At 41.0% G+C, this 138,003-nt stretch overlaps 15 protein-coding genes across 26 annotated transcripts; 5 read left to right on the forward strand and 10 right to left on the reverse strand.

Annotated features, from left to right (window-relative positions):
* Positions 1-2,398: 2,398 nt before the first annotated feature.
* tap2a (transporter associated with antigen processing, subunit type a) lies at positions 2,399-7,097 on the reverse strand. Its single transcript, XM_041053476.1, has 11 exons — positions 6,528-7,097; positions 6,152-6,266; positions 5,920-6,050; positions 5,463-5,668; positions 5,147-5,344; positions 4,876-5,004; positions 4,560-4,748; positions 4,238-4,411; positions 3,604-3,763; positions 3,278-3,414; positions 2,399-2,939 (listed from the first exon to the last, which is right to left on the reverse strand). Exons 1-11 carry the CDS (start codon positions 7,039-7,041, stop codon positions 2,733-2,735), a joined length of 2,160 nt encoding a protein of 719 aa, XP_040909410.1. The 5' UTR covers positions 7,042-7,097; the 3' UTR covers positions 2,399-2,732.
* Positions 7,098-7,611: 514 nt separating this feature from the next.
* psmb9a (proteasome 20S subunit beta 9a) lies at positions 7,612-10,006 on the reverse strand. Its single transcript, XM_041053536.1, has 6 exons — positions 9,659-10,006; positions 9,451-9,518; positions 9,099-9,230; positions 8,432-8,561; positions 8,071-8,212; positions 7,612-7,947 (listed from the first exon to the last, which is right to left on the reverse strand). Exons 1-6 carry the CDS (start codon positions 9,707-9,709, stop codon positions 7,820-7,822), a joined length of 651 nt encoding a protein of 216 aa, XP_040909470.1. The 5' UTR covers positions 9,710-10,006; the 3' UTR covers positions 7,612-7,819.
* Positions 10,007-10,189: 183 nt separating this feature from the next.
* Positions 10,190-13,450, reverse strand: psmb12 (proteasome 20S subunit beta 12). The gene is made up of 6 exons (XM_041053535.1): positions 13,312-13,450; positions 12,729-12,799; positions 11,886-12,017; positions 11,517-11,646; positions 11,256-11,400; positions 10,190-10,654 (listed from the first exon to the last, which is right to left on the reverse strand). Exons 1-6 carry the CDS (start codon positions 13,357-13,359, stop codon positions 10,527-10,529), a joined length of 654 nt encoding a protein of 217 aa, XP_040909469.1. The 5' UTR covers positions 13,360-13,450; the 3' UTR covers positions 10,190-10,526.
* On the forward strand, positions 13,380-16,656 carry psmb13a (proteasome 20S subunit beta 13a). The gene is made up of 8 exons (XM_041053531.1): positions 13,380-13,519; positions 13,763-13,847; positions 14,581-14,678; positions 14,869-15,009; positions 15,198-15,313; positions 15,608-15,666; positions 16,007-16,158; positions 16,284-16,656. Exons 1-8 carry the CDS (start codon positions 13,458-13,460, stop codon positions 16,393-16,395), a joined length of 825 nt encoding a protein of 274 aa, XP_040909465.1. The 5' UTR covers positions 13,380-13,457; the 3' UTR covers positions 16,396-16,656.
* Positions 16,657-17,129: 473 nt separating this feature from the next.
* Positions 17,130-20,625, forward strand: psmb8a (proteasome 20S subunit beta 8A). Its single transcript, XM_041053530.1, has 6 exons — positions 17,130-17,520; positions 17,825-17,966; positions 18,355-18,466; positions 18,839-18,968; positions 19,322-19,526; positions 20,104-20,625. Exons 1-6 carry the CDS (start codon positions 17,371-17,373, stop codon positions 20,190-20,192), a joined length of 828 nt encoding a protein of 275 aa, XP_040909464.1. The 5' UTR covers positions 17,130-17,370; the 3' UTR covers positions 20,193-20,625.
* A 2,290-nt stretch (positions 20,626-22,915) lies between these two features.
* On the reverse strand, positions 22,916-31,462 carry LOC121191992 (class I histocompatibility antigen, F10 alpha chain-like). The gene is made up of 8 exons (XM_041053522.1): positions 31,329-31,462; positions 30,133-30,393; positions 25,650-25,928; positions 24,909-25,205; positions 24,182-24,283; positions 24,000-24,017; positions 23,758-23,830; positions 22,916-23,250 (listed from the first exon to the last, which is right to left on the reverse strand). Exons 1-7 carry the CDS (start codon positions 31,378-31,380, stop codon positions 23,784-23,786), a joined length of 1,056 nt encoding a protein of 351 aa, XP_040909456.1. The 5' UTR covers positions 31,381-31,462; the 3' UTR covers positions 22,916-23,250; positions 23,758-23,783.
* A 2,374-nt stretch (positions 31,463-33,836) lies between these two features.
* On the reverse strand, positions 33,837-39,273 carry LOC121191996 (DLA class I histocompatibility antigen, A9/A9 alpha chain-like). Its single transcript, XM_041053526.1, has 7 exons — positions 39,153-39,273; positions 37,776-38,042; positions 36,342-36,620; positions 35,668-35,970; positions 34,562-34,669; positions 34,304-34,321; positions 33,837-33,862 (listed from the first exon to the last, which is right to left on the reverse strand). The coding sequence occupies exons 1-7, from the start codon at positions 39,202-39,204 to the stop codon at positions 33,852-33,854; spliced, it is 1,038 nt and encodes a 345-aa protein (XP_040909460.1). The 5' UTR covers positions 39,205-39,273; the 3' UTR covers positions 33,837-33,851.
* A 3,387-nt stretch (positions 39,274-42,660) lies between these two features.
* Positions 42,661-49,726, reverse strand: LOC121191993 (class I histocompatibility antigen, F10 alpha chain-like). The gene is made up of 7 exons (XM_041053523.1): positions 49,561-49,726; positions 45,720-45,986; positions 44,738-45,016; positions 43,997-44,287; positions 43,168-43,263; positions 42,883-42,900; positions 42,661-42,711 (listed from the first exon to the last, which is right to left on the reverse strand). Exons 1-7 carry the CDS (start codon positions 49,610-49,612, stop codon positions 42,665-42,667), a joined length of 1,050 nt encoding a protein of 349 aa, XP_040909457.1. The 5' UTR covers positions 49,613-49,726; the 3' UTR covers positions 42,661-42,664.
* Positions 49,727-52,596: 2,870 nt separating this feature from the next.
* Positions 52,597-58,405, forward strand: tapbp.1 (TAP binding protein (tapasin), tandem duplicate 1). Of its 4 annotated transcripts, none has more exons than XM_041053497.1 (8): positions 52,598-52,959; positions 55,197-55,388; positions 55,616-55,864; positions 55,960-56,319; positions 56,458-56,781; positions 57,044-57,145; positions 57,394-57,416; positions 57,568-58,128. In XM_041053497.1, the coding sequence occupies exons 1-8, from the start codon at positions 52,899-52,901 to the stop codon at positions 57,577-57,579; spliced, it is 1,323 nt and encodes a 440-aa protein (XP_040909431.1). In that variant the 5' UTR covers positions 52,598-52,898; the 3' UTR covers positions 57,580-58,128. The 4 variants fall into 4 exon arrangements, 3 of the variants coding, with proteins under 3 accessions (XP_040909429.1, XP_040909431.1, XP_040909430.1); XM_041053496.1 differs by having other exon boundaries at positions 52,599-52,959; positions 57,388-57,416; XM_041053495.1 differs by lacking the exons at positions 57,394-57,416; positions 57,568-58,128 and adding an exon at positions 58,205-58,405 and having other exon boundaries at positions 52,597-52,959.
* A 1,217-nt stretch (positions 58,406-59,622) lies between these two features.
* On the forward strand, positions 59,623-66,744 carry daxx (death-domain associated protein). Of its 3 annotated transcripts, none has more exons than XM_041053474.1 (11): positions 59,623-59,949; positions 60,942-61,211; positions 61,679-62,134; positions 62,311-62,442; positions 62,561-62,677; positions 62,863-63,094; positions 63,365-63,534; positions 63,926-64,088; positions 64,422-64,962; positions 65,162-65,297; positions 65,495-66,744. In XM_041053474.1, exons 2-11 carry the CDS (start codon positions 60,960-60,962, stop codon positions 65,552-65,554), a joined length of 2,259 nt encoding a protein of 752 aa, XP_040909408.1. In that variant the 5' UTR covers positions 59,623-59,949; positions 60,942-60,959; the 3' UTR covers positions 65,555-66,744. The 3 variants fall into 3 exon arrangements, with proteins under 3 accessions (XP_040909408.1, XP_040909409.1, XP_040909407.1); XM_041053475.1 differs by having other exon boundaries at positions 59,623-59,939; positions 60,939-61,211; XM_041053473.1 differs by having other exon boundaries at positions 59,623-59,939.
* Positions 66,745-69,516: 2,772 nt separating this feature from the next.
* zbtb22b (zinc finger and BTB domain containing 22b) lies at positions 69,517-76,506 on the reverse strand. Of its 2 annotated transcripts, XR_005895161.1 has the most exons (6): positions 76,387-76,506; positions 75,154-75,384; positions 74,211-74,960; positions 73,736-74,017; positions 71,839-73,319; positions 69,517-70,555 (listed from the first exon to the last, which is right to left on the reverse strand). XR_005895161.1 is itself a non-coding variant. In XM_041053471.1 (5 exons), exons 2-5 carry the CDS (start codon positions 75,382-75,384, stop codon positions 72,201-72,203), a joined length of 2,382 nt encoding a protein of 793 aa, XP_040909405.1. In that variant the 5' UTR covers positions 76,387-76,506; the 3' UTR covers positions 69,517-72,200. The 2 variants fall into 2 exon arrangements, 1 of the variants encoding a protein (XP_040909405.1); XM_041053471.1 differs by having other exon boundaries at positions 69,517-73,319.
* Positions 76,507-77,693: 1,187 nt separating this feature from the next.
* Positions 77,694-85,392, reverse strand: kifc1 (kinesin family member C1). 2 transcript variants are annotated; one of them, XM_041053480.1, is made up of 17 exons: positions 85,346-85,392; positions 84,210-84,302; positions 83,796-83,895; positions 83,418-83,471; positions 82,040-82,123; positions 81,722-81,920; positions 81,461-81,626; positions 81,024-81,191; positions 80,665-80,778; positions 80,389-80,475; positions 80,040-80,237; positions 79,557-79,721; positions 79,245-79,383; positions 78,944-79,083; positions 78,717-78,790; positions 78,462-78,537; positions 77,694-78,268 (listed from the first exon to the last, which is right to left on the reverse strand). In XM_041053480.1, the coding sequence occupies exons 2-17, from the start codon at positions 84,294-84,296 to the stop codon at positions 78,224-78,226; spliced, it is 1,896 nt and encodes a 631-aa protein (XP_040909414.1). In that variant the 5' UTR covers positions 84,297-84,302; positions 85,346-85,392; the 3' UTR covers positions 77,694-78,223. The 2 variants fall into 2 exon arrangements, with proteins under 2 accessions (XP_040909414.1, XP_040909415.1); XM_041053481.1 differs by having other exon boundaries at positions 84,210-84,299; positions 85,346-85,387.
* Positions 85,393-87,084: 1,692 nt separating this feature from the next.
* Positions 87,085-97,178, reverse strand: znf384a (zinc finger protein 384 a). 3 transcript variants are annotated; one of them, XM_041053482.1, is made up of 11 exons: positions 97,036-97,178; positions 94,979-95,046; positions 93,706-94,021; positions 93,076-93,198; positions 92,732-92,895; positions 92,559-92,635; positions 92,131-92,355; positions 90,472-90,639; positions 89,927-90,005; positions 89,652-89,810; positions 87,085-89,288 (listed from the first exon to the last, which is right to left on the reverse strand). In XM_041053482.1, exons 2-11 carry the CDS (start codon positions 95,039-95,041, stop codon positions 88,881-88,883), a joined length of 1,782 nt encoding a protein of 593 aa, XP_040909416.1. In that variant the 5' UTR covers positions 95,042-95,046; positions 97,036-97,178; the 3' UTR covers positions 87,085-88,880. The 3 variants fall into 3 exon arrangements, with proteins under 3 accessions (XP_040909416.1, XP_040909417.1, XP_040909418.1); XM_041053483.1 differs by lacking the exon at positions 94,979-95,046; XM_041053484.1 differs by lacking the exon at positions 90,472-90,639.
* A 1,060-nt stretch (positions 97,179-98,238) lies between these two features.
* flot1a (flotillin 1a) lies at positions 98,239-106,048 on the reverse strand. 3 transcript variants are annotated; one of them, XM_041053494.1, is made up of 13 exons: positions 105,911-106,048; positions 105,346-105,412; positions 105,091-105,166; positions 104,522-104,612; positions 103,950-104,093; positions 103,620-103,739; positions 103,356-103,451; positions 103,011-103,163; positions 102,628-102,809; positions 102,178-102,223; positions 101,846-101,983; positions 101,497-101,661; positions 98,239-101,154 (listed from the first exon to the last, which is right to left on the reverse strand). In XM_041053494.1, the coding sequence occupies exons 2-13, from the start codon at positions 105,386-105,388 to the stop codon at positions 101,134-101,136; spliced, it is 1,275 nt and encodes a 424-aa protein (XP_040909428.1). In that variant the 5' UTR covers positions 105,389-105,412; positions 105,911-106,048; the 3' UTR covers positions 98,239-101,133. The 3 variants fall into 3 exon arrangements, with proteins under 3 accessions (XP_040909428.1, XP_040909427.1, XP_040909425.1); XM_041053493.1 differs by lacking the exon at positions 105,911-106,048 and having other exon boundaries at positions 98,239-99,824; positions 101,116-101,154; positions 105,346-105,428; XM_041053491.1 differs by lacking the exon at positions 105,911-106,048 and having other exon boundaries at positions 105,346-105,428.
* A 753-nt stretch (positions 106,049-106,801) lies between these two features.
* LOC121191977 (tubulin beta chain-like) lies at positions 106,802-115,231 on the forward strand. The gene is made up of 5 exons (XM_041053498.1): positions 106,802-106,941; positions 110,866-110,974; positions 111,652-111,762; positions 112,044-112,288; positions 112,434-115,231. Exons 1-5 carry the CDS (start codon positions 106,885-106,887, stop codon positions 113,244-113,246), a joined length of 1,335 nt encoding a protein of 444 aa, XP_040909432.1. The 5' UTR covers positions 106,802-106,884; the 3' UTR covers positions 113,247-115,231.
* The last annotated feature ends 22,772 nt before the right edge of the window (positions 115,232-138,003 follow it).

Genomic DNA, 138,003 nt, shown 5'->3' on the forward strand with positions numbered 1-138,003 from the left:
CTGACTTATCAGAATCACAGTATTGTCCAAAATCAGTAATTGCCCATGATTTTTTGGATTTTATAATGCAATTCTATTCTGTTCTGTTTCACTCAATTTCCAAATGTCCGTCAAACAAAATGAGGTGAGATGAGGAGAAGCTACACTGGTGTCATTTTTGTTGTGCTTTATGCTGCGTCAGTTCCTTTTTTTTACTTTTGGTTTATAGAGGCAAAGAGAAGCAAGTATGTTACAGTGAAGCTAATCTGTCAAGTGACTCTGTTTCTTTCTACTCACTTTCGAATCACAGCAGGACATACACTTATAATAATCCTCTGTTTGTTATTGTACCAACCATCTTAAGTGTCAGAAAACACAATACAGAATATACAGTGAGCTATTTCCAAAGTTATCACTTTAACCTAAGCAAGGTACACGTTTTCACAACTCATTAGCTGAAGCAGCTGTAGGAGAGTGGAGGGAAACTAAACAATTGCAGGATACCTGACCCTCTGGCACCTGATAAAACCTGATGTTAAATAATCTATCAAAGTCTGGCTGAAGGACAGAATATCTTGCAATTGAAAGGGAACAGGTTTACTGCAAAAATCTCCATCAAAAGCCAATTGTGCTGTCTCAGGGTCCAGTATGATATAGTGCATCTAACTACATATCAAACATATCACAGTGACAACTGTGAAAACTATTACAACCTACAAGCTGGGAGAGTATGAAAAGCAGAATGCTTTCAGTCACAAGACTTTGGGTTTGGCTGTCGTTTGGCTGAGTGAGACAGCAGATCAACATGATTAAGAAAGAAAGTGAAAGAAAAAAGAGAAGGGACTTTCCAGCTCGGCTGCTTGGTAAGGTGCTGTGGTGCAACTGGTTTGGCAAAAGCTTCTCAGCACCTACACATGTCCAAAGACACACAGACACGTGCAGGGTTTATAGGTGCACCGTGATGTTAAAGTAAGCATGAGGATGACTCTTTTCTGTTACATGACATTGAAAGATGCAGCCACAGGTTCACTATATCATTTTTTTATTTGGCTTAATACCCCACGTTTTCTGTACCTGCTGTCGGACATTTTGTATTTAGGTTCAACCTAAGATGGCGGCAACTTTGCATTTCAGCCATGAGCACTCCTGCCTTTGTGACCCGCAGGTAGCACAAGACTGCTGATGGGAAGCAGCCAAGTTTCCCGATGAGTCACTATATCAGATGTGAACAATGAATTTTTTTTTACTTGAACACTGTGTATTTTATTAGTTCATTAGGGGGATTTCAAAATCCCCCTAATGAGCCCAAACTGCTCATATCATACACCCATATTTTTACACGCACCCTTAGATACAGTACAGCTGTGCAGTGGAATATCAATTTAAGAAAGAGACAAAAATAACATGTCTGTTCCTAAACCTGACCCGGGACACATGAAGTATAAAAAAACTTCCGGAAAAATAAGTACCTGACCTGTGTGAGGCACGTGACTTCAGTCACCATTTTGTGGACGCACAGACGTCTTGACAAAATGGCGCCAAACATGCCTAAACTGAGCCGATAGAGGGGGTGGTGTTTTGACGTTGTGCTACCAACAACTTCGCTGTGCCATTGGTGTTTATGGCATGTGTCACCAGGCAACTTTCCAAAAAGCCTCACAGCCTGAAAAAAAAACACACAGTGTTAGTTGTCGGGGACTTTCCAGGTCAGCTCAAACAATAAAACCCAACCCTAACCTCCTGTGTTTTCATGCACTGCATCAAAATGCAGTCAGGTGGCTTCAAACCAGAAATACGAAACACACAATAGACACCGATATGTGATCAAAAAAAACCCAGAGGCCTAAATCAACTGACTAGTACAACACATTTGTAATTATCATGCCCAGTAAAGCTTGAATCATTTACTTTAATCGTGTTTTTAATCAAAGTAGTGTTTCCCTTCTTTCCATCCTATAATACACTGCTCTCTGCTTTTATTTTGGAGTAGCTTTTATAGTCACTGCATCCATGTAGCAGCGTTTAGAAAATGCACTCTTTGTCATCTCATTTACTATTTCACTCTGTGTGGGGCAAATCCGGTGTTGGTGATGCTGATGTTCTCATGCTGACAGAAGCCTTTGTTCTCCATGTCTATGAATGGATTTGGTGAAAGGACATAAACATGCGACACGTAAACCAACACATTCAGATGAAGTTTGACTGACGTTCTGGAGTCAAGCGAGGCCACTGACTCTGACTCAAAATGCCTGATGCTGTTGATCTTTTATTTGGAACAGACACAGAAAGCAACCTTTGGCCTCTCTAATCATAAATAAAGATTTATGGTGTAACTGTGTGTTGTCACACCAAACCTTTATTCAGGAAGTGTGACCAAATACAAAGACATGAAATGGAAAAATTAAATAGAGGACATATGCATTAAAATGTTTCACCTACAAGTTTAATTAGATTAAATTTACAATACAATATTTACAATAAGTGACATAATTTCAAGCACCTACAAAATAAATAAGAATAGATGTATAGTGCACGGTGCATTTTTAAAATACAGAAACCTTTTAAAAAAAACGAGGATTGATTTTCACTATTTTTTCAGACAATCAGAATTTAATATTTACAGAAACACCAGCTTGTTATCACACATTTTCATGAGGTTAGCTGCTTTTGGTCCTGCGGTCAAACACATGCAGCACAGTCATACAGAACAGTTCTCTCACAATATACAACATGTGTTCTGTGACAGCAGAGTTTCACAGGGCCGGGTTGCTCTCAGTGAAGAGCCTGTTGACCAGTTTGTAGTAGCTTCCCTTCCTGTCCATCAGCTCCTGATGAGTCCCTCGCTCCTCAACTTTGCCACCACCAATCACAACAATCTGATCTGCTTTCTCAATGGTCTTCAGCTTGTGAGCGATGACCAGAAGGGTCTGGTTGGGGCAGCGAGCCAGGGCCTGCTGGACCTGTGCAGAGTCGAGAGTCAGAGCACACATGTAGAACTACGGAGATCAAGATGTCATTAAGACAGGCTAAATTTGTCACATGGATTATATCATATGTTAAAGATTGTTCATAAAAATTCAGTTTGCCATGACTATGTTTATTTCTATCATACAGTGAAAGACATATTGTTTACACATTTGACTGACCTAATCTGCTAATCTGAGATACCAGTGTGTTTATTCACTATTTATTTAACTCATTGTATCGGACCTGTTTGAAACACAAACCTAGAGGCTTCTGGTCTGGGGGAGGGTGCACAATAGGACACCACAGTTTCAGAAGTTGCGATGTACTGTACCTTATTTTCACTCTCTGTGTCCAGAGAGCTGGTTATTTCGTCCAGAATGAGGACCTGAGGCTGCCTGACCAGGGCTCGAGCGATGGCGATCCGCTGCTTCTCGCTCTTGGATAACTGGCCGCCTCCCTCTCCCACCTCTGACAAACGGTCAATATTATGAAATCAGACCAAAGTGAAGTTAAAGGTGTAAAGCTGAAAACCCACTTTTTCCCATCTTCAGGCTTGCTTTTCTTTATTCGCCCAACCTTCTTCTAACAACCGAAGCAGGTCTTTATGAAAGTGCTCAGCCGTGTGAAACAGCGTGAGGGGCAGTTAAAACAGTTTACCTGTATCGTAACCTTTCTCCAGCTGCTTGATGAAGTCATGAGCGTTGGCTTTGCGTGCTGCTTCCTGGATCTCATCCAATGAGCAGTCAGCGAGCCCGTAGGCGATGTTGTCTCTAACGGTGCCAGAGAAGAGCACAGGGTCCTGGCTCACCACTGCAACCTGTTAAACACATGAATAACACGTGTTGCAAAAAGAAATTAACACAACATTCTATACAATTGGATTTATAATTCAAATCTAAAGACACACAATTTTTAGAATCTAACTTTTTTCCTCCAAATTCTGAGGTTAAAGGTCATCATGTCATCATCTGCCGCTTATCTGGGTCCAGGCCCAGGTCGCGGGGGCAGCCCACCCAATTCACAATGCACCGAAGGCCTATGGCACCTCCATGGGTGGTGAGCCCATGGGAGGTGGTGCCACCCAGAGTGGGATTCAAACCCACGACCCTGAGAGATTGAGTCTCATGCTCTACCAACTGAGCTAACCAGGCGGCAAGGTTAAAGGTGATTTTCATTAATTTTGTTGTAGCACCTGCCAAATGCCATCATTTTCATCTCCGCTGATGAAAAGTTCTTTAAGACTCCAGGTCCACCTAAAAAAAAAAAAAAAAAAGATCTAATGATTATTTACCTTCTTGTGGAGGTAACTGTGGTCATAGGATTTCAGTGGTTTGTTATCCAGCAGTATTTCTCCGTCCTGTGGCTCGTAGAATCGCTCCAGCAGACTCACACAGGTGCTTTTTCCTTCTCCAGACGGACCCACCAGTGCCGTCATCTGACCCGGCTTCAGCTCCAAAGAGAAATCCTGAGTCAAGGAGAATATAATTGTTAGGGTAACTCTAAATACTTGCAGGGGAAATGTTTTTTTCCGCTATTTATTTAAATTTATTTTCTGACCTGCTGGAACTGAAACCACAAACTCTCCCCTGGTCTACCTGGAGTTGAGATCTCACCTGCAGCACTGTTTTGCTGGGGTTTGCAGGATAGGCGAAGTTGAGACAGTGGAAGTTGACGTGTCCTGTCAGCTGATCAGGTTTGAGTTTTCCGTCTGTGCTGACCTGAGGTTTTCGGTCCAGGTATTCAAACACTTTCCCAGCAGCCCCCACAGAGTTCAGCATGTCACCGAAGATGTAAGTGAGTGTCTGGAAGATGGCAGTCATAGGACAAGGTTGGTAAATTGATCACTTAACAACACGTCTTCATTTACAGAGAGCCCAGGAATCAGAATTGTAATATGTTAAATATAAATCTCTATATTATATTATATACCCTTATGTCATCTCCGAGGTTTGACTGGTAGAGGATGAAGGAAACCAGGTTGCCTGTGGTCATCTGTCCACTCTGGATGAACAGCCTGCCGTAGTACAACATGACGACCTGCATGACCAACCCTGTTAGCTGTAGACAGGGTTACACACACACACACACACAAAGTAACAAACACTGTTAAATGAGGTAAAATGCACTGATAAAAACAAAAAGCTAAAAACTACCTGATTTCCAAAAAAACCTGTTTTATAAACTATTACAAACTTCTCACCCTCCGCGCGAGCAGGTAAACAGCTGTGACAATGTCCCGACGGGTCTTGAGGACATGTGTGTCCATCAGGCGGTTATTGTAGCGACGCGCCTCATGTTTTTCTGTGTTAAAGCTCCGTACCACACGAATACCGGATACTACTTCACTCACTGCTTCATTTGCCAAAGCCATCGAGTCCTGCATTGCCAGGGACAGCCTCTGAGGAAAGAATGAAAAAGAGGGAGACTGAGTACCTCAGCAAAATTTAACTTTAGCTGAATTAGTTGTGAGTCTGTGGATAGTGTTAATTCAACATTTTGTATTAACCTGTATTTACCTGGTAGTGTGTGTCATAGATGTTCTGAATGAGGCCAGTGATGGGCGTCTCCATCAACACCAGGAATGTGAGTTTCCATGACAGATTCATCATCAGGGAGATCATGCCCAACGTCTTGATGAACGTCCTCAGCAGCACGTTGACATTCAAGCACACTGTTCTTCCCATCAGGGTGGTGTCTTTAGACAACCTCGATGTGATTTCACCTACAAAGAAAATGAATATGAATTATATTTTCTTCTGTCCTGTTTCTTTTATTCTGTCTGTCTTATTATGTTTACCTTGACCTGTCCTGTCCAATATGCATTGTCTTGCCCTGTCCTGTCCTGCACTGTCTCGTTTGGTCCTGAAATGCCTTTTCTTGTTCTGTCATTGATCTCAACCTGACCCCTTCTGTCCTTCATGTGCACTGAACAATTATTCAGTGTAACTGCATGTTGCCTTGTAAGAACCTTACCTGTCTTTATGGTCTCAAAGAATCCAATTTCCTGTTTGGTCAAAGCCTCAAACAGCTTGACTTTCACTCTGCATGTGAAGGCACTGATGGCACAAAGTAACAGGCCCCCTCTGCAGCCTGCACTCACTGAGCTGATCAACCAAAGAGAAAATCAGTTAGATGTTAACAATGAGCCACGGGCACATGCTGACTGATGGAGACTGTGACTGTGGAGGGAAACACTGTCCCATACCTCCCCAGAGAATACAGGCCCATGAAGAGTAGTGCAGATATAAATTCATTCGGGTGGTACTGACCACCCAAGATGTCAATGACTCTCCCAGTGTAGAAGGGGATGAACATCTCACCTGAGGAAAGACACACACAGGTACACATCATCAGACACATACAGAGCTGGAGATACATGAGCTGATTATCATGAATGTAGTTCTGTTTCCACCAAGAGCAGACAATTTATAAACGTGCAAATAATGCTTAAAAAAATTCAATCAAACTGAAAAACTGTGTGTTCATAGCCGAGAATCAGACGTTATCATCATCAGTGTGCACCATTTCCTTCGCATTATTACCACGTTCTTTGCAACACACATAAATCATCCCCTACTTACAGATAACGGCCAGCGATAAGAAAACAAAGCCTCCGATCAGCAGGTGACAGTCGGGTCTGTACAGGCGGAGGACTCTCACAAACAGCACTCTGGCCTTCTGCTTTCTCTCTTTGCCGGCGGCCGCTTCGTCTGTGTCCGGGATGGTGATCTCCCAGAACAGTGCAGCAGCCAGCGACGCTCCGGTGCACAGCAGCCAGCAGCGCACATCCACCGTGTGGCCACACTGGCCCTCCTCATGGTAGAGCGCCTGGCTTCCCGTCTCAAACACCGCGGGCAGCAGACTGTGCGCTGTTATTAAGCGAATTAGCAACGGTTTGATGTCTCCGAGGGTCAGCAGACATACAGCAGTTAGTGCTAAGCACCGGAGAGCCGCAGAAATCCAGAGACGGACATGATGTCCAAAGACGCTGTGCGTCACTACAAACCCCGATGCGTAAAACAAGGACAGGTCTACACAAACTGCTAAAGCCAAGGAAACGACTTTGCGGATGGTGGTTGGTGCACTGTCTGCCATTTTCCAGCGACAGCTGTCCTCGTATGACTCTCTCTGCCGAGGGACCAGTGTTTTAGTTTTCATCCACTTTCAGTTTCGTTTTCTGCCGGGACCAGGGGTTTCCCTGAAACACTAACTGCAGAGCACAGAATGAAAACCTGACGTAGGACTGGGAGCTTAAACTGAGTGGTTACACATGTTAACTATTACTAGTTATTAGTATCATCATCATCATCTTCTTCCAGCTAACTAACCACATCATTGTCCTGGATGAAAACTGCAGTTGTCATGCTCACTGTGTCTGAGACAGGGTTCTCCCTCAGGACATAAAAACACTTACTGACCAGGAGAAAAATCAGAAAGTAAAGCTTATAACACTGATGAGTGACATATTCCTTTAGGGGTGTTAGCGCTGTGATTTTCACATTGTGGTGAAATGTTTGTCAGACTGCGTATCTCACTCAGACAGCTGCTGATGTTAGACACAATGTGGGAGTGTGTCTGTGGGACTACATTTCAGAGTGGGACTATTTTGTCTGTGTATGCACCAACACAATAGCTACCAGATATCAAACTTGAAAAAGCCTTGGGTGCAGGTTTTTTTCCCTTTTATTATAATTATTAGTAATGTGTATACATTCCAGTATATTTCAGTTTACAAGCTGAGTTATTTGACATGTAAGAAGTTGGTGTGTCAAAAAATGAGCCATGGCTACTGTGAACACAAATCGTGAAAACAAATACCTAATTGCATTTTGCACCACAGTGGCACACTACAGATGACAAAGCTACATGTTGATCACTGATCAAAGAAGGTGGGTAAGTCATTTCCTAGAACGACTTTCTCCTCTGTGCTGTGTTCGTCGATGGTGACGATGTAGGCCACGCCGCCACTGGAGCCGTCACGGTTCATTGCCAAAGACAGAGCTACAAGAAAGAATGAACAAGAGAGTCAGCAAAAAGCGTTGGTTCATTTTTATAAGACAAAAAACTAAAGCTGTGACAACAAAAAGCTTTGACCAAAAGGAGCTTTGGAAAAACAGAACTTACTGTTGACAACAAACTGCTGGCACTCCTCCTTCCTCATGCCCCTGCGATACTCAGCATCAACAAACCCATAAACATATGAACTGCCAGAGCCACCGACTGCAAAAGGCTGCCTCGTCAGGAGACCACTCAGGGTTGCAAAGACCTGGGAGAGGTCAAAGGGCAAAAGGACAGGCTGTAATTCTGTGCAGACACCTTTAACATCAACTGTGTTGGACAGAGAAGATCTTTTTCAAGGAAAAAGAATTAGCAGCTCCTCTATCAAAACATTAACTGTGACAACATTCATATTATTTTCGTTCTTATTTAAAGCTTGAGTTCTTCCCTCCAGACTGCAGCCATCTATCTACACCTGATAACTGACCTGCCCTCCATCTCTTCTGTCCCAACCGGCCACAATGAGATGCGCAGACAGCTCCTCCTTGTACTTGTATGAGATGTTTCGTACCAGAGTAGCAGCTGAGCGAACCTGGGGGTCCTCACCTATCTCAATACTGACAGGAGAAGATGTAAAAAACAAATTACATGTTACAGATTCCTCCATAAAGAGAAAAAGACAAAAGCAGCTGTGCATTGTGATTTATACCCATGAACACTTTTGAAGGCCAATACAACACTGATATCTCAGGTTGAGTCAAGTCACTGAATCATAACAAAGGTTACCTCAGGGCACTTTTCATATAGAGCAGGTCTAGACCATACTCTTTATAATGTTATTTACAAAGACCTTTCCCTCATGAGTGAGCAAGTACTTGGCAACAGTAGCAAGGAAAAACTTTTAACAGGTAGGAACCATGAACAGGATCGTGGTGGGCGGCCCTCTGCGACCGGACAGCGAGAGCAGGAGGAACAAGAACAATAAGAAAGCAGCAATAGCTGCAGTAACAGGACTAAAACATCAAATAGGAAAAAATATAACTCCTTGCTAGTTTTTAGCTTGCAGGAATCAGGAGGGCTCCTCCAGTCAGAGTTAGACTACACCTTGGCATTATGTGATATTAAAAAAGTAATAAGACCGTCTGTGTATTTACCTGTGAACGTCCAGCTGGTAGTTGACTATCTCAGCAATGGTCTGAGCATCTGCTGCAGATCCTGACAGAGCACAGTAGATCTTGTCATGGAGGGGAGACAGTTTGTTCATCACCCTGTTCACCACTGACGCTCTGGATGGAGGGATGCAGAGGGAAAGTGTGTGTGATTGTTGGGTGGAGAAGTCGATACAGAGGGAAAAGAAGAAGATGTACTGTAGGTAAGGAAAGGTGGAGAGGTGGAAGGATTTTAGGCTGTAATGCATGAGAAGCTTCTTAACACAGTATTATGAACTGGAAACACAGAGCCTGCACACACACGTTTACGCATGCTCATACACACACACTAACTTACCCCGCAGACACGCGGGAGTCAGACCCCAGCACGACCCCTCCATCAAACTCTATGGCAATAATGGTTGTCTGTAAACAGGAGAAAGCTATTATCACAACTAACTGCGCATTTCCGAGACGGTCAAGTGGCCCAGCGGTACAGATGAGCCGCGGCGCGCACACCAACAGGCCACCGGGTCTGTCAGAGACGTTGATAATCTTATACTCACCCCGGTTTTCACCTCTTCAGACAACCACTCAGGTCCCGTCTCTCCCAACATGTTGATGCGCTGCACAGACTCCGGTAACAACAACACTGAGACGGCCAGGAAGAAAACGAGGCACCGGACGTAAACCGACAGGTTCAGTCGAGCAGTCCCGGTTTTATGTTGTTTCCTTGTTGCTGGAAACTTTCTTTAATGTCGTAAAACAGTTTTCGAGTCGGTTTCTTGGTTAGTTCACCAAAATCAGTTCTACAATCAAACATCAGACGGACTCCATGTTTTCCTGAATTCAATCGAAATTGAAAGTTAAACGGTTCCTCCTCTGCAACGAGCCGTAAACCAGTCAGAGCTCCGCACATTTCACCTCAGTGAGCACTGTGTGTTTCTAATGGTGCGTTACCAACTGCCTCTAAGGCATTACACTGCCCCGAAACACTAAATAAAATGAAGGACGGGAATTTACAGAACACATCACAGATACCTGAAGATGTGTTAAAGCACTGAGCTGAAATAAAGAAAGAAGCAAGAACAATTATCATGTTTTGGAAAGTTTTTTATTTTCATTTTCCACATATTTCCTTATGTTAAAAAACAACACAAAACGTGATTTGGACCATGGCAAGTTTGTTTGATGGAGTTGATAATGGAATTTCACAGCATGGCAAAAACTAGAGTTTACAAATTACGTATGATCACAAATTTTTCATGAACTCATTTGTCAAATGTCTCTCTTGTTCTTGGTGAGTGCATATGTGCTGCTGGTTTCATCTCTGTCCAACAGAGCAAATCAGAGAGGAACGGTTTCACAGGGAATTCAAATAATTATTCCATAATTAAAAATAAAATCTAAATTCCAGTGGTGGTTTGAAGTTGGTCACTCATCATGGAACTTGGGCAGCTTGTTGCCAGGAACAACCACATGCTCCACCCCCGTTTCCGTGATCACCACCAGGTGGGCCACGCCCCCGCTGACGTTGTCTCTGCCCATGGCCAAAGCAAGAGCTGTGAGCACAGGAACAGAGGGATGAAGTAAGGGGAGGGCAGAGGAAGGAAAATAGACAGGAACAACAAAAAGCAGGAGAAATATGCTGTGAACAAGCATCAATATGACATTTATACAGCTCCTGACTACAACTACTGAGTCACCTACAAACATTTAATTGTGTTTAAAAACCAACTTCCACCTAACTCTTTCCCCTGAGAGCAAACAGAAGCTTTCTTTTCATGACAGAGGCTCATGCAACACTGGAGATCCTTAGAGAGTATATGTAAAAACATAAACATCCATTAAGTCTTAACCCCTCTAAGTCCTCTAATTATAAACCAAACCTTTCATATTAGGTAAAATTTCATACTTCTTTTTTCATATGTGTTGACAATGAGCAAACTCCAAATGCTGTTGAAGTCTGAATATGGAACTGATGAAATTCATGGAAAACCAAAAGATCTGTATCCGTCCTTGTTTTCTGCTACAACCTCATCCACATTCAAACAAACAGAATTTCCCCCAAGACATTTTCAAATCAAAGTCATGAACATCCTGACAAAACAAGTGCAAATGCATTTGAGTTTGTGTACATAAGTAAAAACTGTATGACAGTACCGTTAGTGGCAAACTGCAGGCATTCCTCTCTGCTCATGTTGGGTTTGTATTTGGCGTCAATGTAGCCGTAGATGTAAGTGCTGCCTGAGCCACCGATTGTAACAGGCTGACTGATCAACATCCCACCTAGAGACACAACGTACACCTGACGAAAGAGGGAGAATATCAGTAGTACAGCTGTATGCAGAAAGGTGGACTCACTAAATACTGTGATCATCACTGGTTCTCTGTTGTTTAACTGTCTTCACAACCACTACCTACCTGTGGTCCTTTCTTCCTGTCCCAGCCTGCTGTGATGAAGCCGGCCTGCAGCTCCTCTTTGTTTTTGTAACACAGTTCCTTCAGCACTGATGCTGCTGCTATCACCAGTGGAGGGGTCTCCATCTGGATGCTGTGGGTTAGGAGGAATCAACAAAGATCAGGGGAGTTCAGTTTGTAGTTTGTACTCTATTAAATAGAAGAGACTTTGAATCTAATAATCTTTAAAATATATCAGTGTGAAGTGTGGTGTGAAAATAAGTTGTGCGAACACGTACATACTATATGTCATGTTTGCATACCTGTGTAATATGTGCAAATATTTTTTTTTTTTTTTTTTTTTTTGTGTGTGTGTGTGTGTGTGTGTGGCACCTGTGGAAGGACAGGTGGAATATAGCAGCCTTGGTGACGGCCTGAGCGTCTGCAAGTGAACCAGCGATGCAGCAGAAGATCCGGTCATGAACCTGAATCACCTTATTGATGGTCTTAGATGCTACATATTCCCTGAAGAGAGGAGGAGAATGAACAAAGCTGTAATTCAGAGAGACCTATCAGAGACACACATTTGCAGGAGAGGTTGTTAAATCTGTGGTTATTAACTGTTATCATTAAGCCAATTGTTACAGACAATGGTTAGGACGTGTCTGCACAGACTGATTTACTGGTTTAGTTCCTCCTGCCACTGGTGGAGCCACAGTTCATTGTTTTCTCCTGCTGGTTCAGAAGTACAGCTAAGTGTCCAACATTTCTCTCTCAAGTTAACAGACCCACAAACCCATCATAATGTAGGAAGGAGGTTCCACGCATGCTTCTAAATCAGCAATGTAGTTATGCACTATCCACTATTCACCATTTAACCAAACACAGTCCTCACACTCAGGTTGAAACTGCTCAGTGTGCAGAATAAAATTAACAAGCTTAATAGACAAAAGTAACTGAGCTTAATCAAACAATAAGTTCTGGGAAATTATGATCATACACTTACCTTGTAAAACATTTTCCTGCTTCTAAAGATCAGTTGGTGTGTGTGTGTGTTAATAAAGCAGTGGATGCATAGAATGCTGTATGAATGTGTGCGTGAATGGGTGAATGTGACTTGCAGTGTAAAGAACTTTGAGTGGTTGATGAGACTGAAGAAATTTCTATATAAATTCATCACCCTACTTGTGCACAGTTTTGTTCCTGAGTTTAATTCTCGTCTCAAAACATCCTCACCCTCCAATTGAAGCCCTGGAATCTGAACCAATCACGACCCCTCCATCAAAAACGGCAGCCAGGATGGTGGTCTGAGGGAGGAGGGAGGAGGAGAGAGGAGGAAGGAGGAGAGCGCGAAAGTTGGTACTCTGTGGTTCTCCAGTATTGTAAACGTAGGTATGTTTAGTCAAATACGACAGAAGAAACATATAACAATGGATAATATAGCACCACGGGCACACTTCTTTGTTATGACTTCATGTTCGTTCATGCAGACGAAACGACGCTATGAATTCTGGGATTTAGAGTTCTGTGAAGGGGTGGATTTTTTTGTTTTCCTTCACTTAAAATGAAAGTGTAACCGTCGTTTTCTTTGTAGAAACATAAAGAATAAACTTATTCAAAGACAACACGTAAACATTTACAAACACGGAAACATCTGGAATATCCAGTGGATTTAGTTTCACCGTGTTACTAAGTTACTGTTCAGGTACAGCATCACCTGCTCACGCGCCAAACCGGTTATTGGTCATTTTAAGCGTAATAGGCTTTGGTGCTGCATGAGTAGAAACAGGTACAGGTAAACCGATCCGGATTTACTCACCCCTGTGCTGACTCCTTTGACTTGTGAGTCCGTGCGGTGTTTCTCCATTTTCACTCCAAAATCGAAAGAGAGGAAGCAGAGGTGACGCTCGGAACAGCGACCTCAGGCGCACTGAGACGCGCAGACAAGCCGCGCTCTGATCAACTATGGCGCTATCAAATGTCCTGGAAACTCCTGCAGCTGGGTTTAACTTCGACAACGCATCGAGGTATGAGCTTCTTTTTATGACTTCAGAGCATCAGACTGAATCAGTAAAAACTAAAATGAAATGTAAGTTCCGTTTACACTGAGCTTTCATCAAAGGATCAAAAGTGAAAGTAAATTTTTCCTGCGTGTTTATCCGTTTAATCAAAGAACAATACAGTGAAAATGTGTTTATGGTTATTATAAATACAGTATGTTTTCATGAGTTGATCCCGCTCCACCTTCCTCTCTCTCCCCGCTTCTCTAGAAATGCTGCTTTGGAGGGTCTGTTTGAAGGAAAGGCACCTAAACCCCTGAAAACAGGCACAACCATAGCAGGAGTGGTGTTCAAGGCAAGTGTACAGCTGTGTGAACTGCACTGACAGAGTTGTACATGGATCACATTGTTTATCAAAGCACACCAGAACACAAACAACTCAAATGTCCCAACCCAATGGACTCTGCAAACACATTATTGTGAATTTGGATGTTTCTTCCTTTTAAAATGTTGTTTAGCAGACAGGTCATACAGTAAATGTTTCCTGGAGCATCACAGAACACAACAGGGACTTTGACAAAAGAAATAAATAAAATGAATGTCCACTCTGATGGATGAACTTTGTAAAATTAGTTTAAAATGTCTGTAGCTAATTTCCATGGTTACATAAATGGTTGCCTGGAAGTTATGAAATGTATATAATTACTCATGATTGTATGTGCATTGGAAGACGGTCAGCAATATGGTGAAATGTCCACAGCTGAGGTAAATGGGTTAAAACATACAGGCACAGTCCTTTCAGTTATTATATGTAATGGAACTACTAATCCTACTAATTCTATGTGTCGTATATATCTCAGCAACACGTCTGTTATTCATGCAGTTGCACACATTTTCATGAAAGAATTTCCCAGTTCACCCACAGTTATCCACCTCTGCTGACTGGTCAGCTCCACTGCACCAACTGGGGTTTTGGTGCCTTTTCCAAGGGCCCAGTTTCCCAAAGGGCAGCAGTTTTAGAATGAAGTAATTTCTTTATCAGGCACATAAATATAATCTGACTAACAGTCTTTGTTATGTTGGTGCAGGATGGAGTGGTACTGGGAGCAGACACAAGAGCTACCTCCAGTGAAGTGGTGGCCGACAAGATGTGCTCCAAGATCCATTACATTGCTCCAAATATATAGTAAGTCTCATTAGATAGAAGAAATATATCTTCACATACTCTCATTATTATCATTCTGTGATGATGATTCAAAATAGTGGCTTAAGAAAGAAGCCATAGCTTTAGTTTTCTATCTTCTCTTAAATCTTTGACCCCTCGCTTTGCTGTTTCTTTTCTCTCATGTCAGTAATTCTTCTCTCTCTCTGTCTAGTTGTTGTGGAGCAGGTACAGCAGCAGATACAGAGAAGACCACCGAGCTTCTCTCCTCCAACCTCACCATCTTCTCTCTGAACAGTGGGAGGAACCCGCGCGTTGTCATGGCCGTCAACATACTACAGGATATGTTGTACAGGTTTGTGTTGCACATGCACCTGTATCCAGGTGTGTGTGTGTGCGTGTGTGTGTGTGTGTGCGTGCATGCGTGTGTGTGTGTGTGAATGAATTATACATGAGATAAGATTAAAGATTTTAAAGTTGCTGTCATATTCTTTAAACTCACAGTTTATCAGACTTCCTTTGTTTAATCTCTGTGACCCTCAGGTATCATGGACAAATTGGTGCCAATCTTATACTGGGAGGAGTAGATTGCACTGGGAACCACCTGTACACAGTGGGGCCATATGGGAGTGTAAATAAGGTGCCTTACCTTGCAATGGGTAGGTGATACAACACTGTTCTATGAGTGTTTGCGGGTGTTTCTTTTCAGGTCTTGTTTTTAAGCTTCAAATGTTTTATTTTGTTCATAAAATGTGTGTGAAACAGCAGTTTACAGGGCTGATTAGCACCAATATATTATATTAAAGTGTATAAAAAAGTGTGTTATTCAAAATTTTATGTATATGAATTATAGGTTTAGGTTTTTCATTACAGATTTGAATTTGCTGAATCTTATTCACTCTCAGACCACATCCAGTCTGTGTTTCAGGTGGTTTTACTGTGTGTTCATGCAGGATCAGGTGATCTGGCTGCTCTTGGGATTTTAGAGGACGGGTTCAAACCCGATCTGGAGGTATGCCACCTGGACAACTGTCGTTACATACTGTGACAATTATTGTATGTTGCCTTTATTTAGACACAATCACAAAACTATCTGACTTACTTTTAACTGAATAATTGCAGTATCACAGTGGTAAAGACCAAATATGCCTCTATATTATGCAAATAGTTAAAAACAATTCTTCTCCCTAATCATTCTGTCTGTTACCAAATAGAAAAGCTAAGAGTGTGCAGGCATTTGGGAAAAGATGGAACTGGATTTTAAAACTGAAGAGTGTTTCCTCCTTCATGTTCTGTATGTCTGTGTTTGCCCCTCTCTCCATCAGTCCCATAATTTTTCCTAACTCTTTCAGCTGGAGAAAGCCAAGGAGCTGGTGCGTGCTGCCATCCACGCAGGAATCATGAGTGACCTCGGCTCAGGCAACAACATCGACATCTGTGTGATCACCAGACAAGGAGTGGACTACATCAGGCCCTACCAGGAGTCAGAGTACAAGGACAGCAGGTATGACTTTAATCAAGATCTGTTCTCTGGACTCATTCTTTTAGTGAGTTTTTATGTTGACCCAAATGAAAGTCTGAGTTTATATTTTCATTCTGTAAAAGTCTGTCTATCCATCTATCTTCTAGGAAAATGAAATACAGATATCGTCCAGGCACGACACCGGTCCTGACAGAGAGAGTAGTCCCCTTAAAGCTGGAGGTTGTGCAGGAGACGGTGCAGCAGATGGAAACAGCCTGACCCACAATACAAAGTCACACCACTACATTCAGCAGCAACAGGAAAAGTCTTTCATTTCACTGCTTCATTATTCAACCTGTTTTACATATAAGTAGTGAAAAATCTCAGACATTTGATTAAGATTGTCATCATGTTTTCTGCTCTGCTTCACTGGGATGTGGAACACTTCACTGTAATACTGCAGGAGTTACTGCTGTACTACAGTAATACTGCAGGAGTTACTGCTGTTCTACAGTAAGCAGGGGGCTGCTCCAAGGCCACAATGAGAAGACTGTAACATGTTTTTACAATGTGGAATAATAATAAAACACTGAATACAAATCTGTTTGATCCATGTTGTCTAATTTCTTTTCATTCTTTGTGGTTTTCTGACTCACTGTAGTATTTTGATTTAACAGACTCAATAAAGATGAAGCCTCAGAAGTTACTGTGCAGCATGTGATGCTAATTTATATCATTCTACATCATTAACATGTCATTAACCAAACTGCATTAGATTTTTTATAAGTATAAAACATGTCTGAATGAACATGAATACCGTCACTGACCTCTGATGATTTCTCAAAACCTGAGTGCTTCATTTCCGCTTGGAGACTGATGATGAAAAAAATACAAAGCTTTCCTATTGGTTTATAGGATTTTGAGCCATTTTTTTAAAAGCTGAACATCACGGCGGGGTTTTTATTATTATTTTGATCGATTAACATTTGATTTAAAAAAAAAAAAGCTGTCAGGCTTGTCCATGTATATTTAGTAAAATGTGCACACGTGCTTTGTGTCGCTGACCAATTTTGCATTTTATTTTAAGAGAAAAAAGACAATAAGTAGTTTTTAAAACGCTTTCACTTTCGAATTCTTTGTTACGCACAAGGAAATTATCCTTGACGCTTTGACAGTCGCCTTCCTCATTTTGGAAAACCTAACACCTATAATATAAAATATAATTAGAATATCGTTTATCCACTGAAATACATAATGGCTCTTCTCGAAGTCAGTGGTTTTAAGCCCTTTTCTGATCTCCGTGGACACAGTCTTCCAGCAGGACGGACGCATCTCGTCGACCGAACCAGCCACTACAACTTTGGGACCAAAACTCAAGAATTTGCGGTCCCTCTGGGTGTGGACGTGAGTACCATGAATTTTGTTAGGAAGTTAATGTACTGAATCCTGTGAGGAAAACCTGCAGCAGGCAGGAAGCGTCAGACGCGGCGTGGTTCAAGTTAATTTACGCGTCTCTTCTTTTTTTAGTGTGTGGTGCTTCTCTGTTTCAGATGAAATATCATAGGCTATCATGTATTTATCCTCAACATCAGGATTTAATGTCAGATTATATTAGTTTATGACAGATATCCCACTCTCATGACTCTCACACACATACAGAGCCATTAAGCTACACATATCATTGTTCCCTTCTTTGGTTTCATTACAGCCTTCAGGGTTTCTCAAGTCCTGTAACAATGACGGAGGTGTGTGTATTGACCTGAACCATGGTACGACCACCCTGGCCTTCAAGTTCAGACATGGAGTCATTGTGGCTGTGGACTCCAGAGCCTCGGCGGGCCGTTACTTAGGTAAATACACAGATCTGAAAAAGTTTGGAAAAGATGGAATTTAACAAAAAGTTGGAGAATGTGCGTTAAGAGTTGATTATACAATAGAGAGCATGTTTTGGCAAAGTTTGACAGCCCATTAGTTGCTGTAAAGAAAAGGAGGGACTTACACAGTGACATGACCCAGTCAGCTGTCTTACTGCCCAGTCACCACCAACATCCATCCACCAAAATACCTTCTCATCAACTCAGGGAATAAAGGTCTTAAAGAAGAACTCTGAATTGCAAAACTCAAATGATCATGAAATGTAAACAAGGTAACAATAGTAACCAATGTGCTGCTAACATGCTGCACCTCATGGTGCTGACATGCTTCAACTTGTAATATTGGTTACTGTAATCTCTGCAGCATCCAACGATGTCAACAAGGTCATAGAGATCAACCCCTACCTGCTGGGCACCATGTCGGGCAGCGCTGCAGACTGCCAGTACTGGGAGAGACTCCTGGCTAAAGAATGCAGGTTGGTCATGCAGTGTTTTGATTATTGGCCACATTGTTTGTCAGTCACTTTTGTGATTTAATTTTCAACATATCTGTTTTCTATCTATGTGTCTCTGACATTACTGGCTTAAACTTTAAGCATATTTGGTTCCTGATTTGGTGCTTCATGGCTTCAGTAATGTGTAACTGTTGTGTGAGAGTGTTGGGCTTATAAAATACTATCACCCCAATAATTTAAAACAAAATAAATGTAAAATGTAAATGTTAGTGTCCTTGTGAGGGAGGAGCATCATGAGACTGTAAGTTCAGGCCAGTCTACATGGCTGATTGATTTGCTAATCAATTTACTTATGAAGTGATTGGTTCCTTGTTTTATTATTATTTCATCCAGGCTGTACAAGCTGAGGAACAACCACAGGATCTCTGTGGCTGCTGCCTCCAAGCTGCTGTCCAACATGATGCAGGGTTACAGAGGCATGGGCCTCTCCATGGGGAGCATGATCTGTGGATGGGACAAAGAGGTGAGCTGTGGCTGTGTTTATCTGTATGTGTGCCTTTATAGTGTTTTTCATCACTTCAGGTGAAGCAGAGCCTCATATTGTACTTAGTGATAAAGAATCATCTTTGTGGTGTTAGTGGATTGTAATGTGGTTTTCAGGATAAACCAGGGAGTGTGATTTTAGGGGGGCGAGCTGCATGACAGTCAAGTGGTTAAGGCAAATACCACATGACTGCAATATCCAATTCAACACCCGGCTGGAGGACCTTCGCAGCATGCTGTACTCCTCTCTTTATTCATAATAATGTATGATTATTATTTATATAAATAATAATATTTTTCCTGCGGACCACCTAATGACTGTGTGCTCTCCAGGGCCCTGGTCTGTACTATGTGGATGACAACGGGACACGTCTGTCTGGTCGTATGTTCTCCACCGGCTGTGGGAACAGCTACGCCTACGGTGTGGTGGACAGCGGTTACAGGGAAGACATGACGGTAGAGGAGGCGTATGACCTGGGCCGTCGGGGGATTGCTCACGCTACACATAGGGACGCCTACTCTGGTGGAGTGGTCAACAGTGAGTAAACACTAAGAATCTTCCTAAAAAATTATTTATTTATGTTAGCATTGTTGTGTTTTTCTTTAAGGCTTTGATTTCAGCCACAGTAGCTGTGTGGCTTAAAGGAAGGCTGTTTGTCCATCAACAGGTCACTCAGAGTGACTTTGGTCCAAACTGAAACCTCACATCTCATTTCATTTGATGTAATGAATGAATTGAAGGGATTTTGTTGCATGTCATTCTCTGTTTCTCTCCTCCCTCATTTCCTGTTTTTTATTTTTCTTGTGTCCTTATTGTGGTTTTCCTTCTCTATCTCTAAATACTGTGATCTTCTGAGCTGGTGCAACGAAATCTCGTTCCTAATACGTACCTGAACGTAAAGGGAATGACAGTAAAGTTCTCTGAATCTGAATCTCTCTGCCGTCAGTTATCAAAAAACCTGCATTGTGAAGAAAATAATTTAAAAAAAAATTAAGAAAACACTGAATGTAGTATAATCCTGTGGTCTGTGAACTCTTGAAAAGATAAATTGTTGGTATTCATGAATGTTCATCTCTGTACGGCTGTTTGTGTGTGTGTGTGTGTGTTTGTTTAGTGTACCACATGCGGGAGGACGGCTGGATAAAGGTGTGTAAAGAAGACGTATCAGAGCTGATCCATCGTTACAGGAAGGACATGTTCTGACTTTGGCCTCTAAACCTGGATCAACATGAACACTCTGAAAATCTGAGCTGTCTTTTTAAAAATTGTGTAACTTTTTAAATTTGTATTTCGACAAAAATACAAATAGTTGACATGTGATAGCGGAGTGTGTCAGGAAGTCTCTGGTCCACTTCTGATTCTGGATCAGTGAAATGTCAGTCAACGCATGAATAATGGAACAGAAAAATGTTTTACCCTGCAAATGAATGTGAACTTTACAGAGGCAGATTGTCGTCATTAAATTGTTAAGATTTGGTTATTGTTCTTCATATTATGTAACAGCGCCCTGTACATGTAGATACCAGAGCTCTCCATGTTTGGTTCGGAGTATTTTGTGCTCTGTGTTAAACAGACGTCCTGTTAAAATGATCCTACACATCACAGCTCTAAATAAAAACTCACTGTTGTTTGACTCACTGCTCTGCACCAATGAATTACTAACTTAATAAAGTGTCAGGTACAACATTCACTAGGGTGAGGAAGTTCACTAAACTGGAGAGGAATTTGATTTGGGTTTTTTTTAATTAGTTATTAAAAGTATTTATTAAATTATTTAGTAAAAATATATTGATGCGGATATATAAATATATGAATGGCATTCTAGTTCTTTATGTCTTTGCCCTTGTTTGTGGTCAATCACGCAGTTATTCAATCACACTGTCATCACATTTTCAACTGAAGGTAAACCTATGTCATTTTTAAAATGCATTTTATTTATATATTGAGCTGTGGAGGAAAAAAATTTAGATCACCTGCATCACCTGACTACTACAGAATTTGGTTTTGTTTTTTGCTGGACGTCTGGTGAAATGTGACCACAAACATACAGGATGTATATAAACACCTGTTTGTCACATCTTAAATCTGGCAAAAATCAGGTCTAACCCTCTTAGCTGAGATTTCTATATTGTATTCCTGTTAAGAACCTAGGATATTCTTATATTACAAAATCTAAATAGTTCTCTTGTATTTGTATGTATGATATCTCATTTAAAGCACCTATCATACAGCTTGGTCATGCAGCACAAATCAGTGAGAGTAGCAGTGGAAACAGCTGTGATGTCGTGTTTCCATGCAGAACTCAGCTCCATAGGTTTTATCAATAGAGTAAAAAATGTTAAAAAAGCAGGTCAGTCAAATTCATATTAACAGGTTTGTGAGGATCTGATTGTTTTTGTTCACAGAAATTTAGAGGTTACTGATGTGACTTTAATAAATTCAGAACCAAAGAACCAAAGCACCACATGGAGCCTGGATGTGTGCCGTGTGAGCATCTGCTCAGGTCTCATACATGTTGATGAAATGGAAAATACAAGCACACAATGAGAAACGTTTAAAACAATCATCACTGGTTTTACACATTATTGTTCCGTCTCTTCTGTTAACAAACCAACAGCGTAACAGCATAAGCCTCCTGTGATGAACAAATAAAATGGAGAATCTATGATATTGTGTTAAAACCTGTTTTCTTCAGTGACCTGTGAAGAGTCACGGCTTTACCTAAATAATTCTGTCCTTCCTCATCTTTAGTTTTACATTTAGAGCTCAGAGCCACGTTCCTTTAGTCTCTGAGACAACAGTGAGTTTTCAGGTAACATTCGTGAAATTGTAGGTACAGTCACAGATGTGTGAGCATGTGCTATATGAGGAATCACAAACATACACACACCACAGAAATTTGGATTATTGGGGACTTTATTGAAAAGTAAAAAGCACAATTGAAAGAATGAAAGAGCAGTGCAGCTTCATTTAACATTGATTTATGTTCCCCAACACAAGGTGTGATTATGAGCATCGCTGTTCAACTTCTAAATGTTAAGCTACAAAGACAGAAGAAAAGTCTCTTATCCCTAAATACAAACAGGAAATATTTTCCATGACATTTCAATCAGTTTACTAATAAACTTAAAACATCCCACAACCCCTTGACAATCTGAGCTAAAATCAAAAGACAATATTTAAAAACCGATCAATATGAATATTATGAAATAAAAACAATATACCAGAAGAATTTTATTAAGAAAAACTTCAATTAAATAACTTCTTTCTTAGATCTGATTCAAACATTATCTTAACTTTAATCAATTACAAAGAAATATACAAGCAATATATTTACACAATTTTGTATTGATGCTTATGTTTTGTGTATGTGTGGTGAGGGCCGGGTAATATTGATATAACCTTAAATCATTGTATTTGTAGTTTTATGTTACTTCATAAAGGAAATTTTTGGGAAGTTAAATTAAGAGACAATTTAGAGATATAGCAGTAACCACATGGAAACATGTCCAATTATCCAAATAATTCACAGGAGTGATGCTAAACTCCATTTTCTACCCTGCTGAGTCTCAGTGGACGGGGAGAGAGGTGACCTACAGTTTATCAACAGGCATATCACAGAGAGAAGGACATTTATTTTAGAGTCTCAATTTATTTAGCATGTTTTTGGATGTTGCTGATTGAGTTGCAAAGATCGGCTTTCTCTGCATCAATAGAAAAAAAAAACCTCTGTACTGGTTGACAAATATTTCTTATCCCAAGGTAAACTTCATTATATAGCCAGATCCTAGGAATGTATATATATGAAAAGGGGAATGAATGAACAGTATGTGTATGATTTTAACGACTGATTCTGAAAACCCCAACACCACAAATATGAAACTAACTACGGTGGATTTGTTTTAGATGAACACATAAATCTTTTAATTAATCATGTATGAGTGAACAGTGCAGTGATTCTTTCATTTTTTTGAATGTTGAGCTTAACGTCTCTGTGGATAAGGAAAAAATATTCTACCTCATTTAATTTACTAATATTTAAGCAAATATTTTGTCAGAGGAAACTCCACTTTTTTATTTCAAACTAAATGATCTGAATTATTTAATGTCACTGTTTATTTTTGATATTTGCTGAAGTATTGATTCCAAAACCCAGAGTCTATCAATTAATGATCTGAATGATGAATAATCAATGAATTCCCAGTTTACAGAGGAGACTGTGGTGACACTGCTAATTGTTCCAGTGCATGAATCCATAAACCTAAAGAGACAAAAACAGAATAAATTACATGAAATTACATTAATGTTTGGAGACCTCAATTCTATAAAATAACATATTATCAGTATTCAGTACAGTATCATCGAAACCTGAAGTATCAATGGTTCATTCATTTAAGCATTAACATTTTTGTAAACCAAGTGTTTATCTACAACTGCCTGTTTACTTACTATGAAGTAGTCATTTCTTTTGATTTTGTTCATCAACATTTTAATTAATTGATGTCAGTGTTTTTCTAAACATTAATAATTTAGTTTTGAATATAACACTTAATCTGTCCCAGTGATTTGGAGGTTTCTTTATATGCCTTTCTCTAAATCATCTAAAGTCATATAAAACATTTTCAGCTTTATGGTAGAAAACCAAACTGAAAGATTTTCTTTACAGCTACAGAGTCACAGAAGTTTTACAGTGGATGAAGAAACAATTACATGAGGTTCCTTTGCTCATAGTTCAAATCAGCTGTGTTTAACATGTGAAGCAACTCACTGTGTTCAGGATGGTGTGTTTATCATTTAGATACTTGGATTCAGCTGCTCCATAACCTCCGGGTTGCTCACAGCTGTAAGGTCAGAAACTCATTGTTAGCTCCTCTGAACTGACAGTGATTCACAAACAGCTGACACTGCAGGAATCAGTCCTGAAAACCTTCTTCAGCACAAAATACACATTTTAATCTACACAACTCATGTGAGATCACAGAAAACAGAAGAGAAACAAGCTGTACTCACGAGATGGAGGGCGTTTGGCTGAAATAAAAAGAAAATACAAATAATTTCAGTTGAAAATGCCAAAATTTTGTCACCTTTTATCCAGACATGATCCTCTCTTCACTCACTCACACTATTATTAAACTGTGGATCAAAACCCTGCAACTCTCACTGTTGGCTGAAAAAGAGTTTCAGTCTCTCACCATTTCTCTTTCTGTACACGATGAATCCAATGGTAGCGATAATGACAAGAGCAAGAACAACCACCACAGCAATGATGATGACAGTCATGTCAGTGGGCTTCTCTGTTGAGCAAAAAAAAAAAAAAAAAAAACGAAACCAATCATAACCTGTACAGATGAAGTTAGAAAAGAAGAACATCCATTTACCAACCAGATGACAATACTGTAAAATGGAAACTGAGCCTGTATATACACACTATGAGTTTGTCCTGCTGTTTTTAAATTTCAGTTTTCATCCCTGTGTGTCTGCACATAATCTCTGCATCTTATTTGTCCTTAATATGTATAAATATCTCAAGTCAGTGGCTAAAATCTCTAAACTGAGGTTATAGATTAAAATGGTTTGCTGATACCTGAAAAATAGCTACCCAGAATTCAATTTTACAGTGTTTTAATCACTGGAGTAAATTTATGGTAAGTGGTAAATTCCAAAATATAAACACTGTGTGTTTAAGAAAAAGAACATTCTCTAGTGATTTCTCATGACCACATGATTATCCAAAGGTGGGGCACATATATTACTTTTATACAGATCCAGTGTTAAAATTATTTATAAAAACTGAGTGAAAGAAACTGACCAAAAAACAACATAATGAAGGAGAAATTCCCATTATCACACATAAGGATATATGAACTGCAGTAAATTAAATGTGTGTTTGCCATTTTCATCACTTGATTAAACTCTGACCTCCATTGGTCCTGATCTCTGCTTTGTCCAGTTTGGTGACGATGTCCTCCTTCACACCAGAGAGCTGAAACACACATTCATACCTCCCCCAGTCTTCAGGTGATGGAAGTTTCATATCAACACTCATCTGGAAGGTTCCATCATGGTTGGAAAGGACCTCTCCTTGGTCCACGTCCTCATGAAGCTCCTCTCCATCTTTCTTCCAGAACATCATGGCTCCATTAGGATAGAAACCTGTAGCGTGGCAGCTGAGTGGAGAGGAGGGAGTCTTCTGGAGGACAGACACTGAGGGAAGGACTAGAGAGAGAAAACTAGCTTATTTTCTGGTAACTTACTGCATACTACCATCACCATGTATTTTGAACGCTTTAGTAACACATTTCAATATATATGCCACGTGTAGTCAAGAAATAAATGAGTTGGTGGGACAGAGAGAAAAAAGACAAAAAGAAATGTGAGGAACGAGTGAGAAACAGGTTAGAAAGGACATAGGTGAAGAGACAGTGGTGGAAAGACAAGAGTAAAAGAGAAAGAGACAAACTGAAATGGGTCAAGAAGGACGACAACAACGGAGAAAAGTAGTGATAAATATGTGAGAGAATGAGAGAAACAGAAATGTGTGAACTGAGACACAGTCGGTCTCTGTATGTTGGTTCATATTTATTGTAATGTTCCTGTTGGTTAGAAACAGAGGAGACATTTGTTGATTGTTGTTGATGAAGCTGCATCATGTGATTCTACCTGTTCTCAGCAGAGAGCTCCTCCCATAGTTCACATACTTCTTCACCCACTCAGGACAAATCTGGGTGTAGTAATTCTTCAACTGTGTGATATCAGCTTTGTTACTGTCCCACTTCTGTTTGGTGATGACAGCCTGTTGTACTGGAGCGATCCATGTCTCTTTCTCCACGTCAAGTGCTATGAAGTCTTCTCCATCATAACCATACTGATCATAACCTTTAACCTTCTCAGTCTCATCATCCCATTCACAGCCGTACATGTTCTGGAAAACGTGGACACCTGAGAGAGAGAGAGAGTCAGATCTCAGCACAGTCAGTATTAACAGTTGATTTCACGTCTTTACCACAGAGACACACTGATGTTTGAGTCCAGGATTAGTCAGTAGACTCTACCTGCTCAGACAGGACTGTGTGTCAGTGGGAATTATTATTCTCATTATTGATCAATCTATTCTTTTAAAGTAATCAATTTACCATTTACTAAGCTGTAATCTTCAGATTGTTTCTGTTGTCCAACACTGATCAATATTTAATTTAAAATAACATTGAAAAAAGACAAAAACAACAAATTCTCATATTTAAGAAACTGTAATCAGCTTTTTTGTTGAAAGTTTCAAATGACTATTGATGACCAAAAATGTAAATCGTTATTTTTCTTTTGATCAAATAATCAATAGATCATTTTTAGTGTATAGCCTACATTTATTGAGGCTTTTACACTTAAGTAAAACTGATCTAATGAGTAATTCTACTATATATTTATTATTTGTGATCATTACAGTAATTTAATCTAATCAAATCTCTTGCACTGTTTTATATTTCATATATATTAATGCTCAAACTAATTCTTGTCATAACTAATTATGGAAATATTTTAAATTAACAAATGAATTGTTTGTGAAGCAATTCACCTCTGCTTACACTCTCTAGTGTCTAGACTGTCTATACTGTGTACATACTGGGTACAGCGGTTCAATATTGTATATACTGCTCACACTGTGTATATTCTCATTGTCATTATATTTTTCATTTCTTTTATATTCTGGGTGTCTGTACTGTGTCTGTAACTGTCTCTTTGCTGCTGTGACGGATGCGATTTCCCCATTGTGGGACTAATAAAGATGCATCTTATCTTTACACTGTGATGTATCAGAAAGTAGAGAAAACGTCCATCACAAGTGAAATCATCAAATTTCTCCTTTTTCCTGAATTTTCCTGACCAACACTGAGCAGTGTTTAATTTACAATTATCTAAAACAAAGACCGTTGAACAGCTGAGAAACAGGAGCCCACAAATCATTTGACAGTTTAGCCTGATTTTTGGCAATTGATTTTCTGGTGACCACCTGAATAATTGTTTCAGCTCTACGTACACTCTCAGACACGTGGAGTCCATGTTAAAACAGACTGTGTTGGATGAACTGAGCTTTTTAACATTAACAGATCGTATGTATGTGTTCATTCAGCTAACACAAGCTTTGCTGTCAGTTACTCCCTCACACACTCGTCCCTGATGGGTTACATGACTTACAGACCTCCTACCTGTGGTGTGTGATTATCATCACTGGAGTCACCAGTTAACACAACACCACAGTATGTGACACATGCAGTCTTCATTTTATTATTTTATTTTTTCACTGATGGAGAGCAGAGGATTGACACTGACGTCTGCTCAGGAAATTCTCATGGAAATATTTACTTGAGTTAACTTTTCTGAAGTTTGATTTTACGTTGCCTAATTAATTCAGTTCCTAACTCCTGTTAATCTGTGTACTAGTTAGTTTTGTAACGTAGTTAAATGTAAAGTTTTTCCCTGTGAGGCTGGTGTTGGTGACATTAGTCCACGTCGGTCAGATAACGTCACACTTCCAGTTATCTCTGATGTTACACTTTGCCTGCATTGTTTTTCACCACTCTGTGCATTTTTATTATTAATTGTATTTTTTTTTAGTATTACATAAGTATAACCACCAATAAGCTTAAAATGATGCCTGAAAAAGCAGAGAGCAGGATGTTGGTGCGAGCTGCCGTATCTGTCCTGAAAAAGAAAACGTGACGGAGGAGCAGCTAACCTACGTGGTCCAGACACGGAGGGATTTTTTTTTCTTTTTAAATCACAGTCTGACAGTAAGTTTAATTTAAATGAGCTGGTTAGTATTTTTTTTTTCTTGCTGATCTGTTATCAGTTTAGTCAGTCACAGTAAGTAGAGCTCACACTCACTGACGCTGCATTGCAGTCGCTTTTTTCTTAGCTAACAAGCTAACGTAGCTAAACACTGTAGCTTGATGTGTCGGAGCCATTGCCAGTTTTTTTTTTTTTTTCCCTTTTTTTTTTAATGACTTATTTCTTGATTTCAAACATGTTTCTGTTTCTCACAGTCAGGTGGTGATGGTTGCGCTGGGTTGCTGGTTTTTATTCCAGCCTCAGCCTGTGTTGACTGTAACTGCTGAGACTTAGACCTGTATATTACAGGAGTCTGAGGAGGACGGTGGTGTGTGCAGTAATGCTGCTTCACTCTCTCTTGAACTTCACCTATTTCAGATCCAAATCTTTATGAAACATCAGTATAATAACGTTAGAGGAGCTTGGATGGTTAAAAGACATTACTTCATTGTAGCCAAATGTTCACAGTTTATTCTACAAATGTGATTTGTGTCAGTAACTTAAATGGACATTTCTGAAGAGGAGGCCGGACCTCTGGATCATCGGCCTCTGGAGGACCACTGACCACATCTGCTCTAACCCAATATTACTGTCTACACAGGTAACATTCAGATAATGTCGATGCATCACTGAGGCCTGATAACATGTGGGAAAATCTTTTCTTAAAACGTGTCACATGCTGTAGCACAGGTGGATTATCTACATGCACAAAGAAGACGAGCAGTGTCAGCGTTGGGGGATTTTGTGGAGAGGCGTGGAGAGTGAGTTAGTCGTTTCTGTTTCCCTGCTGAATGTTAGGACGGTCGTTTGTTAGATAACAGGTGTCACATATTTCACCTTTACTGTGTGAAAGGCACCTGCAGCCTAATCTGTGCTGGTCGTGACAGCAACGCACAACCTTTCTAACGCAAAATCAGTTTGTCTTCACACTGGTTTCATTTTATCTGTGCGTTCAGTGACGCCGACCCCAACAGACGTTCATGTGTGGATCAGAATAATCAGTTATATGGAGAAGACAAGTGCAAGACTGGAAACCATAATGATGGTGAGTAATACTGATACAGTGATTTGTATTATGGTTCAGCTTTGTTTTAAAATGCTTGTTTGACTGTCAGTGTAACTAACAGACACAATCATGATCTGGCGTTTTAGTGTTAATTAAACAGATGGACGGTGCCACAGCAAACTGCAGGTTCTCACACACTTCTGTCAGCTGTTACACTGTCAGACCTGCTGGTTCACACCTGGTTTGATGGTACGTGTGTTATTTATTTTGAAGTGATGTTTGTTGGTCCCTTTCCTGTAGGATCACTGATATTTACTAGAACTGTCCTTATATGTGATCAAGCTAAAAAAAAAAAAAACTGTACAACTAAAAATATGCTGTGATATTTCATTAAAAGAAAATTTAAAAAATATAAATGAAATATCGTTTTTTTTGTTGTTTTTTTTTAAGTTTAGTGTAGTGTGTAGCAAAGTGCAGCACATAATGTGTTCATATTACACGTTTACACATTTTTTTGTTTTAACCTTCCTGACAAAGTGTAAATATCGTGACCACAGTGGTTGATTATGTAATGAGTAATTTTCTTTAATAAATTCATTGCTTGCATTACACTTTGTCAGAAAATTGTGAAAAATGCCCTTTAAGTTCCCAGAGCTTAACGTTAAATTGTCAGATTGCTTGTTTTTTCTAACCACCACTAAACAAGATTTACAAGGATATAAAACCAAGAAAAGCAGATCATCAAAACTGTTGTCAGTTTTCTGCTGATCAAATAATTAATTGACAAATCATTTCAGCAGTATATTATATATTTGTTATGGTATATACACACTGAGGCCAAGATAAGTTAATCTAATCTTAGTTCTACAATATATTGAGGAATCAAAAAGATTTTTTTTTCAATTGTTTATAACCCAAAAATGACAAATTCCCAGAGCTGAAGGTGAACTCGTTAAATTGCTTTTCTTGTCTGACCAGCATCGAACGGTTTTTAATTTACAATGATATAAAATGTTCTCAGTGTAAGAAACCAGTAAATGTTTGGCACTTGGCTTGATAAAACAATTAAATTATTATTTATCAAAGTTGTTCGCAACAATTTTTTGGTCAGTCATCTAATTAATTAATTGACAACATTTTCCAGTATGTTTACTATGACATTGCAACTTAGCTATTACGGGATGTTCACTGTGGTCTTTACAGTACAGTAGTAATTATCTGATCTGCTCTAAACAAATAAAAATGTTATCTCTGTTGGTTTGGAGGGTACGTTTATTATAGTAATAGAATCATGTGTCAGTGTGTTTTACTCACCACCAGTCTGATTGAAACGCTGCATTGCCGTGGCAACATTTGCTTGGAAAACCTGCTCGGTATTGATGTTTCTCTGTGTCTCTCTGTCCCAGTAATCTGCACCTTCATTCTTCTCAATCCAAGCAGTCTTGGGGATGATCTTCTTCAAGTTGCTGTCATAATGCACAAACTCCTGACCATCTACAAGTCCAACTTCATTATGTTTAGGAAATCCATCCAGACCAGAGACGGCAGTCACAATGTATGTCATGGAGTGTGTCACTGAAACAAAAACACAAGTTGGCTTAAAGTCTAATTTTAACTCAAAATGCTTATTAGGTTTTCACATGGCCAAATAAAGTTAAAGAGTAACTTAGCAAGACATTTTTAAATGCAGACGACCCTTTAAGATTCCCAAGAATAGTAATCATTATAAACTGGGCTAATAAAGAGATGGCATGAAAATCTAAAAGACCGATGTGAGACCGTGGACAGACAGAGACAGAGGTGTCCAAATGATACCAACATGGTATTTATTGGATTATAAAAAATGTTGCATTTCTCATTTATTACTATTACTTTTTACAAGGTTTTTCTATTACTTTTTTCAAATGTTGTTCAACTATAATTTAATTTTTGACATTTTGAAAAATATTTAATTATAAATCTAATATTTAATTTTATATATTAAGGGCCAATTAGGGTTTTTTTCTGAATTAATTTGCTTCTGATCAGATAAGAACTCTGAACTTTATTTAGAGTCTATTATCCATTATGTATTATCCTGGATGACCACGTGAGGGAGCGCACCCTCAGCTGTGTATGCAGGCACATAAATATGCTGCCATGACCTGTATCGATCTGTAAAAAAAAGGAGAGAAAGAAAGAAAGGAAGAAAGGAAAGGAAGAAAGAAGAGTAAAAAATGTCCCCGAAAAAGGAAAGTAAACCTTTCAGTAGCCTTTTCAGAAATACAATACATAGAATACTGCTGTTCTCTCCAAAAATTCATAAGTAATCAAAAAATATATTAGGGATGAATGAGTTGCTGAGGTGAACTTTAACAACAATGTGTTTCTTTGTTTTAGCAGTTCCTGGAAGTAGACCTTCATATCAAAGACGATCAAATTACCTTAAATTCGCGTATACAGTATATAAAGACATGGCAATTTTTTTTTTTTTTTTTTTACAGTAACCAAATTAAATACTTATAACTCACCTGCCGCCGCGCCGTGTATTCCCAAAAGAACCAGGAAAATCAAGGTCTTCATTGTGACCGGTAGGATCTTTCTTTTTTGGTAGAACAACAACTAACGTCTTTCTTTGTCCAGAAGTAGAAGAGACAGTGTTCTCAGCTCCAGAACCAGACTAGAAGTGAGAGGGAAAAGAGGGAGACGCGTTGATGTCAGTCTCCATCTGAGCCAATGGGAATTTAGTCTGAGTGTCAACGTCACTTAAATCTGGGTGAAACTGATGAACTGAGGTTATCAATGAAAGTGAAAGTAAAATCTGCTCCTTTCAGCCTGTGTCAGAGGATGGGCTCTGGAGGGGAGACACTTTATTTTAGTTTCTCAGCTTTGTTCACATATGACAGGAGTGTTAGAACTGAAGCTGCTCAGACCTTGTATGGTGTTTTGTGGACTAATGTGATTTAATGAGCAGACGTATGAATTTTCTGGGAGGTCAGAGGTCACTGTGAGCTACAGGTCAGATACTCTGGAGCTTGTTTGGACACAGTCGCCTCTGATTGTCGTTCTTTTGTTTAGAGTGACTGTCCTGGTATTAATGTCCACATCAAACAACAAATCCAACAACAACAAATATGGTTTGACTGATGTTACAGTGGATTGATGAGGTAAAGTGTCTCCCCCCAGTGGTTGAAAGTTCCAGCTGATCTGCAGCAGTAAAGTTTCACAAGGGATTTATTTGAAAAGATCTGATCTCAGTCATATCTGGTTATTAAAAGAGACGGAGGGAAGCATCTTATATCCTTTTTCAAGTACATTTCCAACAAATTGTTTCATTTATATGTTAGTACAAATGTATTCTGGTGAGTTTCAGTACAGGCCTACACATTAGTTTTGGCACAAATCAGGCCTATGATCAGGACAGACATGATAATAATTAATATGCAGCAAGAATTTACTTCACTGAATTACTTTTTTTTTTTTCAATGAAAGCTTGTGAAACAGCATCAGATCAGCTCAGCTCTGTCCTACAGGCTAAATGCCCCTGACCTGATCTGAGCTGTGTTCACTGAAATCTGCTGGAACCAGAGAAATTTAACTCCACTGTGGATGTTTGAACACCTGATGCTGTTTTTCATTTTGCTGTTGCTGTGGCAGTGTTTATGCTCTGTCTCATTCCCTAATTACTGCTTTTGAAACCTTTTATAAACCTTTTAAAAAATGGCTTTTGAAGCTCTTTATGAAATATTTGAAAATTTAGGTTTAACTGAGAAAAACAGATGTTTAACTCAGATCCTTTGCTGTGACTGGTTCAGCTGGGACAGTCTCATTCATGACTGTTACACAAACAAAGCAGCATGTGTCACATCTTTCATCTGGATGTAAATGTTTTGTTTATAGTGTTTGTGACTCTGGCTGACAAAGGCTCTTCCTGCTCTCTGCTCATCCATACCTACAGAGCAGCCTCTTGGCACAGGCCATGTAGGCAGTTGCCTAGTGCGCCATCTGCTGGAGGCGGCAGGCCCTCAAAAAAACAAAACAAACAATAAATAAACTAAAGTAAATAATAGTAATAATGTAAAGCCCTGACTGGTGTCCTACCCTTGTGCTCTCTCTTGAAAATAAAAAATGAACAAATACAGTAAAAATAAACAACAGCAACCCCCCTGTTGTTTCTCATTATTTGATTGACCTGGCCCTGAACCTGTCCTATGCTGTGCTATACCTATGTCTGAAACAAGATTCTGTAACTAAACAGATGACTCTTAACTGTGTTTGCAGAAGCATTTTATTTACTTGTATCAAATACTGGGGCTGTACAGTGTCCTCCAAAATCACTGCACAACACATGCACAAATTGTAATGACAGAACAGATCCAAAAGAAAATGACAAATGAATAGGAGCCAACAAAAGAAGCTTTGAGAGAAATTTAAATGGCATTCAAGAAAAAAAAGCTCTTTCAAAGAAAATGTTCCAATCAAATATACTGTTTGAAACATTAGATTTTTTTAAAAAGAAATTGCTTTAGATTTTTAACTTGACATAATTTGTGACTGATGTCATTTCTAAGTGAAAAATAAAATCCAGTTCACCATAAAAAATAAAAACAAAAACAGCACAACGACATAACAGTGCACAGAGAAACACCAGCATCCTCACTGGTGTTAAACCTAAGTTCTACTTCACTTTAACTCTGGAAAACAAATTCAAATACATGACATGTTCTTCATTAATCAACAAACACATTGTTGTTCTTTGCTCTTTCTTCTCTCTCTCTTCGTGTCTTTGGTCTCTAGCAGCTGCTGCAGTGAACTCTCTCCACTAAACATCTGCAGAAACAGCTCAGTTCTCTCCAGATGTTATTTATTCATACAGTGTAAGATTTACCAAACTGATCAAAGATGAAACAGGATTAATGAACAACTGACCATTTGATTTTCATCAGGAATTTCTTTTCGCCCGTTGTTGTAAATTAGAAGAAGAAAGTCTCTCGAACAAAATTATTTGTTGATGGCACAATCGTTCACTGATCTTCATCGTTGTCCCCTGATCTTCACCGGCCTCCTGTGGAGACAGAGAAATATTGAACCTGTTAGTTTTTATAAAGTGCAGTTTCTGTCCTCTCTTCTTCTCACTTTATCTGTGATCCATCTGGATCAGTCATCTGTAGTTTTACAGATAATTTCTAGAATCTAAGACATTAGATGCAACACAACCACACGTCTGAAAGTAATTTCACCTTGGAAAAAAAACACAATAGTTTGGAAAACTATAGCAATATATAACTTTACTTCACTGTGATCAATTTGGAACAGTGATTCCAGTGGATGAAAATTAAGTATCTGAAGCTACAAAAGGAAAATAAGTGCATTTATAAGTGAATATTGTGAGAGACAAAACTGGCCATTACTGACAGATGATGAATCTCCGACAGGAAGGTTCACAAGTAACATCCAAATATTACAAAACAAACCAAAACCTATCAAATATGAATATTTATGATACTGTTAACAGGTTTAAACCCTGGAAAACAGAAAACAGTATTACAGATACTGTTAATCAGAATGTATTAAAGGACACACAGACAAAACAGCCCTACCTGTATCACTATTACAACATATTTCAACTAATTGTACATGAAATGTTTACACTTTATGAACTTTGTCTTATCACAGCCACATTAATATTAACACCAAAACAACAGCACAGATGTGTATGTTAGATCCATCTTTATGATGAGTGAAAACATCTTTTGTTCCTCACCATTATTTTTTTCTCTAAAGTTCTTCCAGATGAAGAATCCAGCGATACTGGCTGCCAGGAGGAGCAGCAGTCCTACAATGAGTCTAGTGACAGCAGCAGTGGGGAACCCTGAAGAACCAGGAACCAAAACAGGACATTCACACTGTTTATCTCAGTTTGAACCTCTGGACGATCAGAGTATGTTCATTAGCACAACTTTACCATTTGAATCTTTGAAGAGGATCAAGTGAACAAGGAAACACTGTGTTTCAGTGTTGCATACACATAACTATGCTTGGACACATGTTGTCTTTGGTAACTGTAACAGCCATTGTGTGAGAGAAACACCTACAGTAACTAAAGAACAAGATGGCAGAAGAGGGTTGATGTTTAGTCAAGTTGAAACACTCTTCACACCACATACACAACGCAACGGTAAAAATACTGACATCAAATCTAAGTTGTGTCGAGCTCAGAATCACTTTTCGATGGCAGAAAATCATACAAGCAAAATGTTGAAGCACTTGATTAGAAAACAAGCCCATATTAAACTTTGTCCCACCACAGATAGTAGTGAAAATCAAAATCAGTCTCAAAGCAGCTGCTAAGTTAGTAAAGGAAGTTATGAAGAGACTGTCAAGCTGTACATTAACTAATGATCAGATAAATTCTGAACAGGATACTAATGAATAAACAATGAAAGTGATGACATTACTTTCTTCACTGCGTAATGTCTCAGTTTTTAGAGATTAACAGAAAGTAACAGATTATTTTCTGGTGAAACACTGAGAAGCAGCTTGGTGTCCGCTGATAGTTTGAATAAGTACAAAAAACAACAACAAAAAAAACTGTCAGCTGATCAGTTAATTAAATTTGGACTCGTATTGTCATGATCAGCGCACAGAAGGTGCACTGAATTAGAAAGTAGATAAATACACAATTTTTAAACAAAGTTTACTTTCATGTGATCATCTGGACTAAAGAAACAGGTGAGCCAGGAAGTTTGAAACTAAAATTACAACAAAAGTACAAAAAGTACAAAAAGGAAATACACAATGTCACAATACCATCCATCACAACAAGACAGAATATAAACACCATGGAAGTAAACTAAATCTGTTTCCTACCTCTGCTCAAGTTAGTCCTAACTGCTCTTGTGTCCAGTTTGGTGACGATGTCCTCCTTCACACCTGAGAGCTGAAACACACATTCATACCTCCCCCAGTCTTCAGGTGATGGAAGTTTCAGGTCCACACTCATCTGGAAGGTTCCATCATGGTTGGGGAGGATCTCTCCGTGCTCCACGTCCTCATGAAGCTCCTCTCCATCTTTCCTCCAGAACATCACGGCTCTGTCAGGGTAGAAACCTGTAGCGTGGCAGCTGAGTGGAGAGGAGGGAGTCTTCTGGAGGACAGACACTGAGGGACGCTCTGGAGAGTAAAGAGAAAAATAACTTATAGTTACATTATAGTTACATACAACATTAAAATTCCTGTTTGATGTATTTTAAGTGCCTTAGATACACGTTTTACAAGACAAGAGTAAAAGAGAACCAGAGACAGACAAATGGGTCAGAAAGGACGATAGAAATGGAAAAAAGTGGTGATAAATATGTGAAAGAAAGAGAGAGAGAGAGAAAATGGGGGAAGAGGTGAGAGGGGATGAGAGACGTGTGTGAACTGAGACACAGTCAGTCTCTGTATGTTGGTTCATATTTATTGTAATGTTCCTGTTGGTTAGAAACAGAGGAGACATATGAAGATTGTTGTTGATGAAGCTGCATCGGGTCATGTGATTCTACCTGTTCTCAGCAGAGAGCTCCTCCCATACTTCAAATACTTGTTCACCCACTCAGGACAAATCTGGGTGAGGTAGTTCTTCAACTGTGTGATCCTGGCTTTGTTACTGTCCCACTTCTGTTTGGTGATGACAGCCTGTTGTACTGGAGCGATCCATGTCTGTGTCTCCAGGTCCAATGATATGAAGTCTTCGCCATCATAACCATCTTGAAAATAACCTTTAACCTCTCCAGTCTCATCATCCCATTCACAGCCATACATTACCTGGGCAATGTGTACACCTGAGAGACAGAGACAGAGAGACAGAGACTCACACTTCTGTCAGCTGTTACACTGTCAGATCTGCTGGTTCACACCTGGTTTTATGGTTCGTGTGTTATTTATTTTATAGTGATGTTTGTTGGTCCCTTTCCTGGACGACCAGCTTCTCTCTGAATGACACTGAGGCCATGTTGAATAATTGTACAACTAAAACTATGTTGTGTGATATTTCATGAAAAGAGACCAGGGAGATCATTATCGACTTCAGGAGGCACCGCACAGACCCAGCCCCCCTCTACATCAACGGCGAGTGTGTGGAGAGGGTCCACACCATCAGGTTTCTTGGCGTCATCATCTCGGCCGACATCTCCTGGTCAGAGAACATCACGTCAATCACCAAGAAGGCTCAGCAGCGGCTACACTTTCTGAGAGTCCTCAGGAAGCACAAGCTAAACTCCAATCTGCTGCTGACCTTCTACCACTCATCCATTGAGAGCCTGCTGACATACTGCATCACCGTATGGTACGGCAGCTGCACTGCAGCAGACAGGGAGAGGCTACAGAGGGTCGTGAAAACAGCACAGAAGATCATTGGCTGCCCTCTCCCCTCCCTGTTGGACATCTACAACACCCGCTGCCTCAGCAGAGCCACAAACATTATCAAGGACAGCTCCCACCCTGGCTCTGACCTGTTTGACCTGCTACCCTCTGGGAGGCGCTACAGGTGTATCAAGACAAAAACCAATAGACTCAAAAATAGCTTCTTCCCAAAAGCTATAACTGCCCTAAACTCCAGTGGGAAGTTTCTGAAATACTCCGGCCACTAAGGACTCATGTGCAATACTTTCTGTTAACTATCGCAACATGTGCAATTGACACTGAATGTAATACCAAAATGTGCAATACCGAATGCGACACTAATGTGCAATATATATATATATATATATATAGTATACATACGTATCACACCATACTTAAATACATAAACAATACATGTGCACATCTGTTTATTTTGTAAATATTTTAGTTTATATTTTATTTTATACTTCAGATCTTTTATTATCTTATTTTACACTGCTTTTGCACTGATACTGGTGGTGGCTTAATCTCGTTGTACTTACGTATAATGACAATAAAGGCATTCTATTCTATTCTATTCTATTCTATAAACAAACCTCCAGTTTGGTTGAAGCGCTTCTTTGCAGTTTCAATGTTGACTTTGTAGACCTGCTGGGCAGCCACACAGTTCCCAATCTCCCTCTCCCAGTACTGTGGATCATCCTCTGTGACTTTCTCCATCCAGTCCTGTTTGGTCTCTGCTTTCCCGGTGTTGCTGTCATAGTAACTAATCTGAACTTCATCAACCAAACCAACAGTCACAAACTCTGGGAAGTTTGGGACTTGAGAGGACGCAGTGCAGAAATACTTCAGAGAGTGAGTCACTGTAAGAAAAAGTTCATGTTTACTGCAATTATCATGTTACTTATCAGCAACATAAACACTGATGCTGATTTATCTGCAATAAGCTAAAACTGTCAGATATATCTGAGGCCAGTTTATCAGCCTAACTCTACTAAACAGCATGTTATTATACATACAGTGAATGTGATAACTATCAGTGTGATATAACTGAACCCAAGGAGATGGCTTCAACTATTTTTTTTAATAATGTTATGTAATTTAAGAAATACAACATAGGTAGGTTATCATTTATTGTATGTGTGTTTTGCAGGATGCACATATTCTCAGTAAAAAGTTTCCACACCTGTTATTATTTTCTGCTGTTGGATGCAGTTTTGGATCACGGTTGTATTTTGTGTTGCACTGATTTGGACTTTTGTGTGGACTGTATGGACTGAGTTTGAACTTCAGATCAGCTCTGGGTTAGTTTTGAGTTTTTTCTGGGTTTTTTTTTGTTAAACTCCTACAGGACTGTTTGCAGACTCTTGTTTTTGGTTTCTTATTTGGTTGGTTCTGTAATTCCTGGGTTTTATTTTATAACCGTGCTACTCTTGTTCTGGGTCATGGGTTTTGTTCAGTATTTCTTATTTAGTCTGTAGTCTGCTCTTGTGCTCTGGTTCCTGGTTTTTGTCAGTACTTCCTGTTTTACCTTGAAGGCCTAACCCTCGTGTATCAGTCACCAACCTACTTCCTGCTTTTTTCTCGTTTATCTCCTTTTTGATTACCTGCCCTGCCCTGATTAGATTCACCTGTTGTCCATTAGTGTATGTTGTCAGTTTGTCTGTGTCCCTGTCTGAGGTCTTTGGATGATCTCTGTGTCCAGTTGTTTTTCCTAATATAATGACGTCTGAGTTCTGAGTTTTTACTCGCTCGTGGATGATTTTTAATTGCTTAACTTTTGTGCTCTGGACTTTTATCAAGTGTTTTTTTTTTTTTTGCTTTTTTTTTTGTTAAATAAACATGACCTCATTAACATTACTGTTTCTCTGTAGAGTCCTGGAACAACACATCAAAGATGTGTGGTTAAATTCATATATACAGTATATAAATACTGCATTTTTACTTTTACAATTAACCACGTAGAAACTCACCTGCTGCGACGTTGTGTATTCCCAAGAGAAACATGATAAAAAGCATCTTCATTGTGACCAGTACGATCTAAATCTTTGACAGAATAAAAACTAATATATAGGCAAATCAGACAAAACTCAGAGACATGTTAATGTCAGTCTCATCTGAGCCAATGAGAATTTAGTCTGAACGTTAACATCATTTAAATCCGGGCCAAACTGATGAACTGAGGTTATCAGCGAAAGTGAAAGTAAAATCTGCTCCTTTCAGCCTGTGTCAGAGGATGGGCTCTGGAGGGGAGATAGCTTCATTTTAGCTTCTCAGCTTTGTTCACATATGACAGGAGTGTTAGAACTGAAGCTGCTCAGACCTTGATTAATGTTTTATGGACTAATGTGATGTAATGAGCAGACATATGAATTTTCTGGGAGGTCAGAGGTCACTGTGAGCTACTGGTCAGATACTCTGGAGCTTGTTTGGACACGGTAAACTCTTTCTGTCATTCTTTTGTTTAGTGTGTCTGTCCTGGTATTAATGTCCACATCAAACAACAAAATCCAACAACAACAAATATGGTTTGACTGATGTTACAGTGGATTCCTGAGGTAAAGTGTCTCCCCCCAGTGGTTCAAAGCTCCAGCTGATCTGCAGCAGTAAAGTTTCTCAGTGTGGAAAATGATTAAAAAGGGATTCATTTGAAAAGATCTGTTCTCAGTCGTATCTGGTTATTAAAAGAGACGGAGGGAAGCATCTTATATCCTTTTTCAAGTCCATTTCTAACAATGATCAGGACAGACATGATAATAGTTAACATGAAGCAATAATTTACTTCACTGCTTTACTTTTTTTTTTTTTCAGTGAAAGCTTGTGAAACAGCATCAGATCAGTTCAGCTCTGTCCTACAGGCTAAATGCTCCTGACCTGATCTGAGCTGTGTTCACTGAAAACTGCTGGAACCAGAGAAATTTAACTCCACTGTGGATGTTTGAACACCTGATGCTGTTTTTCATTTTGCTGTTGCTGTGACAGTGTTCATACTCTGTCTCATTCCCTACTTACTGCTTTTGAAGCCTTTTATAAAATGTTTGAAAATTTAGGTTTAACTGAGAAAAACAGACATTTAACTCAGATCCTTTGCTGTGACTGGTTCAGCTTGGACAGTCTCATTCATGACTGTTACACAAACAAAGCAGCATGTATCACATCTTTCATCTGGATGTAAATGTTGTGTTTATATTGTTTATGACTCTGGTTGACAAAGGCTCTTCCTGCTCACTGCTCATCCATACCTGAGTTTATCACTAAGTTTACCTTTGCAGAGGAGTCAGCAGTGTGACAGCGCCCCCTCCAGACCAATTACGTTTCTACATTTGAACTGTTCATGAGAAACCACCTGAAGGTGTCACCTGATTTACTGTTGGTGTCAGTTTTTCCAAATATCATGATGATCCATGACTCTGATCATATATATTCATCATACGAGGAGAAATGAAGTAAAATAAAATCTGCAAAAATGCATTTAGTGTTAATGAAGCACAGCAAAAACTTGAATGTACAGTGAAGTGCAGCTCACTCCTCAGGATTCTGCCATAGATTCTGCCATGGTACCAGCTCAGTTCTGGATTTAATGAATGAATGATAGTTTGACCCAGAAACTGTAGAAAAGAACTGCTTCCTCTTCTGGTTGAAATGGACATCGCAGCTCAGTGTGGGGATGTGTATTAAACAAGGTGTGGAACAAACATGCAGACACCACCAGGAAGCAAGAAGAGAAGCTTGGGCATGATTACTCTTTAGACAACACACAAAATAAAAAAAAAGACAAAGTGTTGAAAGAAAGAAAACAGGAGACAGGGAAATAAGAAAACATGGAGGTAAACAGAGAATAAAAGAAAAAATAGAGAAGAACACGGAGAAATAAATCTGTTTTAATTACTGACAGAGAATATGTACTAAATAATGCTTTTGTTATTCCTCTAATTGCACAATAAACAGTGATATTCTGAATGCACATTGACAATCACACAGTGAGAAAAACTACCTGGATCACCTGCAAAGGTTTTGAACAAACAGATAATAACATATTATAACTGTTTGTCTCCTAATTTTTCTGATAACAGCTCTCAACATGAGAAAGTGTGAACAAAGAGATAAAAACAAGGGAAACAAATAAAGAGAAGTTAAAGGAAGAGACAGAAATAAGAAAGAAAAATTAAACTGGAGGAAAATGAAAAGAAGAAAATTCAATATTATATCATATTCACTGATACTCTACACACTACACCTGATGAATTTCTCTTTAGAAAATTATATTCAGATTAAATAACTTATTTCTAAATGTGTGCAGATTTTGTTTTTATAAGCTGGGCATCATTATGTCCTTTGATTATCATTTTACAAACTGGGAAACACGAGTAGTGACACATGAAAAGGACCCAGACAAATACAATCATCACCATAATTTTCATGTCAAGTAAAAATATAAATTTCTACTTTTTCTGTAGAACATAAGTTTACTTCAGTGATTTTTTTCCTTCCTGGTGCGATGTCTTAACATCTGCACTTGGAGCAACTTCACTTAGTCTCTGTGTAAATAATTAAAAAGCCAATATTCATATTAGAGCACAGTTGCAGATGAGCAGACATACACCAGGATTTAAGAGCAACACTAACATCTGTTAGACTGGATTCTTTATTGACTTGCAGACCTATAGATACGACCACATTTGACATTCAATCATTTAACAAGTACTTCACAAAAATGACTTTGTCCATTCATCAGTTATTTTTCAAAATGACAAAATGAACTGACTGTCTCCTTGAATTTGAATTAGCTCATCATTTTCTTCTTTATGAACATTTTTAAATATTATAATAATATTATGTATCCTCATGGGTAAACAAACATATTTTTGATTTGTCAATGGGACTCAAAACCCTGACTCTATCAATTTATGATTTGAATGATGAATAATTAATGAATTCCCAGTTTAGTGTTTTATGAATGTAGTGACAATGCTCTTTGTTCCAGTGCAAAATTTACCATAAACCTAAAGAGACAAAAAGGGAAAAGTTGAAATTAAGACAAAATATTTCACACACAGCTCCACAAATTTATCATAAAATACAACTGCAGACTTTTCACTGAGACCTAAAACATCAAAGATTCAGTCAGTTAAGTGTTAACATACTATAAATCAATCATTTACTCAACATGCCTCGGAAGTACAATAATTTGTTTTTATTTGGTTCATCAGTGTTTGTGTTTTTAATACAACTCTGTCCCATTGATGTCGAGGTATCTTAAAGCATCTGTGTCTGTTAATTATCTTATTTAACTTCATATAAAGCATTTTCAGCTTTATGGTAGAAAACCAACTGAAAGTCAAAGATTTTCTTTACAGCTACAGAGTCACAGAAGTTTTACAGTGGATGAAGAAACAATCACATGAGTTTCCTTTGCTCATAGTTTAAATCAGCTGTGTTTAACATATGAACCAACTCACTGTGTTCAGGATGGTGTGTTTATCATTTAGATACTTGGATTCAGCTGCTCCATAACCTCCGGGTTGCTCACAGCTGTAAGGTCAGAAACTCATTGTTAGCTCCTCTGAACTGACAGTGATTAACAAACAGCTGACACTGCAGGAACCAGTCCTGAAAACCTTCTTCAGCACAAAATACACATTTTAATCTACACACAACTCCTGTGAGATCACAGAAAACAGAAGAGAAACAAGCTGTACTCACGAGATGGAGGGCGTTTGGCTGAAATAAAAAGAAAATATAAATAATTTCAGTTGAAAATGCCAGAATTTGTTTTTCCAGACATGATTCTCAGATTCTCTCTTCACTCACTCACACTGTCATTAAACTGTGGATCTAAACTCTGCAACTCTCACTGTTGGCTGAAAAAGATTTTGCTAAGAAGTGAAGTTTGTTTGACTTTTACAAACTTGCAAAGCATCAACTCAAAGTTTAAAATCAAAATACTGAAAAAAAAAAGATAAGAATGTTTCTGTTTCAGTTTCTCACCATTTTTCTTTTTGTACACGATGAATCCAGCGGCAGCGGCAATGACGAGAACAAGAATGACCACTGCAGCGATGATGATGATGATCATGGGATTCTCTGCAGAGCAAAACACAACAAACCAATCACAACCTGTACAGATGAAGTTAGAAGAGAAGAACATCCATTTGCCAACCAGACTACAATCCTGAACAATGGAAACTGAGTCTGTATATACACACTATATGTTATTTTGTCCTGCAGTTAATTTCAGTTTTCATTCCTGCGAGTCTGTACATACTTTCTGCATCTAAGCGTATTTAACCTTAATAAGAATAAATGTCTCAGGTCAAAACAGTGGCTAAAATCTCTAAACTGAGGTTACAGAATAAAATGGTTAGCCAAAGATAGCCATAAAAAAAAAAATTATCTGTTCATACCTACAAAATTGCTACCTGGAATAAAACTTTACAGTGATTTAATCATTAAAATAAATCTATAAAGGTGGTAAATTTCAAAATATAAAACACTAAAGAAAAAATAAATAAAATAAACTGTTGACACTTATTAATCAAAGTTCAGTGAACAGTTAACAAGCAGTGCAAAAAATATAATGGGCACTTTAAAAATGTAACTTAAGAAAAATAACTTTTACTTCTTTGGTGATTTCTCAGGGTCACATGATTATCCAAAGGTGAGAAATGTTTTAAAACAGTCTTAAAATTATATATAAAAATTGAATGAAAGAAACAGAAATTCCCATTATCACATAAAAGAATACATGAATGGCAGGACTATTATAGTAAATTAAATGTGTGTTTGCCACTTCCATCACTTCTGATTCAACTCTTACTTTCATTGGTCCTGATCTCTGCTTTGTCCAGTTTGGTGACGATGTCCTCCTTCACACCAGAGAGCTGAAACACACATTCATACCTCCCCCAGTCTTCAGGTGATGGAAGGCCAACACTCATCTGGAAGGTTCCATCATGGTTGGGGAGGATCTCTCCATGCTCCACGTCCTCATGAAGCTCCTCTCCATCTTTCCTCCAGAACATCACGGCTCTGTCAGGGTAGAAACCTGTAGCGTGGCAGCTGACTGGAGAGGAGGGAGTCTTCTGGAGGAGAGACACTGAGGGAAGGGCTGGAGAGAGAAATAACTTATTTTATGATAACTTACTGCATACTAACATCATAGTGTATTTTGAATGCTTTAGTTACACATTTTATACACCAAGTGTAGTCAAGAAATAAATGAGTTGGTGGAACAGAGAGGAAAAAAGACAGATGTGAGGAGGGAGTGAGAGACAGGTTAGTAAGGCACAGGTCAAGAGACAATGGAGGAAAGACAAGAGTAAGAAACTGAGGCAGAAATGGAGAAGTGGTGATAAATATGTGAAAGAAGGAGAGAGAGAAAATGGAGGGAGAGGGATGCAGGGGGAGCGAATGAGAGAAATAGAAATGTGTGTGAACTGAGACACAGTCGGTCTCTGTATGTTGGTTCATATTTATTGTAATGTTCCTGTTGGTTAGAAACAGAGGAGACAAATGAAGATTGTTGTTGATGAAGCTGCATCAGGTCATGTGATTCTACCTGTTCTCAGCAGAGAGCTCCTCCCATAGTTCACATACTTCTCCACCCACTCAGGACAAATCTGGGTGAAGTAGTTCTTCAACTGTGTGACATAAGCTTTGTTACTGTCCCACTTCTGTTTGGTGATGACAGCCTGTGGTGTTGGAGCGATCCATGTCTGCGTCCCCAGGTCCAATGATATGAAGTCCTCTCCATCATAACCATGCTGATCATAACCTTTAACCTCACCAGTCTCATCATCCCATTCACAGCCGTACATCCTCTGGTAAGTGTGGACACCTGAGAGACAGACAGAGACAGAGACAACAGAGTCAGATCTCAGCACAATCAGTTATTATTAGGTTATTAAGTTGAATTCACGTCTTTACCAGAGAGACACACTGATCCACACACACACACACACACACACTGAGGTGGAGTCCTGAGCAGCAGATCCAGATTAAACCAGATCCTGGACTGAACATTACATCCACTAAACTCTGCAGCCAGAGGATCAGTCCAACAACATCCTCTTCATGTGAGAAACTACAGACCAGACTGTCCTCAGGTTTTTCTAGAAGCCTCCACTGAAGGACAGTTTGAGTCCAGGATTAGTCAGTAGACTCCACCTGCCCAGACACGACAGTGTGTCAGTGGGAATTATTATTCCCACTGACACACTGCTATATGACACACTGTTATATACACTATTATAATTTTTATGCATAATAAGAGATAATTTAGTCTAATATAGGGCTCGAACTAATGAGTCATAACTATGTAATATATTTTAAATTAATAAATTAGTGGTTTACACTGTGATATATCAGGAAGTAGAGAAAACATCCATCACAAGTTCACAGAATCAAAGGTGAAATCTTCAAATTTCTCCTTTTTCCTGACCAACACTGAATTAGTTTAATTAGTCGTAGCAATTACAGCCCCCACTCACTGATACTTTTCAGCAAAGCAGGAAAATAACATGAGTAAAACATAAACAAACCTCCAGTTTGGTTGAAGCGCAGCTTTAGAGTATCAGTGTTGCCTTTGAAGGTCTGCTGGTTACCCATACAGATCACAGTGCTCTCCTCCCAGTACTGTGGATCATCCTCTGTGACTTTCTTCATCCAGTCCTGTTTGGGCTCTGCTTTCCTGGTGTTGCTGTCACAGTAAATCATCTGAACTTCATCAACCAAACCAACAGTCACAAACTCTGGGAAGTTTGGGACTTGAGAGGACTCAGTATAGAAATACTTCAGAGAGTGACTCACTGTAAGAAAAAGTTCATATGATTTTAGTTTTCAGAATTACAGTTTGATTATTGAACATTTTACTACACTAAAGATGACATATGGTACATCACAGACATCCTAAAAACCGCTGTTCTGTAAATAAATACAAATGTATAGATAAAAACTCTTAAAAAATTGTGACAGCTGATGATTATTTAAAAAGTGTAATTTGAAATAAATGAGTAAAATATTTAAGTCATGTAATATTTTCTGTTAAAACAAGTGTAATTTTCTTTCTAGTGTTTGATATTTAAATGTGAAGAGAAACTAGTTACCACGTACTGAAGACATTTGAATTTTTAAAATAAATAACATAATCAGATAAGCTTCATACAGATTCCTCAGACTTGTTTCTAATTGTGTTCAAGACACAGACTGAACAGTTTAAAAATAAACTAGTGATGGAGAACGATTAAAATTTTTAATCATGATTGATCACAATTTTTCTGCGATTAATCACAATTAATTGTATTGTTATGCACAAAATTCAGAAATGAATTCAAAAGTAGTGCAATGCACACTTTTATTTTAAAAGTACTGCTATATGAACATAAGTACACTAACATTTAGTCTGCATACACTTTAAACAAATAAGGTGCTTTTTAACAGGCTATTCCCTTTACACAGTGGCAGTTAAAATATTTCTTGTACATCTCAACTTAAAGATTAACCATCAAATATAAAACCGCAGCTACTTGCCACTGCCAGGGCATTAATGTTTTATCTACTTTGTTATAGAAAACAACAGCTACCAGCAGAAACATTTTTCTCTTATCAAGGAGCAGCATAAATAGTCTATGTTCAGTACCAAGTGTCCCTGTTAAAGTGAACTGGTCGAACATGAAAAAAACGTTCACAGCTGGGATTTACTGTCACTGTTTGTTTGGGTGGGTGATTTGCTGGCATCAACGGTCGGTGCGTATTGCATTTCACACTTCAGACTCGAAGTACTCCGGTGATAGGAAAATTCAACTTGGCAGTGGTTACAAACAACTTTGGTTCTATCAACTCCACCGTCTGGAAGAGAATTAAAATGAAAATTTCCATGTAAGAGTTGGGTACCTTTCTCCATTTTTCCGGTTCATGTGAGCGCTGCAGCAGTTCTAGGCCCACCCCAAAAGTGCTCATTAGTTGAGATGAATATTGTACCAACAAAGCAGGAAGTTGTCTTCAGCAGGAGTCAATATCTATGAAAACTGTAACCTAATATGTCAGTTCACATCGTTTAAATGAAGGATACTGGTGTGCAGTATCGGCTCCTGACAAATCTCTCAAGGGGGGTGATGACTAAGTTCGATAACTGTTGCGATGATGACTGAGGTGATCCGTTCAATGGGTAAAATAACCAAAGTCACTTTACAATGTCACATTGCATTGTATAACTTGGTTTTCCTGGTCACCTTTCCTGTTCAACCACTAGCTAGATGGCAGCATTAGACATGAATTGTAAATACTGTACAATATTTTGTAAAGCTACATCAGGTTCATAGTTAGTTAATAAATTATTTTGGTTCTACAATGAAACACTTCGACTGTGGCCATCAACAGATACACTGTCATTTACTAGTTTGCCTCATTTCTACCTCTGAAGGTGAACAAAGACCTGCTTTATGATTAATCACAACAATCCCATTGTCTTCATTTGACAACATTTTATTTTAGGTGCAGCAGTTGTTTCGATGAATTAAATCAATGTTGGCATAACCTACTATACTCTATATACAGTCATCATCACAGTAACTATGGAAACACACTTAAGAGAATGACACCATATTGAAAATAAAATCAAATTATACTAAAATCAAAACATCACAGAGCATATTCAGTATATACAGTGACATCCAGCTGGCAATGTGCAATCAATACTATTTACAATTTAACATTTAGGGAGTACAAAACTAGGCCGTTTTTAAGTGCTCCTCAAACACTTCGTCTAGTGACGCCACTCAGCCGACCGGTCCACGAAAAATCCCGGGGTTGCTGGACCCCTCAATTTCACCCTTGCCTCGCAAAGCTACATGCCACAGAAAATGGCAGTTCTTGCTCACCTCATCCTTGTGACGACACACAGCTATCATGTAGCTCTCATCCAACTGTGTGGCGTTGTTAACTCTTCCAAAAGACCAAAGTTTCAGGCAGCTATCCGTATGCATCTTCGATGTTTCATGTTTTCTTGCCTTCTCCGAGAGATGGTGAATGTTGGTGATACCCGTGGTTGGCCAGGCGGTGTCTGTGTTTCCATCCGGGTGAATCAGACGGCAGGGGTAGCAGAACAGCGCGTTAGCTACTTCGCATCCTGCTAGCGACGTTTTCCGCTCATACCAGCTCCGTGAAAATCCGCGGCTGTAGGTTTTCCCCGCTTTTGCAGACACCTGCTTGATATTTAAATTTGGTCTGGGTGGTCCTAACTCTTTGACAGCCAATTTATCTTGATTGTTCCAACGACAGTACGGTAATTCCCGTGATGACACAATGGAGTTGCTCCCTTGAGTTGCAATGCTAGCCATGTTGATCTTGAACGTGAACGCGATGCGTATGTACTGCCCGCATCAGAGGAGCACGAGACTTCATCTGTGCGTATGACGAAAGCACGTTGGGGCAAGCCCTCCCGGAGCCCATAGAAATACATCGAAGGGTCTACAGTTTGACAAAAAGAAACTTAACATGCACGTCTATGAGAGCGCCTGGGGTGATTTTCAACCTGACTGAAATGGCCCCAAGGGGCTGCTGATTGGCCAATGATGTTCAGGCTGCTGATTGGACAATAATATTCAGACTTGGAATGGCAAAATAAACGTGTTTGTATGTATATGTATGTTTTTCGTGTACGTCAAGGAGGGCGGCGCCCTATCGCCCACTATTAGCCAGCCGCCCCTGCTGGTGTGTTTACAGACTATGACAATACTAGGACAATAATATTCAGACTTGGAATGGCAAAATAAACGTGTTTGTATGTATATGTATGTTTTTCGTGTACGTCAAGGAGGGCGGCTCCCTATCGCCCACTATTAGCCAGCCGCCCCTGCTGGTGTGTTTACAGACTATGAAAAATTTTTAATCACACCAAAACGATATAAGGGCTAATTAAAAATATTAGGCCGAATAACAGTAAAGTAAGGACCGCACACTGAGGTTTCCATTGTTGTCGGTTGTTTGGAACATCTGGAGCACAACTGTTGCTTTAAACAAACTGAAGATTAAAGAGGCTTTACCAGATGATATATTGTTTTGGTCAAGAAACACTTAATCCGTCGTTTTTTCCTCCTTTATTTATCTGAGGGTGTGTTTGACTTTTACTCTACGTAGTGACGCCGCAATTATGAGCAGAACTCGACCGTATTGATCTTAGTTAAACATGAAGATCACTGCCGCACAGACAAGAGTAACGTTTAAGATAAGGAGTTTTTATTTTCCTTTTCAAAAGTATTTCTACAAATATTTCTATTATCTGCGAGGAAATCCCGGAACTACACACCACAGACTTCCTGTTAAATGAATGTATACAGTACAGTGCATTTTCTACTTTTACAATTAACCCACTTAAAAACTCACCTGCTGCCGCGCCGTGTATTCCCAGAAGAACCAGGAAAATAAAGGCCCTCATTGTGACCGGTAGGATCTTTGTCTTTGATTTAAGAAAAACAAATTTCTTTGTTCAGAATAGGAAAAGAGAGCATTTTTCCAGCTCCAGAGCCGCAGGAGAAGTGAGAGGAAAAACACGGAGACGCGTTGTTGTCAGTCTCCACCTGAGCCAATGGGAATTTAGTGTGAGCGTCAACGTCACTTAAATCTGGGTGAAACTGATGAACTGAGGTTATCAACGCAAGCGACAGTGAAATGTGCTCCTTTCAGCCTGTGTCAGAGGATGGGTTCTGGAGGGGAGACACTATTCTAGCTTCTCAGCTTTGTTCACATATGACAGGAGTGTTAGAACTTAAGCTGCTCAGACCTTGTATAATGTTTTGTGGCTAATGTGAAGTAATGAGAAGATGTATGAATTTTCTGGGAGGTCAGAGGTCACTGTGAGCTACAGGTCAGATACTGTGGAGCTTGTGGGGACACAGTAGCCTTTTACTGTCATTCTTTTGTTTTGTGTGACTGTCCTGGTTTTGGAATCAGTCCTGATTTAAAATGTCCACATCTGGTACAGGTGTACCAAAACATTAGCCAGGCAGTGTATGTTAGTTGTATGTTTGACTGTTTCCAATGAGAAACAGAGAAAATTAAACTGTCAACACAGACTCTAATCACACAGTCTCAATGAATTAAACATGCAGCAGCTTGATTCTGATTCTGACCAAATTCACTGGGTCATGAACTTGGTGAACTAGAATCTCAAGTTGTTTGTGAATAGTGAACCAGGTTTATGCACACATTATCCACTAATATGAACTCCAGGATGGACGGTTGAGGACTTGCACATGGACAGCTAACACACGTGCTTTTATACTGTTACGTACTCACTGTGGGTCTTTACAGCATTGTCTCAGATTGGACACTGTTGTGCATTTTACTGATACTGTTTCCTTATTGTACCTGTTTGTACCTACACTGCAAATCTCGGAAAACCAAGATAATGAATCAATCAATCCATACTATCATCTCAGAATATAATCTAATTCTGAGATCTTCCAGTAAAATAGTGAAATAGTGTAGAAATACTCTGTTACAGCGAGTGAAAGTCCTGCATTCAAAGATCTGTGAACACTGTAAAATCAAAATTAAGCATAAAACTAATTCTATTGTTGTTTTCTTGAGAGAACATAAACTCTGAGTAAAACAGGATTTATATTGAAATAATATGACAACATCATATAATGAAACAGGAGATCTCAGCCAGAGTTTGACAGAGAACATCATCTGTTCTCTAGATTTTTATTTAACCTAAAAAGAAAAATCAAAAGAAGGAATCCAGGATGTTAAATTCAGCAGCTTATGCTGTGGGTGTGCAAACGATGCATACATTAAAGTGTTTTTACAAGCCGTGAGAAAGTATTGTGTGTTTTTACGCTTTGTCTGCAAATTAAATGTTCCAGCAACAGAATAAGGAATAAAAATATAACTGTACTGCAGATTAGGAGATTCTTCTTTCTTTTTTTGCACGGAAAAAAATGCAGCAAAGCTCTGCGGGTCATAGTGCTGTGTGGTTTTGTAAAGTTCCTAAACTAACATGCACTCTGTATCGCACCCATGCTAATACATGCTAACACACTGTGCCCTCTGAAAACACCAGCGTGCTGCCATTTTGTGTCTTCTTTTGTTATGAAATGGCAGACACACCCTCTGTTCCTGACCTGGAAGTTGCTGCAGGGCAAACTGGCTGTCGATATTTGATTCCTAACACACGTCTTATTATTTTATCCAGTAGGAATTTAGAGTATAGAACATAAATCATGTTATGTGTCTTAATAACATTTCGATTTGGGGCTATAAGTTGTCTTAGACAGATATCAAACTCTCAAGGTATCAACACACTTTAATCTGGAAGAGGTAGAAAGCTTGAATCACACTGATCCTGACTTAAATTAACTCCCCTCTGTCGATCCTTGATGCTCCTGCTCCTGGTGCGAGGCAGAGCAGCAAACTAAACACAGCCACGGCCACCTCAGTGGTTTTGATGAGGATTCAGTAATAAGTGTTAGAGCTCCACCACCTGACTGAAACAGCACACCCCTCTTTCTGGGAAATCACATGATGAGTCTGTTAGGTTTCATTTTTCTGTACATGACACAGAGTCCAGTCATGATCTGCAGATTGTGGTGCATAAGAAAGGGTTATGGTTGTTATCTCACCGGTCCCTGTCAGGCCCCTGAAGCGTCCTGTCCTCCTTGTTTTGCCACATTCCTCTGGTGCCCAGGAAAATACTTTCTGCACAGACACAATCAAAGATGAACAATAATAAAACTGAAGTCATGTTAGACTGAAAGATAATAAATAAACTGTGTACAACTGGATTTAAATCATTTAGAAACTGCACCATAAAAAGGCAAATAACCCATTTGGTGAATATGTGAGATATATTATCATTGTACTTATCATATAAACAAAACGTACATGTTAAAAATACATTAAAAAATGCTACCCATCTATGGCTCGCTGAATATGAGGATCATGAATTTGATTTTTTGTATTTACTGTACAACAATGACAAAATCAAGAAGTTTCTTTGGATGGTGTGATGATGAAACCAAAAGCTGCCTGTGTGGTTATATGGGGATTGTTCAAGAGGTATTGTTGTTTCTGTTTCTCTTGTCCTCATCTGACCCCTGCTCTCACAGAATGGAGTCTCCTTCTGAAAGTTTGCAACCTCTTATGTCCTCTTGTTTTTCAGTATAAACTCCCTTTTGTAGATTTAAGGAGTTATGCTGCAAATAAATCAGGCGTACACTCTCTCTAACCAACCGTAGTTATGATTAGACTCCGCTACGGGGTATCTTATTTGCAGAGGAAGAGACCAAGGAAGCAAACGAAGGATTTATAAAGGTAGTGGATCACGTCCAGACCAACCTGGTGGATTATTGCTTGTCAGATGGCGCCATCTGTCTGTAGATCTGGGGAACCTCTCAGCCTGCAGTTAAAAATATTTCAGGCAGCGTTTGCTTTTATGTTCTGCCAAAGGGTTTGTCTTTTTTAGTTTCCTCTCACTTTGGTTTCTATAACTGTTATAACTCTTCTTTTTAAGTTGTTACAAGCGGATTAAGGCGGTTTTATTTTGAAATTATAACCGGAATTAATTTTTTTTTCTGGCTAACTTGACAGACTCGATGTACGTGAAAGTGAAACTAAAGTGAACCCGGATTTGCAGGGGAAAACCACCGATTTTAGCTCACTTTGGTCCGTGTAATAGCAGAAAAGAAGAGTATCTGACAGCAAAGGGGAGACGTACAGCCATGACAAGTATTTCTACAATTTATAAACTGTCCCTGGTTGCTGTTACCTGCTTCATCCAAGGTAGGGTTACCTGTCGATGCTTTTGCTTTGCTTCTCTGGACAGATACACGAAACAGAAAAAATAAAATAAAATAAAATAAAAATACTTCTAAGTGTATATCAAAAGCTATTCTGGTGTTATATCCTGATCGTGATAGCTTCTTGTCGCTTATGGAATAAGTAATCCAAACTCCATTAACAAATGTTTATGCCTAAAGTTAATTTTCATATAGATAGTTGCAGCATATTTGAAGAATATTAAGTAAGAGCCTCTGCATATGCTGAAGAGTCACACACCATTTCGGCAAAACCGAAGTGTAGCAAAACAGCTTTGTGCTAATATTTGGGATGGAAGTGTGCGAAAGAGCTTGATCTTTATCGAGAAGTATCGGGCTATTAAAATACAGTAAAATGAGAGCCTTCGTGAGCCGTATGTATGCCGAATTTAGTATAAGACCCAATCACGACGTTAAACGTCTTTATTGGTTTCTTAGCCCAATCTAAGATTTCTTTTAAAGTGTGGGACAATTTCGGTACATTTCTAAATGGAGTTTGGCGTGAAGCGTTGAGCGCAGTAGTGCACGCCCCATTCTCGTGGCGGAACTTAAGCGGAAGAGCGCCAAAGATGAAAACTGGTCGCTGCTGTCTACGTTTTAATCTAATTAATGCAAATAAGACGAACGAAAATGCATGTGTGCAATAAATGTTTAAGAAAATGAAATATGGAGGGCAAACAAAACAGAATAGATACAGACTGATGAAACTTAAAGCGCTGGCATGAAGATGCTGGAAAATAAAGTGAAAACAAGACTCTGAAATGGTGAAACTGCATGAGAGAAAAGCATAGACTGTATAAGACATGGACGTAGCACCCGTGAGCTGCGCCATCTTGGATTTTAGTGAGAGTGTACTTTCCATATTTGGCGGAGAGGCGGTTATTCTACCGGTCAGCCGGCCGAGAACCCGCCCACTTAGCTCGGAACAATATTTAATATTTACCGGCTTTCACCGCTGCCTCCATCCGCTATCCACTTACATTTACAGCAGCACACAAACAACAGCAGCCGCTTACTGGCGGAGCTGCTCTGTCCATGCAATGTCGGACTTTTTAAACAGAAAAAATGAAACCAAATAAAATTGTAGCCTAGTATTCCCGCAATAAACGGACTCTGAGAGCACGGAACACACCGCAGCAGCGTTCCTAACATTAGCTGCTCCGGTCCTCTATCTGTATTCAAGATTCAAGATTAAAAGGGTTTATTGTCATTTGCACAGTAAGGAAACAGGTTTCCCTGTACAATGAAATTCTTACTTTGCTCTTCACCCAGAATGCCATACAAAACGTTGTAAGTAAAATAAAATAGATAATAGTATTTACAAAATATTAACAAGAGCAGCGACCAGAAAACGGCAATTAAGTCATAAGCCAGCGGCAAAATATGCTAATACATGCTAATCAGTGCAAACATCCAGGTACAATAGTGAGAAATTTACTTACCGAAAAAACTGCAACACAGACTCCTTCGACAGTTGGTTAGTACAGTCTACACTACAACAAGCCATATTGTCACAAAAACCTATCCGAACATTGGCAAACAAACACGGACACCAGCCCCCACCAACCGCTGGAGGTAGCCGGAGGCCTCTGGAGCTAGCTGCCAGTTTATGTCTATGCAGGATGTCACCCAACGTAACCACGCCCTGTTTTATGTAAGAATTTTAAGCCTAAATAGGTCCAAACTATCAACAGAGACCAAAAGTTAAAAAAAAGTACCTGGCTGTAAATACGGTTTTTTTTAGGCTGTAAAGTTGGCTATTTTAACATGAGGGTCAATGGAGAATTGCTCACTTCTGGAGCCAGCCCCCAGAACTGCAGCTTTTTGAACACGGAAGTGATCCTCACTGCTGAAACCTACAACTCCCCCCTTGGAGAAAAGCCACAACTTATTTGTTTCCCCGAACATAATCAGGGTTTTATTTTTATTTATTTATTTATTTTTAATTGTTAGAGTTAGAGTTCAATATGTTTCTACAAGGCCTTATGCAGCATGTCACACTCTGCTTCAACGTGCCTTATTTAATGTAACGTGAATAGTAGGTTAAATCCATAAAATGTATTAGAAAATTATGATTCATTGGAAAATAATGAGGTAATGTAGGAGTATTGCCACCACAGAGTACATGTTGCTATGGATCACAGTATCAGAATACAGTTTAATCTTGTTATATCAATGTATTGATAAACCTGTTGTCTAAAGCCTGCAGCAGCAGCTGTCCGGTGCTGGACTGCTGGTTTGTGCAGGAGAAGGCAGGTCGAGGAGGAGGTTTAACTCCACCTACAACCCAGGAAAAATCCCTGCTTTACATCAGAACGGACGCAAACAGCCACAATGCAGCGAACCACCAGGCTCCATCTGACATAAACCCGGACAGAATCTTCTTTATTACAGGTTAGTTCAAGAAGACACACTCAATCAGATGTATAACCACACATTTATCTAAATGTGTGTGAGTGTATATTGTGCTTTCTGTATATGTGAGGTATATTTTTGCATGCATGCAAACATATTAACAAAAAAGCATTAAACATTTTAACATATAAACAAAATGAGTATTTGTTAACTTCTCAGACCATGACAGTGTTTGCATGTTACCCTTCTGACTCCTCTGTCCTTAGACCCAGCTGCCACCCTCTGCCACCACTCTCTCAGCCCTCCCAAAGGCTCCATCAAGAAGCCCCAGTGCGAGATCAGCCCCTTCCTGCAGCAGCCCTCCACCCTCCAGTGGGTTGCTCCACTCACAGACTCTGCCTTCAGCCCCATATACTTGCAAGCTGACTGGTTTTCAGTTGCACTGCAGGGGCTTAATAAAGAGCGGGTCATTTCCAGCATTGTGCGTGCTCCCACAGGAACCAAAGAGAGCAATGGTAATGATGAAGATGGTCAGAAACTGAACACACTTTATCTTATCTCAGTGACATGGAGCAGTTTGACCCTCTCTCCTCACTGTCTGTTTCCTCAGTGATCCTGAGTGTGACCAGTAAAACAATCTCCGTGCAGGCCAGACTCGGGAAGCCAGCGCTGCTGGACTGTGGCTTCTGGGTCGACCCTTCTTCGCCTCTGTCCGGGTCAGGTTTTGCTGTTGAGTGGCGCTACCAGTTCAGAGGCAAAGGACGACTTGTTCTAGCTTACGATGGCAAGACAGACCGTGTGGCTGATGCTCAAGAGGAAGGGGCCACACTGGACTTTGAGAGTTTGCACAAGAAAAGAAATGCATCCCTGATCCTACAGGAGGCTAAAGTGCAACACTCTGGGACGTATATTTGTACGGTGTATCTGCCGTACCTTCTGGCTCAGGTGGTGGTGGAGCTTGAGATTGTAGGTGAGGGAAAAGAAAAATTCTTCTGTTAAAATTAGCAGTAAACTTTGTTATAAACCAGATTTCAGTGGGAACAAGAGTAACATTATTAACTTACTCTTTTATTTTTTTGCTGCTCCACTCTTTTCTCCTTCTACCCAGAACCTCCATCCCTCTCCATCCACCCCTCCCCTCTTCCCCTCATTGTCCCCGGCCAGACTTTGACTGTCCAGTGTGAAGCGTCCGGCTTTGCCCCCCTCTCCCTGGAGCTGAGCTGGGAGTTTACGGGTGCAGATGGAAAATCCAGGCCCTTGGAAACAGGCAGCATAACAGGCCACAGGCAGGCCTGGGATGGCACCTACAGCCAGAGCACCCGGCTGGAGCTCGACACCTCTAAACTGGACTTGGGCAGAGGAGGAGAGCTCACCTGTGTGGCTGTCCACCCTGGAGGCACACGACGGGCCAGCACGACTGTCAGTGTCATCGGTAATGTGGAGGAATTTAATTGTTTGGTTAAGACACGAGTAGGTCGAGAAGTTAGAGCATTCATCAAGCCTGAATATGAGGAATATAGGCCTGCTTCAACTTTTCACTTCTGTTTAAATTGTTATTTTCACTAGCTCACTGAAAAAGGGGTTCAATAAATGCTGAAGCTTAAATAAATTATTTTCATCAAGATTGACAACAGGATGCAAGTCATAGAAATGGGAATCTGTTAAGAGTTGAATTCTGTTTTCTTTCTTTCCAGGGTTCAGTACTCCCTCTATTGAGGACTCAATGGCGATGGTTGGTGTGGCGCTAGTGCTCTATGGTCTGATCAAGTTTGTTTCCTGGACCTTTACCAGCTCAGGTATCAAATAATACAGCAATAATTAACCAGAAAGATTATTTGTATGCTGACAGTAATAATAATTATTTATGTATTTGTTTAATCATTTCAATCTCTAAGAAGGCTTGACATTATCTTACCATGTGAAGACAATTGAATAAAAACATAAATAAATTTAAAGAAACAGTAAGATATGCCAGTATAGTATAAATATTTGTGTCTAACTTTTTATCTTTGCCTCTTGTTTATTTCACTGTAAATATGCTCAGGTGAAGCTGATAAACAAGAAAAGGTAATTTTTTCAAATACTATTAATACAACAGCATTTGCAGTTCTGAATTTGAGTTTACATAAATGTTGATCACTTTCATCATCGATGAGCTGCTCTGTGGTGTTTTGCATGTCTCTTCTCAGTAGTAACTTTCCACATTGTCCTCTTACAGAAAAAGGATTAAAGAAGAACGAAGTCAAATGATGCTGAAGTGTGACACTGAACCACCAGATCTGTCTGTTCTGATGTCTCTCAAGGGCGTTTCACGAGTGACCGTTGACCTGCTCATGCTAACAATTATGTTTAGCTTTGTGATAAATCTGTGGCCATGAAATTTTTAGCTTTGTTTTCTATAGATCTTGTGGAACACCTACTTGAGCTTACACTCTGAATTCTGTTTAAGTTGTTGTTTTCACTATTTTGCTCAAATAGTAACAACAGACAGGAATCAGGGAGAAGTTTGTACCAATATCTATATACCACTGAAGGAACAGAGCTGTGTGTGCGTGTGTGTGTCTATCTGTCTGTCTGTCTGTCTCCAATATCTCAGCCTGCACCTTGAACAATCCCGGACAGTAAAGTCTGTTAGACTAAACTGTACAAACTTGCAAATCAATTCTGTTTTTCTTTATACATGAAAAATAATGTATGTATATTTAAAAAATTTTCATTTTTGCATTATGGTGGTATCATCATCACGTTTCTTATTTTTATTGTAGTTTGTCTGAGCATCTGTGTGTGTGTGTGTGTGTCTGTGTGTGTGTGTGTGTGTGTGTGTGTGTGTGTGTGTGCGCGCGTGCGTTGTCCAGACTACAGTAGGAATGATGCTCTATCTAGTACTAAAACTGAAGTAACAGTCTGGCCTAATTCAAAAATAAAACTTGCATAGAAATGGGAAGGTGATGGTACAAACAGAGCACAAATCTACTGGGGGGAAATTCAGAATTTTAAAATTATGTTTAAAATTAAAAAGTCTGTGTTGTGGGTACAATAAAAACGTTCTTAAAACATGCAGCCTCTGAGTTAGTGTTTACCGAAAAAGTCTCCTCTCAAACATACTGCTGTTCCTCAGTGTAAAAATAAACAAAAATGCTATGTACATTTATGATGTACATGAGGTAATGAGAAGGTGTCTTAGATAAAAGTAAATGAAAGTTTTAGAACAAACTGTAATGGTTGTGGTGTTTTGACGTGTCTCAGTCCGATTATCAAAACAATGTTATAAGAGCAGCATGTCCTTTTAAGAAGCTGGGCAGTGTATTTCTTCTGTGTGTGTGTGTGCGCGCGCGCGTACCTGTTGTTTCTGAGCGTGCGTGTGTGCGTGCGCGAACCTGCGGAAGTGTGTGCGCGAGGAAGATGTATATTGGAGAGTTGAAGTTGAGCAAGGAAAGAATTTAATACAGTGAACGGGAGAGTAACAATAAAGTTATAGCCCTCCCAGGTGAACAAGACTCCCGGCTCGTTTTTGGAGTTTTGCCGTTGTGTGAGTGACAAGGAGGGGGGTTAACCACGAGCAGATACCGCTCGTCCCTGCAGCTTTTCACGGTTCCTCTGTGCTCTCGGACCACAGTCGAGGAGCTGAGCAGAAATGGTTAACAACAAGCAAAATTTCATCTAGCATTAATGAGAGTGTTACTTCCGTTGTCCTTTTCAGAATAAAGCGACTTGGTGAAAGTGTAATTTATTTTTAATATTAACACCTGACCTGAGAAAATGTTCGATTTTTAACAAACAGATCATAGACTGTATATATATATATATGGATGGATATGGATTATACTGACGTATGATTATACAGATTAATTGCTATAACGCATTTTAACTGTTTATAATACTATGAGCTAACACAAAGTAATGAAACCATACAGATATTCGTGATTTATCTACAGTCATTAAATACATGTAAGATATGAAAATCGCAATATTAGGGGATTGAAATCGTTTTATTTGAATTTTAATTTGATATTTCTACATGTCTTTCAAATTTCAGTATTATTCATTTGACATGCGGAAGTTGAAGCATGTAAGTTAGAATATGGTGTAATCGTTGATCTAAATGTTTTTAAGTTTTTGTACAATCCCATAATTTGAGGATTGGCATGAGAAAGGAAAAAAAGAAATAAGAAAGTCTAAACAATAATGGTAGTCAAAGGGATAAAATCATCCAATGGCTATTGACATTACTTACCTTCAACCAATCAGAGGCAGCGATGCTGATAGGAGTTTAGCGGGTACATTTTCGATCTGGAGTCGACAGCATAGCCAAGTTGATGAGCATTGTTTTAGTAAACAGAAAGTCTGCTGGATTAACATCACGATTTTATAGAGCATCTTGAACGCGTTGAGCGGCTTAGTTATATAATTAAAGAAGAAACAACATGCGGACCTTTCTCCTGATTCGTTATTTTCTTACTCAGCAAAGTCCCGGCGCTAACTAGCTGCTTAATGCTAATCTTAGCTAACTCTAACACTGTATTTTAACCATGGATCGTGGCGGAGCTTTACCCTCCTTTGTTGTCTCGTCAAACTGCTCATAAACAAGAGGTCGGTATCTGTGAGTATGTTACAACGTGTTGCAGTGAAAACCTTGATTAACGGCAGCTTTTTGACAGATTTTCCGTCTGTTCCCTAACGAACTGTCATCGAACTCGATCACTTCACTGTTTACTTTCACTTGTAGTTCATTGAAAACGCTCCTGGTTGTTTTACATCTCGAGCCAGAGGTAAAATCAAGCCGGTGTTAAGTAGCTCATTTACTGAGTGAAGCAGCAGTGTGAGAGCGTTTTTGTGTGTTAACACCAGGGTGTGTGCTGGAAGTGTGGGACCCAGACACAGGAGGGTACTGCCATTGAACTGGTGACTACTCGACAAACGTTTAGTCTGTAAAATGAGAGAGAACAGTGAAAATGCTCATCACAAGTTCACAAAGCCTTAACCGATGTCCTCAAATGACTTGTTTTGTCTGAGCCTCAGTTCAAACCACCACAATATTCAGTTAGCTATCGTATGAGGTGAAGAACAGCCATACAGCTCCTCTCTTGAGAAGCTGGAGCTGGATCATACTGGGAGTTGGTGCTTGAAGAAACTATTAAGATAATTAAGCAGTTATTAAGATCGCTGCTGATGAATTTTTTTGTCCATTGTTAAATTCCAAATAAATGTTTACAGGCCCTGTTTATACTGAGCACAGTCACACTTCCTCTTTTTCACTGATGATTTCTGTAACACATAAAATTCGTAACATTTGTGACACGTCAGCCAGTAAATGTTTCATGATCATAGTCACAGTAGTTGCTGATTAATCTCAACTAATAGATGAATCAGCTAATCTTTGTATCTGTGTTAAAAAGGAATTTTGCTTTGTCAGTGTCCTTCATCTAGCTCGGGGCCTGTTCCCACCACAGTACCCCAGAACTGCTCTTCATGTGTTTTCACTGGGTCTTTCGAAATTTCATATTGTCTGTTTCATCTTTCTGATGCTTGTGTGACATCCTGTACTTTCAGTTGCCCTGATCAACATTCTCCGTTTGTGTTTCTTGAAAGCAGAAACAACCAGCATTTTGAATGGCGGTGGCTCCGGCCTCGTTGGCGGATAAGATCATAGTCCTTGATGATGATGATGAAGAAGAAGAGTGTCCTCAACCTTCCTGTCCTGCATCCACCTCGCTGTCTGAGCCTTCTGACCACCAAACCAAAAATGTCTCACCACTCAGAGCTGAGCAGCCACAGCCCACCCACATTACCCAGTTACCTTCTGCCTCAGCAAAGAAACACACCCATGTTCTGCAGGCGGAGAATGAGAGGCTGTTCACTGAGGTGAGGGCACATTAAGGGGCACAGCTTTCTACATCACTTAAATCATAGAGAATTTCTGACTTGATAGCTGGTTATCAGCCATAAGTTCAAACTTTTGAATGTGATCCCTGGAATTAAAAGCTTTCATCTAAAAAAAAGGGGCATTATTGTTGACATTTTACCGAGCAGGATTTTGCCATAAAGCCTTTCCAATGTGATAATTCTCTTCTGCCTTTCATTGCATGTTTGTACCCAGCACCTGACCTGCTGAAATGTGCAACCATCCTAACTACTGACAGTAGTCATAATACCAGAAAGTTGTAATTATTGTTATAGTACACTGAAATAGGACGTGAACTGGAAAAACCTGAATCACCGTGGCTGTTGCTGTGCAGTCATTTGCATTATTTTTGCCTTCCTCAAACCATGTCCTTCCTCTGTGACCTTGTCTTCTCATTGTTCCTGTTTTCTTCACTGCTTCCCTTCAGTTTGTGGAGCACTGCTCGGCTCTCACCCAGGACTGTCCTGAAGTCTTGACCTTCCTCCAAAACAAGCATGCCAAAGCCACGCCTGACTATCTGTCATCTGTGGAGTTCAGGAACACGTTGGGACGTTGTTTGACTCGCGCTCAGGCCAACCGCTCTAAAACATTTGTCTACATCAATGAACTGTGCACTGTGCTCAGGCAGCATGCCGCCAAGAGGAGGCAGGTCCCCACCAAGGTTGAGCCTGGGCCCTCTACCTCAACATCAAATACTCTCCAGTCTACCTCTGTTATGCACAACAGTAAACACAAAACTAAAGGTAAAATGGATGAGGAGGAGGAGGAAGGGGTGAACCCAGCGTTGGAAGATGAGCAGCCTTCCACCTCCAGGCTGGAGGAGGACAAGAAAGAGGAGGAACAAGAAGTGGAGAAAAAGGCAAAGAGGGCATCCAGGAGACAGGTTAGTGTTCAACACTTGTCTGTGTGACTGGATTCACTTTGGCTGATAATGACCTTTAAATAATTCAGCTGGTGATTATTATAATTAGAAATGATGTATGAAATACAAGAGTTTTTCATCTGCCTTTGTTTTCCTTCCATCCCTGACTCTTCATGTCTGTTCTTCATTTCTCTCAGATAGCTTACCTGGAGAACCTACTGAAGGTGTACAACGATGAGATCTGCCGTCTGCAGCAGGCTGAGCTGAATTTAGACGACCTGGAAGCTGAGGACTCTTTATACATCCAGGAGCACAAGCTCAAACGCAAGGTCAGGCTGGGGTTTGATGTGGACTGGGAGTCCACCGGGGCTTCGGTTACAAATGATTACACCAGGTTGTGTGGCGGCTAGTCAGACCTCTTCGTTCTTTCCCCTTCTTCTCCTCCAGATGATGAAGATTTATGAAAAGCTGTGTGAACTAAAGGGCTGTAGCATACTAACAGGCCGAGTCATTGAGCAGAGGATCACCTACAGCAGCACTCGGTATCCTGAGATCAACAGAAGGGTGAGCTGGTGAAAAGATAAAATTAGATAAAAGAAAGCTGGTCTTTTAATAAGTGTCCTAGAAAACAACAGACTGGGTAAAACTAACCCGGTTAGGATGTAGGAGCAGCTTCATTTGATAATACCGTATTTGATGGGGGTGAGTTTGATCCTGATCCCGTCGCCTACGTTCCTCCCTCACGTCAGGTCGAGCGTTTCATCAACAGTCCCGAGGCGCAGAGGAACCCTCCGGATTACCCAGACATCCTCCAGCAGGTGTTGCGAGCCAACGAACGCCACAATCTGTGCCTGAGCAGAAAACAGCTGAATCAGATAGCCCAGGACGCCTTCAGAGAGACCGGGAGCCGCATACAGGAGAGACGCCACCTGGACCTGGTGTACAACTTCGGTTCGCATCTCACTGACCACTACAAACCTGGTAAGGCTGTGGGCAGGGACAAAACTCTTATCAACACGAATATATTGTAGAATACATCACAAGAGGAACCTTTATTGTCTGGTTTGGACAAAAGAGAACAAACCTTAAGGACCTCTTTCTTTCTTCGCCCTCCCCTTATCAAACTCCACCCTCTGTTTTCTCACTCTCACCTGTTCCTTTGTTCTTTCCCCGTCATCTGTCCCTTCGGTCCCATCACGGCTCACGAACTTGCTCTCGTCTCTCTTCTCTTCTCTGCATCACCCTCTAAAGCCACGGACCCAGCCCTGTTGGACCAATCGCTGCTGCGAAAGCTGCGATCGAACAGAGAGGTGGCTCTGTCCCGCCTGGAGGAGGTCATCACCAAGTACGCCATCAAACAGGAGGACACAGAAGAGCAGGAGCGGAACAAACGACTGGAGAAAGACAACAAGGAAAAAGAGGTATGACTGGGTATGACCTGAGTGGGAGGGTTGTTACACATGATGCTGAGGGGTGTTTCTAATATTCTGCCTCCCTCATGCATGTAAACACCTCCCAGTTTAACGTATCCCAGTACAACACCAGCTTTAACCTCAGGAGTAAACACGTTGTTGAATTAAAAACTTAGTAAAGTTGATGGCAGAGCTCGTCCTGAACTGCAGTAGATTATACAGGTTAATAAAATAAAGTGTCTGATATGTTTGTATTTGCTCGATGTTAATTTCCCTAACAGGTGGGAAAACAGGAAACCTACATGTTGCATAATATCGTGTTATCTGGTGTTAATCGTAATTTATGGGACCAACTCTGCATCTTCTTTTCTTATCTGACGCTCACACATCTTGTTTCCAGGGCAACAAATCAGAAAAGGGAGAGGAAACTAAAGAGGTGAATGGCAGGGCAGAGGAAGAAGAAGAAGAAATGGAGGAGGAAGAGGATGATGATGAAGAGGATGAATCGTCAGATCCAGACATAGAGGAGGAGATCCACGCCAGCACCCAGCAGGATGGACCAGGTTAGAGAGTAGATCTTAAGTCACGTGTTTGAAAATTTTCTAAATTAAAATCTGCTCTCTCTCCCTCATTGAGAAACCTGAATCTGTGAATATGCAAATATTGTTCATTTCAAAAGATGAACTGTTTCACTAACGGCCTTGTTAGTGCTCGGCCACCGGAGGTTTCACTCCTGTGTAAGCTTCCTGCTCGGCTGTGATAGGCTCAAACTAGCTGGGACGTCACAAAACACTGTTTTAATGTTCACACGCTTAAACTCAGATTTGAGGTGAGCACAGAAACAACACCAGACCAGGACCTGCAGAGTCATCGCTTCAATTTTCCTTTTTCTATAGACGACGAAGAGAACGAGGAAGACGTCGGTAACGAGGCGGAGCAAGCAGGCGGCGACGCCAACAAGGAGGATCAGACGGACGAGCTGTTGGGGAGCGTTAAAGATGAGGAAGATGAGGCAGCCACAAGTGGACTCAGTCCTCTTTCTGATGACAGCAAGTCCCAAATCTCTCTGTCTGACATCCCCTCCCCTAGAGACAGCCCCAGCCAATCAGAGCCCATGCAGACTGATAACCAGAGGCTGTTGTCTAATGGTAACCCTGCAGGATTAGAGGAACCTCTGGATTCCTCCAATCATGTTTCAGTTGTGCTGGTACGCTCCAACAAAGTCACTAAGGACCCTGCAGACATTTCCCCTGTAGCAGCCAATGGCGTGTCTCTACCCGTGTCACCAGCAATGATCTTAGAAAAATGTGACACACACACCACCAACGGCACGTCGCCGCCGCCCAGCCCCAGAACTACGAGGAGTCGGAAGAGGAAGAGGGAGGAGACAACATCAGGGAGCTCCCGAAATACGAAGGACGTGATCATCCAGGACAGGTACTGCCAGCCCGGATCGATCATGTTGTCACATTGGCCATACAAATAACAGTTTCCAGTCAATTGTGGACTTTTTGCTCTTACCTGGTTTTTAGTTGCACCTTTAAGCTAATGCTTTTTTCTTGTACCTCTTTATTTCTCTCTCCAATTCATTTTCCTAACCCTCCCTCTCCACATCCATCCCTCCTCCTCCCCTCAGTGAGACGGATATCCCTCTGGATATGGGCGTTATTAGCTGTAATTCTCCACATCAGGCGGAGTCCACCCGGGCCGACACACCGACCCAGGACCTGGTCAGCAGCTCACAGTCGACACCACCTCCCAAGAAAAACAAGGTATGTCCTCGTATGTGTAATAAAAAGAAGTTGGCCGAAGACGCACCTGCACAGGAAGTCGTCAGCGTTCATGCAACAGTTTCACAGTTTGTCTGTAGAAAAAAGTTTTTCATAAACATAAAATCTGATTTTTGTGTCATGTTCAGAATAACTGCTGTGATTTGTCCTCATTTTCTTACCTGTGTTTGTGTTTCCAGGTCAACGTGGCGACCCAGTGTGACCCAGATGAGATCATCGTCCTGTCAGACTCGGAATGACCTTTCACCTTTGACCTCTCACTGCACTGCACGATTCTTCCACTTCTCAGCTGCGCCGTGGGGCTGACGTCCTGAAAGCTCCTCGTGTGTTTGCTGGAGTAAAGAGGAAAATGCTGAATCATTGTGGAAGTGCTGATGCAGAAACTATGAATTTAGTACCTCATGTCACTTGATTACATATTAACCAAACAAAAGCAAAGACACCTGGTTTTGTTAATGACATAATTAAAACAATTGAAACTTAACATTTATGGGAAAACCATGAGTGAACAGGACACATTTTTCTTTTTCTTCTTTTTTCTTTTTTGGGAGAGATCAATGCTGTGGGAGGTTTCTTCTTCTTCTGCTGCTCGATTCACCAGAGAAAACAGTTTTTCATTTTCTCTGAGCAGAGAAACGTGGGTCGATGTCGACCTCGGCCGTCATCTGAATCTTTTGGGTGATCCAAGCAGTCAAACTTCAGTTTCCTGCTTTTCTGTGTAAGAGTACTTACACTTCTGTGGTACTGGTCAGTTGTAGGGTTGAAATTATTTCTTTTTTTTATTTTTTTAATTGCTGCTGTGAACGCAGAGCTAAAAATACTTCTCCCAGGTTGACAGTCTCTTCACTTGAACCCTGAAGTTGAGCTGGTGCGCTTTAGGTGAGAAACCAGTGCCTGTAAACATGAACTGTGCAGTCGGACATCTTGGCCCAGACGGGGAGCTTTTGTTTGCTCCACTGACGAGGGCGGCGACAGCTCACTGCCGGTTTGTTTACATTTTTATATTTGAGTCCCGTTTTTTCCCTAAAGCTGAGCGAAGGGGAGCGCCGCCGTGTATTACAGGAACTTTGAGAAGACGTTGTTTTACTTGCTGTTGCTATTTATGATGTGTTTTGAATGGTTGAGCGGTTTGTACTCTGATGTTAGCGAGATGTGTGCACTGCAGCAGTGATAATGGTGAACACTGGCATTTTTTTCATTTTTCCTCTTGTGTTTCCCATTTAAACATATTTCTGTTTTTAGGTTTAAAATAAATTGAAGTTACTTTCTTTGTTCAGACCTGTGGCTGCTGCACGTTCACTGATTAGTTCCCTGATAGCAGCTGGTTTGAATGTTTCAAGGACAAGGCTCATATTTTATATATTTTTTAAAGTCAACAAATCCCATTTACAAAAAAAAAAAAAAAAAAAAAAAACTCTTGATAAACTGCGACTAACCTCTCTGACTGTACCTCTGTGTTTCCACTGTTGTCCAAGAACATTGTCCAACAATTGATTCCGACTCACGTAGAATGAGGGAAGTTAATTATCTCCTTACTGTGACACTGAGGAACTCTGCCTGGACCTGGACCAGATACATGTATGTTTGTATAAATCCAAACAAACGTCGAACCAGACCTGAAGATAAATTACTTTCACGATCTAAACACCTGAGTCTAACTCAGTCTAAATCTTTTTTTTTTTTTTTTTTTTTTTTTAACATCCTTGTTTTATATCATTGTTGTGATATGCAGTGTTGGACAGTGTTGCATTTAAAATCTCCCGAATTTAAAGAATGATATGTTTTGTGGCGAGTGAGCATCAGGTTCTTCATTCAGACCGAGTTGTCCCGCTGGTCCCGATGTAATCGAGCACAAAGTATAATGATGGAAGTTTGGGCCTTTTCACCTTTTTATCCCTGTAACAGTCTCCTCTTTACCACCTGAATCTCACTTTTATAAAATTTTTATCACTCAAGTGAAAAGAGATTTTGGGGTAAATGTTCCTTTTAAAGTTACTGGGATGTCGACCTGGAATTATCTCATTTATGCAGAGGAGGGATCCATCGTTCACTGTGAATTCTTTTCTTTTTTTTGATAAAATAAACGATATGTTTTGTTAAATACGACTTCTGTGTTGCTGATTTGGGTTTTGACATGTTTGACCTGATTGAGTCACTGATATCGTATCAGTACTCGGTATGAGCAGAGTCCCTGAGCTCTGAAAGTCAGGAGGGAAAAACTTGGCTCGGTGTGTCCTTCAGTTATTAATCCAAAGACCAAACATGGTGTTGGAGTCTTAGTGACTCACCAGCTTCACAAAGGATAAAAATCTGGCAGGAAACAGAAACTTCTGACATAAAGTAATTTAATCTATGAAGATCTTCATCAGTCAGTCTCGTGTCACTTTGCTGTTAACACGGTTTTGACTTAATTTTTGTCATTAAATTTTTTTATAACAAAGGTGCCGGTGTAACTAACAACATTAATGATGACTCTGAGTCTACATGCAGAAATGTGCCACTGAAACACACACACACACACATACCTTTGCCTTGTGAATCTTGGTTTTGTGTCTGACTTCCTTCTGTGTTGTGTTGCAGTGATGTTCAGGGGTGAGACCAATCAAAGACTAATTTATTTGCTGTGCTTGTCAGTTACATGGAGGGAGAAGCAGCTCTGTACGACACAGCCCTCGTTAATGTTATTGCTTCCACCTGTGTTTGACACCTGAGACTGTCTGTTGGTTTTAACCTGGGAAAAAAAGAAAAAAAGGCCAAAGGTTTTTTTGAGACTTGAAGACATAATCAGTTATTTGCACCAAATAATTTATTGATCCATTATTTCTGATACAGGGCAGAGTTGAATATTGATGTACTGTAGTTTCTTACATTATTAGTACCACTCAGGATTTACATCAAAATGTCAACTGACAACTGTCGTTTTCTGTTCAACAATCAAGTGGTCAATCAGAAGACATGTAAGAAGCTGTGTGATGTACAAAAATAATAATAAAGAAAAATACCTCAGTCTAGTTTTCAGCAGCAGCTTTAACTTCTCCGCTCTGATCCTTCCACCGTTGTATCTGAGAGTTGGACCAAGGCAACGTGAACTAAGGGCCAGCTCACACTGAACAAATAGAAAAGGTGAACTCTCTTTTGTTTATTTTTGTCATTAATGAACGACAAGATAAAGTATTTGGACATTTTAACATCAGAGGTCCGTTTACCAATTTTTTCCTAAGGAATTTTAATAAACTTATTTGAAGGTAGATCCATTTTTGTAGTTTTTATATTTTCACTTTACATAAGACAAATGGTACAGAACAGGTGTTGTTGAGGTTTCATAAGTAAATCTTTTAGTTATTTTAATTGTCAAACGGTTTGTAATTCTTGCAGTGCACAGCTGCACACTGTAATGTTAACTAAAACTCTGTAAAAAAAAAAAAGAACTGAGGTGTTTTCTGTCAGATATAAAGTGCTGCTCTTTAACCTAAATCCAGGTTCAACCTTCCTGCGTCAGTTTGCATGAACATGAAGGTTAAATGTGACACAAGCAGCTGAATGAGCAGTTGTACTTTCTCCAGTTACTGAATGTGAGAGATTATTCTGCCTGATCTGAGATCAGTAAGACTCACACATCTGTGACTGAACCTTCTCTGAACACGAACCGCTCTGTCTCTTCCTGTGTTCATGTTGCTGATGAGTATAAACATACAAATAAATGTGCTCATCTTGTTCATGTACATTCACGCGTGTTCAGCTCCACACCAAGGAAATCATTCGATCGCCATCAGACACGTTTCTCACACGTTCTGCTCGTACAAGCATCCAGTGTTTTCTCTGAGGCTCCGACAGCTGAAGCAGAGTCACAGAGGAAACACTGGAGGTCGCAGCTCACAGATCACTGAACACACAGGTGTGAACAGGTCTCTCACTCGGATCCAGCTCCAGTCAAACCTGCATATAAAAATACCCAAACCCAACCTTCACAGAAGGTAAGACAGTCCGAGCCTCCACAGCTTTGCTTCATGTGAGTGGAAATGTAAAACATCTCTAAAGACAGGTGAAATGGCAGAGAGGTCACGTGTGATATTTATTCCTCCACTAACCGTCCTGTGCTGCAGCTACACGGGAAGCACCGAAGCAGTTTGATTTGGTTAAATTATGTTAGACATTGGACTGAGACAATAATGCAGCTGCACAGCTTCATAAACAAACTGGTTTAAATCATGTTCATCTTTTATAGCAGTACCAGCTGTGACCACAGGGGGCACACGTCTGAGTACTGATCAGTGAGCATCAGAACAAAAGCCGCTTGACTTATTTTATCACAAATTATATATTTTTCCTCTTTATTAACCCATGTTTTCCTTGAATTGCAAAATATTTTGTTGAATTCCATAGTTTTTCTGTTAAAGCAGATGAATCAGTAATCAGTATGTTTTTTTTTTTTTTAGAATAAGTAAGATATGTAAATAATTAGTGACAAACGAGCAGGTCAACGAGCTGGTAAAGGCACATGAACCTTAAATGTCTCACATTTAACAACATTTTACAAACTTTAACAAACACAACTGGAAAAACCAAAGGCAGCAAAGTATTTATACTGTGCACAGTCTGCAGTGTATTACCCCCGTCAGTGTGTCTGTTCAGTAGTTGTACCAGTACATGTTCAGTTTGGTCCCTAAATGCATCACACAGTACTGATACTATCCTGTAACTTCAGCAGTCCCAGTGTAGATACAGCACAGAACTAACAGTGTATTTTAACCAGGGTCCAGAACAGAACATGGTGTTTGAGTAAAGTGGAGAACTGTAAAATAAAAACTGTGAGGTCACATTTCAACAGTCAAATTCAATCAAATCAAGCAAAAAGTTCATTTTTGTTTTATTGTGAGTAAACAAAGATGAACTTGAAGCTCTGAACTCCCACAAGGAAAACTGGCACCGACACAGTCTGCTAACATTTATCCAGCAGTGGTAAAACACGGCTACTACTACTAGGGTTTTTATTACAGGTTATTTTACTGATTAATTCATTTTTGGGTTGTTATCGGATTTTATTTTTTAAATCTTTCTCTGTCGATCTGGATTTATCAGAAAACTTTGCCATTTGAACCAAACCAGCCTTTAGCTCGTGTTTCAAACTGGTGCCTTTTTCACAACAACGTACCTGGAACATTTTTATTCCCATTCACATCCAGGACCAAAGCAAAGACGGGTGTGAGACCAAAGCCAAAACCACTGCTGGTAAATGCGACCTAAGAGGGAAAAAAGAATAAAAACGTGTGGGAGGTCAGGACCTGCACGATGCTATGATGCTTTTAAAATTACTGCAAGAAGGAAAAAGCCACCAGAGGAAAATACTGGAATCTAAAGACCAGTGATTCCACACAAAGGAGGAAATGAAATGGAGTGAGCTGTTCATAACGAAATGTTGTCAAGTAAAAAGAATAAAACAAGTATGTGACTTTTTTTGTGTGTAACAGCTACAGAAAAATGTTTTCTTTTCATTTGGGTCCATAACTTGACTAAACTCTACCATTCAGAGGAGGTATTCACACTATACACTGTATAGCTTAGATAAAATTGCCATCTACAGTCACCAGGTTTCCCCAAACCTCCTTCATACTTGGTGAAGAGATTCACCAAAGGATAAGATCGATTTTGGGAAACTCGGCGTGGAACACTTTCAAAAACCTTCTCTACAACTGATCAAGTCCTTCCAAAGCAAAACCAGACGGCGTCATATGCATCAGTACTTAAAGTTAGTATTTGTTACAGGTCTGGTGACATATATCTCTATATATTTACAGTAAGAATAATATACTCCTTTAAGTATGAGAACTCTGTGAACAGTAACATAAGAAAGTGAAAGCAGGTAACAGCAGCAAAACTGGCAAATGAGTAAGCAGCTGAAAGACAGAGTGTTCCTGTCGGGTAAATATCCTTCCCTGTACACGTGTCGGGGATCTGTCAGGCTTCCTGTGTGATGAGGAGAAATGATTGTGCCGTAACTATAATCCAGGATCGCACCGTAGTTTCATCTAAAACAACATGGCAGTGCTGACAGTTGTTCACACGGGGCACTGAGGCAAGAAAAGATGAATCGCTGCTGATGTGAGGACTTAAAAAAAAAAAAAAAAAACACAAATCTGCAAAGTTTGCGTCTTCGAAAGTTTCACAGTGAGCTTCATGAGCCACGATGCTTCGAGATCTGTTTAAATCCTTGTGCCTATTTTCAGGTTTCACTACGTAAATCTCATCTTTTCCTTCATTTGTATTATTCTCTCGCAGTTTTGTGTTTTTTTTAAAAATCTGGTTACAGCAATAAATCACAATACAATACTGCAGAAAATCACAGCAAATTCAAACAGCCATTTTTCTACTCTACTGATACTATAATGTTACAGAAGGTAACAGTTAGTGAAGCACTGTCTTTTCGTTTTTGGTTTCCTCTCGACCAGCACACATTCTCCTGCAGAACCAAAAAAAAATAAAACTTTAGTAACATCTTAGATATTTAAAACAATAGCTTACTCACTGAGACAAAAGGTCCGTGTTTTTTTTATGAGGCCACTTTTTCGGAAGCAAGTTCCCAAAGTCTCTGCGGAACAAGAACTTCAGACAGAATCGGCAGAACCAGAAGTCTGTCAGAGAAACTTCACACCACAACAGTCGCCCATCTTTCTGTAAACACCTACAGGTTCTTTAGGTCGTGTGTCCAACGGGAGCCTCACCTGTTTTCCCTGTTCTGGACAAAGTGCTCACTTCCTGCTGAGTGTTGGCAGCTAAAGTGTTTCAGAGGAACAAAGTTTACAACATTTCCAGAGCAGCGACAGGAACCAGGAGCTCGGATGTTCTCTCACCTCGAGGCGCCCGTTGGATTTAACACACACTTTTGGTTTAAGTCACGCTACTTTCATTGGCACTGACTTCACACACGTCTTCATCACACACACTTCGACCCAGCCCCAGACCACCGAACATCCCGGGTCCCTGACCTGGACTCTGAGAGACGATCCCGAGCAGCGCCCCCGTGGCCGCCACGCTGCTGCTCAGAGCGGCGCTGCCGCTGTTACTTACGCTGTTGTTACTGCCGCTACTTCCTGTGGCTGAGACGCCGCCGTGCTGCGGCGACAGAACAGCGCCGGAAAGAAGTGGAGAAGAAACAGACACTCCTCCTCTCCCTCCTCCTCCTCCCAGAATATTACCCTGTCCACCCTCACCTGCAGACAGGAGGAGGTGAGGGGAGGAAATCAGATCCGGCCCATCCTCACCTGCCGCTCCCCCTCTTCTCCCTCCCTCACCACCGCTCCCACCCTCCCCGCTCTCCCCCAGCCCGCCGCGCCTCTCGCAGTGCGAGCGGTGCCTCATGAAGCTGTCGCGCCACATGAACTTCTTGCCGCAGCCGAGGCAGTCGTACGGCTTCAGGCCCGTGTGCGTCTTCATGTGCTCTGTGAGGTGATGCTTCATCTTGAACTTCTTGGCACAGACAGGGCAGTGGAAAGGCCTCAGATCCAGGTGCATGTTGATGTGGCGATCCCTCATGCTCTTGTGGGTGAAGGTCTTACCACAGTGGCACATAAACACCTTCCCTGAACCCCCGGAGCTGCTGTTGCTGCCACCGCTGCCACTTCCACCTCCAATCCCCCCGCTGTCCATGCCATCCACCCCCAAGCCGCCCTGCACCGACAGGTGGACCGCTCCGTGCTCCAGACTGGGACCTTTGAAAGAGGCTGCCCCGATCATACCACCTGCCATCCCCAAAGGCGGGACAGCAGCGTCCAGAGAGAGTCCAGAGGCCTGGCTGTAGAGGAGGATCTGGTTCCCCTGCATGTCCAGGGGCAAAAGCTGGGCCCGGGCTGTGGCTGCAGACTGAACCTGGCCCAGCAGCGCTGAGACAGCATGGTTAGCACTCTGGCTCTGACCCGCAGCGCTGTCATGAAGGTGCTGAGCTAACGTCTGGTCCATTAAACTGCCTTCGAACTTGAGGTAGTCTTCTGAGGACTGGCAGTACTCCATCTGGAGACAGACAGGGAGAGGAGACTTTAGATGGACCTGTGGCATCAGGACACTTTGCAAAACTGCAAATGGTATTTCACACAATATTCCTCAGTAGACGGTGCAGCAGATTCATATATGCATCCATACAACGAGAAAAGCTGCAGGCAGGAGTTTAATAAATTATATTTCCTTTACACATCACCCACATTCAGACAGCTGTGTTTCTGTTGCACCTGAAGAAGAAGACGTTGCCTCAGTTTGAGGCTTGTTGTTGAACTTTGGCGCTCTCTTGTGGTGGCACAAAAAACAAGACGCTGCACTGGTTTTCATCAGGCCTGAGACATTTTTCTATTTAAAAGCAGAAAACTTTGAAAGATGCTGTAAACACATAAACGTTGTCCACACAGCGTCTTTAAAGTGTCCTTTCAGCTCACCTGCGAGTCCATGTCATTCTCAGCTCTGCCTCCCAGCTCAGCTGAAAGGCTCCTGACGTTGGAGATGTTGAAGTCGCTTCTCTCCCTCGCTCTGGCCAGCTCCACCTCCCTCTCGTCCTCGTCCTCCTCCTCGTCTCCTCCCTCCTCCCCGGACACTACGATGAGGTCGTCGTCCTCCGAGCGTTCGGTTTTCACCACCACCCACTGTTTACGAGGCATGATGCTGGGCTGGCTGTAGGTGGGACGCTTCTGCGATGGCGGCACCGTTGAGTCCTCGCCATCCTACAGTCATCATACGACATCTGGTCTTTGTTATCGGTGGAAACTTCACATTTTAAGAATATCAGCTTTTGAGGATCAAAGACAAGCAGCTTGAAAACACAACAGATTTTTATGTGTTTTAAAAGTGGAATGGAAGGAAAAAGGTTTTTAGATGAATTAAAAGCATCTGTTGCTCAGACTGTTGGACTCTCACCTGATAGGACGACACACCAAAGCTGTCACTGACCCCGACTTCCTGCTCTGACACTGAGCTCATTTTCTTCCTCCTCCCGCTGCCTCCTCCTCTTCCTCTCTTCCTTTGATGGTACAACACCTCCTCCTCTTCCTCCTCTACCTCCTCCTCCTCTTCCTCAATAAGAAAGGCCTCCTCTCCTCCTGATGGGGTGCAGTAGCTGGGGGTGTTGCTAGCCCCGCCTCCGTCCACTGAAGCCCCAGCTGCGGCCGCACCGCTTCCCCCAAAACTGCTCCCGTCTCTGGGGCTGAAGTAGTTGGTGCTGCTGGGGGACTGGCTCTCACTCACTGACGGGCGGCTGGGAGGTTGGGAGGTGCGCTGGGGCTCGTTGGACCCCACGACCTGGGGCTGACCACCACCAACACCACCATCGCCACCAGCTTCGTTACCACCGGCTGCGCCGCCGTCAGGGTTGCTGCTGCTACACCCGGGGTTAGCTGACCCAGCACCTCCTCCCTCACCGGCTATGTCCTGAACGCCCCCTCCTCCACTGCTCCCTCCTCCAGCTGCAGCTCGGCCCTCCTTCAGCAGCTCGGTGCATTTGTCCACGATGTGCCACATCTGCAGGACGCTGCCCACCGTGAGGTAGTTAACGATGTCGTCTCGTAGCATGCGGAGCTGCCCGGTGTAAGCACAGCTCAGCACGCTCTCAAACGCCAGCGGGTCCATCACCGCCGGGATGGAGACTGTGGACATGTTCTTCAGTACTACCTGGAGATGGATGGAGAACAATATACCACAATAATACATTCAATACACTCCCCAAGTCCTACTCTCCCATCTGAAGAACTGAAGAGTCATATCCCCAAAGTCTAATCAAGTCAACTATCTCCCTTTGAATCTATAGTGATCTTCATTATTGTGTCTCAGTATTCTGTATACTATGACAGCACACCACTCCCACCTGGTCGTGGAAGTAGGGCGAGGATGCGGCCAGGACGCAGCGGTGAGCCTTGAAGACTTGTCCCTGGACGTGGATGGAGAGGTCACAGAGCCTGCCGTCCTCTCTCTGCCGGTTCAGGCTGTCCAGCACCGAGGCCTGAGCGCTGGGGAAGCACACCTGTACCATCGAGCCAGGTGTGTCGCTGGGAGCTGAGCTGCTGCTGCTGCCCACTTCCATGGGCAGGGACTGCATCTGGGTGGGCAGAAAAACTTTCATGACTCCCAGTTTTGGCAGATTAATTGAGCTGAATTTCTACAGAGAGCTACTTTATAAATGGACAATGAATGACAATATAGCACAATAAACACTTGAAATGTCCTTTTATTTGATTGCTACTACATTTTACTGTGCTTATAGGTTAAATTCTTATTAGGGGGACTTTAATTTTTATTAAATTAAAAAACTGATTTACCTGGGTTATAACTGGGTTATTTCTCACCCTGACTAATTCTCAACCAGTAAAGCGACTCCGCTTTATGAATACTGCAAAGTAAGTGTGATGCTTTATTGTGTAATCACATCTTTGTTCTTCATCAGATGCAGGAGCAGGGACAACAGCGGCCAATCAGGGCAGCAGCTGACTTGATTGGCCGCGTTAGATGAGACTCTTCATTTAAGGACAGTTAACTTGAGGCAGCTTCGTGCGACTGAGAACCTCCACAGTCCATTCGAGGTCTTTGTGAGACCTCAGTCCCAGCCTGTCTCTGTGCATGTGCGCCTGCATCATGTGTGTTATATCAGCCCCTGACAGCAGAGTCACGGTAATAAGGAGGCTCTCGGTAACGCTGCTGTCAGTTTGTTACTGACAGAAATCTAAAGCTGCACATGTCAAACCATTACTCAACAGAAAATGTCCTCATCACATCCACACGTGAACCACTTTCTGTTGCTGTGCGTGAGGAAAATCAACAGCTGGAGCACAGACACAGTTTTAGTTGATAAGCTCACAAAAAAAAGAAGAAGCTGTTGATCGTAAACGCAGCTGGCGTTGTTGTGGATGCTGGTCCTCTCCCTCCTCACAGCAGACACACACACACACACACACACAAACAGTTGCATTTGCTTCACACTCTGAAAATCATGCCGTTACAGATGTGACGCTAGCCTGCTAGCTAGCTCCCACGGCTGGCTATTAAAATAAATAAATAAATAAATAAAAACAACCCCATGAGCCGCAGCCGACGTTAAACTCACCGCTTCAGATGGCAGAGCAGCCCGTCGGAGTGCAGTCTCCGGCCGAGCTGAAGGCGCCGTGTCCGGCCCGTTCACCCAGGCCCCGAAGTTTGAGGAGCATTGTTAAAAAAATGTTCTTCGCATCTGATCTCTGCAGCGGCAGACAGCGACGCGGCGCCTTTAACTGGGTTCCAGACAGGCGAGCCAGACTTTGGCCGACAGAAAAGAAATTTAATAAATAATATGACGGGAAAAAACCAACAACAAAAAACCCATACATTTAAATATACAGTGACTTTTACTCATATTTATATAACATTAAAATAAGTACGTAAATAAATAAGACATTTTCACATTGATAACTGACATACTCTGTAAATGTGCTTTTAGTTGTCAGTTTATTAGGAACATGCAGCTACAGCTCATCCAGCAGTGAATCCTCCTTCATGAAGGCCATAATGTTCAGTGTGTGTTGTTACAGTTTTACAGAAGTGTTGATTCAGTGTTTGGTTCATTTAGGAGGCTGCAGTTTGTGGTGCTGTTTAACTGCAGGGTGTTACAGGGACATGTTTCTGTTATTTTGTCCACCCCGTCCATATCAGTGTTGGTAGGCTGAATAACAGAAACACCTTTCTGTAGTCACAGCCTCCAAAACGATCAGTCAAACCAGTGCTTCTCTATAAGTCTCAGTACAGGAGGCTGTGGTTTCCAGTGGTTTTAGAACAGCTGAGAGGATTTGTTCATAACGAACACTATAACCTTCATGAATGAGGCTTAACTACAGTACTGTTGTAGTTGACTGCATAACTTTTAGCCACATGTACCTAATAAACAACTGAGGGCATTTTGAATAATGCTCCATATTTAACTGCCATCAATCTCCTTAAATCTTTTTAGTCCTACAAATAACTGAAAAGCAGCACAGAAACACTGAACATCCATCTGTTGCCTCTTTCATATAAAGAACCAGCCTCTCTTAACCCTGTTGCCTGTCCTCCAGGGCAGCTCTGTAAATATAACTCATGGCAATGAAGTTTACCATCCTAAGCAACTTAAATCTGAAATAAAGGTAACAGGATATTCACTCTGATGGATTTATCACAAAACAAATTTACTGGAAAAGTCGCTGAAACTTGATTTTCATACAATGGAACAAACAATAACTAATTTGCCTGGATGAAATGAAAACAAACGAAAACAAAAATGTGAAACACAGTAATATACATTGGAAAGTCACCATCAGTAATGTACACAAGATCAGCCGCAATGTGTTTTATGTTTATGGAAGCAGTAGATAGATAGAAATAAACATACAGCAGCACAGGAAGTACAAGCAGCCCATCTACTGAATGTCTTTATTTTTTCAGCACTGTGGGCCAGAGTAAAGACAGAAAAATAAAATAGCAATGACCAGGTATGACCAAAAATGTATCATAAAAAGAAAAAAAGATAGTATGAGTATACACAATGACTGGTTAAGTTATACACAACACATTTAGCCTAATGTAGATAAAAGAATTACCTTATTAGTCAAGAATTCTTAAGAACCGTAAAAAAAAAAAACAAAAAAAAAAAAACACCTGAATAGAAATATGCATATGTACACACCCACTTGATTCATATAGCATTGTAATATAGCAAGTGTAAGCATTTCTAAAAGCCCCTATTAGTGATCACTAATCAAGGCCCTGAGATTATACAAAAGGATTTTGGTTTTTAATGACAGCACAGCAGTGTGTGTGCCAACAGCACAATGTAAGTAAAAGACTCAGGAAACTAAAAATTTCCTGCTCAGACCATAATGGTAAAATATTAACAACAAAAGATTTTTTTTTTTTGTCTTTTCAAGAGTTTCACTCTACTTCCTGTTGGCACTTGCAGTCCCAATAACACAGTCATTCACCTGTAAAGACAGCAAGCACAAAACATTCATGTCAAAAATCTGAATGTGACATTGATAAGATTATATTACATGATTAGTATATAAACACAAGTTTTAATGTTATGTTGAAATTCACTTTATCTGCAGTTCCATATCATGTCATTTACCATCCATCTCATCAAGAACAGATATTAAAACCATAGATGCCACTGACCTTGCTGGCAAACCTCAAGGAGTTGAGGGTTTCCCCAAAGCTGTCAGTCTCTGGGGCGATGTTCACAAACATCAGACTGGGATGAGAAACACAATCAACATAAATAAACTCACAAGGATAAAATAACTCCGTGTTCATTCCTAAATAAATGTAACCTGGGTTAGATTCTAAGCACAGCAGAAAGATGGTTAAGTCATAACTTCTCTGCCAAATTTCAGAGGTAACTTTGGGAAACTATGTTGATGAAGAACTCACGTTTTGCTGTTTCCTCCCAAGCAGCCCTGCAGAAGGTAGGTGAGCTTGGAGTTTCTGTATGGAACATAGCTCTCCTGGAACATAAACAACTTATATTAAACAAAAATAAACAGAATTTAGACGCTGTCATCGACAAACCAGGGTGTAAATAAACCATTTATCTAAGGCTTCTCTGAAGCTGCAGACTCTCAGCACTGCTGTTCTTATCCAGGCTCCTGCTTACAGACCTTGTTAGCCAGTGCAGTGATGACGATGCCCAGGTTGGACAGGGAGCCGTTGATGGCGGTCATCTCTTTGAAGCGCTCACCCTGAGACTGACTCTTCACCATTCGCTCGCTACCAGCCAAGTCCACAAGGCACAGAGTGGCTATACACACACACACACAAAAAAACAAACAAAAAACAACAACATTAATGTGGAGTCATAAGACCCAAACTGTTTCCACTGCTAACAGAACTGATGATATCCTAAATGGACAAGTGAAACCACAGGTCTGATCCTGCCATAATCACTGGGATTATACTCACACTTGCATTTGACGTCCCTGCCAGTGTTCACTCCCTCGATATCCAGCTGGAAGACTGAATGGGAGCGAGATGAGCGGTCGTTCTGGGCTGTCTGCGCTGTGGAGCGATTCTGATTGGCCAGAGCAATCAGACCAAGAACCTGGACAGGAACAGAGACCTTTTACTTTAAAATGTTTCTAAACTCTGCTGTGATTTACTGCAATCTTTAATACATGGTTACTATTTTATTTCATTTATATATTTTTTTAAAGATGCAGGGTATATTGCAGACCATCATGTGATTTAAGCCACTCAGACATCTGCCTGCCGTACCTGGTCCTCGTTGGAGACGTTTTCATAGGTGAGGTTGGTGATCGTCACCTCGTTGCTGGCTGACTTTCGGATCTCATGCTCGGGCCTCTTGCTGGCCTTGCCGGTGTAGAGGAGGTCTCGCAGGGTCTCATTGTAGATTTCAACAAAACTTGCTGTGAAGGTGAACTATGGTAAAACAGAGGAATAGCTCCATTGTATTATCACATCACCTCCACATTTAGAAACATACATGGCAGAATCACTGAGTGCACATAGGAAATAAACATTTGTAGTGTGAAATGTATGGACTCCAGCTTTTTTGTGTTAGCAAAACAAAACATCTAACACAGTAAAGGTTGAAATTAAGAATTTATGTCTAACTGTTAAAGCATTTTATGTAGAGAAAAATATCCATTTTCTTTTCAGAATGTAGTAGAAATCTTATTTTGAACCCGATTACCTCCTGCCCTGTATGTACTCACTCACACGACAACACACACTGACCTCCCAGCCTTGTGCTCCCAGTTTCTCTGCTGCTTTGAAGATTTGCTGCACGGCTCTGGGAATCACACCCCTGGCCTCATCAAACTCGCCTCCCTCCATGGTGTATGTCTTTCCACTTCCTGTCTGGCCATAGGCGAAGCAGCAGACGTTATAACCGTCCAATGCCGACTGCACCAGCAGCGAGATCTCTTCAAAGACCTGAAAACACAGTGACAAACTCTGAAAATTCATGCTTTGTCTGGACAAAACAAAAATACATAAAGGAATGAAACACTGTTGGTGTTTATTCCTCATAATGTGAAGATTGTTTTTCAAGTAGTAAATTGTGTTACACGTTTATATTGTTTACCTCCTGTTGTGAAGCCTGGGGCCCAAACACCCTGTCGAAACTGAAGTTATAATTCTTCTGAGTGTCTGCAGTTTTGCCTGTGTGAGACTGAAAAGCAGAATTGAGCAAAACATTACGATGAGTTTGGCATCCAACCGATTTAGTTACTGCCGTTTTTCCTTTCTATAATGTTATTTTCTGGTACATACATCGCAGACACTGGATGACACCTGCTATAAAACACTTCCCTAACTACAAACATGCCTTTGAGAGACACGGGATTCAGAGGATTCTCACCTCCTCTGTTTTGGCCAGTGTTATCATCTTGTTGTCACTGGCTGGGACCTGAATGTGCTTGCTGAGGCCTCCACCCACCAGTGGGCGCACTCTGCAAAAGACCCTGATGTTGCCCTGAATGAGAAAAGAGACGGACAAATTAGTCTCATTTACCAGAGAGAAGTTTGCAGATTTGGCTGTGAAGGGCTAACAACACAAAGTAGAAAAATAATGAAGGAACCAAAATTTCCTGTAATATAGTTCTATAGAACGTAACAGGAAAGGAAAGGTAACTGCTAACCCAGCACAGAACACCTGAAAGGCCTTTGAAGGTGCTGTCACTGATCTGTACTGCATGGTAACCCAACATGGTAACTTGCCTTGAGCTCCTGAATGGTATTGTGGAGCCGCCTGCGCTCCATTTCCCCGGCATGAAGCTCGTCCTCCTGCTGGGCCACAGTCTCTTTGAGACAGCGGACCTCCTCCTCTGTGTCTCTAAGGGTTACCTGCAGGCGGGCCAGAGTTGACTCCTGTACTGAGAGCTTCATCTGGAGAGAAAGGAAAGAACAACTAAAGGTCTTCCACACCATCACCACCATCCCGTTTTCTCTTTAACGCAACAGGTCCTTTTTTGGTTAAATTCCTAGTTATTTGCTAAAATAAAATCCTGTATAAATCCACAAGTACAGTATTGCAATAATTCAAAGGGGGTTATGGACCCTTGGCAGGTCTAGTCTGTCAGTGGCATGTAATGATGTTAATGTAATGATACCACACAGCAAATAATCAATCTGCTGTCTTGCAGCTGACGTTATACCTTGAGAGTCTGCAGCTCTGTCTCCTGGCTGTCTCGGAGTGTCTCCATGACCTTGTACTTGCTCTCTAAGTTGGAGAGTTCTTTTTGAAGAGTGTTCTTATCACTAGACACTTTCTCCAACTCATCTCGGACTGTTGACAGTGCCTCCATTTCCTCCTCGTACGTACTTTAATTGGCAAAAAGACAAGAAATTGAATAGATTACAAGCAAACATAACAGCACAATGTTTAATTCTTTTCCCAAATGAAATGGCCCTCGCACCTGATCTGGCTCCTCTGCCTCTCCAGCTCTTTCTCCATTTCAGACATTCTGGTTTGGCTTTGGACCATCGAGCCTCTAAGAACCTCATTCTCCTGGTTGGCAGATTTCACCTTGGTCTGGTAGTTACGGATTTTACCTTCCATGTCACTGACCTTGCCCTTCAGGTCCCAGGCTTGCCGTCTAGGGGCTCCGCCCCCACCTGTAAACAAGCATATTATCAGCAGGTGTGACAGTTCTATTTACAAGTGAAGCCTTTTCTGCATACGCCTTGTCACAGACATGTCACAAATGTCACAGCAAAAGATGCTAATTTCTCACCTGCTTTTGTGCTACCAGATACAACAGGTTGTTTCATGTTGCCTTCCTTTGCTGCAGCTGAAGCTATGGATGGTTTCAGGACACCTGATGAGGCAGAGAAGTAGGAAAGAACCATGTATAAAGATGAACAGACATGCTCATATATTACTCACATCAATGACCTTGACAACACCTTGTGCTTGTGACAAACCCAAAGCATTTCTGAATTTTCTCACCACCAACTATAATATATGCAGTCTAAACTAGGGCTGAACGATTTTAGGAAAAGATCTAATTGCAAATTTTTCTGGCAGATATTGCGATTTTGATTTGATTCATATTTTCTTCAAATCAAGCTTCAGTGTAATATTCACAATGTACAGTAACATTTACAAACATGACAGAAAAATACATCATATCATTAAAACACTAATGAATGAAAACTAAAGTTAAGAGTTGATTTCAAATGTATTTATTAAGAAGAAACATGCATGTACATTCTATAAAGTCCTTGATCAATATCAGTTATTACAAATGAAAAACTAAATGAGCCATTTTTGACTGTCTTTACTTAAAGTAGGGCAAAAAAATCGAATATAACTACAAAAAAGTTAAGTAATGATAAAAAAAAAACCTAAATTCAGCAATTACCAAACGATCTTGCCCAGCAGCCTTATCTCCCGGTGTCTTCGGCTAATCTTATCAAACGGGGTTACGCTGGTAAAAGATGCTGTAACCGTAGGTTGCTTGCTACGGCGGGCCTCAGAACCAGTTTCGCGAGACACTTCACCGGACTTTTCCATCATGCAAATACCTGTGGTGAATTTTCAGGTGTCGATATAAGTTGGTTGTGTTTCCGCTGGATGTTGCAACTTCGGCGCGGCAGGTTTGGCACAGTACCTTTTTCTGGTGCACGTCTGCAGTCTCAAACCCGAAATACTCCCAAATGACCGAGGTGCCTTTTTTCTCGGGGTTTAAATCACCTAACTCCGCTTCTGCTCCAGCTGAAGCCACTTCAGAAATGAATGAGCAGTTGGAGCAGGTTACACTGATTGCGTTAGCGTGACCTGTCCACGAGCAGCATGCCGCTTCTGATTGGTGAGCTCGGCAGGTAGAGAGACTGCATGGATGTGTAAACTAGTTGACACAGCAGATCCTGGGTCAAGTCAGGTGCACTGCAAGAAAACGCAGCTTTGGCGATCACGTGATCGCCTTGTCTGAAATCGCAATTTCGATCAGAAAAGGATAAATCGTTCAGCCCTAGTCTAAACTTAAACTGTGATACTCAGTCACTGCTCCAGGTAAAGGATATTGAACACAATGTCTGCGACCCCGCAATTAACAAAATAAAATTAGCAGATTTCGTTTACTCCAATGCCAAGCAGACTGGTCACCTTACCTCTGGAAGGACCAACAGCCACAGTGGCAGCTCTCACACCTCTGACTGGCTTAGCTGTACGAGGGACAAAGTTTCACAGAGAGTTAAATGTTTAATAATAGGACAAAAGAACATCAAAAAATAAAATAAAATAAAAATAAATAAAAATACACAAGCTTGAAAAAAACATAAGGTGTTTAATTACACCTTGCAAGAATTAGTCCCAAAACCTGGCCTCAAATTCTTTATAATGCGACAAAATGACAAAAAAAGAGAAAGAGAAATTGCCTCCACGTACAAAGGCAAAGTGCTTTACTGAGCAATAATTTACAGTGCATGTAAAATATGTCTGCACAACACAGAAAGATTCTGAAACTCAGGTCTGAGCTAGTGACTTACAAAGAGGTGCCCTGGTTGATGCGACAGGAGGCCGCTTGCCACCGATGATTGTAGCTGCAGCCTGTGATTTGACAGGTTCTGGGTCCTTACGAATCTTCTTCTGTCAACACAAAAACATCAACAGCATTAAGCAAGAGCAGCATGTCAACTTTTTTGGGCTATAGAAAAAATCATTTCGAACTCCTATAATACATTTTTATTTTAACATACATGTTTACCAGGTCTGTTATATGAGCTCAATGGTTTACTCCTGTCATTGACTTGCTGAACATCAGAGGTAAAAGCAAAAACATCAATGCTTCAGAATAGTACACATTCAGTACATGCAGAGCAGCTTAAGGTGGAGTAGCAGAATAAAAGCCAATGATAACAAAGAAGGTGAAGTGACTGATATAACTGATTTTTCATACAAACCTGAGCAGGCGCAAAGTCTTGGCCATTCTCTGAGCTGCTGCTGCTTGTAAGGACCCTCTTGCTTGACATAACTGGCAAGCGGGACATCCTCTGCTGAGAGTGAATAATGATTAAAGCAGACTAATCAAACAAAATCTCAAGCGACGACTCTTCTATCACACTATCTTCACCATGAGCATGGTTAGGCCAACTTTGTGCCTATCATGTATCACTGTTACATTTGACTCAGAGGTAAGCATCAGTTTTACACACACGTACATAAACATAAATACATTAAGTAAGGACATGTATCATTCCTGGTCACCTTGCCATCATTGTTTCCCTGCAGTGGGCAGAATATTATTTTAGGGCTTTCTTTTTGAGATCATAATATTTACCTCTGTGACTCCAACACAATGGTAATACATGAGAGGAACAAACTGGAGCTAGGGCACGGTGAGCTACGCCGGTCGTGTACAAAACAACATCAGAAGAGCAAAACTCTCAGAAATGTAAAGAAAACCCAACGTTAACGTTAATCTCGGTCTAGATAGATAGATAGAATATACTTTATTAATCCCTTTGGGAAATTTGGGATTAACTGTATTCCACAGAAGCTACGGGTGCGGTTTAAGGTTATACTAAGTCGACGAAAATAACAGCTTCAGTACAGGTAAAGTTTCTTTAAATAACAATAATCGAACATAATAAAGTGGCCTTGTCGCATACAGGTGACAGGACCGGGACTCAGCACTTAACCTAAAGATAATCGGTTAGCTAGTGCTCAGTCACTTACAACTAACTTGGGTTATTTTCAAGAGTGATAGCGAGGGCTACCATACATCCAGAACGGAAATCATGGGCTGAAACATAAGCAAACCTAATATTTATCAACACAGACATACGATGTCTCGCCTAGGAACTTGTTAAATATAAATTAGCTTCGACTGAAGAGCCGTTAGCCCTGTAAAACCAACCAGCCAAAGTTCATGTTATCACTAACGCTAACTACCGTTAGCTTGAGCATAAAAGGTAAATAGCTACGTTACATTACTAAATCAATCGTATCTATATCGTTTCTGAGCAGAGGTTTGTTACACTCCCCTTACAATTTGGGCTAAACGAAATTATTATCTTTTATTTATGAAAACATTTACCTTCAGTAACGCTGAATCTTGTCTCCCTACAATCCCTTCACCGTCTCCGGCCGTTTGAATTTGAAAATGAACTATTTTGGTAGGCGCTTCAGACGACCGGCCGTGATTGGTTGAGCCACTGTTAACCCCGCCTCCGTGTTTTAGTGTGCTTGTTTCGCCGTATGGAGTATCCCGCTTGGGCGGGATACTTGATGTTTGCACGATAGCCTCTCTGCTAAAGTCAAAATCCAGACGATGATTTAATTAAATTAAATTTAATAAGTGAAACGAATCCTGTATTTATGATTCATTGTACCTATGTGGTCACTAATGATATTTGGCTCACTTCTCTTTTTTTAATAATCTATATAATCTAATCATTTTATTAAAATATTAAAAAAAAAAATCTATCCACATTTTTTTTTCAAATATATAATTAGACCAATTACTTAAAATAGTCATGCTGCAGTGTTTATACCAGCTCTTCACTTACACTTTATTTACAGCTAAATATAACTATGTTCCACTAAGCTCACGTCTGTGGTCAAACTCAAACTGTGGTGACTGCAGGCCATCAAAAGTCTCAGCTTGAGTTCATTTGCTTTACATAATAACAAAATACTGACAATGTTTGTTATAACTGTTATCAAAATGCTTAGGATGGCTGCAATTTCCAAATTACATAAGGCTAATTATTTTGTGTTTCCAATAACCCTTCATCTGTAAATCAAATTGTCAGAGAACATATTTCTTTTTTTTTTCAAAGTGATTATGAACACAATAACACCTTACACCTGATGGGTATTTTACAATTACAAGTAATCATACACTCATCAGTACCATGGAGTCTGGATTTTAACAAAATAAATCCGACGATGAAGCTTTTTCATCATAAACTGTTTTTGAACTTTATTTTCCTTAAGGGAAGAAACAGTCTGTTCAGATGAGCAAGAGGTGTAACTGTGCATACAGTATGCAAGATTGTAGCATAAGAGGGCAGTTAATAACGGTATTATATTAACATTAACAAGAATATTGAGAATGGGTTATTTTTCATAAAAAGACACAATGAAATACAAGGAGGAGTATACATGAAGACAATCAGCCCGGCGTACGGGCTGCTTGTACATTTTGATTGGGTAGAGATAGCTTGTGCACAAAAACATGGCAGCAGTGTCCCAGGTCACTATGTCACAGCCTTGTTTAATATTGTTTACTGATGATCAGATCATTGTGTTCATGCAGGAAATCTCATGGGTGAACAAGGTTAAAGACTGGTTTTCAAGTAGTGTCACAACTTTCTTGTCTAATAAGCCTAATAACAGTTCCTGTTCCGATTCAATCGGTTTACATTGTAATTAGAGTGATATTCACCCATTGCAATGGGACAATGTGGTTGAAAGTGCAGGAAATGTTGAGCAGTCACACACTGGAGAAAGAAAAAAAAACATTTTCCCATAATGTTACCAACTTTTTTTTTATCCATTCCCAAACTTCTCAAGTCTGGAATTTGTTATTCTTTGCAGACTTTGCTGAGCACGGCTGTTATGATCCGTCAGCACTAAAGGTGACTTGGGACACAGCTAATGATTTGGTACTTGTTAATTTTGAGTTCCTTTAGGTTCCATATATGCTTTACACAGGACATACTTCCCTTTTACAGATGAAAAAAGCCTTTTCTATCTATTTTATGTACAGCATACTGAAATACAATAATGCCTCAGTTTGATAATAACGTGGATAACATTTGCAATACAGTCATAATGAAAGTAGGAATAATATGTATGAAAAGTTCTTTAAAAAAAAAAGATTGATAACAGTACCTGTCAGCCATTTTTATCACACAATCATTATTTCCCCAACGACCACCCTGACAATGACAAGTCGGGCTGCGTTTACTCATTGGAGGATAGTAAACCGTCTTCATTTGAATAGTAAGAAAAACATGGGACAAAAACGCTCTGCTAGGACTTTTCTCACTGTTCCCTTCACATTCATGCACTCACTTTGCTTTCTCTCCGAGTTTGTTCACACGTTCCTCTGTTGGTAGAAAAATACATACATGATATATTAAAAAAAAAAAAAAAAAAAAAGTACAATGATGACAAACATAGGCGTGAAGTACAAGCTTCATCAAGTGCTTTCTTTATGACCCCACCCTCCCCACCAACCCCTTCTCTCTCTCTCGTGTTTACATCTTACTCTGCTCCAGATTCCTCACACTTAGTGCATTCGTGAACTGTTCTGTCTCCTTTGTTCAATACTTTGGGCTCTAACAAAGAAATGGTTCCTCATCTCCTCACTGTCTGAGGGGAGGTGGGTATAAATAAGGACATCAGATTTGTGAAATGAACACAGAGATTCAGCACCAGGCTTTAGCCTGATTCCACAATACACCACATTCTTTTCTTCCTGCTGGTCCTTGTCCTTTGTGGTGTTTTCTCAGGCTCCAATCCTGCTTTTCTGATCCAGCTTCTGTTGTCTTTGACAGTGTCATTCAGTGTCATACAAACTTATTTACTTAGTTCGTTCTCATTTTCCAGATCATTCCGTTCTCATTTTCCAGATCAGCAGCACGGCCTTGCTGTTTCAGTTGCTGTGATGAATCTCCACAGTTTTTTCATGATTGATTCCTTCTTTTTTTTCCCTCCCTTGTTTTGGTTTGAACTAAATAGTGGACAATGTTCAGGTTAATGTGATCTGAATGTGTTAAAAATTACACCATTCTTTGAACAAGTGTGCAGAGAATAGTGTATTTTTATGTTATTGTACAGATATTTTACACCTTAATTCTCTGATGATGCCTATTGCAAACAATGCAATAACAAAAGAGAAGGGACACCGGTGAGCCTCTTTTATCAAGATTCTCCAAGCAGAACTGCTGGTTTAGGATCAGCTAATACGTGTGTTTCACAAATCAAGTGACTTGTCCATTAGTTCACAGATGAAATTAGAATAAAGATGCTTTTGAGAAATTCAGGTCTGGATTTAATTACCATCTCATCATGATGTAAAAGCCAAAACTGATCTCAGATTAGGTTTTTGGTAAAGTCTTTACCAGCTGGAGGAAATGCTGCTCCAGGCTGAAGAATAAACTACTTACTGTGTATCAGTGTCCTCGACCAGCATTTCTACTGAGAGATACGTGGTATACATGGGCTCAGGAACTGAGAAACGCATTGTAAAATCTCTGTGTTCTAACAAGTAATTTAAGGTTGTACTCAGCATTAAAGCTTCTTAAAATGTAGAAAAAAATGGCACAGAGTGAAATAAATAAACTTTGGAACATGATTGAACAATCCATTTCAAAACAGTGTCACACAAAGCCACGGGAAAGTTAATCTAAACTGATTCCACTGGTGTCCTGTTGCATTATTATTTAGTATCAATTAGCCAGATGATTTGCAGCTGACTGATTAATTAATTACCCCATTAGCCATTTTTCTCTTGGTTTAAAAAGACTATAATACTGAATACAGTTAAATTACTTGTGTATATGAATCTTTTTACACTTCAGACACTAAATAATTCCTGAAACAGAGTGGGAAGACGCAGCCTACGAGTTCATGTGCTCTACCTGTATGGCTGATGTGGAGACAGTGAGGCAAAGGTCTTTGTGGACCACTGGTAGGTCCGCCACAGAGACCGGTTTGTACTGGATCTCACTGGCTGCCACTGTCTTGTACTGGTGCAGGTCAAATGGGCATGGAACCACAGCTTCTGTGGGTTGCTGGTAGCTGCCTGGGGGTCCTGGGTTTGGGTTCTGGTTGGTGTTATTTGGGTTGGTCTGACTCTGGAGCTGGCTTGCTCTCCCCGCACCACCTCCTCTCCCTCGGCCACGGCCTCGGCCCCTGCCCCCTCCCCCGCCTGGTGTAAGCCCCTGGGCTTGCTGAGCAGCGACTGTTGCTGCCACCGTCAGTGGGTCGGGGTTGTGCTTCCTCATGTGTTTCATTAGATACGTCTCCTGAAGATGGGGAGAGGTAAATACAAGACGTGATGGTGGGAAAGAAAAAACAACAGAAGAAAGGGATGCACTTAATTCAAAGTTCTTGAACTAAAAATGGCTGGTGGTTTTCCTTCCATATGTATACACATAAAACACTTTCCTACTTTAAACACCAGTATTCCAGTAGTGGTGAACACTATCTGGTGTTCTAAATGTGTTGGTGAATGAAGTTAGGTAAGGATTCAAGGACAAATTAATTATGAATCTTTGTGTTATAAAGTTCTATCATGCTAAAAAAAATCAGAACAAAATACTGAACTCTTGTTCAACTTCTCTGTCACATCATCGACTCATGTTTGTTTGATAAGTCTGGGAGCCTACCGAGGTATAGGATCGGTTACAGAGGCCACAGGAGAAGAGCTTGGCATGTTTGACAGTGTGTGTCGACAGGTGCACCTCCAGGCTGGCAGCATCTGTGTAACCACGGTTACAGTTGTGGCACTTGAAGGGCTTGTCTTTGTTATGCTGCCGACGGTGAGACTGTGGAGAGGGGAGAAGAAATACTCAGCAGGGTTGAGTGAAAAAGAAGGAATCAAAGTCTGACTAAAGTGTGTGTTCAGGTCACTATCAAGAAACAAACCCGTGAATTCATTTACCTGTAGGTTGGACAACTGAGTGAAAGCTTTTTCACAGCCTGGGTGGTTACATTTGTACGGTCGGTCACCAGTGTGAATCCTAAACACAATCAGTTGGACATACTGTTAGTTAATTACACTCTATAATGTACACTTTATCCCTGTGCATACGGTACAATCAATTACTGTCATTCACAAATAAAAGTTGACATATTTAGGGTATTTTAATGGAAATAAAACTACCAACAGCTTGGTAATTCAACTCCTTGCTTTCTCATATTTTTGTTTCTTCTTCATTTACTTTCACTTCCACAAAAGGCAATTCCTTTTGGTACGTGGTTTTACTAACTATCATGTCTAAGAATCTGAGTTGTGGAAACTTTTGTGGTTACTTGTACTAATTCAGCATGCCTTCCAAATTTTAAAGATTCTATAAATACACAAAAACTCACATGCAAAAAGATCCTAACGATCACAAAGCCATAACTCTCCACACACCTGCTCCCATCCATGGACACATAAAAACACACCCGAACATTCAAAATCCACCCAGCCCAGACCAGTACCGTGTGTGCTGCTGTAGGTGACTGAGCTGCCTGAATGTTTTCTGGCAGTAGGAGCAGGTGTAGGGCTTGGCCCCAGTGTGGATGCGGATGTGCTGGGACAGGTAGCTGGAGTTGGCAAACGACTTGGAGCAGTGGGGACACTTGTGGGGCTTGGCCTCAGTGTGGTTTCTAACACGGGAAGCCGGGATTGGAGGGTTGAGGGGATGGAGAGAGAAACAGAGAGAGAGAGAAACAGCGAGAGATTTTTAAGCTACAGCATGACCAAACTTCATGATGAACTGAAGACTACATCATGCGCTTAAGTTAACAGGATCCACGATCAACGGTGTTGATCATAGATCACTAAGTTTGACAGTGTGCTCTTTGTGCTGTGTCTGAGTTGTGAAAACACAGAACAAAAACATACAGCAAGCACAGTCACGCTTTTCTCTCTCTCTCTCTCTCTCTCTCTCGCTCTCTCTCTCGCAGCCTCTCTCTCCATTCGGTGTGCCCTGCTCTGAGTGGAGTGTGCGTATATGAATGTCTGGTTCTGCTGCAGTCAGACAGAAATGTACATTCAAATCGTGTGGCAGGCCAGTGGAGCACATCTTACTGTTTAAAACTAATGGCCTGAAACCCACAAAGAAAACCAAGTGCATGGCAATAAAGGAAATGAAAACATGAAGAAGGTGAATGACAAAGGTCAAACGTAAAATGAATACGTTCATCAGAGTCATGACGGCATGAACTGGAGAAAGATGTGTTCATCACTTACACAGTTACATGTAAAACATGTAAAACCATCATGAGGGTGTGAAGGCATGCAGGCTAACTCTGAGTAAAACAACGGTGAAGACAGTTAGGAGGGTGTACTGACTTAAGGTGGTGAATTATCATGCAAAGTGTTCTCACACTTATCAAGATAATCAATGCCCCAATGTAATCTTAGCCAATCTTCTGTTTTTCCAATTTTCCAATATTTTATTTTTCAACCAAACGTCCGTTTTTCTACTTGAATGAAATTCAACAGAAAACGGTGTATTTTAAAACAATATGTGGCTCCTGTGGCAGTGAAAGATCTCCAGAAGGTGCTTCAAGCCAAAGAGGGGATGTCTGAGGGATTTGTGTGAAAGCAGAGGTGGATCCAAAGAAAAGAGAGTAAGCAAGGTAAGGTAAGGTAAGATGCATGCAGCACCATGCAATGCCTGTCAGGGTATCACAAGCAGGATGAGAAAGGTAACACCAACCACCTGCTAAATCCAGGTATATTTTGGTGTTAATTGGTACAGTAATTTGACTACCTCTACCATACACCAGAGCATCCAACCAGGCTCTCATGTATTCTAAGAGGATTTTAGCTCAGAAGTGATGAAATGTGCTTCCTACTGTTAAAATCTTTGATAAATTCATAAAAATAACATGCACAGAAGCTTGATTTAATCCTTTTTGGTTTAAGTCTTGCACCTTCAGCTTTACGCTGTCAACACTCTTATTATATATTAAAAGGCTGCGGCACATCCCTAACCCACCAATCCCTTCCTCCCTTCATCCATCACCACACACAGGCCCACACACGTGTGCTTTACCAACAGAAACCACATGTACAAACATGCGTGGGTGTACGCACGCACGCACGCACACACACAGACAGAGGACCTCACAAACCACTCAGCCCAGTACCGTGTGTGCTGCTGTAGGTGACTGAGCTGCCTGAACGTTTTCTGGCAGTAGGTACAGGTGTAGGGTTTGGCCCCGCTGTGGATGCGGATGTGTTGGGACAGGTAGCTGGAGTTGGCAAACGACTTGGAACAGTGGGGGCACTTATGGGGCTTGGCCTCAGTGTGGGACTTCGCGTGGATCTGCATGTCTGACTTGCTGAAAAACGTCACTGCACACATCCGACACCTTGGCAAGTGAGGAGGGAGAAAGAGAAGTAAGCCTTTATGGCACAAAAAGGAGTCAATGTAGGGTTACATATAGGTTTACAAATACATTCTTTCATTCTTCTGTCTACAGTGTCTGTGTTGGCAGATCACCTGTTCTAAATGCTTCATATAAATCACCACAGACAGGAATGCTTTTCTCTGATCTAAATATCTTTGCACTACCTGTAAGATTTGGGGCCATCCTTGTTAGTATGATCATCCTCATCATTTGACAGGTCATATGGGTCGGCAGCGTGATGCTATAACACAGTGTCAACATGTTAGTTATGATGAAAGCAACACACAAATACACATGATATAACAGCGGTCGTATATATGTATAACAGAGCCCTCACCTGTCCGCCAGCGGCTAGGTGTGCCAATATTAATGCATCGCTTCCCGGAGGGAGGACCCCACCCACTCCAGCCACGCGGCCCATCAGCTGTTTGCTCTTCCTGCCTCGCTTTGATGGAGCTGGCATTACGACTGCAGGGGGGACAGTGATGTCCTCCTTCTTGTCTGGAAACGAGAAATGTGAGATGATGTTGTGCAGGTGTGTGCTGTATTGATCAGGACCAAATCTTACAAAAACAAGATCTACTCAAGCATTTGTACAACTGCATGTGCATATTATGATTAGCATTTTGCGCTGACAGGTTGAAATGACTTAAGTTATGGTGAACTGTGCCTGTGTGTTACCTGTATTTGAGTGGTGCACTGCAGACACTATCATGGTGGTGGCAGTGGGGGGTCCAGCTACAAAGGACTGCGTGGAGGCAGTGGGGACCAGTGTGCCTTGAGGGGTGGTGATCACTAACCCCGCTAAGAGGAAAAGAAAAAGTGTGATTTCATTGTCCAGTTGCTCAAGACAAACATTTAACATTTATTCTTTTGGCACATTAAACCACCATTCCCACTGAGCATCACTAACATTCAGTGAAGTGACAGAAGACCTTCATTTCCAACACAGCCAACATTTAAAGCCACAATAACACTTCTGTATAAGGGTCAAAGCTGCAACACTAACACAGTAAACTTCTCATGATGCTAAAATTTTTACTAATGATCTGGAGCAACATTCATGTAGTTAAACTGGCCCTAAAATCTGTTGTTAATACTTGCTAATGACAATGAATACAAATAGACATTTTTGAGGATCTAAAGAAAATGTTCAGGACATCAGCAGCAGCAGCAGCTGCATATTTCCTGAGTCTGATGCACCCATCTTAAAGTAACACCAACTAACAAATAGAATAACAGAGAGAAATGGCAAATGGAACGGGGGACATCAGGGTTCAGACAGAAAAAAGCACACAGCAGTCCACTAACCTGCAGTCATGATACCCGTGGAGGGAACAGGCACAACGGTGACGTTCTGGGAGGTGTGCGACTGGTGCAGGTGTCCCCCGACAGCACTTAAAGGTACACCGCCGCCACCACCACCTACAGTACCCCCACTTCCTTCCTGTTTGGGGACAACCCGCACACCAGGCCCTGCGTCCACCGAGCTGGGGATGGCGAGCACAGCTGTGGGGTAGTGCGGGGAGGAGGTGGAAGACGCAGACGAGTGAGGGAAGGAGGGCGCATTGGCCTTCTCTGGACCTAGCTGCTCCTTTGCCTTGTTCAGGAACATGGCGTTCTCGATCTAAATAAGAATGAGTAGGGGGGTGGGTTGGTGGTAAGCAGAAGGGGGTGAGGGAGGATGAAGTAATAAAAAGGAAAGGTGAACAGAACGAGAGAGGGTAAAATATTGGGAGGTTTCATGAGTGACAACAGGGTGAGTATAAAGAGGCGGGGGGATAAGGGGGTTGTAAAGAGGTGAGGAAAAGAAGGAATGGTATGATGAAAAATAGTTGAATTGATGTGACAGGAGTATAAGGAAGACAGAAGTTGGAAAGAACAAAGCGAAGGGACAAAAGAGGAGGGAAGACGGATGATATGATCAGAAGGAAGACATGGTTGGAAGAACAGTCAAGGATGGTTTAAATGGAGAAAAACACAGGTAGGGAACATAGAAGAGGCAATATAGGTAACAAAGAAAACGTGTGATGAAGGAGAAATATAAAATAGTTGAAGAGTGGAGAAGATAAAAGAGGGACAATGGGAGGGATGGAAGCAGAATAGAAAGGATAAAAGGGAGGCAAGAAGGAGGTGTCACAAAGCAGGATGAGGAGAGTGAAGGGTGGGAGTCAGTGATGGGTTAGATCCATGTAGGGAGAAGACCGAGGAGGAGTCGGCAGTGGGAGAGAAGAGAGAACGAAGGCATGGTGAGATGCAAAAAGTAAACGACAAAAGGAACAAAGAGGGGTTGAAGAGATGAGAGAGGAGAGGGACAGGAGTGATCACGTGATCAAGTGAACCTTTTCCTTGTCAAGAATTCATACTCAAACATTTTTATATGTGATGTTAACCCAACTTCACCAACTAAGTGAGCATTATTTCATGGGATTATTAAAAACATATTCAGGGTCAAATCATTGTCTGGTGTTATGCAATCTTTAAAGTGTTTCCGTCAAAGTGATGATGGATTCCGGGCATCTTTTGCCACAGCACATATACCATGTGTATTTCAAGACAATTCCAAACATAAGGGTGTCTCTACCTGTCCTTGTACAGTGGGGACGGGAGACCAAAAGTATGATGAGTTGAAATGGGAATCGTCCATTATTTCTGTAATTAAAAAGCAACACACTTATAAAACACCTGTCCTCCTCCTTCTTACTATGTTTTTTTTTTTTTTTTTTTTTACTTTCATGTGAAATGAGACCATGCATGGCTGCATTTCAGTCATCTTAGTTTGTTTCCTTTCCATGTATCCTCTCCTCCAGTGGCTGACATACCGAACATGTCGGTTCAGTGTGTTTCAGTTTCAGGATCAGTGTGGAGTTATGACTAGCCAGTGTAAAATGGCTCTTACAAATTTCACAGGTTGAAGGCAAATGCCTTCAGGTTTATGGTGTCAGAGTTGGTCTTCAACCATTTTTTGATCAGATCTACAGAGAAGAGGATGTAAAAGGAATCAGGCAAAGATGTTCAATCCCAGAAGGGAAGGATATCCAATTTATAGGAGGACAGAAGAGACATGAGTTGAGAAATCACTTATAATTAGTCTTTGAAGCTTTTTATAATGTTTTGTAACACAGCCCAAGCACTTCCTCACTAGTCTGTTACACAGTATGTGTTGCTATTAACAAATGTCACAATCTTAGACCGGTTGCTTTATCAGCAACATGTCAATGAGTCTAATTTTGGAGAACAACCCAATGTTGTGTGTCAAAACGTTGTAACTATTTATTGCCTGGCAAAATAACACAGCTGCAAAACAAATGGTACATATTGAAAATAATATCCTTTCTAAGAGTGCATACGGTTTGTTGAAAACAACACAAAAAGAGTACTTTCTATCTCTTCATCATCAAACCTCTAAGCTTCTGTTTCCTGATCATCTCCCACTGACACACAGGCAACATGTTCTCTGTAGCACAAAGAAGGAAGTTTCATTGTTCTATGTTGGCATGCACTGGCACTTTATTTTCCACACACTTTGCTACTGTTGTAGACCAATAGTAAAAGAAGTTTTGCGGTTTGGATTTCCGTATGCATGTCAAGATTGTGAATGGCATGCATAGCCATATTGCTCACATAGCAAAATAAAAAAAGCATGCATGTAATTACATGTTAGTAAGAATATAACTTGTAACTGTTTAGCTCTTTGGGGGAGTACAGGCCCATGAAAAATAAACTTTAACATAATCTGTTAGACTGATAAAATAAACTCTGAAACAACTAATTTAACGATGTACTTCATACACAACTCTGGCAATACATAACTCAGTACATGTTTAACGTTATTTTTCATGAGCCTCCTGTCCCCTCTGCAGTGGCACAATCTATAAATAAATGATGGGGCAAGCGGGGGAAAAAAAAAGCAAATTAATTAATTTCCCAGAGTCTGTGACCATCTGGGAACTTAGCGTCAGTTACAGGGGGACTGTAAAACGTGTATTACAAAGTAAATGTTTCAGTGATCTGAGAGCCATTTTTAACAAGGGGCACAAGCTGGCTCCAAAACTGTGGCACTGCTAGCTGCGGGCTAATGTTAGCAGTGATTGATGAAATCGTGTAAATTGTCAGAAATCCTTTAAAATCGGGGAGCACCTTTCAAAGCACTCAGCCTAGACGCATTACTCTGCGCCTAAGCGGCTGCCAAGGGCCAAATGAGATACCTTGGTTATAAACAAACATGGCTAGCGTTAGCTGTTTAACGCAACAAGACAAGGGGAGCTAGCTAACTTGCCTCCATTAATTTTCTCCTTTTGTTCGCTGGCTTGCTCTAGCTACAAGGAGGCCTGTATATTCATATGCTTAACTAGCTGGCCGCTTAGTAAACACAAACATCCCTGCTCCCTACGCCTCCATTCCTCACTCCCTGCGCATCTCGCTGAGAGAAAATAAAAAAAGAGAAAAAAAGTCTCGAATAAAAAAAAAAAAAAAAAAAAAAAAAAAAAACCAAGACAGAAAAAAAAAAACGTCGACGCCGTTGCCTCTGTGGGAGACGCAGCTTCATGCAGACTTCCGGCGGTTGGGACGACGGTGCTCTCAGACACACTGAAAATAACAGTTAATTAACAGCCGACTAATAACTCATGTGTTAATTACCGGTGAAATCGATTCCCCGTCAACCCCCCCGGAGCTTCCTCGGGTCGGGACAGTTGGGAAACTTTGTCCAAATCCGCCCCTCAAACCCCTCAGATGTGCCTTTTTTTTTCTTCGTTTTTTTTTCCCTTTTTTTCCCTCCACCGCTCTTCAGCAGTCAAGTCGGCCACAGTTAAACAGCCACGTATCCGGTCGCACCTTTCAAAATAAAACCCATATCATCAACAGCTCTTCCTCTTCAAATTAAAAAAGTTTGTTAAATTTAGGAATGCATTCACAACGCACGTGGAAACCATAGAAAATATAACAAATCCATTTTCTTTAATCAGAATGTTTATTAAAATGATATAATGGTTATGTATGTATCTGGGTGTGCATGTGAGTGGAAGTATGAATTTATACAAAACTGTTAAAATATTTTTCTTAAGAAATCTTTTTTCACTCTTTTTAGCCTTTGACTTTCTAGTGTATTTTTACTCACATATAAGTAATGGAATCAGGATAGAGAAGAAGAAAACTAAGAATTTAATAGCTCTGACAACTTGTTTATATTTGCATAAGAGAAAAAAGCCTTCAGATTTTTAATCGAAGTAACTGGCAGCCGAGGCTGGTCTCCCTACGTAATGTACAGGTTTTACGGAGTGTTGTAAATTTCGTTCGGTAGTACACAGGCCTATTATTCCACAGGTGGTTTGTCTTAATTCTGAAGATAAAATCTTACTTCCTGCTCTAGTTTGGCTATTTCCAGCTAACTTCACACAGCTGCCAACGTCCACACAGTGCCTTCCGGTGTGTTAATTATACTCAACGTGTAAGGTTGTGTACATCATTACGGTTATCAGTTTCTATGCAAATTTAAACTGGACTGTATGGCTTTTTTTTTTTTTTTTTTAGCACAACACAATTCTCAAGTTAATTAGTATATAGTCCCAAATCCCATTTAACAGACACCATTGCTGCTGTGTTCTTGTATCCACAATATTAAATTCACTGTTATTATCACCTTTTGTCCTACTTGTTTTGTTAACTATCACTTCAATGGATTTAGAATCAGGGGGACAGTCAGGGTTGTGGTTATACAGCTGCTGGTTTCACTCCCTGGACAATGAATAAATAAAATAAGCTACACCAGCAAGTTGCACATGGGGAAGCTCTAATTGAACTGCTTAGTGCAAACAGTAGACAAGAGCAGCTCCCAAGGGTGTGCTAGACTGAACCACACTCCTAAAAGAAAAATCAACATTCTTTTACAGATCAATGAAAGGAAAATGTTAAGAAAAAAATAAAGTTTGTTTATTAGGGCCCCACCATGCACGCATGCTCTGTTCTTCATAGGGTCCCCATAATAACATTATGCAGTTACAATTCAAAAACAACACAACTCTGAAAATAGAAATATAAACTGGAACAAATATACAGCACCAAACACATGCACAAATCAGATATTTAAACAGAAAGTAACACGTGAGCAAAGTAAGATTAATAAGTGGACTACAGGATGCAAACTACAGAAGTAAATAACAAGTGGTTTCCCTTTTGCAGTTTAATGACAAGCATATTGTGTACAGGATTAACATTTTCCTAAAAGCACAGATTTCCTGAAGTGCACAGTCTAATTAAAATGTGACAAAGAGCTGCGTTCTGTTTTAGCAACTTAAAAAAGAGATTCTCACTTAAATACAATTATAATGAAACACTGAGACTGCTGTTAGTAAAGAGTCAGTAGAACTGTTATCAATGACTTTGTGAAGCAAACAATGCCACACTGATACTGTATCAAATATATACTGTATAAATGCATCTATATCGATATGCAGTGTCACTTCAGAGTATCACTTCACATAAGACGTTCAATTACAGAAGCACAATGATTATATTTACTATTCTATAGCTAACCTATAGGTAACCTCCTCCTACTCTGGTAACCCCACAGAGAAGTAGCATGAATTGTCCTGACTGAAAACACATGCACTGGCAAGATTAAAGTACAGTTGAAGTGTGTTAACTATTGGTGCATGTATAATAACAGTAGTGTTCATTTTTCAAATAAATAAAAATTTACCTTTAGAAAGTCATTTTAATACATTTGTCTGTACCATAACCAGCAGTGCAGAGAAGTCATGAGCAAACCGTGAGGCATTTAGGGCTGGGCATCATGGAGGAGGTAGAGGATGACAGTGTGACAGGGTTTTGGCTCGTTGGAACTCTTTTCAGGAGCTGACACTTCTGAGCTAGCTCCTACATCTCGTTGCCATTCTGGGTGACAGATGCTGTGAGTCCAACTAACATAGCCCACTTTTCAGTTTTCTCTGTTCTCGACCACCACTCTACCATCCCTGATCACACCTATCAAATCTTAAACAAGTACAAGCTGACATTATCTGACAGTTAATAACCTGACCGACTTCTTAGCATCTTAACCACTTCTCCTCACATTAGACTTCCATTAAAAATAAATATTTATATGTAGTGATACATAGTTCAACATTTCGGTACAGTTACCTCATAACTACACTGTGGTATTCCCACTGCTACAATAGAAGGTTAAAGCTATACTTTACACCACATTAACCTTTAGTTCCACAAGCCACACCTTTATAAGAGCTGCTACATACATGGCTATAATAACACAAAAGGCACCACTTTACTTAAGGTATACATCGAGTATACATCACTGGGCTGTAGGGCGGCAAAGTTTCAAGGGAGCCCGAATCAGAAGATCCAGGTCCAAGCTCCTAAACAGGATCTGTCCATTTAATCCCTGACCTGAGGCCAATTGTTGAGGATGGACACTGAAATAAGACTGTGGTCATCACATCATCAGATTACAATAAAAAGAACACATTCCTTTTGATGCATTATAAAGCTCAGTGTTGCTCGATCGTGAACTTTCAGCATATCCTCATGGTTCATATCATCATGATCAGGAGCACTGACATTTTCTTGTAACATGCAATTTTACATTTACATTATATGAAATGCATGCTCTTGTCTATATAGGCATATAGCAACATTACCAGTAACTTAATTTCCATTTGCCGTTGTGAGTATCCACTAGAAACGGCTGAAAAGTTTAAAGTGACCACTGCAGTCATCTGAAAAAAGATCAAGTGTTTGATATTTAATGCCTGATACTATATTATACTGGTATGCCTTAAGCAAAGGGTCCTGAAAATGATTTTCAAAAGACCTAAAAAAACATATTTAAAAAATTATAAAACATAATAATGCCACACAGATAGTATCACAATTTTACCTGCAAGTCTGTAAATATCCATCACAACGTCAAACACTTAAGGACTGACAAAATGATTATCCTAAACTCTCTTCATAAAGTAAATCTGAATTCTGACAGAAATAAATGATGGGGAAAGAGTGACAGCTGAAACTAAAGGCTGCAGTTTCGGTTTAGTATCAGACTATATCGTGTTAGTAGTATCAGTGGATGAAGGGTTTCATTGCATGTTTGTTTTAAACTTTATGTTAAGATGCACTTAAGGTTTGGCAGCAAGGCAGCGTACACAGGCAGTTATGGAGGTAAACACAGACAGTGGGGACAGACTCAGACAGATAAAGACGTTCTTACAAAGACACAAAATGTGACACACTGTAAAGAGAAGAAGGTAGGACAGGACCTGGGACCATGAAGACAAAGTCTGGTGATTTTCAAAAAAGGACAGGAGACTACAGTTACATTTGTTGCTTGTTTCAGTGAATTTCAGGAGGATCAAGCAACAGGCCTGAATTTGGAAAAGTAATATGTGAACGGTGTTATAATTTGAACACTTTGTGTTTATAGAGGTTATAATACAATATCAGTGGACAGACGGACTATACATAAACAAATAATTAAAATAAAACAACAACTGTAACTGTAGACAGAGGAGCGCAGTGTTTTAGCCCAGACTGAGCTGGTAAAGAGTGAGCCAAAAGAAAAGGAGAAAGTGAAAGCCATTTTCACAACACAGGAACACCACAGCAAGATATCGACAGAGGCAGACACAGATGGTGTAAGTGTAGCACAGGTAGAGGGAGAGTCCAGGCAGGTGATAAGACAGTGTGACAGTGGATCTGCCTGGTCACCAGTTTGGTTGTTTCTCTTCAGCCTGTACGAGAGGTCACCTGCAGAAAGGAGGGATATGAGGGGGACAAAGACAGGTCTTAATTAACAAAGACAGGTCTTCAGTAACAAACCCACAGAGAACAATCACTGAACTCTGCAGCGTTTTCTGTTCCGCTTTCCGCTACTGCAAGACGAGATTGTGGACATCTGTATCGCGGTTTTAGTCTTGCTTTCAGAATTGTTACAGCCCTACATTCTAGTGTCCTCCAGGAGACATTTTACATGGTGTGTAGAGAGAGACTGGACGAGGTTCACTGCAAGAATCATTAAAGTTCAAACTGCACTACAAGTTACAGCAGCTGATCTGCATGTCAGGAATGTACATACAAAGAAAGAGTTACCTGGGAGATGTTGACTCCGGTCAGTTTCTCCACCGTCTCAGGGAGACGGGTCATGATGTCCAGCACTTCTCCTGACAGTTTGGCTGCACCCACCTCCCCACCTCCACTGGACACCATGGTAATTTTCTTGGCTTCACACAAAGGCTTGCTGATCTCTTCTGCCATCTGGTGGAAGACAAAACATGAGGAGCAAGAAGCAACAAAGTGCCTCTGGGAAACTCAGCAAAGGCAGTGTGCAAGCTAAGCAGTTAAATATAAATCCACCCCCTAAAAGAACAACTGCCTGCGGTTTGGTTATATACAAAGTATAAATGGTTAGTATGGACTGTAAAGCATGTTGTGCCCTCACCAGAGGCAGGTTCTCCAGCAGCATGTCTACCATGGCTCCGTCCTTGTACTGCTGGAAGGCCTCTGCCTTCTTTGCCATCTGCTCTGCCTCTGCACGACCCTTGGCCTCGACTGCAAACGCCTCAGCTTCTCCTTTAATCTGAAGGAGACCAAAGGATGAGCTTCCTTTACCAGAAAACACAAAGTCCCAGGAAGAGCCAACCTCACACACATCTACGGAAGTGTGAGTATAAGATCATTATTAAATATACAAAATTCTCAACATGATTCCAATCTATTTGGAAACCTACAGACAGCTGAGCTGGGATTCTGTTGTAGTGATCTGTGACTCACCCTGATGGACTCAGCTTCAGCTTCTGCCTCCATGATCAACTTAAGACTGGACAGAGAGAAAGAAATGCAGAGTCAGTCAGAGAACCACAAATGGTTCAGCCACGGCCAGTCAATATGTCTTATTAGCACAAACTGGCTGACAGATCCTGCATCACATGGGGGTTGGTAGAAATCCTACACGCTAACATAATAAGGAGGGGTCAAAGCTGACAGATCGCAGCTTGCTATAATACAGATGAAAACTGATCTTCTCTTCGAAAATGTAATTTCTCCAACCCTCCATGAGGGTTAGCTCAGCAGCAGAACATCACGAGGTCCACATCTTGCCTAGGGACACATCGACAGAGAAAATGTACTGCAAAGAAATGGGCCTTAAACTCTGGTAATAAAACTGAAAGTCCACCTGCCTACTCTCAGCTTCATCCTGCTGTTAGGGGAAGAACAACTCACCGCTGAGCCTCAGCCAGCTTCTCCAGGCGGTACCGCTCTGCCTCTGCAGGTTTCTTCACCGTGGCCTCCAGCTCTTTCTCCCTGCGGGTGATCTCCTGCTCCTGCAGTGTGATCTGCTGCGTCCGCTCGACTACCTGGACCTGCATCTTCTCCTCCTCGATACGCTGCTTCGTCTTTGCAACCTTGCGCGCGAAGATCGATATACAGATAAAATCGCATCAGCAAGCCACGAAAGATGTTGCTTAATTAAAGAACTACAGTTAGAACTAGTTAGGGGTTCTACAATTTAATTAACTTGCAAGCTACAAAATGCTGATAAATGCATCTGCCAAGTGAGTGACCCGGACATTACTCGAAAGTATTCAGTTGTAATGCTGTTGTACCTGCAGCTGGTAGGCCATCTCCGACTCAGCCTTCTTTGTGTTGACCTCGATATCATAGGCGGCCTTCTTCAGCTCGTAATCCCTCTGGGCCTTCGCCATGTCGATCTCGTTCTTGTACTGAGCTGAGACTTTCTCCTGCATTGCATGGGCTTCCTGCAGACATACAGACAGAAAGAAACAGAACCAGAGAGATGAGGAGGAAAATATGGATCAGTGGGAATAACTTGAAATAGGATAAGAAGATACCTGATGAACAGAGGGTGTTTGTTTTGTTTTTGAAAACACTTAGCACCTTCACTGGAATAACAAAAGCCTTGAAGATGGAAACAAAGCAATATCTCTCACCCTGATTACAGCATCTCTCTTGTTCTGGGCTTCTCCAATGCGAGCGTCTTTCTGCACCTGGGCTGTGCGAGCCTTTCCCAGTGAATGCAGGTAATGCTGTGAACCAAAAGGAAAAAAACTCATTGAAATGTTGGAACCCTCCACAATGTTTTGAGACCAAAAACATAGAGGTAGGAATGTTCATCCTCCTGAAAGCCATTTGACAAAAACACTTTCTGAAGAGTGTTTAAGGTGGTTTTTTTGTAGATGATGGCAAAGCAGTACCTGATCGTCGTGGACATCTTTGAGCGTGTAGCTGACCACACTGATGCCCATGTTGACCAGGTCAGAAGAGGCCACCTTAAAAACCTGCTCTGAGAACTTCTTACGGTCCTTGTAGATCTCCTATAAGATGAAGATGTTTACTGTGACGTGGGACTTTTTGCTGGTGTTGGCACGTAGAATCAAAACAACAGGGAACATTATCCCAACAAAATGAGCCACATGATGCTGTAAATCAATCAAAAATCATGTCCTTAAAATCTCAGCAGCAACATAAGATGCTTAAAATTCATAAACATCTTCAGTATTTTTCTCAGAAGTTCAGAAAGTCACCTCAACAGTCAAGTGGGCGATGATGGCCCGCTGGTGCCCCTCCAGTGTCTCCAAGGCGATCTGGGCAATCTCCGCTTCTGACTTCCCCATGAACATCTGGCAGGCCGCAGCCAGCATCTGTTTATTCTGACCCTGGATCTTCATCTGAAAGAAACGCTGACTGAATAAGAGTCCAGCAACAGAGAAGCTGGTTTTGTATGTGAATACATGACATTGATATTAAAAATTTGTCACATGAGAGATTTGCTGTCAAATGTTGCTGAAACTACATTTGGATGGGAACAGGTAGAATATACAAAGTGCTGACAAAATCATTAACTCACTGATACAGAAATTTTGATATTTGACAACAGGCTGCCTGATTCACATTTGGTAAATATATGCAAAGATATGTGCAGGAAAAATGGCAGATTTAATTTTCCAAGCTAAAAGTCTTGTTTGGTAAATGTTACACATTCAGAGATTCCTGAACCTGCCTGAGAAAATGCACAAACCTTCCAGCTGTATCTATATCATACAGTTTACCAGTGTTTAGATGAAATGCTGCACCCGCTGCAGCCATGAACACTGACCTGAGCTATCCCTGTGACAGAGATGGGCACTCCATGGCGAGTGTAGACTTTATCACTCTTCACATTCAGAGTCAGAGTGTTCAGGGAAATCCTGGAGAGAGACATGGTAAGACATATAATGGAACACATATTTATTGATTATAAATTGCTCTAATGGTATTCATTATTGAGTAGTCATTTCCACTTTGCATTTGCCACGTTGAGTTGCACTGAGTGCAGGTTCATACAGGTATAGAATCAAGGCCAGCTACAATACAGACCAGCAAAACATTAAATGTGGTGCGCTGAAAGGAAATGGACTTAATGTGGGAGGAGCAGTGTGGACTGGCCTGTTTGCAGGCCAATATGTTCAATCTGACAGATGGAGCACTGGTTTATGTACAGCAGAAATTATATTACCAGTCAGCAGTCAGTATCCACTGGTTCGAAGCACTATAACCACAGATTTGTTAATCATATTTATATGATTAACAGAAATGTGACACACATAGACATCAGGAATTGAACTAAAGCTCTGTAAACAACAGAGGATAGCAGAAGATGACAAACCAATTCAGACGTTAGCCTACCTCTGTATCTGCTGAACACACGGGATGACAAACACTCTGCCTCCGGCTATCATCAGAGGAGGAGAACGGCAGAACCCTGAGAGAGATCAGAGATCAAGCAGAGCCTAAATTAAGAGAGTCTAGACATGACCAAGGCTGACTGGTATGAACATATGAAGTGCTGCAATATTTTTGAGTGAGGATACTTTAACAAATTTCCATCACAAAGAAATTTTTAAAACTAGATTTAGCTGTCATCCAGGCCTAAAGCGTTACCTGATACCACCATAGCTTCGTTGGGACCACAGGTGTAGAACATGTTTGCTGCTCCTTCTTCTTCAAACTGAAAACAAACAAAAGTAAGACAATACCTTAACGCTGCACCATCATAGTACCACCCTGCAAACACTCCATTTAATAAAGGAACTGCTTGGAATTAATTTGGAATAGGCGCAGAGTGTTGGGCACCTCTTCTTCTATGTGTGCATTTAATTTTTCTTTTACCTGGTTGTCATTTATAAGGCCTCCGAAAATAGCTACGTTTCTGTTGTATGACTCCCATAATTAAAAGGGAGGGAGGGGCTGTGAGCCAGAGAGCAGACCATCCGCTAAAATCTAATTTACAAATGTGCTGCGCAGTAAAATCCATAAGAATAAAGCATAAGAACGACTGGAAAACCCGCTCGTTACAGCCACGACGTTACTGTTTGCAAATTGCTAGCGGCTTGCTGTTTATCCATTGACACAATAAATTTAACGCACACATTTGTGTTTGCAACCGAGAACGGACGTGTATATAAGTGTAATATAGACTATAAGTGTAATACACAGGTACACTTACCTGTTAAAATAAAAATGGCGTGGTTCTGGTAAAAAATGTAGTCGCGTTTGTGCCTTAAAATTAATGCAACGTGATGTAATTTTATCGCCGCTGATGGTTGTTCCCGTCAGAGTCCAGCTGATGCGGCCAGTAAACGCCACACGGACCGCAGCCTGTGACGACAGCTCAGCGGATTCAGCTGAGCACGCCCACCGTTCGATCGGTGCGCGTCCGCCATCTAGTGGCGCGGTGGTGAACTGACAATAATAAACCTCAGTTTATACTGGGGGGGGCAGGTTCAGCGTTTGAATTTGTCTCACTGCTAATTTCTAAAATACCTTTTAATACTTTAGTCCAGAACCATACTTTCTCTCTGTACCACTGTACCAGTGATATTACTTAGGCACTTAAGTACTTTTACTTTCCTTGAGTATTTCCATTTTCTGCCACTGCATCACTTTTACCAGCAGTACCACAGAGTATTTCTACTCTATCATACTGCTATTTTAACTTCTCCCGCCAGTAAAAGTCGCAGAAAATGGAAATACTTAACTAAATTCAAGCACCTCAGATTTGCACTTAAGGACAGTGCTTGAGTAAATGTACTTAGTTATTTCCCACCGCTGATTCTTTTTTATTCTATTGCATTCTATTGTATTCCGTTCTTCATTGTTTCATTGTAAGTTAATGGAGCTCCAACGGGGCAGTGATGACAACACACGGCACTCCCTCTACTCTTCCGGCCCTTGCCTTTCAGACAAGGAAACCCCGAAAAAAGGAACCTTCCACCCTTTCAGCCAATCAACGCCGGGCCCGTAGACGCAGCAGCCAATCACAAGCGTGAAAGGCGTCGCAAAACTTTCTCCCCGCCTGTGGGAGGCGCAGCGGTGCACACAGTCTGTAGACCGTCTGTCAGTCCGTCTGTGGCCGGTCAGTAGGTCAGCAGCTCCGTGTCACCTGCAGCACTTCACCTCCACCAACAACCAACAGCCGCCATGAGGGAGATCGTTCACATCCAGGCCGGCCAGTGCGGGAACCAGATTGGTGCAAAAGTAAGAAGGAGTTGAGATGAACTTCTTTTTATTGTTATTTAACACTTACTAGTTTTATTTATTGTTTGTCTTAAAACTTTTTATTTTTTTTTATTTTTGTGTTTTAATAGTTTCAGAAAAAATGCATTGAATCACAAATAGAAAATAACTTTGTCAAAGGTATAATGAACCGGAAACCTTTAATTTATTTGTTTATTAATTTATTTATTTATTTGGAAATTCACTACAATGCTACTCTAAATTAGAGATCATATGAACAGGTCTTAATGGGTTTACAGTTAGTTTTTCAATCCATACTAGAACCAAAATTAATTTGTTTTCAGTGCCAGCTGCTTTTATCCAAAGGATACTGTGAAAAAGTTACACTCAGTCAAAATAGAAGAAAATCTCACTTGATCCTGCTGTAACAATGGATAAGAAAAAGCTCTAAGTACTATGAGATTGATACAAAATGCCAGACAGAAACAATAAATCACTGCTGAAATATATTAGTAATGTGATGGATCATAAAAATACAACAAAGAGATCTACCCACATATACTAGTATCCCTACAAACAAGTTTAACAAGTTTGTAGTTTTGTGTGAAGTTTTGATAAAAGCACTATAATGGAATACTGTAATGGCTGTATTTCTGGGATATAAAAGGACAATAACTAATTTCTGCTAAACAGGAATCTTCTCATAACGTCCCTGCTTATGAATAGAGTATAAAAAAAATCATAGTTGCAACTGTTGCCAATACTAAAGTCATTGATCCATGATTAATGAAGCTGGCCAGACTGCAGGGCCAGCTGCTGTCTTGGCCGCCTGGTGAGCTGGACTCTTTGTCACTGAGAAAAGAGCGAGAACAAGAGAAGTGGGAGGAAAGAAAGAAAGGGGAGATGTGCTGAGGCAGAGGAGAGGAACTCAGCTGGAGGGGGCGAAGGGTGGGAAGATAACAAGTGGCTCAGTGTCTGCTCTGAAAGCACAGATGAGGTCATTTAAATAGCTGCTTTTCCAGTCAGTGTATCACATGCACACGCCCTGGGCCCCCCGGACCATCAGAGACCCTGAAAACCCTGTTTACACATGATTTCTGATTCTCAAATGTGAATATTTGATGGGTTTTGTTTTGTCATATATGATTATTTTATTTCTTTGAAATATTGATTTTGAGCTGTTGGTTGCACAGAAAAGTTTCAAGCTGTTACTTTAAGCTCCAGGAAATTTTGATAGGCATTTCACTTTTTTTTGCCATTTCATACATTAAATCATTAATTGATCAATCAAGAAAGATTTTTTAATTAAAAGATTGTGAAATTAATCATTGCTTGGAGCCCAGCAATCAATCAATGAATTGGTTGGATTGATAACCTGTGTTAATCAAATACAGAAGAAAACACTGGTTTATATGTTAATATAGCAGATGATCATTTTTATTTAATTTTTGAAGTTATGTTCATATATATTTGGGCCACTACAAAGTCATCCAGCTGAATTGCTCTGGGAGGGGGCCGGCCATCAACAGGCGTGGCAACAGCATATGGGGCGACTCAGGCTGCACTACTCAATGGCCCTGATCAGTGAAGATAAGTGTATTTACAGAGGACTTAGCGAGGCTGAGGTCATCCTCAATTCACAACGGATTAACTCTGCCTGAATTCACTTACCCAGTCCGGTTCCAGCCAAAATCTGCTCCTTCTGTTGCTGAATAAATTCTTATAGAAATGATTCAGTGAAAAATTATATTACAGAGAGTTTTCAGCTATAATAAACATACTTTTTTTAAATGCATTTGGCTTCAGAAATGTATTGTTAGATGTTTTAGTTGTACCCATTTGAGATCATCAATCATCCAGATTGCCTGCATGAAATTTATACATTTTGAAAATTTTCTCCTTGTTCAGTGTTGGTTATAATTTCTGTCCCTTCCCCAGTTAAATGTTGTAGGTCACGTTTTTTTTTTCCCCCCCAAAATGGCTTCACTTAAATCAACAACTTGTTTCTATGGTGATCACAGGGACATTCAGGGACAGCCAAAGATGGTGAGGTGACAGTAGTCAAGATTAAAAAAAAAATGAGATTCTCTCTCTCTTTCTCTCTCTCTCTCTCACACACACACACACACATAAGTACACACACGTGCCAACCTCCCTCTTTCTCTGAAACACACACACTCGTGTAGTCCCTGGCACAGATTAGGGCCAGTTGACTGAGCTGGTGTGACAGCCTGTGCTCTTGTCTTAACTAAGTTTGGCGTTAATGTCTCAGCCTGTAGAAACGAGGCCGGCTGAATCCTCTGAGAACACCCTGCTCTTACTGACCCTCAGACTTCAAATGGAACATGGAGTTTTCAGGGAGTCTGCAGGTCGTGAAAAGCCCTAAAAGCTCATTGACTCATGATTGAAGTGAAGTGTCCACTTTAGCAAAAACTTAAATTTATAAATGAATTATCTATTATTTAACTGCTTATTTCTGGGCCTGGACAGAGACACAGCCATGCCATTTTTTAGTCATTCTGAGTGTTTTTGTATGTAGTCGTCTTGAGTATGTTTGTGGGACTTTTGCATCTCTTTTGGACAGTTTTAGTCTTTGTAGTCTTTGACATGAGCTCTGTGACTTTCAAATGAGAAGTATTCTCTCCTCCGATAAAGCTACATAAAGAAGGACTTTTATCTTAGAACACAGCGAAATTCACAAAGTCACGTTGAAGATCAAACATCATGTGACCTTTAATTGAGAAACCAGATTAGCATTATATTTCTGATGTTGTTTAAAAATACTTTTCTGCTCACGTGAAGCAACACGTTGAAACTTAAATGTAAAATACGATGATTCGTGGGTCACTCAGACCTTCCTGAGGTTTTCCAGGTGCAAAGTGAAACTTGCTTTCAGATGGTTGTGTTCTAGTGTACTGCATAGTGACTAAGGCCAGAAAAGGTGTGGGGTTTTGTGACTGGTGGTTGGACTGACAGACATATCAATATCCTGTTTCAAAACCTATTTTATACCAAATGATTAATCCGTTCAATGAGGAAGGATCACCAGATTAACCCATAATGAAAAGAGCTGGTAGCTGTAGCAGTATGCCGTTCTTTGCTTATTTTGTGACACATTTTTCATTGCTTCCTCCTTTTGTTGTTTTGTCCTGGTCTCAACCCTTTGAAATTCTCTTGGTTGTGTTTCTTCCTTTAGCGGAGGATTTATATAAAATGGGAGTTGTTTCTGTGCTGTTTTTGGCTCCTCGTCCACCCTCCGGCTGTGCCGTGGACCAAAGCGACTGTCCCCTCTAATTTCAAACAGCCTCTTAGGTCAGAAAGGACAAGTCTGAGTTGTGACAGGCCGCTTCATTTCAACACACATGCTCCACATGATACGATGTGTATGAAGCCATGAAATCCATCGTGTAATGATGATGATTGGAGAGTAATGATAAGGAGACTGCAGTCCATCGCAGGGTGACTGTTTATCACAGAGAAAACTTCTTTCACTATCTTCAAAGAAAGGCAGCAGACGTGTTGCGGCGCCTGCTGTTTTTAGGTGATCTTGTGACTGGTAAAGGTAATCACATGTCTGTGTGTTCTTAGGAAGCACAGAGGACAGAGGAGCGATTGTGAGCCGTGTTCTGTTTTTTCCCAGAGCAAATTGGCTGGCAGTTATGGCCTTAATAAGCACAAACACACCTCTTTCTAAGGCATGTTTGCAGAGCTGTGACTGAACAACCTCACTGAATACACAACATTTTGTAAAGCAGTAAAGTATTTTGCATCACTTACTGTAGGTTACACAAAGCAAATTTAGCGTCTAACAACTTGACATTGATCTCTGTGTGACTATGTTTCGCGTGACTTGAATTCACACAGCTGTTAATATCAGCATCACCTTCATTAACATACACAGCTTCATAACTTACGGTGCACTGTCCTGTGTGTTCCTTTGTTTAGTTCTGGGAGGTGATCAGTGACGAGCACGGTATCGACCCAACAGGAACCTACCATGGAGACAGCGACTTACAGCTGGACAGGATCAGTGTGTATTACAACGAAGCCACTGGTAAGTACACCCGGACGCATACTGAAGTCGGTATGACTGCTCCACATATAGCACAATGCACTGTGTTATTACCGTGACAGTGCTGCTTTTACCTTTTTGCCAAATGTCCTTAGTGGCTGGCTTGAAACATGACAGAGAGATAATATTACTGAAACTGAGTCGGATTCGACCCAGCAAAAGTTCAGACAATGAACTAGTGTGTTAAATGATCTGAAAAGATGCAGTGTGGTCTCTCAGTTCACAAAATGTTTGGGCATCAGCTTCATGTAGTTTTATAATGTCTGGCTCCATCTAGTGGTCGCTTAGGGTACTACATCACTACAGTAGAGCTTTTCAGTCCATTAACCTGAAGCACATACGTCCCCATTGCTGTTGGAAATAACCTTTAATTATTTCCAACAGTAACTGAATGAGACAGAATAATTTTAAAGTTTTCAGTGAAAGCAGCACAGTTCTGCCTCAAAAGACTGAGAGTCAGGGTTGTGACTGGAAAGCTGGTACTTTGACTGAACTGCAGTAACTGAGTGAGACGTTCACAAGGTTTTCTTTAATCTGATAAATTAAGAGACATTCAATCCAAAGTCCCAGTTGTTGTTTCATATGGTTTTACAGTTCCGCGCAGTGTTAATCTGATATGTTATGTTTATTTGTGCGTACCTCTGTCTATCTGTGTGCAGGCGGGAAGTATGTGCCCAGGGCCATCCTAGTTGACCTGGAACCAGGCACCATGGACTCAGTCCGCTCTGGACCTTTTGGGCAGATCTTCAGACCTGACAACTTTGTCTTTGGTAAGAACAAAACATGCTGGAGAGGAGTTTGTCTGTAACGTGGCCTTCTTTCTACATGAGGCGAGAGGCCGGAGTAGGACTCATAGCTCATGTGGAGCTTGTAAAGTTTAACATCTTCTGAGGAAACTTGGAATCCCAGCAGAATAACCCTGATAAAGGCCACAAGCCAAAACGTGTTGTATCATACGACATTTGCTATTCACTTTTCCAAACAGTCTTGTATGTGTACAACATTGATGTGGGAGTTCAGAAAGAAATGATGCTGGTTTTATTTTTCCCAGGTCAAAGTGGAGCAGGTAACAACTGGGCCAAAGGTCACTACACAGAGGGGGCAGAGCTGGTGGATTCAGTTCTGGATGTGGTGAGGAAAGAGGCTGAGAGCTGTGAGTGCCTGCAGGGTTTCCAGCTCACACACTCCCTGGGAGGAGGCACCGGCTCGGGCATGGGCACCCTGCTCATCAGCAAGATCAGAGAGGAGTACCCTGACCGCATCATGAATACCTTCAGTGTGGTGCCCTCTCCTAAGGTAATGAATTTATTGTCCCATTATGGAGGTCTCTTTACAGGTCATTTTTAAAGCAGTCTATTGAAGGGCACATTGCCTGCATGTATAAATACATGTTATCTGTGTCAGGCACAAGTACTGAAGTTCCTTCTCTCCCTGTCTTCAGGTATCAGACACAGTGGTTGAGCCGTACAATGCCACACTGTCGGTCCACCAGTTGGTAGAAAACACAGATGAGACCTACTGCATCGATAACGAAGCCCTTTATGACATTTGCTTCCGCACTCTCAAACTCACCACACCCACCTATGGCGACCTCAACCACCTGGTTTCAGCCACCATGAGTGGTGTAACCACCTGCCTGCGTTTCCCTGGCCAGCTTAACGCTGATCTGCGGAAACTGGCTGTCAACATGGTGCCCTTCCCTCGTCTCCACTTCTTCATGCCCGGCTTTGCTCCTCTGACCAGCCGAGGGAGTCAGCAGTACCGCGCCCTGACGGTCCCCGAGCTCACCCAGCAGGTGTTTGATGCCAAAAACATGATGGCGGCTTGTGACCCTCGCCACGGACGCTACCTGACGGTGGCCGCCGTGTTCCGCGGACGCATGTCCATGAAGGAGGTGGATGAACAGATGCTGAACGTCCAGAACAAGAACAGCAGCTACTTTGTGGAGTGGATCCCCAACAATGTGAAGACGGCTGTGTGCGACATCCCGCCACGCGGCCTCAAGATGGCCGTCACCTTCATTGGCAACAGCACAGCCATCCAGGAGCTGTTCAAACGCATCTCTGAGCAGTTCACTGCCATGTTCCGCCGCAAGGCCTTCCTCCACTGGTACACCGGCGAGGGCATGGACGAGATGGAGTTCACCGAGGCAGAGAGCAACATGAACGACCTGGTGTCCGAGTACCAGCAGTACCAGGACGCCACTGCCGAGGAGGAGGGAGAGTTCGAAGAAGAGGTGGAAGAGGACGCCTAAAGAAGAAACAAAATGATGAAAATGAGCTGAAGACAAAGAAGAAATCCATAACCAAAAAAAAAAAAAAATCTAAAAAAAAGAGAGAAAGGAAAAAATTTTGTGATATGAAATGATGATGGGCTGGTTAGAGAATCATGGGATCTGAGCTGATTAATGGAAGGACAGAAATGAAAGATGAACGTAGGCAGAGAAGAGAAAGAGTAGATGAGAAACGGGATGAAAATTATGTGACCAAATTAATGTGCCATGGTTTACAGTTTATTGTGACGCCATGAAGGCAAGCCTCCCAAAATCCTCTTACACCAAGACCTTGTCTTGTAGCAAACAATTACAAGGAAGAATTCAACAGAATAACCGTGGTGGCTTTATACTGTAAAGTTAATTCCATCATGAACGAATGTTGTATTGATTTAAATCAAATATTGCACTCAGTTTCCTTCACACTACACACAATCAAGCTTATTGTTTGGACATCACCTTCTGTATGAGAAACAGTGCTTTATGTTATTGTGGAAAATGAAATCTCTGTTTGCACAGTTAGCAATCCAATGCTGTTTTTTTTTTTTTTTTCGATTCCATGGTTAAAACATTTAAACTTGGGTGAAGTCAGTGTTAGTAGCTGTGACTTGGACTGTTTTGTGGAAACTAGGCCTATAACCTGAAAGTGAGATTCAGATATTATCAGTGTTAAATGCTTTTATCAGTGTTCATTTCTTTTGACACTTTTTTTCATCAGTGTTCAATATCAGACATGCATGTGAACTTGGACATTAGGTGATGCAGTTCTGTCAGTATTGTTTTTCCTCACTGAGATCTGTACTCTTGTTGATCAGTTGATCAGGACACATTTTTCCTGCTTTTGTCGCATCCTTTTCACGACTCTGGGAGAGATGAGAGAAAACATTCTGGTGGGATCCAGTCTTTTGCTTGTTTCCATTTTTGTCAAACACAAGACAGTATTCTTTTTAATTAAGGGCTGCAACTAGCAGTTATTATCCTTACTCATATCAGTGAATAGTTTTATCTAGAAACAGATATCACATACCAGTAATTCCAGATTCTGAAAGTTGTCAGTCTGTTTCGGTAAATTCCTGATTTTACTGAGATACATTTCCACAGTTTTAGTGCGACAGCAGCAGTAGCACGGTCTTTCTCAGACGCCAGCCAACGTCGTGAGGAGGATCACGCACTGCAGATGCCCAGAACCCGGGTCAGGTCATGGAAAGCATATTAGCCTTTTCCTAATCTGATTTCCATTCTCTGCTCTCTGGGTACCAGATGTCTTAGGCTCAAAAAGGCCTGAGCTCATCTTGATTAGAAGCATCTGTGCTTTTGCTGCATCAGAGCCATATTTTTTAAAATACATTTTATGGGCCCAGTGGTTATGGGACTTAGTCCAAACACAAAGACCATGAATGTGTTTGGATTCAAGTAAGGAAAATATGAGCAGCTACTATTGGAGACTGATTATATCACCTGCATCTCTTTTCTATTCAAAAACAACCAAGGTTGTTTTAAAAGTTTTAAAATCAAGTTCAAAATTTCATTTTTATCTCATAGCAGTGAAAATTTCCAGCAATTTTCTGCACATAAAACTCACTTAGTTCAGCCACTCAAATTCTGCCGCTTGTGTGTTTGATAATTTAATTATTAAGCCTTCATAAAACACGTTTCAAAAATAAAATGCCAGTGTGCATTTACTTTTGAAAGAAAAAGTAAAAACACTACTTTGCAGTTTTAGATTTAATCTTAAAAAATGTTTTATCCTCTGAAGAAGTGCACAATTTAACATCCTGGTGAATGTTTACACTCTGAGCCACTACAGTATCCATTCACATCACACAGGGGCCATTTGTGTTCGGTATATGAACTTCAGTCTTGTTGTCTTTGCTGTATGTCTCTGTGTGTCTCCCCTGTGTCCCCTGTGTCTCCTGTGCAGTTTCATTTGGGATTCCATTGACTGTGAAACTTTTGGGAGAAATAAAAAGGCATTTTAAGGAAAAAAAAATACACTTGTATTGTCAGTTATTATTAATGATCGGCTTTTAGTGTGTTTGCAAATGCTTTTCGCTGTGAGCTTCCAGGAAGCTGTTACACTTCTTAGGAAAACAACAAATGGAGTGAGAACGGCAGTGCGAAGGCAAACATCCAAAAACATTAGATAGCTTTTCCAGTGGGAAGTGATATTTGTTTGTTATACATTTGTTCACAAGTGTCAGAAAATAGTGGGAAACAGTCCATCATTGTCCCCCTGAGGGTACGGTGGCCGAGAAAGGCCACGCAAATGCAAACGTCGCAACACAAACGCAAAAGCCACAACACAAATTCAAAAGCTGCAACACAAATACAAAAGTCTCACAACGGAAGTTGTTACCTTCTGGATACGAAGTGGAACAGGAGGAGAAGTAAGTGAAACCTTCTTCGGATACTTACTAATACTTAAGCTAACTTCGCCGCAACGTTAGCTAACGTTGCGGCGAAGTTAGCTTCATAGTAGTTCAAAGTTAGAGTATTAGCATTGTTCATTTGTGACTCATATAATGACAGTAATAATTGTAAGTTTCTGAAGAAAGTTTCATTTACTTCTCCTCCTCTTTCACTTCGTAGCCAGAAAGCAAGTCGTGACTTAACCTCCCTTGTGAGGCTTTTGTATTTGTGTCATTTGCGACATTTGCGTTTCTGTGGCCTTTCTCGGCCACCGTAGGGTTTACTGCTACCGATGGAAATGAACTCCCAGCGCTGGAGGCCAATTCAAACCCGTGTAAAGGTGCACGGAGAGACTGACTGGATAGTCCATCCACTTTCCCTAATCTACTTCATCAAAGAGACAGGTGTGAGCTCAGCATCTCAGAGCTGATGGTAAAATAACTTTGGGATAACTGAACATCACAGACGACCTTCTGGGGGCGTGAAGCCGGAGGAGGATTCCCCCCTTCAAACCGCGATCTGGTTGTCACGTGGACGGATATCAGGCTGGGGAAGTCGTGCGTGTGAAATCGTGGCCTGAGGTTAAAACTGCAGAGCCGAGGCTTGTGGCTCCGGGCCATAATTGCCGGTTTTTACCGAGGCGTCCCGAGCACAGCCGATCTCGAATGCTCCACAAACCCGACATCAGCCGAAAGTCTTCAGCTGTGCCCGATCTGGCCCCATCGAAGTGTGTTGCTGTCGGACTCGGGGTGACGGGGAAAGGGGGAGAAAAGGTAATTTGCGGAGACCATCACCTCTGAGCCCCTCCCAGTCCAGTGATTGTCGGATCCGAGGCTTGAGAAAGGTAATTATACCATCATCCACTTCTAATTGTATATCAGTTGGTGTGTTTCCTCAGTATTTGGCTCCGGTAGGGATTCAGTGGGTTAAATTTTGCAGGTTTTTCCTTTGCTGTTTTGACTGTTTGCTCGTGTTGAGCGGTGCCATACGGCAGTGGAGGCTGACTGAGGGCGTGTAACCAACAGCAACGCAGCGGCGGCGTGCTGGGTGGCAGCAAGTGCGGGCATTTTCACACAACAATAAGACAATTAACGGTTTCCAGGCGTGTAACAGAGTTGTAAACTTTATGAATGTCCCGGGAAAAAACGGTTTTCATACAGAAATCCGAGCATTGCTCAGATGAGACATTGTTTAATAAGGCATTTATGATCCGAATGGCCTCCTTTTTCTATAAGTTTTGTATTAAAGATGCTGTAAATCCACTAATCTTTCTTCTGGAGACTGTTAAAATCAACACCGTGTTTACACGGGTGCTGATAATCGGATCAGAAAGTGGGTTTTAACGCTTGATTCAGTGATCATCCTGTGAATGCTGCTCAGCCTGTGGTGCATTATCATGTCCTGTGTGCGGGATGGGCCTATACCAGTGCATCAGGGGGGTGTTTTCTGCCCCATTCCCGTGGAAATGGTTACGCAATGTTCTGGCGCACATGAGAATATTAAATATTTGTCACACTCAGGAGCCATTTACGGTGCTGAATGAGTGCTAGTGGCGAAGTCATCTCAGACAGAGGAAACATCACATCACACGCCGTTTGTTCTGTAACAGATTTCCTCAAACTACACATCTGGTGATTTCTGTTTAATCTTCAGCTGAGACTGGACCGTGCAAACCGTCACCCAGCTGATGTCCGTGAATGAATTAAACAGCAGAGAGGGAATGCGTGCTTTATTCCTGGACATATAGAAATTATTCCATTATGCACAGACTCTGGCATTAGCTTAGAGTGTCTGACTGGTCTTCTTTCATTCTTCAATCACTCTCATCCTTCCCCTTCTCATTTCCTCCATCTTCCAGCCCCCATTCATGCCGGTCGTGACACACCCTTGGTTGCACCAGCAGCTGCTCCTGGTTTTATGGGCTGCATAAAGGGTGAGGAGGGGGAGAGAGGGGGGCTGGTGATGGAGGTGCACAAGAGAAAAGTGTAGGGGACAGGCAGTTCCAGAGAGGGGACCCACTTCATTATCTTTTAAAATAGAAATCACTACATTTTTTATGCTAAAAACAAGTAAATGGACACATGGCAGAACCTCTGCATTAGCATTTTGAACATCAGGACATCAAAACTCAGGTTAATGAAACTAGCAGTTAGCAGCAGTGGTAGAGAGAGCTCTTCAAGTAATTCCAGTAATAAAAGGAGAAATCATCATAACAACTGTGGGTGATGTGTGACAATAGAAGATATTAGAGCAGGTCCAGCCCAGTATATCATTCTGACTGACCCTAATAGGACTCAGTAAGAGGGACAGTTAAGGACAGAACAGAAAGAAGACAAGGCAGAACATGACAGAAGAAGTAAAGGTAAAAGAGACAGAGAGAAGCAGAAAGATGAGAGAGACAATGCTGTAACCAGAGGAGGATGGAGGCATGTTGCTCCCACCCTCCTGGCTTGTGTGGGAGAGGAGAGATAAGGGAGAGAAAAGGCTCCATCAGTAAGGATGGATGTCAGGCTGATGAGATCAGCCTAAAAGATGTAACCTCCACGCTGCTCACCACGGGGAGGCGGCTGGATGTGTCACACGCACTTCAGCAAATGCTTCGCCTCGTACAGTTCGATTGATCTAATTGGTCATAACAGGAGACAGGAGAGCAGTGACCCCGTTTAGAGTCGGACATGTAAAATGGGCATCGTGGCCTCAGCCAAAGGACAGCAGTTCCGTCTCTGTCTCAGGCTTCTTAGCTGCTGCTTTCATCCAGGACGCCTGTTTGAGAACTTCGCTCTGATTGCACTTCACTGAGTACATTTTTCATGTGTGTTTAAAGTGTACGTGCACGTGTGTGTCTTGTCGGCGACGTGCGGTACAGCAACCTTTCACTTTCTCTCCAGATGCATAGTTCTCTCTGCCACTGAATCAAACCTGTGATTTATGTCTTTGCAGCAGACTGACACGAGCATTCGCACATGCAATAAGCTAATAGCTCTGTAGAACATTAAAGCGAGGTGATTCAAACCTGCTTCACATCAGCAGCTATTAGAAAATGTGCAATGATTACTTCATCTTTTTTTTTTTTCAAAATAAATTTTTCATATGTGGCCTTAATCGTCTTCTGTAGTTCAGCTAAAGGACTAAGTGCCTCTTGAGCAGGTTTTCTGCCCACTTTAATGCTGAGGTGTCATTTTGAAGTGACTTTGTGTCTGTTGATGTGCAGAGGGAAAGATGGGCTTTGTTCTTTTTTTTTTTTTTTTTTAAATAGCACTCTAATCCCTCCTCTGAAGAAGCTGGCAGAAATTCAGTGGCTCTTTATTGTTCTCTCTCTCTCTGAAGACAGGGATTTGCTCTTTTCCATAATGCTGCACTGGATATAAACAGGAAAATAACTCGTACTTCCCAGTTTGGTGCAGAACTCTGAAGACTGCTTTATATTTTCAAACTTTTGAAAGTCTGAAATCTCTGATATACCACATATTAAACAGGAGCTGATCTCATTTGAGTAAAACAAATCAGCATGGTAAACATGTTTGTCTCTTCTGTGTTGTTCAGATTTACCTGGAAGGTTCAGTAAGTTTACACATGTAAAGATTATTTCAGTCACTGATTTGGTCCATGACTTGTGGTGCAGTTTTCCCCCTAAATTGCTGAACAGGCTTGTTGAAGTCTGAAGTGTCAGCCATCCCATTAGGGCCACTGCTGTTGAGTCTGCGGTGAGGTGTTAGAAACAACTGGACCGCTTGTCGTTGTCCAGTGTTGAGACCGTGGAGTTGTGCTGTAGATGAATGCAGGTCGTGTCGGTGACAGATTTAATGTGAATGCAGAATCTGAAATGATTTCCCACACTGTCAGATTGTTTTCAGTCAGTCTAATACAATACTCACACGTCTTCATGTACAGTGGAAGGGTTAGTGGCAGGCTAATCTTTATTCATGTGGCATGTTTCTTTCTGTCTCTCTGTCCATCTAATTATCCCGACCTTAATAAATCTGTGCTACTACTGCTTAGTCTAATCCAGTGCAGCAGTGGTAAAAGATCAGAGTCTCACCGTGCCAACTGGCTCCTGTCCATGCCGTTGTCCCAGAGGGATGACCAACACACACTCTTGGATGTAAATCTTTCATGCTCTTCCTCGTGCTCTCGGGTGTACCCTGTCTTCCTTTGTTGGGTCTCTTTTCTTTGACTTCTTTTCTTCTTTCCTTCCCTCTCTCCTTTCTTAATGGTTTGTGGTCATGTGTCATGAGTGGAGAGGTGATTGACTCCTCACGCCACAGGAGACACGGCTGCTCTTCAGCTCAATGTCATGTCTTTTCCCAGCGCTCGCCTCTCGCTGTCTTGAAGACACTTTATCTATAAAACTGGGCCTAACAGTATATTTTGCTTTGCAGCAGCATTATTGATTCTCTTGTCAAGGAGTTTTGGCCGTGTACTCCCTCAGGTACTTGAAGAGCTAATTTGCGAAATACTATTTAGTGCAGCACGGTGGTGCAGAGCAGGAGGGGGGAGATTTCTTCTCAACTCTCTCAACTCAACCCAAATTAGCAATAAATATTTACAACAAGTAAGTTAACCTCATTTTTAAGAAAAAAACAAATGTCAAATAAAATTATCTTCTTTTGGTTCTGGATATATCTCTTGATTTGAGCCTTTGGAAACATAATCATGCTATAAAAGCTTTTTAAATAGTCATGTATTGTGTGTGGGTTTCCTTTTTACAGAGAACGACTATTCAAGATGAAAGTAATCAGCGCCGCAGTGCTTAGCGCCCTGTTCTGCACTGGTAAGCACAAACATTATCAGTCACTCGGGAGCAGGTCGGGTAAATGAAGGGCTGAAACAGACTTCCTGTGAAACCACATTTTTTTTTATCTGAATGATGAACATAGATGCTGTCAAAACCACACCAAAGAAACAAAATCATTTTGTGATCTATTTAATTTGCTTTCTTTCCTTTTCTTATAGAGGAGTCAGATCGTAGTTACATGCGGCCTATTTTTAGCTTTCATTGTGTGAGACATTTACATTTCAAACGCCTTTGTACTTTTGGGGGAAGTTGTGTGGTTTTTCACTTAGAACAAAGGAAGTCTGAATTATTTTGAGATCTTTATTTAAATCAGCAGACAACTAAGAAAAGATGTATTTTAAAATAAACTCCTCTCTGTCTTTTCTTTCACAGTTGTGTCGGCATCTTTGAAAGGTAAAATCACATGCTTGTTTGGATTGGAATGCATGACTAGAAATGTAGTGATAGTGTAATTTCACTAGTCTACTTTAATTTAACTTATATAGTGCCAAATCATAACAGACATTATATTAAGGCACTTAACAGACTAAATCAAGCCCAGGTTCAAACCAGGGCAGAGACAGAAAATGGGAAATTGAAGCCTGTCTGTCATATGGAATGAAATGTCCTGATTGTTTGTACCAGTCAAAGAGGAACACAGGACAGCGTTCTTTGGGGAGGACGTTCACATCGACGTCCCGCATGGGAAGGTCGGAGAGGTTGTCTTTGAGCCTAGGACCAATAAAACCTCTGAGGTGGTTCTGATGCGAGCCGGCGAGGTGGTGAACAGTCGGAGCCGTCTCAACTCTCTGGGCCACCTGGTGCTGGAGGACGTACAGGAGGAAGACGAGGGCGTGTACGTCATCAAGAACAGCAACAACAGCAGCACAGTCAAGAAGCTCATCCTTGATGTCAAGGGTAAGGTGTCTGCTGCCCTCTTTTCCAGAGGTGGGGAAGAGTGTGAGGAAGTTGAAGAGAGGCCTTAATCTCTGTTATGGAGAATATAGGAACATAATGCTAGTCAGTTAGCTAGCTTGGTTCCTTATCAACAGTATGAAAACTACTTAGCTAAGCCACAACCCAACTGCCACAAAGATCCTCTGTTACCTTTGTTTCCTCTCGTTTTGTTGGTCAGACTGTGCTTTGGAGCAAGTGGTGAAGTATGGAGATACCTACTACATCCATCTCAACGACGTCAAAGGCCCCATCACCCTGGAGTTCAGGTATGGTCAGCAAAAGAAAAACAGAGAAAAACATCTTTAATATATATTCAACAGGAAGTCATGTTTATTACAGATTATTTAGCTGTTTTGACCTAAATTTAAAAGCCAGCTTCAGTTAGATGCCTTATGAGCATTACATCTTTTGCATTGCTTCTCCATTATGTAACACTGTTAATCTGTTAAATAAGCTATAAAAAATTAAACCCCTGGCCACACCCACATCTGCGATTACTGTTAGGGTTGAGCAAGATTTAGACTGATAGCTGATTGCTTCAGTTTGGGTAACATCTATTCTCTTCTGTTATATTCTCTTTTATACTTTTTTTTTTTTTTACCATGGTAAGGCCCAGTCTGATCCAGGTTAATCAAACGGAGATACATCAAACCACAGAGCCTCCGCCCGTGGTGCTGTACAATCAGACAGCGGTGCTGGCAGAGGAATACGTGGGACGCCTCAGTGTGTCGGAGCAGCGGGTGACGCTGCACTCGGTCAGGATGAAGGACGAGGGGAGCTTTACGGTGCTGGACCACGAGGGCAAAGTGAGGAGGAGGAACTGCCTGAATGTCAGAGGTGAGGAGTGATCCGTGCTCTGCTGCATCCTGTCAGGTTTAATTGACTAATCAGTCAGTCCCATGTGCATGTCGTTATTCTTTACATGCTAGTGTTACTGTATGTGCTTTTGAGTGTGTGTTGGTTGTCCATACCTTTGTTGGGCTTTTTGTCTTTCTCACACATTTTCATCTAGGCCTGGAGTCACTGCATTATCTCTTTCTTGATTGCATTGCCTTTAATAATCCTTAATGACCACATCTCAGAAGAGGTCATCAGTCTTTATTTAATGTGTGCAAAATGAGCTTAAACCTCAGGGATGCTGAGCTGCTGCCGCAGCAGTAACACATTTACTTTAATGAAGGTTATGGGACACAATATTACATCTAAAGACTGAGATACAATGGCTTCCGTATGCAAAACAAGACGAGGTCAAAAAAGCCATTAGCCATTTGATATGCACTGCCCACTCATTTTCTAGACTGAGAGATCAGGCTCCCAGAAGAAGGAAAGGAAGCCTGGGATGTCTCAATGTCTAAATACATCATATACTCTGTGTTCCTCCACAGAGCACCAGAACTTCATGCACCTGCCCTATGGAGGAAACCTGAGGATGAAACTCTACCTGCACCACTCCAACCTTAACATCGTCTACAGGCCCAAATCGGACAATCAGGACCGTGTCATCCTGGAGCAGGGGGTTCTGGTGACACAGCTGGACCCTCTGCTGGAGGGCAGGCTGACTGTGGAGAGGTCAGAGCTCATCATGAAGAAGGTCCACGTGGCTGACACGGGTGTCTTCAAAGTGACAGACCTGTATGGGTTTCCTGTGGCCCATGTCTACATAGAGGTAGATGGTAAGAGAAAAGACACATATAAGTGATGGACATGATGTGTTTAGCTCTGTTCTTGCTTTGCTGTGAGCTAACAGGCGTAACAAAGACATAACCAGCTTTGGTTTTTCAAATGAACAAAAATAAACCGTGGTTTCTTGTGTAAAGTGCCTCTAATGAGCAGACTGTGCTTTTTGAAAGGGTTTACATCAGTGGCATGATCTGCCGCTAGTCAGAGTAATGCAAGTATAATTAAATATATATGCAAGGAGGCTGACGCACCCTGTGTGTTTTCATGCATGTAAAATTGGTGGAGTTTCCCTTTAAGAGGGCAGTTTACCCGTACTTACATAGAAAGTGATGGAGCATCTCCAACATTTCCTGTTTTATCAAGTGATTTGAACTTTTCACTTGATCTTTTTGTGTTTATTGATGTTTAATATTCATAACTTCCTCTATGGGGTTCACTATTTTGCCAAAGGACACTTCAAACGCAGGGTGGAGGGGATTAAACCACCCACCCTGAAATTAGTGGCGAGTCAGTATATCTCTTCACAGAAGGCTTATTATTTCTCTGTATCTCTCAGCCTATAAGCTGCCTCCCCTGACTGTGGCCGTCCTCGCCATGCTGAGCCTGATCGCCTTCATGCTGCTGGTGTGCCTGCTGTCCTGTCTCTACAAAGTGCATAAGAGGAACGAAAAGAACAAGAAGCTGATGCTCATCGCTCAGCAGTCTGGCAAGGGAGATGGCGAGGCTTTTAGACAGGTAACACCCACCTAATGCATTACCATCATTCTGCATTTCACTGTGATGGAGGAATATTGCTGGGCCACTGCAGTGGGAATAAGACAATGCTCTGCTGCAGTGGGCTTGTAGGGCGAATTAGTGCTCGAGGTGTGTGTGTGTGTGTGTGTTGGCTATGAAGGGATTAAAAGGTAGAGCAGGGTTCTGTTCCTGCAGTGGGAGTCAGGATGGTCAGCTGGCCGACCTCCACCCCCACAGTGCTGGACCTGGCACACATGGTCACAGCCAAAATAAAGACACCAACATGGCCGAGGACAGCTCGTGGAACCATAATATTTCTTGCCTTGCTTTCTGAGTCTCTTTTCAGAAAGTCTGTCACTGTTTGTGAACTTGTCACCATTAGAAGCTACTGTCAAAGAGCTAAACATTTTTACAGACAATCACAAGATTTTGGCACCAGGTATTTAATGTACCGGATCCTGAAATTACATCGAGTCTCCACAGGGAACTCATGATTAGTCGACAAATGAAAATGCTTTTTGTCCGTTTTTGTAATACAAATCCATACTTCAGCTGTTTGACCCCTGAATATTTTCAGAGTATAGAGCACCCTGTGTTGTCACACAAAGATGTGAACTGTGAGAGCTCTCAACGACTGTGCTGAGCCCACAGGAACAAAATAAAAACCACTGATTGATCCATATTTAAAGTCTGTCCTCTCCCTCGGTTCACCTGCTCGATACTGGCTGGTTAACTGACTGATTGGATGATTTAGAAGAGTTGACAGTTTACCCCTCTGTCAACAAAACCATCTATCAAACATCCCCAGTCGGGGATTTGTTAACCAACTGGATTTATGGACCAATTAAAAACCCATTACAAACAGATGACTCACCTATAGAAAGCAAAACATAAGGCTAAGAAATTGATTGCTCTACCGAGGGATAGACGTTCAATACAAGACATATGTCCAGATCAATTGTGAGAGTTTCACGAAAAACCTCAGGTTCGGAATAAATTAAATAAAAGTTAATTTAACATTTTGCTGTAATTAAAATGTTGGACTTTTTCCTACCAGTGGTTATTTTAGACGTCTGTAATCTGAAACTCATTTAAACAAGCTAAATTATCTTTATAGGATTTTTGTAAAACAGAGAGAATTGATTTCCCAAGCTGATGATTGACTACATCACTGGCAGTTAACCCTTTCTTCCCCAACCAGCATCCCCTCTAAATGATCTTTTCATCTGAATGAATTTATGAGCCAATTAAAAACCCACTGCAGGCAGATGACTCACTGTACACAGCCCGAAAGCTGCAGACTGATAGCTTTGCCGAAACTATAAGAGAAAAGATGTTTAGACAATATGTCATGTCACTAACTTGTAACTGTAAATCTCCATTTGAGCTCGACTCTACGGTCAATGGAGCCTGATGCTGATCATTTTACATTATAGTTACTTATGATTACTTATTCCTTACTCTCAGAGTTGTGGTTTCCAGCGTGCATCGTGCTGTGGATGGGAAATTCTTGTTAATACACTGGAATTGCAAAACAAAGACAAGAACGACTTGGATTTTTAAATATTGGTACCTCACACAACACAATGGCCAAATTTAACAAAGGCTTAGAGAAACATCTTCATCTTATATATGGTACAGACTGTGTGCAGGTATACTAATAATTACTTATTATTATTACTTATCTTGTACAGTAAAGTATCTGTGTGTTTTGTATGTCTTTATGATGTGCATCTTGGTTCAGTTTCACAACTGTTGAGTGAAAATGCTGCTGTGGGAATGAGGCCTTTATGCTTACTGGATGTCTCTGATTGGCGGCCCAGCTAACGCTGTTGCCTGTGCGTTACGTTTCTCCCTCTTACGTTAAGGAGCCTCAAACGGAGCCTCTTCTTGGTGAGAGAATTATTGTGTTCTGGCTTCTTTTCTCCTGCTCTTCCTTCTTAATATTGGTGTTTAGAGAAATGTGCTGCTTTTGTGGCAAATAAGTTCCTTGATCAACTTGCTGTTTCGCGACCAGATTATTGGTGACAGTTTCAGAAAGGTGTGCTCAGGATTTTCCAAACTGTGGTTCTTTTGAGATGATACAAAACCATTAAAGATACTGAGCACCAGCACACTGAATAAACTCTGGCCCTTGAGGAGAAACTGCTGCCAATCCTAATGAACAAACAGAAGTAGATCAAAGACCTAATTTGACAAAAAGTCAATGAATTACCTTAAGTGAATCTGGCACCACGACTTGGGACAAACTGTCTTTGTAATCCATGCAGACTTTTCAGTGTTCATGAGACTGAGCTTCCTTTTTTATGTAGAATAAAAGATTATACAGTATTTTAGTGTTAAGTGGCAGAAGGTCAGATTCAGATTCAGTTCTTTCAGAATTCAAGTCTTTTGTAATAAATAACGTTACTGTATTCCACTTTAAAACTGAGATTAAAAATGTTGTGTTGTTAAACACAACATATAAAGGTTTATTTCCATATTCTGAAACCATGTGCTGCACTTTGAAAGTGATGGGCAGTGTTTAGCTTTTGTTATTAATGGACTCAGACATTCAAAAACACTGTACTGCAACATTTTGGGAAATATGCTTGTTTGCTTTCTTACTGGTGTTTGGATGTAAAGGTGAATGATCAGTGTTTAAGCTGAAGGTGAAGAGCATTAGAGGCCATTTTATAACTGTTTTGGTTTGATTTGATTTGATTTGAAGCTCGGTCGAGTGTGTGAACTGTCTTCCAGGATTAAAGATACAGTTTTGACCCAGGTCGGGGTGCAAACTGAAAAAATGTCCATTTTAACAAGTCATTTAATCCAGTATTTACTCTCAGTGGCTCATGTTTGTTAAAACAAGTGAAAATCTCAGCTGCTTCTGCTTGACTACATTCCATTAAGAGAGAGGAGGTCAGGTCTTTCACTTGCTTTAAGAAAATTCGATTTTAAACTTCAGTAAAGAGACTAAATGACCTGTTGAGATGGTTTATATCTCTTCAGTATTGCTGTGTGTAACTTCAGTGATTATATCTGAGAAAGTCACACTAATGCGCGGCTCTTTCTGTCCAACATTAGCGAAATATTAGTGCCACTCATTTTCTCTACTCTCTGTATCTTTGTGACTTTCTCACTCTTCTTATTTCTCTCTCTCTCTCTCTTTCTGTTCTTTCCTTCACTGCTGATAAACAACTTGGACCGAGCTCTGCAGTTACTCATAAACACTACGGTTATGATAACTGAGGACATCATAGCTTCACTGCTGTATTCTAACATACAGTATGTAGTGATGCAGCTAGCTAAGCGCAGACACATGCACATATTTCTCACTTCAACGTTGTTTTACTGTGTGTGGTGAATTAACAGGTAACTACCAGACGTGGACAGTATGTGTGGGTATCTGTGCTGGCTTTGCGTGTGGTGTATGTGTTAAGGGCAGTAGTGATTAACTTGTATGAGTAAACCTTTATTAAACCTTCCATGATGTACAGCAGATTAATTCTTTGCTTTTCTCTTGAAAATCGTCTCTGCATCATGAGCTACTTGCCCATGAAGTCTATGGATGTGCTGTCAGTGTTGTTTTTGTGTGTCTGACTGTGTTTGTTTCTGTGCATTAGATGTTGTGTGTTAGTATTCCAGTTTTTAAGTAACGCAAAGAAATAGATGAAACATGTGACATGGCATCGAGACACTCGTGGCCTGCTGTTTTTACATTTATTCCTAAATGTTTATGGAGACATTCCCTCATAACTACAGATGTTAACCTCACGGCTGCTCTCAGTTCTTTGTGTAGATGTTGAGATGTTTCACTGGATAAGTGAAAACTTTGACCTGCTGGTGGCGCTAAAGGAAAAGCCAGTGGATCACTAAAGTTCGTAGGATTCGTCCTCTCAGGACCATAAATGTCTGGATAAAATTTCATGGCAACTTATCAACAGTTGTAGTGGACTGACTGACAGATGGACGATGCTAGCGTCGCTGAAAATGTACTTGTTCACAACTGGCCAACGGTTCTTAGTTATCAATCTTTCCGTATTCGCAAGTGGCTGAAAAAAGACCAATCTGGTTTTCTTTCTTTCTTTCTCTCTTTCTTTTACATCTCATAAGTATTCATGCTTCTTACTTTTAAAAATCAAACGTAGTAAATGCTTAATTGGTGACCAGTGATGATTAAAACAAGGAAATATTTAGAGGAACCATCACAGTCATGAGGATAAATGTTAAAGCAGCAGGTCGTACACACCCTCATCCCTCTCTCTCACTGTCTGTGTCTGTGTGCTTGTGTATCCTCAGATGACTGTGTAAATGCTTACGCAGCAATATACTGTACGTGTGCTAAAGCTTATGATGTGTGTATAAATTCTCGTGTGTTTACGGGAGCTTAATGCGTTTGTGTGTGTGTGTGTTTGTGTATTGACAGTGGAGGTTGAGATGATAGCAGTTGCCCTTGGTGTCAGTCGCTCTGACATGTTATGGATTTCCTCATAGATCTGAGAACACAGACAACACACGTGAGAAGATGTCGGCGACCTGTCGGGACCTGACCCGTCATGAAACTTAAATCAATCATACCTCTCCACCTGACTCGGTCTCTTGAGTCCCTCTCTTTCTTCTACTCATTTTCTTCCTCCTCCTCCTTTCATCTACCTCTCCCCGCCTCCGTTCTCTGTATAGCATTCTGACATTTTTCTCACTTACTCTCTCTGTCTCTCAGTTTCTGCTCCTGTCATGTTGCTCATACTTATTTTGCCGCCATCTCATCCTCGCTCTCACTCACCAAAAGCCTAATGTGCTTCCACACAAGTTGTTTTTATTCAAAACACTTTTTACTTTTATTTAGCTACTATCAGTCGACGCAATGTACAACATCTCTTTAACATGCACAATTTCAGAGGTGTTTTGTGGCTGTAGATTAATTTTAGAAATGAAATATCTGGTTATATTTTATAAAACAGCCTGTGAGTTACATTATAATTTCACTGTATGAATCAGGCACCAATAAAATATGTACCAGTTGCTACTGGCACTTAAATGGAAGAAAACAAGATTATTGGGGACAAAGGAGTAAGAACTGGGCATTTTAGAGGAAAGGAGAAATAGATTATACTCATAAATATTTTTGTAAATCCACTGGAAAACATAACTGAAGTTTGGGAACGACCTTGTTCTTACTGTGAAATACAAGCTGTAGTTTCACTCGGTAACACATGTTATTGAGTTATTGATTTTGGGAGGCTGCACCCTCGCTCCAGTGATTAATTATCACGACTTTTGAAATTTTGCTTTCCAGCACTGCAGCAGCTCAGAACAGGTTTGGATTTGGGGTCCATGTTCTCATCCCTTGGCTAAACTGACTAAAGACCAGTTTCTCAAAAATTGTATTCAAGTATTAAAACGCCTTCCTCCCCGTCTCTGTCCCTGCCACCTCACTTCATGTCTTACCCTCATTCTCTCAGGCCTTTCTCTATCTCCTCCCATTTTTCCTCCAACTTGCTCTGCCTCTCGTTCGACATGTCCACTTCAGTCTTTCCTCTTTTTCTCTCCTACTTTTCCTCTTCGAACCGGGGACATTTTGCCTCCATCTGTCTTTTACCTTCCCTCTTTCTGTCTTTCCTGCAGCTCAAAGGAGCCGACATCTTTGAAAGATTACAGCCCCTTTGGCTCTGTTTCCTCTCAACCTCCAGCCTCACCATGAAGACAAATACAAAAGCTTGTCTTTCAGTCATGTCATACAAGTGTCCTTTTCAGTATCTTATATACGTATTTAAGAGCTTTCTGTGCAGTTAAATGTGCCGTGTGTGTGTGTTTGTGTGCGTGTGTGTGTTCATGTCCTTTCAAACAGTGTATGTGTACGTTTGATGACTGGTTGTGTACAAAAACTCAGCTACTGGGATGTTACACTGTTGTGGCCACATTTTGACACGTCTCCTGCGTGTGTGTGTATTTCTTTGTGTCTGTTTGCATGGTTGTGGGTCTGCAGGTGGTCCATGAGGCCTACACCAGGTTCACTGAGGAATCTCTGACGCAGTCTGTGTGTGATAAGCCCTCAGAGAGCACAGAGGTCACCATCAAGGTCAGTGTTGGAACCAAGACGCTGAGATGCTGCTGTGCCACAAACAAATTCAAAGTTTTGGTGGAGACCAAAAACAGAGCGGGAGTGAATATTGGACTTGCGTTCACCTGGTGGCCATTAACATGACTTCATGTGAAGGACATTGTTGCTCTGTAACTGCTGGATGTGTAAACCAGCAACAGTTTGCACCATCAACTTAAAAGGTTGTGATAAGGCAGTGTTCTCTACTTGTCTCTGCCGTCCCTCGAGTGGCCAAGTCAGTTATTGCAGTTTAAGCAGAGGTGAAACAACTCCAGCTGCAGCTATTCATCACTGTATGAGACTCTTTAGTCCTGGAACGGAAATCAGGATAATAGGTCAAAAAAACAAGTGTTTCAACAGGAGGGGTTTTATGGTGAGTTAATATTTTGATAAGAGACTGAGACACAAGGATTATTACAGCAATAATATCTGAGAGCGAAGCCTCGATCGTGATAATGAGAATTAGCTGCAGCTGAGTTATGTCCGAAACTTGATAAAAACACTTGTATCTTCAGTAAAGTTTTTCTTCAAGGAAGTATATCAATAAAGAAACTGATTTGAGAACAGAGAGATCATTTACCATCCCTGTATTTGAGATTGCTTGGCAGGAACTACCTGCTATATAATGTCACCTCAGTGCCAAGTGTGATTAAAAGGCAATCAACCCTACACGGTGCAGTGGAGCAGATAAAAGTTTATCGGCAGGACCTTTTGTGAACCTGAAATAAAGAGGAATAAAGATGTGAAGTGGTCAAAGTTCAGGGAGTTCTTTGAGTTCTTTGAGTCACAGCTTCTGCAGGTGTCATGTGCCCTTTAACGTGAAAGATCAGAAGAAAACTACATCTGCATTTAGACATGTAGGTTATATCTAAATGTAGTTAAAGCACTTTTTACATGCCTAGGTTACATGAAACCATTGTTTTAGCACGTTTTAATTCACTACATTTAGTTGTGAAGCAGATGCTTCAGCAACTGCAGTGGAGAAGCTACACACTACTGATATACGACCTCGTAAGGTTTTGTCCTGTTATTTTATCCATACTGTGTAAATAATGAAGCGCGGTCTCCATATTTAATGTTGAAGGCAGGTGCAGCCTCTCGTCCATGACCTACATTTTACATGTATACCTTTAGTACAAATCATATTGATCTTCTTAATTCATGTACTGTACATTTTTACTGTCTCCATGTAACAAGGAATATAAGCAGAGTTGGCTGCATGGTAGAGGAAGGTAAATCCATAAATAAGATCTTTGAAACATGCACATAAATTATTCACACTGACCTCTATTTTTACCTCTTCTTTTCCTTTTCTTCCTCCATCTCCTCCCCTCTGTTGGGGGAAATACATTTTGTATCCCTCCCTTCTCTTCTGCCTCCCTGTACTTTCCACCTGTCCCCTTCTTCTTTTTGTACTTTTCCTGGTTTCTCTTTCCTTCTTCTCCTCTTTTGTTTTGCTTTGATTTCGTCTTCTTCAAACCTCCTCTACTCTCTCCTCTTTATCTCTCTGTCCTTGTCTGTCATTTTTCTGTGTCCTTTCCTTTCGTACCTTCATATTCACCATCACCTCTCTTCCTGTCCTCACCCCTTTCATCTCTGCTCTTCTCTCCTCTCCTGTCCTTTCCTCGTCCTCTTTTAGGGTCTTGAGGTGTCTAAACCAGGCCGCTACCAGGCTCTTACCTCAGACAACTTTTTGGAGATGAGCGACTCCGGAGTGGAGTTCACCTCCTCTGGGCTCCCGCTAGACAGTGACACTGAAGCTGTGATGACCTATGCCTCCCACAAGCCCCTCCTGAACGCTGTCTCCCCTACAGCTGTGACTGGAGCACTTCACTCCGACAGCCTGGAGGCTACCGTTGTCCCTGACGGTGACCTCAGTGCCAGTCGGACCCCCGACTCCGCCATGAGCGCCAGCCCAGCTTCCAATCCTCGTTCACTTGCAGCTGCTACCCCTGACGGCAGCCTGCGTGGTGCTGCGTCGCCAGGGACGGCCTCCAGGGGCACCGCTGGGTCAGATTCAGCCAAGACAGAGGGAGGGGCTGAGAGTGGAGAAGCTGGGCAGAAAGAGGAATCCGCTCAGAGCACCTGAGAGGATGCACCAGGGTGTATTTTTTTTAACTCGTGTCCTTATACAGTAATAACATCCACATCTGGCTGTGTGTTTCTCAGAACCTTATCATATCCAAACATCACCAAGTCCTTCATCACCGCAAACAAAATCACAGACAAAATATTCTCGCTTGGATCTGGATGTCAGTGTAGCCCAGAAGAAAACAATAAAATGCCAGTTGCACAAAATGCACAATAAAAAATGTAATGCACTGTGCACTGGAAAAATGAGATGCTAAAAGTAAAACCCAAGCTCTAACAAAAGAAGAACAAAGCAGTTTTTTTGGATATGGAAAATGCATGCATTTAAATTAAACATTAAAGTAGATATCATAGTTCAGATCTACAGGAAAATGCTGACGTTAGAGTAGACCGCCTGCATGCAAGCTTGAATGGGCTATAGAAGGGTAAAACACTCTCAGCACTTTTAGGAAAACACCTAAATGCGATCAAATGATCTTAGCTCTTGTCGAAAGGTTGTCGGAAAAAATTACAGGAGTTTGACAGTTTGACAAGCAGAGTCAGTACGCTCCAAGGAATCAGACATTATTCTCTAAGACCAAGGGAACGAACAACAACAGAAAAGAGCGTCTCCCTTTTTGAGGCGAATCTCAACGCGTTGCCTCTGACAGCACTTTTGTCTTCTCTCGCAGCATCACGCAAACACTGCAATGATTGCATTTCACCCCACCCTCACACAGACTCTATTATTAACCGTACAAGCATGTCAGAAAACATCTCCGCCTCTCAGACACACGTGCTTGTCTCAGCACTCATTCACTGTTATGCATGAGAAAAACCTCCTCGATGTATTCTTTCTGAAAAACCTGCAAACACAAACAAGCTCGACTAGACTGAGTATCACCACTCCTGTGTGAGTGCTGGTGGCTGCTTTCCATTCTCGCTTATCCTGGGTGTCAAATCCAAATCTGCCACATTTGAAGACATCATCTAAAACAACAACAGACAAAAAAAAACCATCCACTGCATCTCACTCACACTAATGATGAATGCCAGAGAAAGCAGCCACAAGAACAACAGCAAACTGTAGAAACAAGCCTCATCTGTTTTTATTTATTGTCTCAGTGGAGTTGTCACAAGCCCTGTCAGAGCTAAATAAACCTGGGGAGAGGACTGTGCAACACTTCCAGGACTTTTGGAACAGCCCCCGAGAACATAATTGGATTCTCGGTCTCTTTGCTGATGGACCAATTCACGGACACCACAGAGTGAGGAGCGGTGATAAAAGAGACGACAGAGATGGAACAGGGTACTATTCGGGGAACAGAGAAATGACTTGCATGATTTAAAGCCTCCTATTTTCATCTCAGCCCCCATCCGTCTCATGGAGCTCTTATTATTGTAGCCCAGTTGTTTGCCAAAATGAAGTGACTGGTGCAAAGACGCAGTTGGATCAATCTGTGATAACGACGCAGCCTACAGCCCCGACGGAATGAGACTGAATACGTGATTATGAGAGCTGTATGAGTGTGTGTGTGTGTGTGTGTGAGTCGGGGGAGTTTCATACAAGGCAACCAACAATATTAGACTTTCAGTGCATTCCATTCAGCTCATGAAAAACAGAAATTGAAAAAGAGGAGGACATTCCCAGAGCGTATAAAATTAATGGTTAAAGTAATATCAATAAAAGGGTAGTCCATACTACTGACTGTACCAGTATGTAGCGTGTTTAGCATAGGAAGAACATACGTTTACGGGCAGTACAGATGTAGTCCGGTAGCTTCTAAATGACGTCCTTGGATAAAATCTGCTGTCCTGACTGGAGGAGATCGGGGTAAATTAGCAATGGCTCATTTAATTAGAGACCGACCAAGAATAAACATATTTTGTACCATATTTAAAGAGAAGCACGGGCAGAGTGCTTTAGATTAAGCTCCCACAGAGCTAACAACTGCTTTTGACTAATCAGTGTCCTTTCCTTGCTCTGGAAGAAGCATGAGGGTTGATTCAGGTCACAGGAAGCTGATTTACACCAAAGACATTTCACAGAACGACAGCAGGACATCTCACACTGCAGAAGACACTCCCTTCAAACATGTCTTCTTCTCCACAGGGCCCAGCAGTCTGTCATACTTCTGTAGAGCCCCTGCACACTTAAGAGTGCACCTCTGGGGAAGCAGAGCAGTATCCATGACAACGTCAATCACATGCTTCACCCACTGAAATACACCAAACCTCGGTGGTTATCATCATAACCAGGCTCTAGTTTCCCAAGGATCCCATTTAGATGTCACTGTTACTTTTGCCAGTTACATTCATTGACAGTATGGCTACCTCATGCTGAAACCGAACTGATGTCAACCTGGGAAGTCTGACAGATTTACCTGTACCTGTACCTCTGACGGTTACTAAAAGCAGTCAGACAGACGCAGATGTTTGCTGTCTGGAAAAGAAAAGCACAAATTTTAACACAGGTGATCCTTATGAAAGACGAAGAAGGTTCACATTGTGATTAACATGGCTGAAAATAAGTAGCATCTATTGTATGTACAATATGATGCTCTGCAAAAAAAATGACTAGGTTAGCTATTTCCCTTCTTAGTCAGGAAAATGAAGTTTGGACTGAGTGTTTAAACATCACGAGTGTATAAAATGAGTTGCGTACCCTACTTACATGTCAATGAATTATTGATTTTGTAAGGCTGTTTTATAGGGCAGTGCTTTTGCTCATGCAGGGACTTCTCAGCTCAATCATACAAATATTAAAAGGCAATAAAAAGGCTCTCAGAACCGACTGTGTGTATGATGTAGATGTTTGGAAGGTTAGATGGGCTAGTGACAAGAACATGGTCAAAGGATTGTCAATTAAATATAAAGCAATATTGATAATAATGGCACTGAAACATTACTAACATGCACAGGGTGGAAAGAGGAATCTGACATAGCACATCTCAGTATTGGCCACTGTTAATCTTTTCTTTTTTCACTGCTGTAAATATTAAAATATATTATTTGCATGTGTACAGTGTGTACTAATACGTTTCTTACTGCAAGGCTTATGCAAGATTTTATACGGTCAAAACACGGCATTGATCCTTTAACCACATGTCCACAACAGGAAGAAAAAAAACAAACGCATTGGGCTGGAGGCACCTTTACGCGCACACAGACAGCTGCAGACAGCTACAGACACATAGATCTTCTTATGACTCACTCATGACTTATGTCAAGTTTACATGTTTGGGTCACAGTGATGTTGTGTGAGATCCTTTCATCAGAGTTTGCTTCAGCAGGGGTGCAGTATCTGCTGTTGTCTCACACATTTTGACACATCAGCAGCGTTTATTTAACCAGCTACTCTCCCTTATGTTTACATCCTGCCTTACAAAGCAGGTTCAGGCAATCACAGCTGACGTAAGCCTCATGGAAGGATCTCACTTTGTCATTCAAGCTCGGTCTGATGTTTTCTGTTTCATTACACATCATAGCCACAGTTCACAAAGCCTCTCAGAACAGAAGGGTTGATCCGCGTGTGGGTAGGGGCAGATTTAGTCAAATGTTCTCTCAGTTCTGTAGATTCGCTCCTCTGTTAATCTACTGTTTTCTGTAATTTCAAAGAATATGATGAAAAACCATGAAATGATGTCTCCAGCACGGCAGTTTGCTAATACCTCTGATCACAATAGAAATGTGCTGCAACACAAAATATCCGAAGAACTATCAACTGCAGTTTCTGACACTGATATCAATTATTTTTTATTCACTCCAGTGGCTTTTACTGTGATCGAATTTAGGCTTATCTTTAATTCATAACTATTAATTGAAAACCACTGATCTTTGTCTCTCCAAGCTCACTCTGTGAGCACAGAGTTTTATTGTAAAAACATTTTGTGACAACGGTTTCAAATCAGGCCCGTATTCTTTTGGACAAACTGAGCAGCAGCCCCTTCTCTGCCCTGTATTGGGAATTATTCAGCCATGCATTGCACCCACTCTGCTTGAAAACTGTTTGGTAGTCACTCATCTGTCTCCACCGTGATACTCCCAGCACCTAAGAATGTTTTTATACAAGGAAAAAAAAACTGCAACAGTATTCCTAGAAATTATATATAATTTTCATATAATCAGTGTGTTTACTTTGGGACAAATGTATGTCATCCCAAATGCATCTGCTGAAAAAAAAACAAAAAAAAAAAAAGTCACACTTCCTTTGAAAGAATGAATGAACATGCTTGAGTACATTTCATGGTCAGAACGTTTTTTTGTAGCATCACATTTAGCACCAAAAGACTATTCTTGCTACCAATGTGCTTAGTATTTGTCCTTGCTCTGATATTATAGCCTACATGTGCTGTCCCAGTATATACCTAAGAGTTAGTGTAACTGCAGCATGCTGACCTGTAGATTGCTTGTGGGACAGCAGGAGTGATGCTGATAGCTAATAATGATAGTAATAATATGAACTGCACTTTTTCTGTACAGCTGGCCTCCTGAGTCCATCCTGATCCTGCTGCCGATGTCTGGCTCTGGTTTCCCATGATCCTCCTGATGATAAAAATCACCTTCCACTGCTGGCTCTCAGCTGAGGCTGGTAGTTAAAGGGGAATACTGATGTTTTTTTTTTAATGGTTGCTGCCGATCATGAAGGTGTGTTTTTATTTCTTGTTGGGCTCTGCACACAGTTTAGCTGCAAACAACAAAGGTTATTTTCCATCGGCAAAAGCTATTTGCCATCCTTCATTCTTGTACAATATGAAATATATGATAAATATATAAAATATGAAAATGTAAAACCTCCATTTGGCTTAGTCAGTCTTTTTGTTTTACTGTAGTTGTTTTACTGAAACCCCAGATTCAGGATGACTCGAGGCTAAATTAGATCTTGTTGGTTGTTTTAGCCCATGACTCAGGCAGGAGAAGTATTCTCATCGTCAATATTACTGCAGTCACTTCTGCAAAAATGCAGCTGAATAAACTTTTACATGAAAAAAAAAAAATCTTCCTTTCCTTTTCACTTGTACTGTAACTGCAATTTTTTTTTTAACTTTCTAAGTTAAGTGTGGCTGGTGTCTTATATTTTAGGTTGAGAGGCTACATCACTCTGTTTGAAAGTTCTCTGAAAGTTTGCCTGTCTTTGTTAAAAGTGTGTGAACTCTGAGAGTGTGAAGCCTTTTGAACCTGATACAAACACAGACACTAACCAGGATTATCTGGTTTTGCGTTTCCATGCTTGTGTCCACATTTGTCACATATAATTTTTGTAGCTGATTTTAAGCCTCATGCTTGCTTGTGTACTTTTTGTTTATATAAAAGGTGAACAAGTTTTCTTTGTTGTGTTTGAGTTTTGATTTAGTGGAATTCAGATCAGTTGTCATTGTCAAACTATCATCTATCAAATATCAAAACACAGACGTGTGTATTCCTCACTGGGAGTTTGTTGTAGTGGAAAGGTACAAAGGAGGCGCTGTTTTTTGGCCTGTACGTTTTTGATACAAGAAAAAGGTCACTGGTTTGTCTGCATGTAGGTCTGTGTTCGTACTTGTTCCTTTCATTTCACAAGAAATCACGTGAATTCTTCATACCTTCAGATTTAATCTGATTATCGTCCAAAGCTGGGTAATCATTGACTTTTACAATACTTCACTGTACTGCCATGAACAAGCAGCTATACCCTCTTGCTTGCTCAAAGAATAAATCAGTGATTATTTCCATATCGGTACTATGTAAGACCTTTTGGCATCATGCACAGACTTTTGTAAAGCTTCTCTTTTTTCTGTAATGAATGAATAATTCCAATTAAATGAATTTTCAACAGAGAGTGAATAAATGGGATGTTTTTTTTTGTGTGTTAATGCTTTTAATGCTGTTACCATTTCATTCAAGGATTCATTTGAATTTCAGTAATGGATTAGCAAGCACGTCTAACGCGTGCCAGGAAAGCCTCTTTTAAATAAATAGTCTAGAGAAGATCTCGGAGTCCATTCTCCAGCTCACACAGAAACATTCTGATCCACAATTCTGGCTCTTCAACT

This window comes from Toxotes jaculatrix, chromosome 13 (assembly GCF_017976425.1).
Source record: "Toxotes jaculatrix isolate fToxJac2 chromosome 13, fToxJac2.pri, whole genome shotgun sequence".
Classification (NCBI taxonomy): Eukaryota; Metazoa; Chordata; class Actinopteri; family Toxotidae; genus Toxotes; species Toxotes jaculatrix.

Coding starts and splice junctions, on each gene's coding strand:
- tap2a (XM_041053476.1), bottom strand. CDS start 7,041: ATGGCAGACAGTGCACCAACCACCATCCGCAAAGTCGTTTCCTTGGCT. Junction 6,267..6,527: donor CTTATCGCTGGCCGTTATCT/GTAAGTAGGGGA, acceptor GTCTTTCCTCAG/GTGAGATGTTCATCCCCTTC. Junction 5,345..5,462: donor TCTATGACACACACTACCAG/GTAAATACAGGT, acceptor TTCTTTCCTCAG/AGGCTGTCCCTGGCAATGCA.
- psmb9a (XM_041053536.1), bottom strand. CDS start 9,709: ATGTTGGGAGAGACGGGACCTGAGTGGTTGTCTGAAGAGGTGAAAACC. Junction 9,519..9,658: donor CTGAAGAGGTGAAAACCGGG/GTGAGTATAAGA, acceptor TCCTGTTTACAG/ACAACCATTATTGCCATAGA. Junction 8,562..9,098: donor TACCAGCTGGACGTTCACAG/GTAAATACACAG, acceptor TTCTCCTGTCAG/TATTGAGATAGGTGAGGACC.
- psmb12 (XM_041053535.1), bottom strand. CDS start 13,359: ATGGAGAAACACCGCACGGACTCACAAGTCAAAGGAGTCAGCACAGGG. Junction 12,800..13,311: donor TCAAAGGAGTCAGCACAGGG/GTGAGTAAATCC, acceptor CTCCTCCCTCAG/ACCACCATCCTGGCTGCCGT. Junction 12,018..12,728: donor TCCAGGGCTTCAATTGGAGG/GTGAGGATGTTT, acceptor TCCTCTCTTCAG/GGAATATGTAGCATCTAAGA.
- psmb13a (XM_041053531.1), top strand. CDS start 13,458: ATGGCGCTATCAAATGTCCTGGAAACTCCTGCAGCTGGGTTTAACTTC. Junction 13,520..13,762: donor AACTTCGACAACGCATCGAG/GTATGAGCTTCT, acceptor CCGCTTCTCTAG/AAATGCTGCTTTGGAGGGTC. Junction 14,679..14,868: donor TACATTGCTCCAAATATATA/GTAAGTCTCATT, acceptor CTCTCTGTCTAG/TTGTTGTGGAGCAGGTACAG.
- psmb8a (XM_041053530.1), top strand. CDS start 17,371: ATGGCTCTTCTCGAAGTCAGTGGTTTTAAGCCCTTTTCTGATCTCCGT. Junction 17,967..18,354: donor CTCGGCGGGCCGTTACTTAG/GTAAATACACAG, acceptor TAATCTCTGCAG/CATCCAACGATGTCAACAAG. Junction 18,969..19,321: donor TCTGTGGATGGGACAAAGAG/GTGAGCTGTGGC, acceptor TGTGCTCTCCAG/GGCCCTGGTCTGTACTATGT.
- LOC121191992 (XM_041053522.1), bottom strand. CDS start 31,380: ATGAAGACCTTGATTTTCCTGGTTCTTTTGGGAATACACGGCGCGGCG. Junction 25,206..25,649: donor GAGCTCTCTGCTGAGAACAG/GTAGAATCACAT, acceptor TTCTCTCTCTAG/TCCTTCCCTCAGTGTCTGTC. Junction 24,284..24,908: donor AGAGATCAGGACCAATGGAG/GTCAGAGTTTAA, acceptor TTTGCTCAACAG/AGAAGCCCACTGACATGACT.
- LOC121191996 (XM_041053526.1), bottom strand. CDS start 39,204: ATGAAGATGCTTTTTATCATGTTTCTCTTGGGAATACACAACGTCGCA. Junction 38,043..39,152: donor AATACACAACGTCGCAGCAG/GTGAGTTTCTAC, acceptor TTTTTCTTACAG/TGACTCACTCTCTGAAGTAT. Junction 35,971..36,341: donor GAGCTCTCTGCTGAGAACAG/GTAGAATCACAT, acceptor TTTACTCTCCAG/AGCGTCCCTCAGTGTCTGTC.
- LOC121191993 (XM_041053523.1), bottom strand. CDS start 49,612: ATGAGGGCCTTTATTTTCCTGGTTCTTCTGGGAATACACGGCGCGGCA. Junction 45,987..49,560: donor AATACACGGCGCGGCAGCAG/GTGAGTTTTTAA, acceptor TTTTTCTTACAG/TGAGTCACTCTCTGAAGTAT. Junction 43,264..43,996: donor AGAGATCAGGACCAATGAAA/GTAAGAGTTGAA, acceptor TTTGCTCTGCAG/AGAATCCCATGATCATCATC.
- tapbp.1 (XM_041053495.1), top strand. CDS start 52,899: ATGACAAGTATTTCTACAATTTATAAACTGTCCCTGGTTGCTGTTACC. Junction 55,389..55,615: donor CAGAATCTTCTTTATTACAG/GTTAGTTCAAGA, acceptor CTCTGTCCTTAG/ACCCAGCTGCCACCCTCTGC. Junction 56,320..56,457: donor GGTGGAGCTTGAGATTGTAG/GTGAGGGAAAAG, acceptor CCTTCTACCCAG/AACCTCCATCCCTCTCCATC.
- daxx (XM_041053474.1), top strand. CDS start 60,960: ATGGCGGTGGCTCCGGCCTCGTTGGCGGATAAGATCATAGTCCTTGAT. Junction 61,212..61,678: donor ATGAGAGGCTGTTCACTGAG/GTGAGGGCACAT, acceptor GCTTCCCTTCAG/TTTGTGGAGCACTGCTCGGC. Junction 65,298..65,494: donor CACCTCCCAAGAAAAACAAG/GTATGTCCTCGT, acceptor TTGTGTTTCCAG/GTCAACGTGGCGACCCAGTG.
- zbtb22b (XM_041053471.1), bottom strand. CDS start 75,384: ATGCAGTCCCTGCCCATGGAAGTGGGCAGCAGCAGCAGCTCAGCTCCC. Junction 74,961..75,153: donor CGCCCTACTTCCACGACCAG/GTGGGAGTGGTG, acceptor ATCCATCTCCAG/GTAGTACTGAAGAACATGTC. Junction 73,320..73,735: donor AGAATGACATGGACTCGCAG/GTGAGCTGAAAG, acceptor GTCTGTCTCCAG/ATGGAGTACTGCCAGTCCTC.
- kifc1 (XM_041053480.1), bottom strand. CDS start 84,296: ATGTCCCGCTTGCCAGTTATGTCAAGCAAGAGGGTCCTTACAAGCAGC. Junction 81,627..81,721: donor AGGCAGAGGAGCCAGATCAG/GTGCGAGGGCCA, acceptor TGCCAATTAAAG/TACGTACGAGGAGGAAATGG. Junction 79,384..79,556: donor ACGTCTCCAACGAGGACCAG/GTACGGCAGGCA, acceptor GTTCCTGTCCAG/GTTCTTGGTCTGATTGCTCT.
- znf384a (XM_041053482.1), bottom strand. CDS start 95,041: ATGGACGATTCCCATTTCAACTCATCATACTTTTGGTCTCCCGTCCCC. Junction 94,022..94,978: donor TCCCCACTGTACAAGGACAG/GTAGAGACACCC, acceptor ATTCTTATTTAG/ATCGAGAACGCCATGTTCCT. Junction 92,896..93,075: donor AGTGCACCACTCAAATACAG/GTAACACACAGG, acceptor TCTCGTTTCCAG/ACAAGAAGGAGGACATCACT.
- flot1a (XM_041053494.1), bottom strand. CDS start 105,388: ATGTTCTACACCTGTGGTCCCAACGAAGCTATGGTGGTATCAG. Junction 104,613..105,090: donor TGTGTTCAGCAGATACAGAG/GTAGGCTAACGT, acceptor GTCTCTCTCCAG/GATTTCCCTGAACACTCTGA. Junction 102,810..103,010: donor AGATGGCCTACCAGCTGCAG/GTACAACAGCAT, acceptor TTCGCGCGCAAG/GTTGCAAAGACGAAGCAGCG.
- LOC121191977 (XM_041053498.1), top strand. CDS start 106,885: ATGAGGGAGATCGTTCACATCCAGGCCGGCCAGTGCGGGAACCAGATT. Junction 106,942..110,865: donor GGAACCAGATTGGTGCAAAA/GTAAGAAGGAGT, acceptor TCCTTTGTTTAG/TTCTGGGAGGTGATCAGTGA. Junction 111,763..112,043: donor ACCTGACAACTTTGTCTTTG/GTAAGAACAAAA, acceptor TATTTTTCCCAG/GTCAAAGTGGAGCAGGTAAC.